The sequence below is a fragment of the Leptidea sinapis genome, chromosome 28 (genome assembly GCF_905404315.1).
Source record: "Leptidea sinapis chromosome 28, ilLepSina1.1, whole genome shotgun sequence".
Lineage (NCBI taxonomy): Eukaryota > Metazoa > Arthropoda > Insecta > Lepidoptera > Pieridae > Leptidea > Leptidea sinapis.
In genome coordinates, this window is record NC_066292.1 from 7,254,408 (window position 1) to 7,398,586 (window position 144,179).

At 34.4% G+C, this 144,179-nt stretch overlaps 1 protein-coding gene across 2 annotated transcripts; it reads right to left on the reverse strand.

Annotated features, from left to right (window-relative positions):
- Positions 1–1,790: 1,790 nt before the first annotated feature.
- LOC126972984 (lachesin-like) lies at positions 1,791–112,291 on the reverse strand. 2 transcript variants are annotated; one of them, XM_050820098.1, is made up of 11 exons: positions 112,115–112,291; positions 85,258–85,386; positions 79,530–79,636; positions 45,177–45,384; positions 39,710–39,871; positions 26,506–26,634; positions 20,557–20,731; positions 18,831–18,940; positions 17,187–17,249; positions 10,140–10,307; positions 1,791–4,658 (listed from the first exon to the last, which is right to left on the reverse strand). In XM_050820098.1, exons 2-11 carry the CDS (start codon positions 85,331–85,333, stop codon positions 4,564–4,566), a joined length of 1,293 nt encoding a protein of 430 aa, XP_050676055.1. In that variant the 5' UTR covers positions 85,334–85,386; positions 112,115–112,291; the 3' UTR covers positions 1,791–4,563. The 2 variants fall into 2 exon arrangements, with proteins under 2 accessions (XP_050676055.1, XP_050676056.1); XM_050820099.1 differs by lacking the exon at positions 10,140–10,307.
- Between the last annotated feature and the right edge of the window lie 31,888 nt (positions 112,292–144,179).

The window sequence follows — 144,179 nt, forward strand, 5'->3', positions numbered from 1 at the left end:
CGTTACACCACCGTTTTCGGGGTCTGCCTCGACGTCTTTGTCCGTCCTGAGTCACCCAATGCTTGACGACCTAAGAAGATACATTAAAAAGTTTTATGAACTACCGAAACAGCAGATAACTAGGTGTAATCCATGTAATGAGAAGCGTGTCAAATGATATTTATATTGCAGTAAAAAATGGTAATAATTTTGAAATACAAAAATTAAGAATTGTGGTGCCCATCATTCTTAAGAACATACATTATAAATAAGGCAAATTGTAAGATAATTTAGCTTCAACTTCTCGCACTATCGACGTTTCGGTGTGTTTCAGCATCTTGTACTGTATTTACCACTGGTAGTATTCAGAGAAATTATCCAACTTAATACCAACAGTCAAATTATACCACGAACTTCACATATGAGTCACACACACCATTTACAAATTTTCTCAAAATAATAAGACTTTAAAACTCTCGCTGTACAGGCAACTCATGGTTATGGGTGGTGTTATCCAATGATAAATCATGTTCAAATTTTTGATTCTCGCTTATATCAAGAGATATGGATATGTATGTCAGCTCTACAAACATTTGTATCACAGGCTTAGATAATTTATACGTCTAAATAGACTATGAAAACTGTGAAAACATCGAAAATATTTAGTTTAGAACTAGCCTCAATTTAAGCAATTCACGCACACTAACACAAATTGTCATACAAATCGCGAGTGTTAGAAGTAGCTTGTCACGCACACTAAACTGATATTCCTGGCCTGTTTTTATCATTCGTCTAACTTCAAAGGACTTTATCTAGACGTATAAATTATTAAAGTTTGCAGATATTTAAGTAATAGTTTCAGAAATTAGTCCATGGTACTTGCAGCTTACTGTCAACAACGGATGTCTCGTGAATTCATAAGTGTAGATAAATATTCGCTTTAATTGAATATTTACTGTTTAATATAATATAACATACTGTTTAATGGTTATTATTATAAATAAATGACTGAACCTTAATAGCAATGAAAAATATACAATTTACTAGCTGACCCGACAGACGTTGTTCTGTACATCTAATATATAAAATTCTCGTGTCATGGTGTTAAACTTTGAACTCCTCCGAAACGGCTTGACCGATTCTCTTGAAATTTTGAGTGTATATTAGGTAGGTCTGTGAATCGGACAACATCTATTTTTCATCCCCCTAAATGTTAAGGGTGGTCCACACGAAATTTTTTTTCAATTTTTTTGACATTTTTTTTAAATTGATGATTATGAGTCAGCATTAAAAAATACATACAGCTTCAAATTTTCACCCATCTACGATCAACAGTTACTTTTGTATCGCGATTTTAATATCGGCAATACAACGTTTGCTGGGTCACCTAGTAATAAATAAAATACTGTTTTTTATGAATTTGTCAATAATATTTCATAACATCAAGAACTATTTGGTAAAATATGCTCCATGTTGTTATAATGAAATTATTTCACAGCAGAACTGAAAAATTCTCTCATAGCAAATATATCCATACAAAACTAATATTTGATATAAAAACTATCCTATCTCTCAAGTTGGACTAAACTACACTCAATGAAGTAAACCTCACAAAAATCCGTTAATTCGTTTAGTAGTTCACTGGAAACAAGCATCAGGACACTGGATTAATATATTTTAAGAAGATATGAAGCAATGAAGAATATAACGAAATTATACTACATTATTTATTTCTAATCCTTTTAATAACCATATTTACATTAATCAGTAACTCAGAATCATTTGTACAATAAAATTTAAATAAACTTATGATGCTAATTATAAATATTATTCCTAAATAATGACATTTTATACACTCATAAAATATTACATCGTCTATGTTTTATAAATAAGTTGACCGAATTATACTGATATGATTATTTTTAATATTCAATAGATTAAGACAATGTTATGTGCATTTAATATTATTTACAATAGTATAAGCGTGAAGGGCAAGCTTTGATAGCATTAATTTACTTAAATAATTATTAAATAAAAAATGATTTACTGTATTTTAATGATTGTAACACGGACGAGTAAAAAAAGAAGGACTCCGCGCCGTGATTTTAGCAAGTGAAGCACCGATATGCTAGTGTGTGCGGTTACGGGGGATACTAGTTACACAATTTTTTCTCACTAAATAATCATATATGGCCACAAATACTTATAAAGTATCGTTTTTACATTTCTTCACAACGCACAACGGCTTTTTTTAAATATTTTCTTGAGACGCAAACTGATCTGTCACAGACGATGAAATTCTCATAATGGTCGCCTATCGGCCTGTAGTAGTGTAAGTGTGTGCGTGGGGCTATGTATTTACACGTTAATCGGCTTGTTTTGGTGCAACACTGTTATATAAGGTGACATGGAGGCCTTATTTTGTTAACTAGTCCGTGGTTTGTAAGAAGGTTTTTGTAAGCTTCCAATTTAAAAATTAAGACTTTAAGAAAGAACTTTATTTTGACTGTATTTCAATACTATTTATGATAAGTAACGATTAATTATAAGTAATTTTACTCCCAAAAAGTTAAACTTATGTTAGAAATAAAAAATTACTATCAATAATATAAGCTCTTTCAATAGAATATGTACGTCTTGCTTTGATTGTCTCTTTTCATTAATAGATTGAAGCTTGATATAAATGTTCGCGTATAACTAAGAGGATATAATATATTTGTCGTAGGTATATTGTCTAAGCCTTGATATAACAATTTCACTAGTGATATTATAATTTACCAGAAGATTGTCAATTGAGTTCATTTCTTACAATTAAATGGCCTGGTTTTAGTGATATTATAATATCACAAAAGTGGCCAAGTGTCGGACTCGCCCATGAAGGGTTCCATAGCAGCAAGTAAATTATTTAAATGATTTTGGGCAAAAATCTTTGCTCAAAATCATGAAGTACAAATGAGCTGTCATTATTTATACGTATCTATTAAAAAAATCTTACTAGATATCGCGCAAACACTTCAGTTTAGAAAAAAAAATATATTAAAAACATCAATATCATAGTGATCACAGGTATGGGTTTGATGAAAAAAAAAATTTGAGTTTCATTTCTAAGTATAACCCCCAAAATTTATTGTTTTTTTTTTCTAATGTTAATGCGATTCACACAATACATCTACTCACAAAATTTCAACAGTTTAGTTCTTATAGTTTTGATAAAAAGTGGCTGTGTCATATACGGACAGACAGACAGACATGATGAATCTATAAGGGTTCCGTTTTTTGCCATTTGGCTACGGAACCCTAAAATTGAAGTCGATTGACTATCTACCGGTTAGTGATTATAATATCAATAGTGAAATTATAATATCACGGCTTTGACAATATACCTACGACATATATACATATATAATGATTTGGCACATTCATTATCTAAATGGAATTATGTCATTATGCGTAGCAAGGCATCACAACGAATTTAATTAAACTATACTTACCTAATAATATGCAATTTTGGTATATTTTTCATTCGTTAACAAACATAAAGTTAATGTTAAAAAGGGTGAGTAAACTACCTCATCTGTTTATTTTTAGAGATATAATGATAGTTTTTTTTATAAAATCATAATACACAAAGAAATAAAAAACTAATAAACACTCATGACAGGAGCCCTTTGAACTAAATATTAACTTAGTAATTATTAAGAGGAGTACTCACTATATATATTTTATTAACTTGTTGCTGATATATCCATCCAATTGCATGAATCGTGGTCGCGTTGGAACTGCGATGGCGGCGAGAAACTCTTGACACATTGTAATTTGAGACTAATAGTACATCAATCTATATATAGGTATATATCGACAGTACCCGTCATAATAATTATTACAATATTAAAGTCGCGATGATAAAAGTTTAAAAACATATAAATATTAACCTATCTATGACACGTCTTCCCTTCAAATAATCTCAATAACATGGTACTTTTACCAATATAATATACAGAGAACCTGATTCATAAGAAAACGTTGAAAGTTTTTATTACAACACATATAAATAACAGGTCCAGAAACTGGTGATAAAACCCTCACTCAAATCATTGTAAATCTCTATAATATTAAGGACAGTTATAAAAGTTTATGATATGTTATTTTGGATATCAGACGAGAAGTGATAGCTCTCACAATTTAGTAAAATATAGTTATCTACACCCATGCTTTAAATCCTCTATTAAATATTCTAAAACAGTTTGCTTATTGCCAACATTAAAACACCCAATGTCCTTGTAACGATTACAACATCCAAACAAGTGTTGTACGTAATGTTGTACTGAATTCCGTTACAACAATTTTTTGGATGATCTAATGGTTAGGATTCATATTATTATGGGTGTAGATAAAGTCTTGTATGCAACTGTTCATAATTAGGTATTAAAACACACATGTGATACTATTATCAACCCACCTTCGTGTTTTAATACCCTTTATTATACAACAGTTGCATAAATAACTATTATATAATCCGAAGGACTCAAATAATTAAATAACAAACAAAACATATTATTATTATTATGAGTGTAAAATAAACAATTAGTAACAAATAAATATATCAGATAAGAAGTCTATCTGCACCAGAACAATTAGAGCTAGGAATGACTGTCGCCAACAATGCAGATCTTTTGTACCTGAAACAATAAAACAACAAAACTTTATTTCATCCTCCCTCAAAGCTAAAAGCTTTATTTAATCTGTCTGCATTAGTGAGACAATGTCCAATCGTGGGAGAAATTGTTATATAAGCGTTGCTATATAAAGGATTAAATGATATAAACTATATCTAGAGGGACTACGTAAAGATTAACTAAAATGTGATGCCAAAAAATAATTTTACAAAGTGCGAGACAAAGCTAAAATCACGAATTCGCTACATTTAAAAAGAATCATAAAAATGAACGAGCCGTGAAGAAACAAAAATGAAACAAGTTCTAGTGAGACATTTGTAAGCACAAAATAGCACTAAGAAACATAAAATATATGATAATATTTTAGCGAAGAGATATAACTAGAAGGACGGAATGCATTATCCAGTATGACTGTGTTACCACATTCGAATTTTACAACGTCTGGATGTCTGGTCGTTGTTGTATTAGCTGTTATTGTTATTTATTTAAAATTGGTAAGGTATCCTGACCTCTATGATAATAATGTAAAAGCAATTCTTAATATTTTTTTCAAAATAAAAAAAATTAAAAAAAAAAGCGCATCTAGACTCATTTCATCTGCAGTCCCCCTCAAAAAGGGATCTGGAAGGGTCTTGAAACGTCGGGTTAACCAAAATAATAATAATAATGAAACTTTTACGCAAAATCTAATATAAAAACAGTACCATTTACGCGCGTTTTAATCTTTAAAAAAGTGTTTTATTTTATTTTACCTATACATCTCTTTTACTCTCACTTTCTAATTTAAAAAAATGCAATTACATTTAGTTGAAGTTTTTTTTTAAAGAGGGCATAGTACGAAGACGTGCCATCTCAGTTGTTGGAATGAAGAAGGAAGCGTTTTCCCAAGTTCGATTCCTACAAATTTTTGACGCTCAGGATGTTGTGTTTTTGCACTGTACCGGTATGGGTGCTGTGAGTTTATTTATCCGAGTATAAGAATTGTATACATAGTTTAAAGTTATGCAATGTTCTCTGAAGGAAACGATGTCCTTATTAATGATTTCCAGCATTCAGTACACACCAATCGAGTAGTCCATAACAGTATTAGTACCCTCATATTTTATTCAAATGTTCTGCTCTATTTGATATCATATTATTCGGCTGTTCAAACAGTTTTTCCTCAAGCTCGGGAACTGCAAGAATTGATTGTACGAGGTCTGCACTGAATATTTATGAGGGTTAAGTGTGTATGCGAACTCGTTGAATGTTTAATATCTATTTGGAACGCGAGGCTTCCACCGCACACCTCGCCGTCGGAACTTCCATCTGTATCAGATACGCGGGCCAATACGTTTGAAGTCTATCAACTATTCACATATTATAAGGGATTCTCGTAGAACAATTCAATTGCTTAATTTCCATTGCTTATTTAGTTAATTAAATTTGCGTTTTGAGAGCTCTCACTAAAATCTTATCATGTTATTAATAGACACATATGTCAGCAATATTATAAAATTCATTACTTCGGGTATATTCCGCACTGTGAATGCACTGCGAGTACTGCACAGTGCTATCACTGTAGAAAAATTCATTCCGTTATGGACTGCCAGTATACTGCCGCAGTACCCTAGGAAAATATATGACGTCATAAATCTCCGCCATATTCTACTGTGAGCACCGGCGTTTTCGAGGTAAGGTACTCGAAGTTCTTTGATCACGTCCACCTTCGCACGACACGCCACAAATTAGGATATCATCCCCACTGTGGCGGTCCTCCACAGTGCGGTTTTCAAGGAGCTTTCTTCCTCGTACTACTAAGCTGTGGAATGAGCTTCCTTGTGCGGTGTTTCCGGACGATACGACATGGGTACCTTCAAAAAAGCGCGTACACTTTCCTTAAAGGCCGGCAACGCTCTTGTTACTCCTCTGGTGTTGCAAGAGAATGTGGGCGGTGGTGATCACTTAACACCAGGTGACCCGTACGCTCGTTTGTCCTCTTATTCCATAAAAAAAAACGTGATCAGTCAAAACCTCGAGTGCCTAAAATATTAATTAAAAAAATTTTAATTTGACAGTACTCCAACAAAAGTTTTTTTAATGAACTAGAAAACTTTAATACACTCATTTGAAAACTGCGTCAAAAAATGCGGCTGACAGTATACGGGATTGCGTTCCGTTTTAAATAGTAAACAGTATAACTGGCTATAAAGGAACGGCTTCACAGTATACTAAATTGACGTCACACTGTAAAGTGGTCGCAGTGAATATAGGAACATACCCTTGATGTGTTAAGAAGCGCTACCAACGTCATGAACTGTCATAAGACATTTGACATTATTTGACATTATAAGTTTACGATATATGATTGATTAGATTAGATTAGACATCCCAATTAATTATAGCATTTATTTAACTACTTACTGTGTTAGTACTGCTTTATATAATTATAACTATAAATTTAGAAAAAACCATAATAGCAGAAAATATTCAGATCTTTGGTTAACCTGATTCGTGTAAGTTAGTTGGCTCTACAGTAGTGCCAACTTACAGTTGGTAGCATCATCACCGTGACGATGGTGGCCTATATAAGCCAGAGCGCTCAGTTCGAGTGAACATACAAGAGCAAATAGCCAGGTTTTCCCAGTTTCCTGTATTCCCCCCCCCCCCACAAACCTCATGTATTAGTTTTTTAAGCATAATAAAGTTTTATCCCTCAATACGTAGATAGGGTTGTAGAAATAAGTTTTCTGATACCTACATATATAAGGCTTAATTGTAAATTGCTTTAATAAGTAGATTTAAGTAATTTTGTTACAATTTAATACCAAATATAGAAATTTTGAATTTGATTTTTTTTTTCGAGTGAACATTACGTAATGTGAATTCTGAGGGGTAACGCTGCCCATAATGTATTGGTTTGCACTCCGGGAGTGCCGGTAGAAGTGAAAACTTGAACATTATCGTTGTACATTTTGGAATATTTTGAAATGGTTACGGAATAATTTCGCACGAATTCCTTTATTTATCAGTATAAAATTACTAGCATTTATCTAGTTAAATCAAATATTCATTTATTGCGCTATCGTACACAATAATGATAATATACATTACATAAATATTTAACATTTCAGACGAATTACAATTATTTTACATTAAAAAGTTTATCTCCTTTCAAATTTCTTTCTTTATGTCTTACGAATTTTCGATCAGGCTACGTGTCCCGACGCGAATTAAACATTTTATACACATCGCAAGAAATACAAAAATAATCTTTAGTTATATGAAAAATCAATCAAAATCTATTCAAGATAAAATCGAATGTAAGACTCATCTTAGGTTTCTTCTATAGTCTTTTTTGCCTAGGTTCTGGCAACGGAGAAGAAAGAAGCATTTGTTACTTGAGTGTGAATCCGAGTTATAGATTTTCATTTGAAGCGTCGCCTTCAGCGAGAACATTTATTTTTACTTCACAATGAGGAAACATTAATAATGTAGTATATTGTTAGAAATGCGGAGCAAAAAACGTTGCGGTGAGATAATACCGACGATAAAGGTGATTCTAAATGAATACTTATCTCGACAGCGCGCCTCTGAAAAATGATCATTATAAAGAAATGGAAATATAGCATATTCATTATTTATATCAAGGAAGCAGAAACAAATGACTGCTACAGAAATCTTTTATAATTGAATTTAATCAAAATAAGGGACGAGACTAAAAGGACGCTCAACTGATAGTAATTGCAGTGCGGCTCAGGTAATTGAAAACCAAAAAATTCTTATTTCTTGTAGTATTATTTTTACAAAGTTTTACTATGCAACCCGGCATTTTTGTTTCAATTATTAGCAAAGTTTATCAGAACATGTGGCATGTCACACACTGTTTGAGACTGGCTCGAGTACGCCCACTTGCGCGTTGTATTACTTGTCGCACTTTGCGACTACGCCTCCATTATCTAGTTGGCGTGCAAAGGAGACCAATTCTTAGTCTAAGGAGAGATCTGATGTTTTAGAGTTCGCATATTTAGTGAATCACTGTGGCAGGGAATGATTGAATGATTCTTTACTATGACGCCTTGTAGTCTTCATCTTAAACACACACACACACACTCACGCCTTGCTCCCGTCGAGGTAGGCAGAGACAATAGAATGCCATTTGCTTCTATCCTTACAAACCTCACGCGCTTCCTCTACATTCATTACTCTTTTCATACATGCTCGCCGGTTGCGGGTGCTTCGGACCTCTCCTTTTCTCAAAACATCCCAATTTGGTCGACGAATGTTCTACGAGGTCTTTTGCGACCGACTTGCCCACACACACTTGCCTTATATATTTGATGCGTCATTCTTTCTTCACTCATTCGCTCCACGTGTCCAAACCATTTCAGCATTCCATTTTCAGTCCTTGTCACAACATCCTCTTACAAACCACAGCGCGCTCGTATTACCGCATTCGGAATTCTATCAGTCAGTCTTACCCCACAGATACTACGCAGTGATCGCATCTCAACTGCATTAATTCTGCTTTTATGCTTCTTCTGCCACACCCAACTCTCACTTCCATACATTCACGTGGCGACAAGCACTCCATTATGAACAGTTAAAATGTAATTTAAAATAATTTCAATGAATAATATAACGATAATTAAATAAAAAGGAGCTGAGCAATAAATTGAGTGAACAGTACTTTATAATATAATATACACAAGACATTTACTATCTACCAGGCATACAATCTGTAAATGTTATTATTAAATACAATATATTATTATATATATTTAAACCAAACATATTCTACTTTCATATAATAATATACAATAACATAAAATACAATTTTCAGATGTAAAAAAAATAAGACGGGAAACGTCGCAAAAATGTCGATCTCAGTAAGTCATACATTTGGCCCGTGGGGCCCCGAGGCGTGGAGAATGTACAAAGTACTATCTTCTCGCCTAAATAGGACTACTGGCAGCTTTTTCAGTCAACGGATCAGCCTTACTATCCAAAACGGAAATGCTGCCAGTATTCTTGATACGCTTCCCCGTAATGATAGTTTTATTGCAAATATAGTTATAAGATTTGTTTTGTTTGAATAAAATGTACATTTTCAGATTAAATTGAAAATTGAATACATTTCTATAAGAGTAAAAGTGTAATGTGCCTTGATACTATTTTTAATTTTTTCGTATCAGCCTTGTTATTCAAAATGCCACCAGAGGTCGCACTTCCGCTACATGTTATGTTAAGTATCCTTAATATTATAGTTATAAGCGTAGTGCGCGTTTAGTCAATATTGTTATAATAAATATTTAATACTCGTATATTTTTAAATGGTGAAATGATGCCGTATTTAGTGCTCCATTGATCGCCTTTACGGACCGTCCCACCTTCTCCAGGTAAGCAATGAGGATGAAGCCAATTTGTATGCAATCACAGATTTGTCCGTCGGCGGTCAATGGAGCACTAAATACGGCATCACAAATCGGATCGCAAGCGGGTTACCTGAGTGTAGGTGAGGGTGGGCGCGGTACACGGCGGGTGTGTCAGGTGCTCGGTCGAGCTGAGCGCGCACCACACTGGGCCGCTCGGTCGGTGCGGCGCCGGCACCGAGAGACCCGCGCGCCGACCCCGCGCCAAGAGTTACGTTCGCGCGGCGCCCGCCTGCAACCGCTGCGTTCCATGCCCCGTATTACAATAAACATCCGGACGACCGAGCCTTGCTCGGATTTTTAAAAATGTACAAATCTTGAACAAAAAAAAATCTAATAGGACATCTGGATTCGAACCGGTATCTTCTGCTTTCCGGATCACCCGATCTGAGCTATTATAGTCTTGTATATAGTGGCGAAATTTACCTTTTCCCTTTAGTCTTTTATTCTAATGTTATTGCCTTAAACCTAGCTAGGTCGGTTTCTCGCCCCCAAAACTACTTGTATAAAAAAATTATTAAAATCGTTGGAGGCGTTTCCGAGATTGAGATTATTACAAACAAGGATTGCTCGTTTAAATATATAAGATATTTTAAACCAAATCATACTTGATGAACGAAACTATGTACTATCCAGAAACCCATAAAACCTGAAATAGGAAACATCTAGTGCCAAGAAGCTTGCATCTCTTTGATTGCTAAATATTAAGGTATTTTCAGAAATAACAAATCATCAGTTACTAAGCTTCCAAAATCGGGAAGTGCCCTTTGGCACTACATCTTTCATAAACACCAAAATTGAAATTGCCGTACGGCACACTATGCCCTGACCAAGTTCTGGCTTTCATTTTGTTTATAAGATAGTTTATTTTGCATGGTCTTATAGCTTGTGTCAATAGCTTTCTTCTACATTCTCTCATATCATCCCAGTTATAAGCAATCTATTAATTCACGTAAAATAATACGCATTGACAGGCCACTGCGCGCGCGCCAAAAGCTCCGATTTATGGCATACCGCGGCGCGAAGCCACTTGCCGATTAAGTAAGGGTGAGCAATCTAATAATTTAAATATAGGTCACAAATCTTATGATCATGTATATTATTCTGACTAACAATTAACAAATAAACGAATAGTATTATATATTAAGAGATCCAACTTCCCTAAGCGCAAATTCTCATAAACAATCGTATTACTAGAGTAACATACTTATAGATATTTAGTTAGAAGTCCAGTCAACTTACTGTATGTGTTACGGGACTCACTTTTTCAATCTGAATTTGAAATTGTAACGTAGAACTTTTGATCGAAGACTTGAATTAGTCTCTAAGTAGGTAACGTCTTTAAGCATATTTAATCAATTGTAATTACTGATAATTTAAAGTTACTTTCCTGGTACATTAACTTATATATTTAAACTCAGCCATAGTGATATAAATCAGCAATCCTTACCAATATAAATGCGAATATGAGTATTTGTTTAGTATGTTTCTACGCCTCATCTACTAATCCAATTATCGTGTAGTTTTAGCTTAAAGCGGAGTTTCGTATGCCCGTTCTTCTCAGGTCTAAGGCAGATAATTTCGAATGGGTGGTAGATTTTTGACGTTCAATAAGTGATTTTAAGTACTATTTTGAATAAAAATATTTGAGTTTGTGTTAGGTCGGACAATGAAAGCTATGCAACGAAATATAAAGAGAATGTGTTGCGAGGTGAGTGAAACAGAAGCGACACAATATATACAGAATTTGTTATCGAGGATTCTTGACTTCCAACATGGCTGCCATGAAAAATTGATATTACAACAATAGTGACATCATTTCCCAGGTTCTGGAGGCAGCAGAGAACAAATTTGGAAACAAGATCGCCACCCTTTAAAAATTACATTAAAAAATATGAATATCATTTTCAAGGTTCTCGGGACATAGCAGAACAAATTTGTATTCATTTTTTTTACAATATGTCCGTCATGCATCATTATCATTGTTACTTGGTTATTAATAAATATAATATGTTTATCGTTTCTTCGGGGTGGCTGGGATCAAAACGATTGCTTAGACAATACAATGAGAAAAATAGAGAACTTAGATATAATTTCCAATTGTCTTTAGGAATTGAAACGTAACCAACGAAACATCCCCAATATGCATTTATATCTTATCTTTTATTCTTTTTTAATCTAATAATTGAAGTCTTATATAACTTACTGTCATCTTGATGTGTTTACAAGCGCTACCAACGTCATCAACTGTCATAAGACATTTGACATTGTTGACATGATTTGACATTTTTAAGTTCACGATATATGATTGATTTGATTAATGTCTAATTAATTATAATATTTATTTTACTACTTACCGTGTTAGTATTGTTTTATATAATCTATATATATAAAAATGAATTGCTGTTCGTTAGTCTCGCTAAAACTCGAGAACGGCTTGACGGATTTGGCTAATTTTGGTCTTGAATTATTTGTGGAAGTCCAGGGAAGGTTTAAAAGGTAAATAAATAGGAAAATGCTGCTATATTAAGTAAAAACAACAAATTTGATTTTCCTTTGATGTGTCCATACAAAATTTCTATGAGAGAATTTATTGACGCACGGTTTGACAGTTCTGCTGTGAAACAATTTCATTACGACAGCAGGGTGCATATTTTACAAAGTAATTTTTGATGTTATGATATATTATTGACAAAATCATATAAAAACATTATATTATTTATTATATACAGAACAACGCTTGTCGGGTCAGCTAGTTATAACTATAATTATAGAAATAACTATAATAGCAAATTGTATTCTATTCTTTGGTTAACTTAATTCGTCAACTGTTAGTTGTCACTACGTCCTAAAGCAACTTTAAATTGTTAGTTAAATTGATTTATATTATATTATTAGTAAATAGTTAGTAATACTAATTTCCTAGTAGTTAATTGTAACAGCAGCAACTCTGAAAGTTGTGTACATCTGTACCTACTCCTACTAATCACATGGGAAATGTAATTTCTTAGATAGTATTATGTAATTGTTATATATGTGTGGTAATGTTGATGTATCATTAAGAATAAATAAATAAAATTAAGATTATTAAGAGGTTTTTTCACAAGGTTCTTACAGAATTTTAAAAGTATGATATGTTATACATATATAAATACCCATGCTTAAGAGGTCGGTGCGCCCGAGCAAAACAACTTGGATCCGTTATCATTCACGTGTCAAAACACGTGTCCGTCTGAGACGGCAAATTTCTTAAAGAGGTCCCGAGGAAATGCGTAATGAACACAACGTTTATAAATTCGCGGGAAAAACTAGTAATATGACATATAATATAATAAGTTTAGGCCGCGCAGTCTTCAACATAGAGGACATGATCATTAACTATTTAAAGTGAGGTTGAAACATGCAGTCGGTACTTTATGAAATTTACAATTATTGTGGACTCTCGTACGTTCCCCATCGGAATTTATTTAATTAACATTCTCATTAGATTCACTAACGTCCAGAAAATGGAACACTAATAATCACGCTCGACTTTGAGACTAATCATAATAATAATAAAGTAATATAAAGCAGTGTTTCCCAAACATTAATCTGCCATAGCCCGGTAATTTTCACACTGCCTCTTCTTGACCCACCTTATTTTTACATCCCAACCAAATTCATACATATTTTTAAATAGTAAAAAGTTTTTTTTAGTAGTACATACTTTGTTATCGACTACTCAGTCACAAATTTTAGTGCTAAGTATGTAGCTCCTGCTTATTTTTTACTGACAAATCCAAATTAGCAGAAAATTACGAAAGTTTTATCCTATCCTACAAGGCGGGAATGTTGCGACCCGGTATTTTATTTTGATGGACCGGTACCCGGTCGCGACCCGGCAAATGGGAAACCCTGACATAAAGTAATAATTTATATTTTGTATTCTTTTCTCTGATATAAGATTTAACACGAGTTCTAATTCCAATTCTTTCATATGTAAGCTAATTTGGGTGTACAAACTTTCTTAAACATATCGCAAACTTACATGAAAATGTGCTTCTTTAAAGGTATATAAAAAACGTAACATTTACTCAAGTAATTTATTTAAAAACTACAATTTTAAGTACACGTTTTCTAAAACCTTAAAAAGTAATTTATTTTAATGGTTTAATTTTGTTATAAAATTCATTTCACGTCATCTTTTAAATCAAAATACAGTATTTAATAAAACATGTTAAAATGATCGTGTCTGAATCATTACTAGAGCTACATTCATATAAGTATCTCTCAATGAATTAAATCAAACATTTTTCAAATTATTTATTATGCCCATAGTAAGCGATATCTCTGGAAAAATAAGGACCAGATTTGAAATTGGGTAAGAATGTTCTTTTCGTCAGGAAGGGGTCAGTTAAGAATTTACGAAATTTCCCCCGCAAGAGGGCGCTAATATCTAAAATAAGGTTCATTCAGAAATACGCATTTGTTCTATTTCTTGTCATTTCTTTAGAATCAAGTTTCAAGTCATTTCGTTACAGAACAACGTCTGTCGGGTCAGTTAGTATTTTATTTTATAGAAGACGATTTGTTGAATATTTTTATTAATATAGAATTGTTTCACCGATTTTGACGGGATTGGCAGGTAATAAGGAGTTACTTAGGTTACGTTTATTTTAGAAAAACTTTTATTTTAGGAAAAAAAGTAATGTTGCAATGTCTAAGAAACGGTCCAACTCTAACAATATTTTTATGACAAAACAATGTTTGCCGGGTCAGCCAGTATATAATATAAATCCAGTGTGTTTGTTCCCAGTGAACTCCTAAAATAATGAACAGATTTTAATGGAGATCACTTCATAGAGTGCAGTTTAGTCAACATTTTGAGATATGATAGTTTTTATATCGATTTGAGACCCATGATTATTTTTATTTCCAATATTTGTTTTGTATAGGCATAACTTGTATGAGAGAATTTATTGACGCACGTTTTGACAGTTCTGCTGTGAAACAATTTGATTGTAACATTAAGAAGCATATTATTGACAAATTCATAAAAAACAGTATTTATACAGTTAAACAGTATTTATAAAAGAACAGCTGGGTCAGCTAGTATGATTATAAAAAGAATCGTAGCTCCGTTGTGACAGTCCATCTTACTCCCAGCTCAATCAATCAGCAATAATCGACACAGCATGTTAACACGATTGTCACGTGCGAGCCGTCTGCTCGTAAATTTTGTTCCAGCATTGATTTTATTCATAGCTGCCATTCACAGTTAAAATATTACGAGAGTGGCGATGCAGCAGCAAGAATAAACAGAACACTTGAATGATTTCATTCTGTAGATGGAAATATTAGGGGTAGTATGAAATTGCCGATTTGTACTGAAAAATTGAATTTCGTTTCTTTTTTAATTTAAAATATTTATTTGATCCAAATAATCACCATTATTATCTATACATTGCGGCCATCTAATAGGAAGGTCATTTATGCCTTTGCGATAGAATTGTGGTGATTTAGATTCGACAAATTATATGAAAGCATTTTGAACTGCCTTCTGAGAAGAAAACTTACTATGCTGTTTGAGGTCTTGCGTTATCATGGAGAATAATGGTAAAAATCGATTGATCATTGTTCGAAGTTCAGCGCAGTAGACATCTGCCGTTACTGCTTGAACAGATCAGAGAAAGCTAAAGTGAATAACACCATGCTGAGATCATCAAACAGTAAGCATTACCTTTTTATTGGGAAGCTTTGCTTTAGAACATTGTTACGGCGTTTGACCTGAGGACAACCATTGCATTTTTTGCTTACGGTTATCGTAAAGAATATAGTTTTCGTCGCATGTCACAATTCGATTCAATATTCCTTCATTTCTGTATCTATTCAATAAGGCAACATAAGTTTCAACACGCGTTTCTTTCTCCAGGTCAGTCAAATCATAAGGCACCCATTTTTCAAATTTTTTTTATTGTTTTGAAGCCAATGAGTCAATATTATTGGTAAGGTAACGTTAAACCTTGCTGCTAATTCCTGGGTAGTTTGGCTAGGATCGGCTTCCACCATCTCTTTTAATTCATTGTTACTCAACTGTGGTCTTCTACGTGGTTCGTTCTTCAAATCAAAGTTTCCATCACGAAAGCGTTCAAATCAAAATCGCACGGTGCGCTCATTAGCAGTCCCCTCTCCAAACGTAACATTGATTTTGCGAGCTGTTTCTGCCGCGTTAGTTCCGCGTCGGAACTCGTATTCAAAAATCACTCGAATTTTCAAAGTACCCATATTTCTTGTCTAAGCTGAATAAAAAAAAACTAAAAGTCGATAATCGAATGTTGCACTTTTTCTTAAAGAAGAACTACACAGGTACCATGTGAGAAAAGTTTCACTCAAACTCAAACATTATCTCAAACCATAAAGATTCTATATCAATTTCAAATACCTATCACAAAAAAATTTTAGTAATCAAATATTAGCCTTATTCGTGCGAGTAACCATATTAAAATTGTAATTAACAATGTAATTATGTAGTGAACGCAGCAAACTTAATATTAGTCCACACTTAAATTTACAGAAGTATATTATACTATATTATTTTAATCTTGATGAATAGTATAACGCTGTGTAAGATGATTTGCCAAATCATCGTTAAATAGAAGACAAGTTAGATATGTGTTATATTTGTAAAGGAAAACTTTAGCTTCGCCTTGAAGGTTTACGGCTGTTCTCAATATTCAGTCTATTTTCAGTTGTGGCCTACTAGAGATGAAATCGTAAATATCATTGCCTTTTTCTGTCCCTATAAGCTTATCGACGGTAACTTACCTAATCCGTGCACGCTGTCTGTCAATTGAAGGACGTATAACTTACCAGCGGTAGAAATTTGTATGGAAATTGCCATTCACGCGTCTCAATATAAGGCGATAAGAATGACTTATATTCACAGCTTCAGATTATTGACAGCTAATTACAGACAGTAGAAGGTAGTAATTTATCTCTATCTGTAGATAGTATATTGGGAACGGCCGTTAGCAAACAATTATAATGACTAATAAGCTGTATGTATGGGTTTGCTAGAAAACGTTATGGATAACATGCTCGGGAACATTACTTATCTATAATCCGCTAAGTAAATACGTACTCTCTTTGTTCGCGGTGCTCTTCATCTCTGTTGCTTTAGGCGACGTCGACGGCATTGGGATCTCTGTGTAATTCAGTACAGTTATAATATTTGGTCTTCACGTTAATCAAATGAAAATTACTAATAACACAATCAAATAATTATGTCACATCGATTGATTCAATATTATCTGGCTGTTGTTGAATCTAAGACAATATTGAATCATGTACTGTGATAACTATTAATGTGAGTTGATATAGTTTGGGAGGCCTATGGCAAGACAATCAACGGATTATTCCAATAACTATATTATTATAATTTACGTGTTATTTAGTTAAATCTCCCTCTTTGTCTCTGGCTGTGAATCTAGTATAGCTCATACATGAAGTCACTGATGGCCAAACAAGGCGACAACTTTTCGATATTTCATAAAAGTTCAAAGGAGAAGAAAAAAAAGGAGTTGGCAGCATGATCCACTCAAGATAGAGGGATAGTTTTATGTCAGATAATAAGGCAATAAACTGGTTAATCCAATACCTATGGTATATATCTATTACTCAGGTCATACTGTATGTTTCTGTATTCTCGTAAATCTTCTTACTCTTGGTTTATATCAAAGTACACATGTCAGAAGTTAAACCTGCATGAACCTCTAAACTGCATATGAAGTCCTGGTACATGTTGCTAGGATAACATATGATTACAACCGCTATGAAAGACATTACTATCGCAGCTACCATATTTATGTTCTCCTGGTGTCTATGTAGTAATACGTCGTGCGCATGACTTCAGAATATATTAAGGTGTGCTGTCATACATAAGACAAACTCCTCTTCAACCATGATGGCCTGGTACTAAAACACTGTACAATGCCTCCCATCTTCCTATTTTCTCCCACGTTAAATCTTATGAATTATTTGTGTCTGTCTCTTTTTCGTTTCACCGACTTTCAAATCACAACGATGCTAAAGAAGTTTTTACTTTAAAAATCACAAGGCTTAAGATCCGATCATAAGGATCCGATTTGAGCACTGTTTAACCGATCAGTTCGAAAATTTACATGTATGTCAGTTTTCGTGTGGTCATGTTTATTGAGAATTATTTACTTTTCTTCACTTATGGCTATAAATTAGTTTGGTGTGTGACGGTGTTTCCAGGTCGATACCAGAGTACCTTAAAAAAAGCACGTAAACCTTCCTTCGTTCGTAAGGATGTTCCGGACAAGCGTCAGGGACGCGACGAGCAACACGTTCAGCTGATAGTAATTGATACGCCCTGCCCATTACAATGCAATGCCGTTCAGGATTCTTGAAAAACTGCAATTGCGCTCGTCACCTTAAGATGATAAATCTCACTAGCTAAGACGCCATTCAGACCGAAACACAATAATTATGTTTACACATTACTGCTTCACGGCAGAAATAGGCGCCGTTGTGGTACCCATAATCTAGCCTGTGCAAAGGAGCCTCACACTGGTTAAATCAGACGAACTGTACGCTCAATTATCGTCCTCATTCATAAATGAACATTATCAATATATATCAAAATAAGAAACAGATTCCCCAATAAACGTTGAACAGATTGAAATATAAGGAAGTATCCCAATGGCTTTTATTCAATACACAATTAAGTAATAAATGTCGAACAAGATAAAATAAAGGTTACCATAAAGCCGGATCGAGCCCTCAGTTTCCCCGAGGGAGTTCTTCGAGATGCATCGGTAGTTTCCGAAATCACCGCTTTGTAAGTTCCGAACTGTTAGCTTCATATGAGCCCTGTTGATACGACAACTATTAGTTTCCTTGCATGAGTTAACTATTATTAAAGTTTTATTTTATTACAAGGTGCAGAAAATTGTGAGCCTTGATTTTTAGGGTTCCGTCCCTAAAGGGACTAAGACTCCGATATACGACCGTCCCGTTCAACGGGCCGTTTGTCGTTGTATGTTATAAACCGTAATAACCAAAAATGTTTAAATTTGGTGGCGCTTAAATAAATAATTATAATATATAATTATTATTAATATATAAACAAAATCTGGATGGCATTCTCCTAAATGATTGCAAAGGCAATTAAAAAAATAATAACAGGCCGATTAGATTGCATAATATATTATGTTAACAATTATTATACCATTACGGATGGGCTGCTCCGTAAATGGCCATTATCTTGTAATTTTATAATTTTGAATTATTAATTTAAAATATTAAATTTGATACATTTTATTATTATTACTGCCACACTAATAATACAACATATTTTCACCTGTCTATGAAATTAAAGTGCATTAGGTTTTAAAATAGCAGCAGTCATATTTTGAGTAAGTAGCGCATATTTCTGTAAAAAATATACAAAACAGAAAAAAAAAAATATTTATAAAATAATATTTTATACATAAATTTCAAAAGACTAAACTATAATATAATCCTTCTACAGCTAACATATACTGCTTAGAAATTTATTTGCAAAGCGAGTAAAAGTACCAATATACTTAGATCTAAAAAGGGTCCCAAAGTACATAATACAAAGGGATCAGATTGTCAATACAAGAGTTTGCTCTCCGAAGCATTTAATATGACCAACATTACCAGGAGCGTCTCATACAACTTTAACAACATCGAGCTGCTTGTCTCAGACTTATCCTGCTTTATATTTGGTTTACGTCTACTGCTTGCGCCATTTGATTTCATTATTTACTCACGGAGTTTTCCCATACAACATAAAAAACAAGTCACATAGCTTGGGATGTTAACTACATTATTTATTTGTTAAGACTTATATATATTTATAATCTTTTAAATTATATCCACAGTTTTCTTATGATATGTATCTACTTCAATAACTAACTCATTATCAAACACTGAAAATATTAAGACATGATATTAAAAAGTTTTCATTGCAAAATAGTTGACTCGTTCGAAAATGTTCATTAAAAATCGACTCGTAGGAGTGGATAGTTTAATGTTATGGTTTGAGTTAGAACAAAACGTATGAAAAAATTATACATTATTTGGTAATCATACAGACATACCAAAAAAAGTTAATGTAGGATAGGTAACAGTTTTGTTTCTATTTTTTGTGTACTGGAAAGTAACAGAATGGTAAAAAATGAAATTTTCCAAAAATTCCGTCTTATATCATCGACATAATTCTTATTATTAAAAATGTATCAATCTAGGGCGAGGAACTACCGATTTGTAAATAAAATTGTGTAGTGCTATTTTCGAAACCAAATTAATTCATAATGCAATTTTGTTTTAAATTTCTTTTTCACTTGTTAAGCAGTTTTTTTTTGGAGATCTTAAAATAACGGCGTACCGTAGACGTATCTTCAAATAAGAAATAACAATAGCAAAAGGGTTCTTTTTTAAATTTAAATTGGATAAATTACCTGTAACTATTTTCATCAGTGTTGATCGCATACTTCTTGGTGGGCAGCACCATCACATTATCGTAGACCCAGTAGGAGATAGCCCTAGGATGAGCCTCGGTGTGGCAGTCCACGGTGACGTCAGTGCCCGATGGAGCACCCACCAGCTGGTTGGGCACCCAGATCATTGGAGAAACTGGAAAAATATTCAATATAAATACATGCTGATTAACTATTTGAATTTCGAATGTTATATTTTTTGAAACGGAACCTCTTTAGTAAAATAAAAAAATTGGTGGGAAATCATTTGTCTATTGTCACTCTAATGCTATTTAAGACATTGTCACAGGAGACGAAACGTGGATTTACTGTTTTGAACCCGACAAAAAACAGCAATCTTGTGAATGGATTTTTGAAAATGAGAACAGGCCAATAAAAGTGAGGCAGGCGAGAAACGTTGGTAAAAAAATGATCGCATTTTTATTCTCAGATACCGGTCCCATCTGCACAATTCCACTTGAAGATAAAACAAGTGTTAGTACCGAGTGGTATTCTACCATTTGCTTACCCAGTGTTAAAAATTGTTCGCGTACCTACATCATGACAACGCTTCTTCACACACGACCCACAAAACTTAGTCATTTTTAGCTTCCGAAAAGGTATCAAATCTTTTATTTTTCACCAAAATCAAAGATTTGATTAGAGTTTTAATTTTTACCAATTCCGAAGAGGCAGTGATAGTTCAATCAGCACGTAGAAAACATGCTTTCAGATCTGTGGGCCTCTTGTTTTAAAAAATGGTTCGATCGCATGAAAAAATGTTTAAAGTGTAAAGGACAGTATTTTGAAAAGTAATAAACACAGTATTTTGCTTATGTCGTGTGGTTTTTTTTTTTCAGAAAGGCGCTGCACCTAATGAAATAACTGTGCAAATTGTAGTGTAGTGCAGAGATTGGCTACTAGCGCGAAACCAGTACACGATGTCTGAGAGAAATTCGTATTTTACTTCGTCTTATATCGCCTGGTTTCTTTTCACTTTAATTCATATCAGTGAAGTGCCATTCGCAATCAATACTACCTTATGTTTTTTTCTATAAGGTTACAAAGATCATTTATGTAGATAAAGAAGATGAATGGTCCAATAATAGACCCTTGTGGTACCCCCTGATAGTAGACCTAGGAGATCTCCTGTCATTCACATTGACCCTCTCAATTCTATTTTTAAATATGAAATCAGAAGATCGAGCGCAGTATTTTATGTCATAGTGACGTAGCTTCCTGTTCAGCGTTGAATGTTTAACACAATCAATGGCCTTAGAAATAGCACAGAAGATACCAAGTGCATTCTGTGATTCCTCCCAGGCATCAAAAAATATTCTTCATTAGTTCAACACCTGCATCCGTTGTTGAACGTCCCAAATTGTTTTATATGCAGTAACTTATGTGAGTAAGCATTTGGTTTAATATAATTTTAGAAATTTTATAAATGGTCAGCAAAATCAACACAGGACGATAATTGCTCAAATCAGAAGTACATACAGACTAAAATATTGGAGTGTTTTACAATATTTTAGTAGGTTTAATAAACACAATAAACACGCAATATGATTTTTACAGAAAGTCCTATATATCAGCAGTTTTTTTAACATGTCAAGAGATTTAAAAGTTTGAATTATTTCTGCAGGTCTTACAAATCTGAACTTGAAAATTTTTTACGCTCTCTAAGATTTTCCAGAATAAGTGACTCAGCAGCGCTGGTGGGGACAAGAGAGTTTGTGATAGGAACTGGAGTGTCAGAAAAAAAATCTCTAAACCAGGAGAAATTTCCTGCTTTGTTTGAATCATTGTAGTGTTTATTAATAGATTATATTGAATGTTGCAAACTTTACTCTTCCATATTCCCAGTAAATAACATTCCAAGTCATCTTTACTTTATTTGGTCCATTTTTATTTATTTGTCTAAAAAGCAAAGACCGCAATAGAACAAACATTTAAGTGGCAATAACTTTCAATAATCCTATTTTAATAAAAATATTTGAATTAGAAAAAAAATGTCTTGAGTTTTCTTATATTTAAATGTATAGAAACTTTCCCCCAACCTATTGTTATAACAATGGCACTAAAATAATAAATACCGTTATAATATAATTATTTGGTCAATATTTCACTGGTTTTCAATTGGATAATACTACTTCAGGTTTATCAATGAAATAATTTCAGGTTTCTCACGTTCTTACACTAAATAATCGACTATTAATGCAAAATTAACTTAAAAACAGCTTTTTTCAGCATTTTAGCTGCACAGGTGTGCTCGATGGCAATTTATATGTATATTTCGTTAAAAATAATGAACATTACCTCCACTCTTTGATTTATTAACATTTATTATTTAATAAAATCAAGTAGATTTAACAATCGACGTAAGTAATGAATGAACCCGATGAAGGGTAAGGATATTAATCATATCATTTAAACTGGAGCCGACAACGTACGTATAAAATAAACTATCGTAAACTAGAAAGCAATTTATAAACCCTCAATGGTGATGAATCGGTGGAAGTTTAGCGAGCGCACCCGAGCGCGCCCGAATGCCCGACGATTTTTCACACAACACCGCGATAATAAAATCCACAGTTTGAGAACGTAATTCACATCCAGAAAGTTTATGGTGGCAATTTTCAGAAGGAATATTACTCGGCCCGTCTGATACGATTTAATATTCTACGATGCTTTAAAATATTTATAAAGTACGTTTGTTTCGCGTCGGGTGCTTCAGGTGTGTTCATTACTATTCCGATGTATGGATACTCCGGCTGACATTTGAATATTTTGGAGATTTCCATGCGAATAACCACTCAGCGTTCTTTATTCACGTCAGTCGTTTCAACTTCTTCACATCAAAAGGTTATTTTTATACTTAAATGTTGTTTTGGCCAGTTTTTTTGAAGTAATATTTTGAAAGACTATTAAATTTTCAAATAATCAACTGTCAAATCTCATGTAAAGTGTCAATTGAGTCGCAGAAAGTATGATTAGTGTTGACCATATACGGATATGGTCACAGGTTCATATTGGATTATAATTATAATTAACTGGATGCACGTGTAAAAGCTGTAATCGGTCGCCATAAAAAATACGTCAACCTTGCGAATATCATACTTAAGTCTAAGTGGCTTGATGTATTGGATTTTGAAATCACTCGCAGTAGCAACAAAATATACCTTTTGTTATTTATCTATTCGCTCAAACGGAACCTGTTTATCTGTGTATTCGTGGGTACTCGCGCTTATCATTTCCAAGACAACAGCCCTTTTACGCAAAAAATTTAAATTTAAAGTGGGATTTTTTTCTATACTATTTCCATACACTTCTTCCCATTTCGCACTGGTAAAAGGATCCAATTTATTCGCGTACATGAATACAATAAGCGTGTCCCAGTTACGTTAAGTTAAAGCCCTCATATGTATCGAGATGTGAGCAATTAGAGAACGCAATGACTTATCAGACTCCTTTCACATAAAAGGCATGTTAAAATGACTTATGGTGAGTATAAATGAGCTGACGTGTGTAATTAAATGTATCGCTAACCAGCTACCAAGCCGCGGAGTAATTATCTGCCGATATTTCCAACGATTCGATAACAGACGCTGCGCTTCCTAATAAGGGCGCATTATTTATCGGTACTTGCAATTTATAACTGAGACTATCGTTATTATGAACGATCGAGATATACTTATAACGAAACTCTATCCATTTGTTCGCAAATTTTTATCGCAAAAGATAGGCAATTTGAAGGTCGGAATTAAATTGGATTGCACACATGTGCGCTTGCACCGACTTTTAGAACAAAATATATAGGTTTGCCCGTTCCTCATACTAATTTTACCAGTGTTAGTCCTGTAAAGCTTCGATTGTGTGAGAATATTCCAGTTTTACGTATTTGTTTAATGTTTTAAATTCAATTGCAAATACCTATTCATACTTCAACATAAATTTTCATTTGATTGTTTGTAGCAATAATGAACTGAAATGCTAAAGTTGTAATGGTAGTGATCGACTATTACCCAAACATCGAATTAAGTTTGTATTTACTGAGATTTTTAGTTTAGAATTAGGTACCCAAGAAATCTTTAATTAAGCTTATTTGAATTAGAAATTTATGTAATTACCGCAAGCTATTTGTTTTATCTTGCGCATTTTATATTAAATTCACTTCATTACTTGATCCTTTATAACTATCATCTCTTATTATGCAAAATGGTTTAAGGTAGATACTATATTCATTTCCTAAGATAAAAATCTCTTGCTTTCGCAAATATTTTTTAGAATTCTTTCCTTACCTGTTTTGGTCGTTCATTAGTAGGAATACGAGTATACTACGTGGGATGGCCTAGATACGATGGATGATAGATATTTTTCTGTCATAATCAGAGAGGGTTTTATGCGGACGAAGAAATTCAAAACTTGTGTTATGCTTAAAATAGCAATCCGTTGCCCTTTATCACCCCACTTTCATTTTAAATTACAAAAATATTTAAAACATATATTGATTGCCCCAAATTACTAAATAAATTTAGTCTAATAGTACCAGAAAGAATTCCACGTAAGCCTATTACTCCACTATGTCCACTTCGTCGAACGATCCTAGGTAGAAATTCCCCAGTCCCACGGTTACGTAATATTTTCAATTTTTATAGCGTAGCTGACATATTTGCTGATTCCTTAGCCAAATTCCGCAAGACCACATTGGTAATCTTTAATAATATTGTCATTGAAAAATTAATATAACTGTGTACCTACTCATTTATTGATATTAAAAAAACTGTTTACTAATAGGACCAAGGTCCTATTTGTCAGATTGAAGTTTGGTATCGTACATCGAACACGTAAAATTATATCAAATTATAATAAATAATTCTTCATAATAATTTAAAGGGCCAACCGATGTTACGGGGTGTCTGCTTGTATCTGCCCATATTAATAATGATATGACATTTGAAGTGGAGAACCGGGATAAGAACCAAATCACAACAAACTGCGTCCGTCGATCAGACACAAAAATTGTTGGATCATGTGTCTGTAATAGTACCGGCAACTATTTTGTTGCATAATCTTCTAAAACTGCAAAGGAATATCAAAGGATGCCAACGTTAAAGCTATAAATACACTGCTTGGATCATCCAAGCATAATCCTGCAATATTTCAAGTATAAGCAATACAAAGCATTTTGGCGAACTGCACCGAGTAACCGGATTTAAGTTTGAGTGACAAGATTAATCCGAGACTAAACTAAAACATGTCTCGGTAAAATCAGTTTGGCCACCGACTCTCGACTGGCAGGCGAGCGGCGCCCGACGGATGACGGCGAGAGAGACCCAAAATATGTCCAATCAGGACCGCCAGATGTTGATCCGAGGATGACAGCGTGTGTGCCCGTTTTATCTACTGCTTCAATATAATATTATGATATCTAATATGAATTATTATGGTCTGTGTGTGATTGATTGATGATTAAACTAAGCATCCAATGATATCAGCTATCTTGATTGTAAACTCCGCTTAGATTTGTATCATACCTATTTGACAATTCATTTTTTGCAAGTTATTGCTATTTACTTATTATAACTGTAGTAATATGCGATTATTAAATACCCGAATAAACAAATACATAATATAATAAAATTATATCTTCTTCTCTTTGCGACAAACCTAAAGCAATTTATACATCTAGATAGAGTCTCTTGCTGTAAGACAAGCGATAGAAACAGGCAACTTTGTGTTAATTTGCGTGAATTGCTAAAAATAGAGGTTAGTTTTTGAGTCTATTTCTCTACGTTTTCGCAGCTGTCTCTAGACGTATAAAATATGATCTAAGTAATGAAAGAAACTCTTCTATTGTGAGTATGTTTGTTGCGTGTCTGTAATGTGTGATTTGTCAACACTGTTCGCTTGTCACATACTGGCACTTACATTCAACATCAACAATTATTCTTTTGGACACGGAAGGCGGCACGGCGTTTGTCGCTATACACAGGTATGCGCCCATCTCTGTCCGGCTTATACGTTGCAGCGATAATGTATCTCCTTCGTACACAGTCACTGTAACAATAACAAAATATAATATATTATTATTATCACAATAATTATTAAACTTGCCTAAAAGTTAAACGTAATTAATAATAAACCTTATTAGTAAACGTCTGCTCAATTCTATGATCTGCTTGAGATTTCTAAATTTCAATTTATGCTAAACTAGCTGACTTGACAGACGCTATTTTGTCAATAGAAAAAAATTAAAATGAATATAGTATATTATACAGGGTGGCGCAATAGAACGTGCATATTTAAAATATTGATTAAAAAATAAATACAAAAGTTATAGTTAAAATAAAACTGAGGTATTATTAATAAATAACTGAAGTTTATTTTTTAAAAATAACATCGTCTAAATGATGACCCTCTCTACGACGACACTTCTCTAATCGCAAACGGAAGTTATTGAAAACTTTCTTCAGTAATGCTGGTGTAATTGCTGCCATTTCACCACGGATATTCTCCTTGAGCTGATCGATGTTTTTCGGATTATTGCTGTAGACTTTGTTCTTGAGGTATCCCCACAAAAAAAAGTCAGGAGGCGTCACGTCTGGACTACGTGAGGGCCATGGGATATCACCTCTTTTCGAAATCAGTCTGCCAGGGAACATCTGTTTCACAACCGCCATGGAGTCATTTGATGTGTGACAGGTCCAAACCAAGTCCTAGAATTTACTATTCATGAATTTTCAAGTTCTGGAGCCAAAAAACCTTCCAACATCGCAACATAGCGTTCGGTATTAACAGTGACGTTTTGCCCCCGTGCATTTTCAAAGAAAAACGGTCCAATTATTCCTCTACAGGAGATTGCTGCCCATACTGTCACTTTAGGACTATGCAGTGGTTTCTGGTGCTTGAGTTTGGGATTCTCACTGTTCCAGTAACGACAATTTTGACGGTTTACGAACCCATTGATATGGTAGTGGGCCTCATCTGAGAAAAGGATATTGTCAAAATTGGAAAATCGATTAAGCATTTCATTAGCAAATGCGAGCCTTGCTCCGAAGTCAGACTCTTTCAATTCTTGTGTTAACTGCAGCTTGTAAGGATGCAGTTTAAGATCCAAGTTTAAAATTCGTTGCAAACTTCGTCTCGATAAGTGTAAGACAGACGATCACTTGCGAGTTGACATTTGTGGATCTCCTCGTACAGACTGCATAACTCTCTCAATATTGTCGCCGGTCCTAGATGTTCTTGGACGATCTTTTGCTTATGGTTTAAACGTTGAACCAGTCTCTTCAAAACGCTGTATACTGCTGCCATATTTTAATTAAATTAGCACTCGGAGCTTCACTAATTTACCGTAGTCCATATTCAGAACAATATAAACGCCTAGTAACGATGTACGAACGAGAGTTCTCGTAAAATGCGCGCACGCAAAATGCGCGACGCTTCCCGTCGAAGTGACTCATATTGACTAAAACTCCATGAGCCCGTCTACCCAACGATGCAGAGTCCCCCCGCCCGCGCACTTTCTACCCCGCGAAAAAAGATGATGCAATATGCACGTTCTATTGCGCCACCCTGTACTTAATAGATAGACATATGCCTTCCTGGACTAATCTGTAGATCTATAATATACGATACACAATTCCACCATACATTATTTTGTTATATTATTATCTCATAGGGTTTTGACAGCTTTTTCGTTGAAAACTCCCAGACGGCTTTTTTATTTACGGCTTATTTTTAATGACACATCCTTGTTGGATACCGTTCGCGAACCATGCTATCCAAAAGCGGTGCAGTAGTTTTTGAGTTTATTGCGAAAAGACAGATAGACAGACGCGGCGGAGGATTTTGTTGTGATGAAATATGTTGTGATGAATGTGGAGTAGAAATCGCAGAGGCAATTTGAAGCATTATTGTTTTGTTTGATTGATTTATTTTCATTGATGTTGGTTACTTAAGAACATTTTCAGACTTTTATCTTTCGTTAGCGACAACATAACATTTTGAAATGTATCGGTCAGTCAAGGTCTTAAATATCGCTACGTTCTATTTTTTGTTCATTGTAACTTGACTAATGCACTGCAAATTATTGGAAGTACAAATTCTCTATTATAAGCATTGAAGTATATATATAACAAACAACTGAATCACACTCAAAAAGTGCCTGAAGTAAAACTCTGCCTACGTGTCTATTAAGCAGAGTTTTATACAATAGAGTTTGAACATTAATTTTAAACTAATTTTAAACAGCTCCCCCCAAATATCGCTATGATGATCGGTCTTGCGCTGCCCTCAACCAACGTGTTCCAGCGATCTTGACCAGATCGTCGGTCCATCTTGTGGGGGGCTTAATAACACTATGTCTTCCGGTACGTGGTCGCCATTCGAGGACTTTACTGCCCCAAGCACTGCCACTTCATTTTCGCAGCCATCTGGGCTATGTCGGTGACTTTGGTTCTCCTACTTTTTCATTGTACGTCAATGCTTAAAATATAGAATTTTTACTTTCTGTACTTCCACCTAGAAAACTTTTGGTTTTAAGTAAGGTTTTATTTTGTGTGTGTAAGTGTAGGTTATCCTTCTTAGACCAGTGCTGAGCCTTCATGGGCTTTAAGCCTTTGAAAATGATAGAAAGTGGAAAAAAAAATAGTATGAAACCCATTGGAAACCGAAGAGAATTTAACAAAAATGAAAGGAGAAATAAATTACGGGTGATCTGATGTCGGGAAGTGGAAAAGGTGGGGTGTGTGGGGTGTTTTAAGGTAAAATACGGTTTCTCTCGATTTCTGCCGAAACTGCAAGTCCTTTGGAAATAAATCAAATCATCAAAAAGATCTTCTAATTTTTTCACATAATCTCAAAATTCAATAAACCAAGTTTTTGGTTTTTTATTTTTATCTTTTCCAATACTATTTTTTTTTTCACGAAATTTGGTGAAAATTTACCTTTTTATGCACAAATACAATCAAATCTATTTATAAATGTAAAAAGGATAATAATTTAGTGTTATGCTATCCATTTTTTTCATTATTATTGATTAATTTAATTAATTGTAATCCATGTTATTGCTGCTACGAAATACCATGTATGAGTCCTCTATGATACGCGTTTTGATGGGCTTAAATTTTCCGAACATTTACCATTGTAATCTATATTTTTTTTCCACTATCGAAAAGTAGAGATTTTGACGAACAGAAAATAGACAATTTTTTTAAAAAAAGGCTTATAATATTTTGATGGGTGATCGATTAAAAATAAGTTTTTTTCGATATGTGTCAAAATAAGGTGAAACAATAAATATTTCAATTCTAATAAATTACAGTGTATTTGGGACATAAAAAGGCATATTTTCACCAAATTTCGTGAAAAAAAAAATTGATTTTGGAAAAGATAAAAATAAAAAACCACTAACATGGTTTTTTGAATTTTTCACATAAATTTTGAGATTATGTGAAAAAATTGTAAATACGAAAGTTGCAGATCTTTTTATTACCTACAATTACTGACTTATTTCTATAGGACTTGCAGTTTTGCCGGAAATCGAGATAAACCTTTTTTTTACCCTTAATCACCCCCCCCCCTTTCCACTTCCCAACCCGAGATCGCCCGTAATTTATTTTTCCTCATTTTTGTTATATTCTCTTCCATTTTCAAAGGGTTTCATCCTACTTTTATGTTTTTTTGGTTTCAAATATTTTCGATACTGGTCTATCAGTTCATGTTTCTCTTTGTTTGTTCATGTTTTCCAATAAACTCTAAGCTAAGCTACAGAATTCTAACGAGTATACTAGAATGGATAAATTATTGCTTATGGTTCTAATAGCACCGATGATGAGTGACTTATTTATTGCTTATTTAATAGTGATCTTTTAAATTAACTATTTTTATATTAGAATTAATAAAACAAGAACGCTGCCAGTATTCTTGATACACTTCCCCGTAATGATAGTTTTAATTTAATGTAATCATAGGTAGTATTGTAATAATAAGATTAAAGAAAATTTATAGAAGTAGGCGTTACTTTGCGGAAATCCATAATTATCCAAATGCTTCGAGTTTTCTATAGTGTTAATTCGGCCAATATTTGTCTTCCAACAATTAGACACGCGTTTCGCCTCTACACGAGGCATTCTCAGGAGATGTTGACTCGCCACACTCTGGCACGAGACTCAGCTTGAGTCTCATTTGGATAATAAGATTTGTTTTGTTTGAATAAATTAAATAAAGCGACTGTTGTAATCTGTTGAAATCGATTAAAAATAATAAATTTGAAATGAATTACATCGTGTTTCTGATGAGTTGGTCGATTATGAGAAGTATTTTCATATAATTCATAATCTAAAGATCTCCAATTATGAGATAAGTAACAAATATTAATCATTAATATTCCAATTATTAATGAATACCGATATTAATTATGAACTAACATTCCCATTTAACATAAATTTATTGGTTAGATGGAAGTGAGCTCGAGCGTGGCTTAGTAATTAGTGTCTAAAAACAGGTGACGGGTTATTTGTGTCGATTCTTCGCAAATATGTGAGCTTTGCGGTTTGCGGTGAACTACGGTGCGGAAATCGTTGCGAATTAGTCAATATACCATAATAATTGGATAGCTGAGTTGTTAGTGTCGGTAGTGGCTTATTATCGAAATTTATCTATATCGTCAATCAAGTTGCAATGCTTCATTCACAGGCTGTTCTTCAAGACTTGATTGTCAATTGGTGGTTTATTTGATGAAATGAATTGGGAACCTACCTTCTGAGGACATTAAACATGAAAATAATATGTGAATCAAAATGAAATGCAAGGGTCAGGTGAGTGTAAAACGCGACGTGTTTTTCGTAACTCATTACTTTGTTCTTATTACTATTGCTGTTAATTTTTTGTTATATTTTGTTATTAATGTTAGTTTCTTGTTGAAATAATGCCAAAGAGAACGAAGAATACTGTTTTGAACAGTCAAAGTCGTGAGTTTGTTATTCACTTACGTGAATATTTTGAGCGAGAGAACCAAAATGGCGGGCCGCTATTACGCATGGAGAAAGTATGTGATAGAGTTGCAGTTGGCATTGGACATGCGACAGTAACCCGCATCAGCAAAGAAAAGAATGGCGTAATTTCAACCGCAGGATTGACTGAAGACGACGACGACAAAAAACTTGTCACGCCCAATAAAAAATGGAAAAAGGCCGCTCCTGCCACAAACATTGACAGTTTTGACGCCGCTGCAATTCACAACTATGTAGTTATATGGTTACCATGCACGGGGCGAATTGCTTACATTGAAAAAACTTGCCGCGTCTCTCAAAGACGCTTACCGACGCGCTGGACTGATTTACTCAAAACTGTGACCCAGAGAACTGTGGTGGAGCTCCCGCAATGCTACAAACCGCCAAAAGTGCAAAACAAAACTAAAGAGACCAACGACGACTAATGTCGCATCATTTTAGCACCTCTCTGACAAGGGTGACCGATTGAGAAGAACAATGCAAAGAAAAGCATCAAAAATTGAGTCAAAATGTATGCCATGTAAAAACTTGAGGCATTGCACGGCGCCTAATTCTGCCGGGAAGCAGTAATGTGTAAGCATTATAGAGTTTCGGTCTGAAGGGCGCCCTAGCTAGTGAAATTACTGGGCAAATGAGAGTTATCATCTTATGTCTCAAGATCACGAGGGCACTTGTATTGCCGCTCAGAATTTTTGTGTTTTTCAAGAATCCTGAGCGGCACTGCATTGTACTTAGCAGGGCTTATCAATTACTATCAACTGAACGTCCTGCTCGTTTCGTCCCTTATATTCATCAAAAAAATGTTTTTGGCAAAAACACTTTGGCAAAAATATAAAAGAACACATGCTGTATGACACCGCTTAAGTGTAAGCTGGGTTATAAGATATAATACTGAGCATTTAGTTGAGTTTAGATTTAACAATAAATAAATAAATAAATTTGAAATGAATTACATCGTGTTTCTGATGAGTTGGTCGATTATGAGAAGTATTTTCATATAATTCATAATCTAAAGATCTCCAATTATGAGATTAGTAACAAATATTAATCATTAATATTCCAATTATTAATGAATACCGATATAAATTATGAACTAACATTCCCATTTAACATAAATTTATTGGTTAGATGGAAGTGAGCTCGAGCGTGGCTTAGTAATTAGTGTCTAAAAACAGGTGACGGGTTATTTGTGTCGATTCTTCGCAAATATGTGAGCTTTGCGGTTTGCGGTGAACTACGGTGCGGAAATCGTTGCGAATTAGTCAATATACCGTGATAATTGGATAGCTGAGTTGTTAGTGTCGGTAGTGGCTTATTATCGAAATTTATCTATATCGTCAATCAAGTTGCAATGCTTCATTAACAGGCTGTTCTTCAAGACTTGATTGTCAATTGGTGGTTCATTTGATGAAATTAATTGGGAACCTACCTTCTGAGGACATTTAACATGAAAATAATATGTGAATTACAATGAAATGCCAGGGCCAGGTGAGTGTAAAACGCGACGTGTTTTTCGTAACTCATTACTTTGTTCTTATTACTATTGCTTTAAATTTTTTGTTATTAATGTTAGTTTCTTGTTGAAATAATGCCAAAGAGAACGAAGAATACTGTTTTGAACAGTCAAAGTCGTGAGTTTGTAATTCACTTACGTGAATATTTTGAGCGAGAGAACCAAAATGGTGGGCCGCTATTACGCATGGAGAAAGTATGTGATAGAGTTGCAGATGGCATTGGACATGCACAGTAACCCGCATCAGCAAAGAAAAGAATGGCGTAATTTCAACCGCAGGATTGACTGAAGACGACGACGACAAAAAACTTGTCGCGCCCAATAAAAAATGGAAAAAGGCCGCTCCTGCCACAAACATTGACAGTTTTGACGCCGCTGCAATTCACAACCATGTAGTTATATGGTTACCATGCACGGGGCGAATTGCTTACATTGAAAAAACTTGCCGCGTCTCTCAAAGACGCTCACCGACGCGATAGACTGATTTACTCAAAACTGTGACCCAGACAACTGTGGTGGAGCTCCCGCAATGCTACCAACCGCCAAAAGTGCAAAACAAAACTAAAGATGAGAGTTATCATCTTATGTCTCAAGATCACGAGGGCACTTGTATTGCCGCTCAGAATTTTTGTGTTTTTCAAGAATCCTGAGCGGCACTGCATTGTACTTAGCAGGGCTTATCAATTACTATCAACTGAACGTCCTGCTCGTCTCGTCCCTTATATTCATCAAAAAAATGTTTTTGGCAAAAACACTTTGGCAAAAATATAAAAGAACACATGCTGTATGACACCGCTTAAGTGTAAGCTGGGTTATAAGATATAATACTGAGCATTTAGTTGAGTTTAGATTTAACGCTTATTGCAATGGTATAAAAAATAAGGTAAGGTAAAATTACACAAATATACTTTATTATTTTTAAGATACGTAGGTCACACTAAAAGTTTTGCGTTACTTAAAAAAATAAAATGATGTAACCAAAATATTATGTTTATTGCTTTTCAATATGCTTTATATTTTAAACATTTTTTCATGCGATCGAACTATTTTTAAGAGGAGAACCACCGAAGGCATGTTTACTACGTGCTGATTGAACGCTATCACTGCATCTTCGGAATTGGTAAAAATGAAACCTCTCATCAAATCTTTGATTTTGGGAAAAATACATAAATCACAGGGTGCTAGGTCAGGGCTATGTGCAGGATGGGTGACGAGTTGTACTTTTTCGGAAACTAAAAATGACTTAGTTTTGTTGGCCGTGTGTGAAGAAGCGTTGTCATGATGCAGGAGAACGCGGATTTTTGGTCGTCTTTCGCGAACATTTTTTAACAACCTGACTAAACAAATAGTAGAATACCACTCGGCATACTTTTTTATTACTCTTTTGATCTTCAAGTGGAATTTTGCAGATCATTTTTTAATAATGTTTCTCGCCTGCCTCACTTTTGTTGGCCTGTTCTCATTTTCAAACACCCAGTCACAAGATTCCACGCGAGCCCGCTTCTGCTCCGCTGTCAGTTCATGAGGGATCCAACAACAACAAAGTTTCCGAAGTTTCAATTCTTCGTGTAAAATTTTCTGAATTTGGCTCATACATAATAAGCCCTTATAGTTCTCGAATTGTCCCATAGGTAATCCGCGGGTTTTCTTCAATTAGCCATATTATTTTCGTTGACGGCAGTTGAAGGCCACCCTTCACGAAATTCGTCATGTAAAGAAACCAGACCTCTCTTAAATTCAGCAAACCACTGCCTCACGGTGCTAAAGCAAGGTGCTTCTCTCCCAAATGCGTTTTGAAGAAGAGCGGCACAATCTTGCGGAGATCTCTCTCCGCAAGATCGCTCTCTCTCTCGAACTTTTAAAATCATAAAAAATCTTTTCGACTTAATTCCATTTTCGTTGCGTACGTAGAACTTTGATGTGTGATAAAAAAACAATTGGCAAATGATTTCCCGCCAGTGTGTTTTTTTTTATTACTAAGAAGGTTGCAAAATTTCAAAAAATATAATATTCGAAATTCAAATACTTCCGATTAGCTAGAAGTGCAAAACTTTTAGTGTGCCCCATGTAGTTAATCCTACCCATCGATACCTGTTCCCAAGTATTTTTAACATTTTTTTTCGTATTATTGCCAAATAGCATATTACTTTATATTATTATTATTATTAATAGTAATTTAAACAAAAAAATATATGAAAGCGATGTTTATAGTAGCTAACGTCATAAACTCTGAGGAAAATACATAAAGCTTCTCTTAATTAAAATTTCTCGATAACAGAGCATTTCCTAAATAAATTTCCTGAAGCTTTCATACTTTTATAAGGCTTCTACTGTTCAATAACTTGCACATTTAGCGCACTAATTAATTAATGCGTGTATTGAAAATAAACCCTTTTGTATATTATGATAAAATATTAATTCAATTGTTTAGTTTCATGATAATTTTGACGATAATATTTATTATATATATTTTTATTCAGAGCTTTATAAGGGTATCTAACATATTTATTTTATTTTATTTTATTATTACGATGTAGCTCTTAGAAAAATCAAGTAAATTATTTAAAACATCAATTCTTATTCATCTGTCGTTATGTAGTTGCACATATTATAAACATCACGTCTATCTCCCAAACGGTTGGACAGAAATTTACACCCCCTGCTTATATAGTTATGTAACGGCCGTTCTTAATATACTATCTACAGATATAGATAAGTTACTACCTTCTATTGTCAGTAATTAACTGTCAAGAATCCGAAGCTGCCCCAATATACCCGATAAGTAATTCTTATCGCCTTATATTGGGACGCGTGAATTGCAATTTCCTTACAAACTTCTATCGCTGGTAAGCTATACGTCCTCCTATTGACAGACATCGTGTACGGATAAGGTGAGTTACCGTCGATAAGTTTATTGGTAGAGATAAGTCGACGATAGTTACGATTTCTATCTCAAGAGATAGACTGAATATTGGGAACGGCCGTTAATCAACATAACATTGCAATTAATAGTTTTCAGTTCATCTATTTTACGCCTAAATAGTTTTTACCCAATAACTTTCATAACTATGAGTTCCACATCGCTCGCAAATTACCAAGTCTAATTTCTACCGCATTTTCTCTTCTTACATTCTATTACATATAATTTTTAATGCCATGACTACTATAGTCATGGCATTAAAAATTATTAAACTATAATCATTATGGACAGACTAATACTAATAGGCATTAAGTATATGAAGTAAACTTGGACATTCAGTTTCAATCTTCTTACACAAATTAAATTTGAAAACTTCATTGTAATGAGCAGGGTGTATCAATTACCATGAACTGAACGTCCTGCTCGTATCGTTCCTTATTATCATACTAAAGCGTCTTTCTAGAAATGACGTTACTCATTTTACGGCAACTTTTGCGACACCACATTATTTCCGGACAGTTGATTGTTATGGTATAAGCCGATAAGATTCCTCCCAGGTAAGGGCAAAATACTGAAGAGATACTTGACTTATCCGAAGTTTTTTCTCTGAATCCATCGGATAACTGACACTAGAAGATTTCTGTTTCACCGTATTCCTCGACATAATGTTATATCTAACCGCCTCATAACGTTCTGTTTATTGTCATAATTTTCTTCGGCGTTACACTCTTGTCAGAGTGGTCCAGGTTAGTGGCCTGTTTCACAATGGGACGCCACTCGTCGCAAACTGCCGCTCTTCTCGTGCATTCATGCAGAGTAGCGTCGACAGCTTGCCTCACTTGGTCCATCCACCTCATCGGGGACCTGTCTCGTTGTCTAGGGCCCTTGACTTTAGCCTGCACTATTAAGCGTTCTATGGAGCCGCTTTCACGTCTCGAAACATTCCCAAAGAAAGTGAGAATGCGAGCTTGTACGGTAGCAGACGGTCTCTGTTTGATGCCGAGCTCCCAAAGAATGGACTCATTGGTTCGGAATTCCGTCCACGATATACCGAGCATTCTTCTCCAGCACCACAACTCAAGAGCGTTGATCTTTTTCTTCTCACTTTCTCGTAGGGTCCATGTCTCAGCAGCATATAGGAATATGGGGAATATGAGAGCCCTTACAAGTCGTGTTTTGGTGGTTTTGGTAATATTGTCATAATATATATATTTATGTCAATTAAAATAATTTTAGTCTCGTTACTGTTATTCACTTTCATTAAAAATAAGAATTTGTAATACCAAATCTGTTTTGAAAAGAGCAGCCTTAGAGTTTCTTTCTCGTTCTTCTTCTCTAAGAAGCCTATATATATTTGCCTTACGAATGAGCTGTATGAAAAAAAAGTAACACATTTCAAGTGTAATATGGTTTATATGAAATTAAATATTTTTGATTTTCTTTGATTGATTTGATACTTTACAGTAAATAGGTTTAGCAATGAGGTGATGCAACACATGCTTGTCCAAGGCTTACTGATGCTAATGCTAATAATCCGTGTAAACCTGCGACTGTAGACATTTATACATACCTCTTTACTTTTCTTTAGGTCTTTTTCAGATACACAAACATGCACTATAGTTTATATCAGCATTTTATTTGCAAATTTTTTGCATACATAACTTTAAATGTATTTAATAAAAGCGTAACTTCAATTTTAATTAGTGGCCTACCTTAAACAATCTCAATTGTTTTTTAATTAAATTTCACCAACAATTCGAGAATGCTTTGTATTTACACCCGCAAAGCGTGGCTTATTAGATTTTTTTCGGTAAACAAACACTCGACGTACAAAAGGGTTTAACACGTACGGATTTCAGAACCTGTTGGGATATTAAAACATTCCCGTGATGACCGAAGTGAGAACGACAAGCGACCGTCCAGTGCCTGACGTGAAGAGCTCTGTCCGCGGCGTGGCGCACGCAATTAGCGTCGAGTGTCTCGTTATAAATTAATTATCGTTAATGTTTATGTTGTTTCGAGTACTCGACTCATGTTTTGTGTCTTTCAATATAGACTTTATCCAAATGTTTTGATTTTTCCATAGTGTTAATTCCGCCAATATTTGTCTTCAAACAATTCGACACCTGTTTCGCCTCTACACGAGGCATCCTCATGAGATGTTGAATCGCCAAACTCTGGCACAAGACTTAATAATATTTCGATATTTATGGATTTTTGCAAAGTAACGCATACTTCAATTAATTTTCTAACATAGACTTTGGTTACACGATATTCTAAGTTGCGATAACGCCTCCATACCAAATTGGTATCTTAAAAAAGTCTTATCTTAAAATACGTTCCTGTTAAATTAAAATATTTTTTTTTGTTAAAACGCATAAAAGGCATTTATTTTCTCACAATTGATTCCTTTAGAATTATTTTTGATGTCAATTCTAATACTGAGAGAGGAGAAGTGGCGCAAGGAAGTCTCCTAGCATTCTTTTTTGCGCTGTTTTTAATAAAATAATCATAATCCCAGGCTGTCTGATAGATTAGACTTAGATATTCAGCTATGGAGTAGTAGGATTTACGACAGAGCCATTTTTTAATAAAACATTTAAATTTATTTATAGATAATGCCTGAACAGAGGCTGGGACTTTATTATAAAAGTGTATACATTTACCCTTATTATGAAGCCTATCAGTTATAAAAATGTAAATAACTATTTAGAGCAAAAAAGTATACTAGTATATCTTTGGTTACACGATAACTTAGAATAAGTAGCGATAACGCCTCCATAGCAAATTAGTATTTTAAAAAAGATGTAATCAATTTTTATAATGTACTAATGTACTTACTTATTTCGTTGGTTACAATATCTCTTACTTCAAATTACATTTCCCGGCTAATTTTGGTGATAAGTACCTGTTTTGAAATACTTTCCTGTTACATCAAATATTATATTTTTTTGTTGGGGTTTTTAAATTCCATTTTACAAAAAAGATACCTGAAAACTGACAGAAACTATGGCGCCATTAGCAAAGCATAATTTCGTTTATTTTGAAATTATTTATGTTACAGTCATCTTTACAACACTTACGTCATTCAAAATTTCTTTTAATATTTTGTATTTTCGGAACCTGTTAAAGAAATTTATATTTCTTTCAACAAAAAACAAGAGGAATGTTATTATAACTTTCACTTACCTATTCTTAAGTTATTAGTTAAACTTTGTTAAATCCGTTATATTTTTGGTTTTTATGTTTATTTTATACTTTTGTTCCTTGATATTATAAATAAATATACATGACAACACGTGGACGTGCAAATCCTTAACACCGTTTGTGTACCTAGTACAATACGGTTCTATTAAACAGTTCCGATGCTTAGATACCAGCTTCATCACCAGCTCGGTTCAGTATAATTTTTTTTATTCCATTTAAATTGATTCATGATGTTCATTTGTGGCTTTTTTAATTGAAATAAAAAAAAACAATATTATATGTTTCTTGAAAAAATATTCATATCATAATTTCATATTTTTTTACAATGGGACCAATCTGAGAATTCAATCTTTAAATTTTTCAAGTATGAACGGCGGAAATATAAGACAACAAACATATTATAAAAACATAGAGACAAAAGGAAAACCTCGTCCTTTTTGATGTCGGTTAAAATAGATATGACATTAATCAATTTACCTTTTTTTCTCCTCTCCACCGAAATAGCCTGTCCATCTTCACGTCGCCACATTATCTTCGGCGTCGGAAACCCGTCAGCTTTGCACACCAAACTAATGTTCTGATTCTCTCTCACAGCCACTGCTGATTGGGTGCTCTCCTCATCAAGTATGTTGGGTGGAACTGCACGAGGATGAGTTATTTTAATAATAGTCTAGTAATTTTAATAACAGTCTCTCAAAGAAAAATTTAAAGAAATAAATATTATGACTGTTGACATTGTCAGTACATTTATGAAAATTTAATATAAGTTCACAAAAATCGTCACCTTTTTGCTCTTAATAGTGATTTTCATTATTATAACACTAGAAATAAGGGATTGCTTGTAACTAATAAGATACATAACAGCTTTAAGGGTAAATGTATACACTTCTATAATAAAGTCCCAGCCACTGTTCAGGCATTATCTATAAAAAAAAATAATGTTATATAAAAAAATGGCTCTGTCTTAAATCCTATTACTCCACTGCTGAATATCTAGAGTAGATTAGATTGTGATTATTTTATAGCGATAGAAATGACTGTACAATATTGTATATTTTTTATTGAAAAGAGCGCAAAAAAATAATGCTGGGAGAGTTTCTTGCGCCGCTTCTTCTCTCTCAGAGCGCCATTTGTTTCCGAAGCGGTAGTAGTATCTAGTAGTATAAGAAATGATATCAAAAAGAATTCTAAAGGAATCAATTTTGAGAAAATAAATGCCTATTATGACTTTCAATAATAATAATAATCTTTATTTAACCATTATACACCTTCTCAATCAATACAATTAACTAAACACAATACACCAATTATTATTCAAAGTTAACTTTCATTATTATAGGTAACTTAGTGACTGTCATTAAACTGATTAACCCTTTCGTTTCGTACTAGTAAATATTGTATCACGAAAGGATACAATTCCTCGTCCTTAGATCAGCGATACTTCAGGTGCCTGTACTTGAAATTAACATTTTTTTTTATTAGGAAAAGAAAACAACTACAACTTATAAAGTAACTTAGTGCATAGTTAGTTTAGTTTATAAAGGTCTTTATTTACCATAAGCTTTAAATCTAATACAATGGATACTGTACATAATCACTTAAAGACAATTATTTTACATAGACTAATTACGCCTTTTTAAAATATTTAGATATAAAACAATATAAACTTAATAAACAAGATAATGAAATAGGTAGGTATTAAAATACAAAAACATCTCGCTGACTTTATGGTCATACAAGTTTTAGATTATGTACCTACTTAAATTATTTTTAAGAAGGTATAACAATATTATTTTGCAATATAAGTATTATTGTGACATAATACTAGCACATTAATCACAATTAAATTGTTCAATACTAATCATGGAGAAAACAATAACGTAGTAATACAGTCATTATCAAAATTATAGCATTGCATTAATGCGTAAGGTAACGGATTACAATACCTACAGGCTGCGAGCCTGCGACACCAAGCTAGTTGCATAAAGAAATAACATATAAGTCAAATAAAATTGTTACCTACGTTATCCACATCTTACTATGTAAGACTTAGTGGTATTCAATGCTAGTTACATAGAAATGATGCTTATGCAATTAATTAATTTTTAAATTAATATGTTTGTTAGTACTCTAATAATCTAAATATTGATAATAATAGGTGTTACTTATCAATGATCATTTCTACTTAATGCAATATCATTGATGTTTAAGTTATTAATAGATTAGACAAATTAAATTTAAAAACAAAAATATTACAAGCGATGCGGGACTCGAACCCGCGACTTTGTGTCAGTTAAAAATCGAAATGAAGTTATCACATTAGGTTGAATGCAGTTTATTTAATAATAATAATAATAATATTGACACACTTTTTACACAAATTATCTTGTCCCAAGTTAAGCATATAATATATAGCCTGTGTTATATGTTACAAGACAATGATATATTTAATACAATATACTAACTGAAACATACATAAATTCATATAAACATACATAAATACATATAAACATACATAAATACATTTAAACATCCATGACTCGGAAACAAACATCCATATTCATCATATAAATGCTTGCACCTACCGGGATTCGATCCCGGGACCTCTAGCTTAGTAGGTAGGATCGCTAACCACTCGGCTATACAGGTCGTCATAAAAAATAAATAAATAATAATAAAATATACAAAAATAGACCCGATTCAATCATATACAAAAATAATACTTTCCATATACTGCCGGTGGACCTGCAAGTAAGTGTCTATACAATCAAGTATATTATATACTGAAATATATTGTAATGCACCGTAACGTTAATACATACATACATTGTCTAGATATTGTATATAATCCACAGATTGCCGATATTATATGTGCTTAAATAATCTTTGAATAAAACATTAAAAATCAAATCAAAATCAGTTTCTTCAAGTAGGTCACGGAAATGACACTTATGAATGTCAATGTCTTATTGAATCTACCGCAACTTCGTAAAGGGTTGAGCTAATGAGAAGAAGTAGCAAGAAACTCATTGCCACTCTTTTATATCAAGATTTACAGATCATTTCAATTACAACATAATATGTAATATGTAAATGTAATTGTTAAGCCTTAAATAAAAACCATTGTTATATTGTGTGTTTTATAATTCTGTTTGGTTTAAAAACGTATTAAAAAAATTCTAAATACATGCATGCATTTATAAACGTACATTATTAAAAATCTGTTAAAAAATTAGATTTAAAATTGACTTAAAAGAATAAAAAAGTAAAGATAGAAATATAGATAGAATATTAATCACCAATCCGTCGTGAAATATACTTCAAAATCCGAATGGTACCTAACCATTGGAAAATATATTTCAAAAAACTTCAACAAAGTTTATATCAAATAAGTGCATAATATATATGCACTTTATTACATCCAGACAAGCATAAAATTCTAAAATTCAATCGTATGCAATATAGTACGAGAACTCTGAATATGAATTTAAAATTTGAAACTTCACGAACTTTTCCCCTGCGTACGGTTTTTCGTCTCTTTAACTCGAACGTAACAAAAACTTAAAAGTTGAGTCTTCCGGGACACAGTTCAAAAGCTGAACAATCGTAGAAGTTTCTTGTTGAATTTCTTTGACGCTGTCAAATCCGTGATTCAAGTTGTTTCGCTAAAAATAATTACTTTATAATTTTAAATATCAATGTTATGTTTTTAACTTTAATTAACTAAAATAGCTCACCGCTACTTGCAGAAAGCATCCTTATAGTTAATGTTTCATTAAATAATATAATACTGTCACTTTCTTTTTAATTTTGTCAGTTAAAGATAGCATGTGATATTATAGTGAAACATTAACTTTAAAGATGCTTTCTGCAACTAGGGGTCAGTGTAAATATTAACTGTTTCGATGTTCATTTGATATATAAATCTTCTTCGCTATCGACTGCAAAAAAACAATATTTTCTATTACACGCATGACAAGTAAGCGAGTGTCACATTTTGTACCCTCTTTCAATATCAACTGAACAGGTTCACTAGCAGTGGAAACTTAAAAAAGTGGAAGAGTAATTAGCTAACTCAAACCGCCACAACTGTAGGACTTAGCTTCTTCATAACACAAGGCATTACTGCCCGTCATTATTATGTTTTAAACAATACTTGTATCTTCAAAATAATCCTCACTCATGAAGTTCTGTAAAATTTCCTAAATAAATATTAAATAAATCTATTTAGCAGCATAATCTGTAGCCTAAATTGATTAAATTCTCAATAACTTTAATGGAAAGTAATGTCAAGTTGTAAGTAATATTCTTGAGCTGAAAAAAACCCTAAGATATACTCTACAGAAGTTTTAAAAATATTATACTGCACTCTGCATTATCTCCTTTAAAAAGGTTCCGAATACGACAATTTTGTAAGGACATTTTGCCCAGAAACTAATTAATAACTCAGATCCTAAAAGTTTTTTTTTTATAGTCGATTATAAAATGCTTGTAAAATGCCTATATTAATTTACGGTATAATAACTTTAGCTTTGTATTAATTTACATTTACCTTCTGTTAGTTACTCGTGTAAGGCATTGACTCGTATGACGTTTGAGTATTATTGTAGCACAAAATATATTGTAATTGAAATTATTTGTAAAACGATGAAAATGTTAATGTTGCTTTAAATTAGTAGTAATATCAGTAAGAAAAAATATTTTTTTGGCATTTAACTGTCATTTCCGTTACCTACATGTACTATTAAAATTATGTATATTATGAATTTAGACTTTCAACGTCGAACACAAAAGTGAAAACTTTTTTATTACGAATTATTGCACGAAAATTTATCAATCCAATAAAATTGTACCAAGTTGTAGTAGCGAGACGTCTTCCCTTTAACTTGGAAAGTAATCAAAGGAACATAAAAACAAGTGCAATGTACGTTTTGTTCACAAAAAATCCACGTTTATTTCCACTTAGAAGTTCGCTAAAGCCATCGTCGTATACAACGTTAAGTGGCCTGCGGAATTGTTGCTTCGTTCGCCCTCGCCAAATATTTTCCGCTTTTAATTTTGTAACTTGATATTGCGTTTTGTCTTTGTTACGTGTGAGTTACAAAGAAAATTGTTTGACTATCGTGTCTAATATCAATCTATTATATTTTTCTCGTCTTATGCTAGGGTTGTCAGTCAAGGTGTTATTGCTATTATAGTTGTTAATGGCTCCATTTATCCTAAGAGATATTAGAGCTTTGCAGTAAACCAAACAAATATTAGCAACTGAGATGAAGCATTGGTTTCCGCTACGCTCTAACTAGATACCAAAGGAGTAGTCGCAAAGTGCGGCAACTAATACTACTCCCAAGTTGGCGTACTCGAGCCAATGCCGAACAATGTGTGACGTTAACGTACCACATGTTCTGCTAATAATTGAAATTAAAATGCCGGGTTGCGTAGTAAAACTTTGTATAAATAATACTACAAGATATAAGAAAGACACTGGGATCACATATCATCAGTAAGTATTTTCAATTTAATTAATTTCAATGTAAAATAACACGAAGCGTATGTAATATAGGTAGTGCGGTAACTAATTGAAACGCAGCGGAGACAAATCCTTAATCTAATACTAGCAAGTATCTTAATTAATTGCTAACATCTAGTATTTGAAGGGCCCCGGTTTTTGAACGTCACTATTGCCGCCTAGCGCCGACTAACCGATGGTTTTCAGGTTGTACAGCCTTATTTGTAAGATTATTTAATAATGTTATAAGTGCCAACCTTTTATGTTTTAAATTATTCTAATGATGTGTAAAAGTAGACCATTTTGCGGAATATGTAAATTTAGCTTAGCTTCACTAATTTTTTAATGATCAGTATCTCCGCGAACTAGCACACCTCGATGTAATTGTCAACTGATCTTTTGATGTCAATAATATAATATATAAGTGGTACTCACCAACAACCTGCAGGTACCCGACCTGGCTGATCATGGGGTTGGTGTTGACCTGGCACATGTAGTACCCGCGGTCCTCCTGCTGCACCTGGCTCACGTGAAGCAGCCACGTCATGGCGTTGTCGTGGGAGACGCTGAAGCGAGCCAACCTTGTGATGACGTGCCGGTGGATTGTGAGGATCATCTGCCGGTCGATGTGGATCCATGCCACCTGCAACCGACCACCATGATATAGTAGCTGTATTAAATAATCTCGAGTTTATCAAGTCCTAAATCTTTGATATTGTTTAAGAGATGAGGTAGTGATACACTGCTATATCGTGATTGGAGATGAACAAATTGTACAGGTTGATAATTACAAATTGAAGAATGAGTTTATGTATCTGGGTACAAGGTTTACAACACATGGAAAGTGTGAGAGTGATATTGGAAGAAGAGTGAATGTAGGAAACATGGTGAATGGAGCTTGGCACTCATTTATGAGCTATCAGAAAGTGTTTAACAAGGCTCGTTTGGCTGTGCATGAGGGGCTGTTGGTTCCGACAATGAACAAGAGAAGACAGAAGAAAGCAGAATAAATGTAGTTGACATGAGAGTGCTAAGAAATATGTTGGGAGTTAAGCTGAGTAACATAATAAAAATAGTGAGATAAGGAAATGTTGTGGTGTGAAAGAAGATGTAGTGACAAAAACAGAGAAAGGTATACTGAGATGAAAAGAATATAAAAGAAAGAAAAAAGTGTATAAAGCGAGTGTGAATGAAAGAGTTGAAAGGGGTACCTAGGCGGACGTTTCGAGACCAAATCAGGGACGTCTTGAAAAAAGGCCAGATCAAGAGTACCCTAAACCAAGTACAGTGGACGAAGCGAAACAAGTATGTAAGGATCGTAGAAAGTGAAAAGAAGACTTAGTGGTCTCTGTCTACCCCTACGAGAAAGTGGCGTGATTATATGTATCTATAAATCTATGACATATGGGCTTGTGTTATTCAGTTGAGACCAACTCTTGTTGAGGCAACTATCAAGACTGCTTCAGACCTAAATGTAACGGAGATACTGTCAGTGAATCTTAATAATTATGGCCGATGTAGTGGCTTGGAACTCCCACAAAAAACTATATAAAAAATAGGAAATCATCATAATATATCATTCTTTGAAGTACCAAACGCAAGCTAAATCCAACAAATACTATCATCAAAACTTACAAAAATGTCCAAATAGCCAAGAAAGTGTATCAGACTTATTAATTTTTCAATTTTTTTCAAAAACACCAAATCGGCACCCAGGTATGTTTTTAGCAATGTCATAATTTAATAACGACAAATAATGTATTCTTATCTAATATTTTTTCGAAGTATTTCATAAAATAAATAAATGTAACTTAATTTCCACCTCATCTCTTAACAGAAATGCCACCTACAATAAAATAACCCCGTAATATTTGCGGAAACACGGTTACCTTCTAAGAATTCACTTTAAGTCAATGGGAAATTGAATTCAAGCCACACAGTGTTCTATTATGCTCTGGTTAGATGTTATTATTGATCGCAGACGAGACCGTCCCAAGTTTCTATTGTTGTAATAATCTTCACTATAATAGTTTGGAGGTAGCAAGGTGATTACTGTTAAAGGTATTCTAAGGAACTTGTATCACTAGAAGCATTATTCATAAATTAAACTCAAAATACAACTTTACATTTTTTTAATTGTCATCACATTTTCATCATTGTTGCTAGAATTTATATGAAATCCTGATGTTTATTTATAAGCACGGCTTTACCTACGATTTATCGGTGTGGGTACCGACTACTTTCAGACCATTCGGAGGTCCTGCATCAGGGTGAGTGTAGTTGGGTTCGCGATAATTTTAATAAATAAGTTAACAATGTCTCACGAAAGTTTTAATAATTTAATTGAAAAAAAATTAGACAAATACTACATTCTACTACTACTAGTTTTTTTTTTTATGTAATAGGAGGACAAACGAGCGTACGGGTCACCTGGTGTTAAGTGATCACCGCCGCCCACACTCTCCTGCAACACCAGAGGAATCACAAGAGCGTTGCCGGCCTTTAAGGAAGGTGTAAGCGCTTTTCTTGAAGGTACCCAAGTCGTATCGTCCCGGAAACACCGCACAAGGAAGCTCATTCCACAGCTTCGTGGTACGAGGAAGAAAGCTCCTTGACCTCCTCGCCACCCATCCAGATGGTGGGGATGATATCGTAACTTGTGGCGTGTCGTGCGAAGGTGAAATTCGACGGCAGGAATCAGGTTGAACAGCTCTTCGGAACACTCCCCGTGATAAATGCGGTAGAAGACACACAATGAAGCGACGTCTCCCCGACAATTCGAGCTGCTCTGCGTTGCACGCGGTCAAATGGATCGAGCTGATACTGGGGTGCGCCAGACCAGAGATGACAGCAATACTCCATGTGAGGCCGGACCTGCGCTTTGTAGAGCGCTAGAATGTAGGCCGGCTTGAAGTATTGCCGTGCTCTATTTATGACGCCCAGTTTCTTTGAAGCCAGTTTGGCTTTGCCCTCCAGATGGCCACGGAATTGGCGATTGCTTGAGATTTCGAGACCCAGTACTCCGATACTAGGCGAGGCTTTAAGGGAAGTGTTCTCGAAGAGCGGTGCAATACGGCAAATGGGGTTTTTTGTGGTAAACGCGCAAACTTGAGTCTTCTGGGGGTTAAATTGGACAAGGTTCAACTTACCCCATTCCGCGACCTTCTCGAGAGAGGACTCGATAGAAGACACAAGTTTCTCCCGGCACTGGTCGACGTTTTCCCGAGAGAGACCTGCATGGCCCGTGTATACGGCATCACCAGTGCTGTCGTCTGCATAGCAATGCATGTTGGCGGTGTCCAACATATCATTGATATGCAGAAGAAACAGCGTGGGAGATAGCACACAGTCTTGGGGCACTCCAGCGTTCACGGGTTTGGGATTCGAGCAATAACCGTCGATAACGACCTGTATGCTGCGCCCAGTGAGGAAGCTGGAGGTCCACTTGCATTAGCTCTCGGGAAGCTCAAATGATGGAAGTTTTGCGAGGAGCGCCTTGTGCCATACACGATCAAAGGCCTTCGCTATATCCAGACCAACTGCCAGGCCTTCCCCCTTGCTTTCAATAGCCGCCGCCCATCTATGTGTTAGGTATACCAGAAGATCGCCAGTCGACCGACCATGGCGAAAGCCGTACTGCCGGTCGTTGATCAACTACTATTTATACAAATAATTTTTAAATTAAGTTAAAGACAGGACGAACAATCTTAGATTAAGGATAGGTCTCCGCTGCGCTCCAACTAACCAACCTTCCTTAATCTAAGCCAACAATACTATGATTTCATTATTAGTATTCTCACAATACCTAAATTATTATACATTATTTGCTTCCTAATGCATGTGTAATATAAGTAGACGACACAAGCTGCTAGAAATTATGATTTCAAAATATTAGCACCAGGAACAAACATTAACTTACACAAATAAAATTTGAAAACAAAATTTATGAACAATTCGGGACTCGAAACCGTGACCTCACGCGTTGCGTGCGGGTGCTCTTCCAACTGAGAAGTAGAGAGAATATTATGGTTATAATATAATTTAACAATTGTTTCTAAATCATTAGCACAACATAAAATGCTCAGTATAAAAATAATAACTAAATGAACATAAGTAATTTGTATTCACAAGAAACGTTTATTTTTCTGTGTAATTTTTAATATAATCCTTGTAAATTTTAGTTTATTTAATTGTAAAACAAAGGTGGTATATTATTATTGAATTTACTTTTATTTATTATTATTATTATTATCTACTATTTACACAAGTTTACAGGTAACGAATACAATTTGTTAGTTGCCAAATGTCATTAAATTTTTAATAATAAAATAAGTTTATGAGTATAAGAATAGTTTTAGCTGCAGTGTATATTCTTGTATTTTGTGCAAATATTTTGTTAAAACTAATACTTACATCATCAAGATTCTACTGTAATTAACAAAACGAAAAATGGTGTAAATAATCAATTTTACAGAAAAATTAAGTTCAAAGAGATCAAAGGCTAGCCTAACACCAAAAAAGAAAACCTACAGAATAGATCAGCAATTTGAGGTGTAATTGAATCCAACGTCTAACAACAGCTCGAGAAATAATCACTTCTGTCACAAGAAACAACATATGAAAGGGCCGCAACTCAAACATTACTCGGTATTCAGACGTATCAGGAATTGTAAATCCGGGAAGCAAAAACAAACAATGCACAATAAGCCGAGAACACTCACCGCATTATGCGATGCACAATACAATATGTTTTAATACACGTATCTACAAACGGAACAAAAGAATGAAGAATGTTCATAATATGACGTATAACTTCAACGTTAATTCTAACAAGTATTAGTCCGGTCAATCTAGACAAAAAAAGAGTTAAGGTTCAGAAAATCACAAAAAGCCGAAAATCAGTAAAATTGTACTTAAAATTTTTAAGTTCCCCATCATTCCCGTGTATGGATAAAAATTAACTCGAGGTAAAAGATCAAAAAAGTTAGTTTTTGCGATTTTAAGTAAAACGGCAGGTTTTAATGTAAAAGTATCTCAGACAAAAATTGTAGATCATAAAATTATCAATATAAATGTTATAGTACTTTTTTTCATACGAGCCACCGTTTTTGAGATAAGACGATTCAAAAAGTTGTAAAAAATTTCAACATTTTGACACGAGAGTGGGTCAGGGATTGGAAATAATACTCCGCTTATAGGAACGAGTCTTTATTTGAGTTCACTCTTTCTACATTTGCACTTCGCCGGTCTGGCGCTGTTCCTCTTGCAGGCGGCGGTACCTTTATTGAAACTAAACTGCCGGGTTCCGTAGTAAAACTTTGTAAAAATAATACTACTAGAAATAAGAAAGACACTGGGATCACATTATATCATCAGTAAGTTTTTATTAATTTCAATGTAAAATAACACAAAGGGTATATCTAATATATAAAATTCTCGTGTCATGGTGTTAAACATTGAACTCCTCCGAAACGGCTTGACCGATTCTCATGAAATTGAGTGCATATTGGGTAGGTCTGAGAATCGGACAACATCTATTTTTCATCCTCCTAAATGATAAGGGTGGTCCACACGATTTTTTTTTTATTTTTTTGACATTTATTTAAATTTGATTTTGTTATGAGTCAGCATTAAAAAATACATACAACTTAAAATTTGAAAGATGAGATTGAATGTCAATATGCCACGCACATAATTATCTTTACAAATAGCCAATACAGTGTGTATAATATAAAATTGCCGTAATGAAAAAGCTATAATTGTTCTTAGTTAGTACGGTATGTATTTGGAACGCAGCGAAGACCAATAGTTAATCTAAGACTATAACATGACTTATTAGGCACTTCTCCCACCGCTGGCGATGAACGAGAAGCGAGTAAGAACTAGGACGAACGAGTTAGTGAGAGTAGTTCTGATAAATTTGCCGCTGACTCTATAGCGACTCGCACTCGGACCGTAAGTAAAAGTGGGAGTCGAACGGCGTGTATTGCTAACCGCAAAGTGAGCAATTACCGACGAGTATTATCTCTTATTATAATATATTTCGAAGTTGTGTTTTTGTACACTTTTAATAGGGGGCAAACGGGCAAGAGTTTATGTAATAAATGCTTATTATTTATATTTGGCTTTAAATTTTTATGAATATTATCTGACTTTAGCTAAAAAAAAATTGATTCTGTGAATTCGTTTTTTTTTTTGGGAAATCATTTTTAAAATCTACAATTTTTTTTATGGAAATAAGATGAGAAACGAGCTTACGGGTTCTTGCAACGCCAAAGGAATCATAGAAGCGTTGCTGGCCTTTAAGGAGGGTGTACGCGCTTTTTTTAAGGTACCCATGTCGTATCGTCTCGGAAACACCGCACAAGGTAGCTCATTGCACAGCTTTGTTGTACGTGAATGAAAGCTCCTTGAAAAGTGCACTGTGGAGAACAGCCACACATCTAGATGGTGGGGATGATATCCTAATTTGTGGCGTTTCATGCGAAGGTGGAATTCGGGGGCAGGAATCCGGTGAAACAGCTCTTCGGAACACTCCCCGTGATATATTTTGTTGAAGACACACAATGAAGCGACGTCTCTACGCAACGCCAATTACAATTTAATCGAATTCTAGCCACGTCTTAATTCATCGGTATTTTGTGTTCATGTATGTTACATTCCTAATTCTACAATGATATTTCCCGTTTCACAATAAACCCAAGTATGTTTGTTGTAAGAGCCCGTGCCGGCATCTCCGCAGTGCGCACTAGTCAATACATTGCATATTTTATAAGTTCTCAACTCCTATTAGGTCTGCGATACTCGCATGCGAGGTCATCAAACGGGTTAAGCAAATAAATTCGTTTGTACGTTCCTAGACGTAACTTAAATATTTGATTCTAAAAGAGAATTTAAAGTTGAGACTGCCTTCCGGACTAATAACTCCCTGAGATAAAGATATTGTTTTTTAACAAAAGATAGTTCAAATTATTCAGAATTTATTACATTATGTTTATTTCCATGTGAACATAAGATACATAATAGCTTTAAGGGTAAATGTACACACTTTTATAATAAAGACCCAGCCACTGTTCAGGCATTATCTATAAATAAATTTAAATGTCTTATTAAAAACGGCTCTGTCGTAAATCCTACAACTCCCCAGCTGAATATCTAAGTGATCCGACAGCCTGGGACTAGATTATGATTATTTTAAAGCAATAGCAATGACAATACAATATTGTATATTTGATTAAAGAGAGCGCAAAAAAAATGCTGGGAGAGTTTGTTGCGCCGCTTCTTCACTCTCAGAGCGCCATTTGTTTCCGAAGCGGTATTAATATCTAGTATATTAGGAATTCTAAAGGAATCAATTTTAAGAAAATAAATGCCTCTTATGCCTTTTAACGTCATATATGGTTATTATTCACTTCTGAATAAAGTTTTTGCCATTAGGGCGGGTTAAGACCTCGGGGGCGAATGAGAGTTGAGAGGCAAGTTCATTGATAAAAGCCAAGAATAGTTATTAAAAAGAAAACCATTTGTGTATATCAGTGTTATTTAAAATTATTTATTACTTTATTGTACTCATTTGAATTCGAGCGTTCGCCTGTCAAACAAGGCCTCCCGGGGGTTTGAAACATAAACTTAGTAACTAGTATACTACTACGTAATAGTTAAAGCCTGTGTGTGAAAGTGAGACAACCATTCTTAAAAGAAAACCTAGGTGTGAGAAAGAGACGGAAAAGATGGACCGTGGAACCTATTTTAAACAATTTAGTGTCCATTAGTCTCCTGTCAAATTGGACCGCATTTTAATTCTAGTGTTTTTATTATAATTATACTGTGTTTTAATGGATATTAATTAAAAATATAATGATGTCGTGTTCTGTATTAGATTGTGTTGTTATATATAGCGACAATCCAAATAAAGAAACATTTCGTACTTAAATATTGATCCTTCAATACTACTTTCGTGGTATTTATTTTTTTAGAACATATTCACTAAAATATTTGTAATGTATAGTGTATATTATGTAAATTTTATATTTGCAACAATCTCAAGCAGGTCGGTATCTAAGTATAATTTAAGCTGCTTCATCCTAGACTGGACTTGTGCTAAGAAAGCAAACAGCGACAGCCGTAATGTGCTATCGTTACTAGACTGAATTTTGGTATAATATAAAATACCAATATTGTCGTTATACTTCTTTAGGCGCGTTATGAATAAATGATGAGAGTTAAATTTTAAGATGCGCGCGCATCACTGTAACACAAAAGTAACAGAGGGAAGTTGGTTCCGAAAATTTTCTGACGAAATAAGGAATGTCGCAATACATTAGTTATCTAGTTTCTTAGTCTATTATTAGGATAGGCAAAGGGTTCAAGCCCGTACAGCCGTATTCTTTATTTAATAATCAATTGTCAAAGCCATCGTTGCAAGATTATTACAATTTCGTATATCAATCAAGTATATATATATATAATCAATAAATAATTTTAAGGATTTTTGCTTGGTTGGGCCAAAGAAGTATAACTTCTTGCGTGCATACATAAGTACACACACATTTTTTTCTACAAGATTTTGAAATTGCCAAGTCAATTCAAATTTTTCACATCATTCGAGATTATTTACCTTACTTAATCTAAGAGAGAGAGCGGATAACGCATTCGACAGGGTAAACCGTAGTTCATCTCAGGTCCGGTACACCCCAGAAACCACCTCAAACCATTCGAATCAGCTCAGACCACGTGCAACGCAGAGCTGTAGATTTTTCAAGTTGTGTAGAGGACTCGCTTCTTTGTGTGTTTTCTACAGTAATTATCTGAGATTTCCTAAGGGCTATTTTACCTGATTCCTGCCGCCAACTCTAACTTCACAATGACATACCACAAACTTGGATGTAACCATCTTAACAATCTAGACGTGGGTAATTTCTCCTCTCTTCTTCAAATGGCCGGTTTTCCAGGAAAACTACCTGCTCACTCTTATTGCAATTAAGATCCCTTACAAGTATCCGAGAGCTAAGTTATCTAAAATTTTCTATACCCTATTTATTATCTATTCAGAGTAGATTGAATCTAGGCTTACAGTCCCCGGTCAAGCGCATTCTTGAGGAGTACATTTTAATATGGATGTGTTTCATAACTCTTGATATGGTTTTCAACTAAAGATTTGGGAGCATTTAAGAATTTAGTTTAAATTATTGTTATAAGTTATTGTAAAATTTAAAGTCATTTAGTATGAGTATTTTTAAGTGTTTTGGCAAAGCTATCTACACCGTAATTGTTGCACATATCAGACACGTTACACTGTATGTATAAAACTAGTTTGTAAGGATAATACATTGTGTAATGTGGTGGTACTTAATAAATAAATAAAAATGAAACTTGGGCGAGGGTGATCATTTAACATCGTGGTCTGCAACCATACGCTCATTTGTGCAAAAAAAAATTGCGTGACCTTCAGGGGTAGTTAGTAGCGAAGTTAGTTTACAAACGGTACTTTTGATTGATAGCTTTTCTAGTGCATGATAGGACCTGACGTCACTTATACGGCAACTGGCGCAACATTGAATTATCTGATACATCATGAGTAACTTTAGTTTTTATGTATTTGAGGAGGAAGTTGATCAGAAAAATCATTAGTTGGCAATGGAAACCTGATTACATTTTAAATTAACTAAATTAACAAAATTCGATTTCAAGATTCGACGATTCGGTGTCAAGTTTAATGATCCACCAATTAAACTATACCAGATTAACCCTGTTTAATACTTTGAAACAAAGTGTACAGTAAGTAAAAATATTATGTATGAGAACAAATTATAATAAGACAACATTATGAGAGCAGGGCGGGCGCAAACTTGTAATTCTGGAGATAACGCAAATTTGTTCGTAAGTATGTGGTGCGGGAGCCTGGAAGAGGCTTAACGTCTTAACCTCGCACAAGCTAACATACTCCTGGGCTTTCATGCTTCTCTAGTCAACACTTATATACTCACAGCTATAACATTTTTGAAATGAAAACTTCTTTAGCATTGTTGTGATTTGAAAGACGATGAAACGAAAAAGCGCGACAGTAAAAAGAGACAGATGCAAAACTTCATAAGATTTAACGTGGGAGAAAATGAGATAGGAAGCATTAGACAGTGTTTTGGTACATACATAATATGTATGACGCGTATACCTTTAATATATTCTGACGTCATGCGCACGATGTATTACTTACTACATAGACACCAGGACAATATAAATATGGTAGCGGTGATAGTAATGTCTTTCATAGCGATTGAAATCATGTGTCATCGTAGCAACATGTACCAGGACTTCATATGCAGTTTAGAGGTTCATGCATAATGCAGGTTTCACTTTTGACATGTGTACTTTACACGCACGTAATTTTTTTAAATTTAATACAGCATTCGTAATCTGAGTTTTGATCATTATTGAAGCATATCATTGTAGCTATATTTATTATTCAAACAAAACAAATCTTAAAACTATATTTACAATACTACGACTACATAAAATTAAAACTATCATTACGTGGAAGCGTACCACGAATACTGGCAGCATTACCGCGTTGGATAGCAAAGCTGATCCGTAGACCGAAATAGCTGCCAGCGTTTGGGTTTCGAGTAGCCTTATTGAGGCGCGAAGATAGTATTTTGAACATTCTCCGCGCCTCTGAGCCCCACGGTCCAAGTGTCTCGACACCAAACGGCACAAAGATGTATGACTCACTGAGACAAACATATTTGCGACGCTTGCTGTCTTTGGCAGTCGAAGCAGCAGCCCCAGCACCAACTGACGTAACTTGGACATGAGAAGGAGCCAGAGTATCGACGCAAGTAGCGTCCCACACCAGCGCCCTTCCCCATGTATAAAGCTATATTGTATCGATAAGGTGTAGATTACATGTATGTTGACAGTGATCCATACTTTGATTGAAGTGAGCAAGAAACAAAGAATAGAAAGCAATTATGAATAAAACAAGCTGAATCTTGTAGCTACATTAATTTCATCTTTACACGTAACACGATTACCATTTATCGTTGTAGTTTACCATTTGTTGAAACAATATGTTTTAATATTAGTGTCTTCTTTGCAACTTTATCATATTAATTTACTGGTTTTACCTAAAAATATAAACAATATGTTATGTTTTTAAAGTGATAACCCTCACTTCCAGGATTAATACACAAATAAAATTTGAAAAACAAAATTTTATGAACGATGCGGGATTCGAACCCATGACCTCCGGCGCTCCGTGCCCGTGCTCTTGCCAACTCTACTCTACTCGAACGGTTAGCTCAGTTAGTCAGCTAATATATTGACTGCATCGTTACAAAAAGATGTTTGTCATCTGCATTTTTTTTATTTACATTGTGTAAGTAATAATAACATTTTGAAGAAATTTATTTATAAAAATTAATTAAACGTCTACATTATGAATTTCTACACTATAATAATATATTAATTAATATATAATTATTAAATATACCTATAACAACCTATATAGCGCAGTGGTTAGTGACCCTGCCTAATGAGGTAGAGGTCCCGGGTTCGTATCCCGGTAGGTGTAAATAATTATATTATGATGAATATAGATGTTTGTTTCCCAGTCATGGATGTTTATATGTATTTATGTATGTTTAAGTTTGTACATTATATTAAATATATCGTTGTCTTGTACCCATAGTACAGGATATGCCTAGTTTGGGGCAAGATAATTTGTGTAAAAAAGTGTCAGTATTAGAATAGTATTATATACAGAGTGTCCCAAAGTAATGGGACATGAAGGGAAAGTACCTTAAATATCGTAGATAGGGTATTTTACTGAAAGAAGACTTTATCTTATTTTTAAAAGTTAGTAATTCTGCATTCAAAGATTTTCTAAAAATCTTTTGCCTCGTCTGGGAATCGTACCGACTTAAATGTAAAAAAAACACCCCTTCTTTTATGATATGTAAATATGAGAAAGTAGCCAATGAAGTGGGTATTTTTTTTGTAAATTAATTAATTAAATGCTCAAAATGTGATCCCTCATGTCCTACGCAAATCGCAAATCTTTTAATGAGTCCGCAGCCTTTTTATTTTCTTATAATTTTATGGTGAATACTCGATATGATATGGCACAATTCTGTTTGTAACTCGCCCACGTTCTCGTATCGCTTTTAAAGTAAAAAAAGACTATGCTATAAAGTATTATGAAGTGGGTAGTTATTTACGAATAATCAATGCTATCTATGGAATGATAATATCTCTACTTTTCGGCCGTCGTCGTCGGCAATAAATAACTTTCTTGAAATTTGACTCAAACATTTTACGTTGCTCCTTTCTTTTAAATTACTGTGCTACTTAAGAAGAGTTATTAGTTTTTGGCTATTCTTTCGATTGGCATCGTAAGAGTAGGGGTGTTTTTTTTTTACATTTAATTCGGTTCGAGTCCCAGATAAGGCAAGTACCTAATTTTTATAAAATCTTTGAATGCAGAATTACTAACTTTTTAAAATAAAATAAAGTCTTCTTTCAGTAAAATACCCTATCTACGATATTTAAGGTACTTTCCCTTCATGTCCCATAACTTTGGGACATACCTAGTCTTGCCATAAATACTGAAACAAAGCAAAAAAGATTCTATTGCAAATAACATTTATTACTTTAAGTGTTGGTTTAATACATAAATATACAATAATTTAAAATATAAATAGCTTATTCAAGAGGTCTCCATTGGCTGCAATACAGTTCTTTAAACGTTGAGACCAGTTATCAATAGAAGCACGCACTCTTTCCATGGGAAAATTCTTCACTGCCAGTCGTACGTATTGTTTTAGTGACTCAAATTTATCATGGCGTTTAGAGCAAGCTGTACTCTATAAAACTTATAAAAATTGCATTTGGCTCCATACCTACTTTGTGTAATGCAATCACAGCGATTCGGTTCTCTTTATCACCCCACTCCTATTTAATATCGCAAAAGATTGTACAATGTATTGGCGCCAAAATCAACTCAATGAACAATCATATAAAAATGACAGATTCCAAATTGAAATGTAATATTTTGTTTATTTTTAATTGTAACTGTATTAATGGCCAGGCTACGTAAATAATTTTCCTCGCTCATATTAAATAAAAGAATGAACTGAAAAGTATGGCTCTCAACTACAGTTCTATAAGAGAAAATGACGCTAAGCCGTTTTACATTGGCGGTCCAGGTGATGTTAATAGCTGTATAATAGACGAGGTCATTAATATCGACGGTGACTTCCTGACGCCGTAACTCATTCGTGCCAGTTCCGGCTCGTAATAAACTTCCATGGCACCTCTCGCACTTACTTCACATAATTTATAACACAGCTTCTTTGATTGCTTCGGAAACTTCTCAAGACTGTTCGAATTCTGTTGATTTTCGTTACCATTGTCATTTTACGAAGTTCAAAGTATTTCTTAACTGTCATACTAACAATTTTAATAATATTTTTTTATGGAAAAGCGGGACAATCGAGTGTACGGGTCACCTGGTGTTTAGTGATCACCGCCTCCAAATTCTCTTGCAAGCTCAGAGGAATCACAGGAGCATTGCTGGCCTTTAAGGAAGTTACCATTTCGTATCATCTCGGAAACACAAGTAAGCTCATCCCACAGCTTTGTAGTATGTGGGAGATAGTTCCTTGAAAACCGCACTGTGGAGGAACGTAAATAATAAAAATAAAATAAAAAATGAACGTACGTAAAAACCACTACATTAAAATATAAAAAATATAATATTATTTAAAATTGTACTGTATATAATGAACATCCAAGATAGTAACAAGAATTAATATAAGGATGAAGTAATATTATTAGGAATTCACGATGGGGTAAATTTATAAAAAAATATTTGTTGATGTTTATTTAAAATTTAAATTATTTATTATTTTACCCTACGTTTCTATATTTTTAAGGCGAACAACAGTTGACTGGAATCAAAAATCATCTATTTACAGTTAAACACGTTATAAATATTTTTGAAAACGTTTTTTATTGAAAGCAATGAAAATGTTCAATTTGAATTCTCGTAAACATTTCAATAATAAAAGTATGTATTTCATTGAGTACCGGTTTCATAGAGTTAGATTATAGTATTTGTCTCAAAAGCCTGTATTTAACAAGACCGTTAGGAGACTCAGATAAGAAATACTAACAGACGTTACAAATCTAATGAGTATTTAGCAATTTAGTTAATAATATCAATTAATGATATTTTATCATTAGTATTAGGAAAGGCACATATTTGTTTTAGGGCACATAGTTCGACGAACAGATTATCGTTGGGGCAGTAAATTTCTCGAATGGCGACCACGTACCGGAAGACGCAGTGTTGGTAGGCCGCCCACAAGATGGACCAACGATCTGGTCAAGATCGCCGGAATACGTTGGATGAGGATAGCGCAGGACCGATCGTCGTGGAAATCTTTGGGGGAGGCCTTTGACCAGCAGTGGACGTCTTCTGGCTGATCAGTACTATAATTATCTAAGTCAAAATACGCCAACTTAAATAGTTACTTGTAAATTTATACATAAAATTACGTACAATTACTAACTTAGGTACATATTCTTGTATATAATTATATAACATCATACAACTTAAAGTACGAAGAAAGCTTAATAACTTTTCTCAAACTTTCATACATACGCTGAAACCAACTCCGCGCCGCAACGAAACTGATTAAGCAAAATAAACAATCCCAAAAGGCACATATAATCTGGAAAATCTGGCGTGAAATAAAAAGGAATGAAACCGAATAACCCTTCCAATTATTTTAAAATTCTGGACCACTCAGATACCGCTCAAGTATTTACGAGGAGCCAGTTTCAAGATAATAGGTCTCGTAAAATAAAATAAATAATTAGTGCCGCGGCAAATTCATGAATAAGTTAACTTTAACAGTAATGTTCGAAGGGACGAGACAAACCTTACCGCTGTTCGTTGTTCAAACATCCTACTGATGAATGACAGTGATTAAACTGCACTGATGTAAAGTTAAATGTGGATCTGATCGTGCAAACAATACTAAGGTGTAGCGTAGAGTAGAGGGTCTATAGTTATATTTTTATTTTTGTATTTTATTAATTCTATAGCACATTACGTCACTTATTAACTAATACTACAGTAATTTTTCCTATAACGCAGTATCCTTATAACGGCTTCTTGTACAACGCGATTTCGATGCTTAATATAACGCGGGGATTTGCCACATACATATTTTTGTACTGTGAAATTTATAATAATTAATCGTACAGTTCATAATTAGCTTTGAGTATCTTTTAACGTGTTTCAATTGTTTTATTAAAAAATTAAATTATTTTATTAAATTTGTGTATTAAAAACCTTAATAAAACAGTAAAACTAGGCAAACGATTGGAAAATTTGTTACAAATTGCGATTAATTATTATTATTATTATCACGAAGTTCTAGGTCGTAAAAACGCTTAAGGTTCCACGTTAAAGGGGTATAAGGATACCCCTTTAACGTGGAACCTTTTTACGGCGTTATAGAGGGATTTACTGTACTACATTAGCCAACAGGGATTTTAATATATTGTATAGGCGAAAAATAACTCTTATATTACTTAATTAGATCCTCTATGTGGAAATTATTACTATTTTGTGATAATGATTAATTAAGTTTTCTGTTCAGCTATAGAAAATTCATTGTTAATTAAAATTGAGGTAAAATTATATTGGTGCCAATGGCATGGATAACATACAAGTGACGCACTGGGAAAGCTTATAACTTATGAGAGGTCTGGTACTATGAATATTTTTATACTTTTGAAAAATATAAATGCAGAAACACTAACATTAATTCATCATCTTCGTAATGTATACCCGAGGATATTCATTATTTCCATTTTATGTTAGAGCACCTACTCCCAAAAGTCAATTTGTGACGTGTAAAACAAAATTGTAGTCTCCATAAAAATAAATTGTAAGCTGTGACCCTTTCTCATCGCGTTTGATCAATTTTTATTGGAACAGCGGCGAATACAAATAAATAGTGTCGGCTGTTATGCCGGGCCCGACCGTGCGGATATTTCCACTTGTCTGCCTGCAACGATTATATATGGCACTTTTATCGTGTCGTGAAATTTGAAGCTATGAGCCGTCCTAACCCGCACCACTAACTCTAGAATGATCTCCATTATGTACGAGCAGATAATGCGGCTGCTTTGCATTTGCTCTGAACTATTTATTACTCTTACAATATTTACAAATGAATTAATAGTACCATGAGGAATATTTAAAAGAATGCTCATTTCGTGCTTTCAGTTAAGGCTTTTAAACTTAAAAAGCTATACCATGGTAATACTTCAAAAATACAGCAAGCTGACTGAATTATTAAATAAAATACTATTTCTTATGAATTTGTCAATAATATTTAAAAAAATCTCTAGATTGATATATGCCTCCTATTGTTATACTGAAATTGTTTCACATGAGTACTGTCAAACCGTGCGTCAATTAATTCTCTCATATAAAATATGTCCACTCAAAACAAATATTGGAAATAAAAATAATAATGGGTCCCAAATCGAAACAAAAACTATTCAATCTCTCAAGTTGGACTTAACTGAACTCCATGAAGTAATCCCCATTCATTTAGGAGTTCACTCGAAACAAACATCAGGATACTGCATTTATATAATATTAAGATTTAAATTAGAATAAAATAAGGATATACATAACTGTATAATAATCCAAAAGATTTATTTATCACTGAAACTCCTTGAAAATAAGTTTGGTTTATTTAGTCCCAGCCATGAAGCATATCTACCCCCCTCACTCCGGCCGTCGTCCCCTCTGTTTAATTACTGCAGGGGAGAAATTTGACACCCTGTTTATTCACTCCAGCAACTTATCACGCTGCTTTATTCGGGATGCGGTTTTGGCAGATCGCGTTTAATCAAATATAAAGTTTATTATTCAAGCATCTCAAATTAGGTTCTTGATATACATTGAGTTCGGTAGAATTATATTGTAGTGTTTCAGTTAGTTAATAAATTATTGTCAATATATTGTCGTATGTTTTATACTAATTTTTTATTTTTTTATAATATGTAGAAGACCCAAAGTTACTGAAATAGCCCAAATGATTGCGAAACTGAAGTGGCAGTGGGCAGGGCACATAGTTCGACGGATAAATGGCCGTGCGGGCAGTAAAGTCCTCGAATGGCGACCACGTATCGAAAGACACAAGATGTATAGACTATCTGGTCAAGATCGCCGGAATACGTTGGATGAGGGCAGCGCAGGACCTATCGTCGTGGAGATCTTTGGGGGAGGCCTTAGTCCAGCTGATGACGGTAACGATGTTTTATACTCTCATGATTGAATAAAGTTTTTATAATTTATGTTATTTTCTTTAAATCTTTAAATCATACGTACTCAGCTGAGAGCACGACCACCTCGTGGACGCGAACGTCCTCGGAAAAAGGAAGACAACGCAAAAGAGAAACCGTTTACTTTTTTTTATCACACTTTAAACTATTTTTCTGAAACATATACAAATTAAGGTATCATCATTCATCATCTCACCCGGAACACGTCCACTAGACAAAGGCCTCCCCTAAAGACCGCCACGACGATCGGTCCTGCGCTGTCCTCATCTTACGTATTCCAGTGATCTATACCAGATCGTCGGTCCATCTTGTGGGAGCTCTCCCAACACTAAATAAAAGTCAAAAGTCTTCCGGTAAATTAAGGTATATTTCAAGGGAATAATTAAATTAAATTAAACAAGATTCTGTTCATTTTTTAAAGAGAAAACTTCTTTAACCGTCCTGAACTGTTTATTTTGTGAGTATATAATGAGACTAATTTATCTTAATTAATTAAATATTAATTTTTCAAAATTATCAAAAGTAGTCCAACATTTCTGGTTCTTCTGTTACATGAACGTCAATCTCACAGGGGGTAGATGGAGTTTACTATACGCCATTAGCCTGAGGTCCTCACATACATGTCTGGCTTCTTCCACATACATCAAGCCTTTTATACTAGCTGTCTTATTTTTGGAACATGCTCCATGAAGAACATGGAGTCTGTTTATAATTAAAAGATCCAATTAACTTAGGATCACTAAAATTCTTACGAAAAGAATTCATTATAACCAAGCAGACTTAAATTAGATTTTAAATAATATAAAATGTGTCAAGAAATCATTTTTGTGATTGATTCGTTTTCAGTTGCAAAACAGTTTTTTTTGTGTATCAAGGATTTTGCAGCCGGAGTCGCTTTAAGTAAACAGTAGTAAGAATTAGAACACTGAACTCGCCGCTTTAACCATGTCTTGTTCGACTCTCGACTACCACATAACTAAAACATTCTCATTTGAGATCATATAATATTACAAAGTCTTAGTTTTTGACTTGATTTATTAAATTTTAAAATGATCTAACCATTACGGAGACTATGTTAACCCTCCACTCTTAAAATGAAACTAAAAGAAATATACTAGGAAACTCAACGTAAATTTTTTTTTTTATGGAATAGGAGGACTAACGAGCGTAGGGTCACCTGGTGTTAAGTGATCACCACGACCCACATTCTCTTACAACACCAGAGGAATCACAAGAGTGTTGCCGGCCTTCAAGGAAGGTGTACGCGCTTTTTTTGAAGGTACCCATGTCGTATCGTTCTGGAAACACCGCACAAGGATGCTCATTCCACAGCTTCGTAGTACGAGGAAGAAAGCTCCTTGAAACCGCACTGTGGAGGACCGCCACACATCCAGATGGTGGGGATGATATCCTAACTTGTGGAGTGTCGTGCGAAGGTGGAATATTTATAATTAAACTAGTCGTTGTAACATTAAATCATATATAAAATCTCTTCCACATGTACCCACTAGGGAAAATGAGAACAGCAGAGTAATTCCCCACATAGCTCTATTATAATGAACAATTAACGCTAAAAGAATACAGCTTCAATTTAGTTTTAATTGAACACCTTTTGTGCCCACCGAGTAATTCAAACGGAATATTTTATACAATGAATTCGCTTATTAATTAATCCTTATTCTTAACGGCTCAGATTTGGGTTACTTGAGTTTTGAATCGTTTCAGACAGGATAGTATTTATTACAAGATATTTATTTTTACCATTTATACACAGTGAGTAAAAGTATTCATAAGAGGTTTTTGAAGTAAAACTTCTTTAGGCGCGACTTGGGGGTAGCTCGGATTTATTTTCTAACGGAAGTAATGCTCAGTACAAAAGTCAATTGAAACAATTTTTTAAGCCGTTATAATTTAATGGTTTTAAAAAATATTTCAAATTGCTCAGTAAAATTTAAGTCTCCAAATGTATAATTTGTTTATTTATTACTTTTGTAATAAATAATAAAAAAAATTCAGTATGACATTTGCTAAATTGCTTTTGGTTTCTTCGCCCATTATTAGGACAGCCAAAGGCTTCGAGCCCATACAGCCATATTTCTTAATATACAACAACAACGTTATATTGATATGTGCTAATAATAATATAACCTTCAACTTCTTATTATCAAATATTTTATTAATGAGTGAAAATTTTAAAATGTGCGAATGGTATTTCTGAATTATAAAAATATATAATAATCAGTCAAATAAAATAGCGGAATCCCAGGAACATTTTACTCTTTCATCAATAAATAAGAATAAAAGAGAAAATCAAGAACCTCGTTATATAACCTGACGTGTAAAAAGTGTAAGTTTTTATATTCTGATGAATAATAATATCAAAATACCTATAACATTGTATCATTCTTTGTAAAATATATAAAATCTTACATGATAAAAAAATATTAATTATATTATATTAATAAACGCTTTTTTTAGGTAGAGCAAATGCCAACTTTGCTCAAAAGATGATGTTATATCGTCAGCTTTTCCGAGAAAAAAAATAGCAAAAAATCTAACAATGCTCCTAGTTCTTCAGTAATACGTCATTGCTTAGTTGGTTTTCACGGCTTTATTTAATGTAAATATAATATAATATATTAATGCGTCTGTTAATTATTATTCCTAAAGTTAATTATTATTAAGTTTTGCTTCAATCGCGCGTAAAGATTACACGCACACACTTTCTTTTCTAAATGAGACTATCATAGTTATTTTTTTTATTTAAATACCAAAATAGCTAAAAAATTAACATTGAATGCCTGACATATATTTTTTTACATATCAGCTACAAGAACTTTAAATCTATAATAGCTTTATAGATTGAACTTTAAACAATGAATCAGTGTAAATCAATTAGAAATTTAATGTAATGTATCTCTTTAAGTCCTTGAGATAAGTCCCTTTTAAAATCATATTTTTTTTTAATTTAATTAACCCAGTGGCTCCTCCCAAGGGAGAGCTGCTTGTGCCCCTCTTCTCCAAGAGAAAGTCACCTCATATAAAGGCTTAGAGAACACATTGCACAAAGCCAACCTCAGGTCTTGTTACTAAGCAAGACCTGAGGTTGGCTTTGGGCAAAAAATATATGTCAGGCATTCAACGTTAATTATTTACCCACTAGGGTAGGCACTTAGGCTTAACGTGAGTCCCGTATAAACTACGACTGCTGCGTTGGTATGCATCAGCATTAACAATCCCCCTCCCATTGTTTTCCCGAAGGGTAGCCTTTCCTCCTTTGACTGGGCGTTAAAAAATATCATTAATAAAATAATATGAGTGTAATTAATCGTTAAAGTATGAAACCTAGACATTGAAAAGGCTCGTCCATTTTTAGTGTAGACAACTATCTTGCTACTATTTTGTTTTTTTTTTTATGGAATAGGAGGACAAACGAGCGTACGGGTCACCTGTTGTTAAGTGATCACCGCCGCCCACAATCTCTTGCAACACCAGAAGAATCACAAGAGGGTTTAAGGAAGGTGTACGCGCTTTTTTTGAAGGTACCCATGTCGTATCGTCCCGGAAACACCGCACAAGGAAGTTCATTCCACATCTTTGTAGTACGTGGAAGAAAGCTCCTTGACAACTCCACTGTGGAAGACCGCCACACATCCAGATCCTAACTTGTGGCGTGTCGTGCGAAGGTGGAATTCGGCGGCAGGAATCAGGTTAAACAGTTCTTCGGAACACTTCGTGATAAATGCGGTAGAAAACACACAATGAAGCGACGTCTCTACGCAACGCCAAGTGATAAGTTTACTAATAATATAGAACCTACACACAAAAAAGGTTACATTGGTTCTATTGAAGCTTGGATGTATGCGTCAATTTTAAATTTGTTTATTTCAGTTAATCAAAAAATAACACTACAGAAATTGATCCAAAAAAGCAAACAATCAAAAATACAGGATAATTTAGAGATACGTGAACTCCAAACAAGTTAAAATGTTTGCTGGCGGCCGGCGTAAACATATCTACATTGTAAAATGGGTTAAAGCGAAATTATAAAGCGGGGATAAGCGGGAATCTGTAATTATTATCTAAACGACAGCGCGGCGTCCGACTCTCATGAATAATTTAATTGGCTGCAGCTGGATACACAGTTCCGGACGGCATTGTCTCCGCATCCTGTCGCCAGATACCGATAAGGTATTCCTATATTGAGTTTATTTCCAACCGCATCAGGTTCGCAAATGTGCACCTGATATTTGCGAAATCGTAGCATTAATCGCACCTATTTGTACTTAAATGTGCGGAACTTTAAAACAAAATTATTGGAAGCTTCATAATTCAATAAACAAAAATTAATGGACGGTGCGGGCTCGAACCTTCGCCTCTCAGGTTCTGTACAAGCGCTCTTACCAACTGAGCCAACCCTCCGAGTGACACATCGACCGTTATCTTGGTATGTATTGTTAAACTGTTAAGATCATAACTCGATTCAACGTCGCGCTATGAGTTTTAGTGCTTATCTCATGTTAATTTTATGAAATGACTACAAAAAGGCCAAAGTATACAATTTGAATGTGGTTTATTTCATATTTTTTACTTTAATCTCCGCAGGCAGCCTTTGTAATGCCGTATACACGGGCCATGCAGGTCTCTCTCAGGAAATCGTTGACCAGTGCCGGGAGATATTGGTGTCTTCTATCCAGTCCTCTCTTGGGAAGGTCGCGAAATGGGGTAAATTGAAAATCTCCAATTTGACCCCCAGAAACCTCAAGTTTGCGCGTTTACTACTAAAAATATCCCATTTGTTGTATCACCGTGCTTTGACAACACCTCCCATAAAGCCTAACCTAGTATCGGAATACTGGGTCTTGAAATTCTCGATTGCCAATTCCACGGTCATAAATAGAGTACAGCGATACTTCAAGCCAGCTCACATTCTGGCACTCTATAAAGCGCAGGTCCAGCCACATATTGTAACAGTGTGGGACACCCCGGTATCAGCTCGATCCATTTGTATGCGTGCAATGCAGAGCAGCTTGAATTGTCTGGGACCCAGTGCTCTGTGAACCGCTGGATCACTTGGCATTGCGTGGATACGTCGGTTAATTGTGTGGTTCGACGAAGTGTTTCACCGGATTCCTGCCACCGACTCCCACCTTCGACACGGCACAAATTAGAATTTCATCCCATCTTAATATGTTTTGAATATGAATACATTATAGTTATGAATACATTAACGCCAGTTTCTATTCTTTTTACATTTATTATAACATCCCCCTCAGATGGAATGTGACGGTAGGCACTCTTGACCATATTATCATGTATCTGTGTGCATATGCATGAATTATTTTTCTTTACATATATTGTTATGGTAATGTAGATGTATTGTAATTATCCGGCGTTGAAATTACGTGTCTCACCAATAATTTACGCAAAAGGAAGGTATTTAATAAATTTTTTCTACAAAATTTTTAAATTTGTGGTATTTACTACCTCAGGCGATTATTGGCTCTATAGATAATATCGGTGGAGGTGATGGATGGTCCACGCTACATGCTCCACGATAAGGCGTAGAGACTTGAAATTTCGTAGGAATATTCCTTTCGCCGAGATGAGGTCAGCTAAGAATACATTTTACTAAATCCCACATACATTTTTTGTTATTATGAACAGAACAAAGTCTGCCGAGTCAGCTAGTTTGAGTATTAAATAAAAACATTTCAAATGATTATCTGCCGTTTGATTGCAACTAGAACATATTTTCTTATGGTCTTACCTAACGATACAATTTCTTTTCGAATCCAACCTTGACATTAATTCCAATAGTTCTTTAATATTAATTGCAGGCATGTTATTAAAAACTACTTGATCTCATTAGTGATGATTCGCCGGCTTGCCGCTTGATACAATATTAATCAATCTAGGTCAGAAATATCGTTAACAATGTCATGGCACACTTAACTAAAACTGAATTAAATAGGTACGTTAGAGCACAGAATGCACAAAGCTTGTTGCTAGCACTACACATTATACTGATATAACAATTTCTTCGATGTGTCCAAAATCAGCAAAATCTAATATATAAAATTCTCGTGTCACGCTGTGCGGGACCGAACTCCTCCGAAACGGCTTGACCGATTCTCTTGAAATTTTGAATGGATATTGGGTAGGTCTGACAATCGGACAACATCTATTTTTCATCCCCCTAAATGTTAAGGGTGGTCCACACATTTTTTTTTTTAATTTTTTTGACATATTTTTTTAAATTTGTTTGATTATGAGTCAGCATTAAAAAGTACATACAACTTCAACTTCAACCATCTACGATCAACAGTTACTTTTGTATCCCAATTTTAATATCGGCAATACAACGTTTGCTGGGTCAGCTAGTAATAAATGAAAATTCATAGGGATTCGAATTTACTTATGACGTTTCACGCATTAGCCGTTGTAAGCATAACTTACCAGAGGGAGGCTCATTTGCACCGGATGGCGGCTAGATTATGGGTTCCATAACGGTGCCTATTTCTGCGGAGAAGCAGTAATGGTATAGTCACCTTGAGACATAAGATGAAAAGAGTTACGTCTCAAGGTGCCGAGCGCAGTTGTAGTGCCGCTCAGAATTTAGGGTTTTTCAATAATCTTAAGGGACACTGCATTGTTATGGGCAAGGCGTATCAATTACCGTCAGCTGAACGTCTTGCTCGTCTCGTCCCTTATTTTCATAAAACAAAAACCAACAGAGATATTTCGTATTGTAAAGCTTCTTCTCGTTATAAGAAAATATACACAATTCTTAAAAGAACTACTTTATTTTCGTCAAGATTTGTTAAGTTACGACTGTGCTATTCAGAAATAAAAATAACTAGAGTAGGTATATTGGATTTAGATAGATATTAAGATAATATAGATTATATATATGGTATAATTAATTTTAATGTCGTGCATTTTATGCGTTTTGGTAGTAAGGTGAAGTGACAACACATGACACGATACCGCATTATTGTTAATATAACATGAGTCACTCAGTCACTCATTTTATTTATCTTCTTAATATATATAAATCTCGTGTGAAAATGTTTGTCCTCAATGGACTCCTAAACTAATGAACGGATTTTAATGGTGATTACTTCATGGAGTGCAGTTTGGTCCAACTTGAGAGATAGGGTAGTTTTTATTTCGATTTCGTAATCGTACCCAAAAGCTCCTGTGGTTCCTCTAGTGTTGCAACAGGAAGGCGGTAATTCTTTTCTAATCGTAAAGACCCGTGCTCGATTGTAATCCTAATCTTTCTAGATAAAGACGGATAAGCCAAAAAATAAAAATATGAAGCATTGGATTCTGTGATATTATTTCGTACTCGATAGGAATGAATTCTTAAAGCGGATTATAACTGTTTCTCAATTTTAATATTTTGTTAGATATTTTGTAATTTAAAAGATATTATTGTATGTAGTTTGGATGCTCAAATAAAACTTTAGGCATATGTAAGTTTAGACTCGAATAATAAATAGTATCCGAATGTTTTGAGTTTTTTTTAGGGTTAATTCCGTCAATATTTGTCTTTTAAACAATTCGACACGTGTTTCGCCTCTTCATGAGGCATCCTCAAGACATGTTGACTCGCCAAGATCTGGCACGAGACTGGAAGTCCAGAAAAATATTGGCGGAATTAACACTAAAGAAAACTCAAAACATTTGGATAGTTATGGGTTTCCGCAAAATAACGCCTACTTCAATAAATAGTCAATAGTAATTATTTTTTAAATAAAAATGGTTTCGAACTTATAAGTGTACTCAAAGTAAAAGAATAAGTTTCTTAACTATCTCATTTTTATAAAGTGACCAAACGTAATCCGGTAACGTGAGACCTCCTAACGTCACGCGCCTCCTCTGGGAAATCTACACTCGCTCTAGCCCCACTTGAGCCTACACGTTACGCTAAACCGTCACGACACCTAATTCTATGAATGTGTTTGTAAATTGTTTAACTTCAAACATTATTAAGAGTATTTTTTTAACATATTGACCCGAGAGTGGGTCAGGCGTTCGAAATTAAAACTCAGCTTAAAGGAACGAGTCTTTACTTGCGCTCAATTCCACGAGCTTGCACATCGCCGGTCTGCCGCTGTTCCTCTTGTCGATGGCGGTGCCTTCAGCAGATCACACCGCACCGAACACTAGTTCTCTTCTATATTCCTCATTTTGATTTACTTTCCACTTTTCACTACTTCTTCTTCTCATCCTTCTTTTCCTTTTCACTTTCGAGTCTGAACTACTTACCGAGTTCTTACCACATCTCCTTAATTATTAAGTTCATCTTTACCGAAGTGGGGGTAAATAATAAATTTTGTCATTTTTAAGTGTCATTTATTTGAACTACATGAGTAAAGTGATATTGATTTGATTTGATTAGTGAATGTTTTGTGTAGTGTGATGTGTTGTGGTTTTTCCCATGGTTTTAATACTCCAAGATTTTTTGGAAGAATTATTTTACTATATAATACTAATTTCTGCACGCGACTGCATCTGCGTGGACTACGATCAGATGACGCTCCCTTGGAAACAATTTCGGGACATAAAGTAGCCCTTTTCTGTTGAATATTTCTGGCGTCCAAGCAGAACAAACAAACTCACTTTTCACCTGTTTAATATCACCTTAGATCATATATACGTCTAGATAGACTATGACAGCTGTAAAACGTTGAAAAAATTGAATTTAGAGTGAACTTCTATTTTGAGCAATTCACGCACACTAGTGAACACAAAGTGTCATACAAACCGCGAGTGTAAGACGTATCTTGACGGGCACAGTAAATTAATATTCCTGGCCTATTTTTATCGGTTGTCTAAAAGCAAGAGACTCTATTTAGACGTATAAATTATCTAAGAATATTACTTTTGTTTAAGATAAGGATTTCATTTTAAAGAGAGATTGCTTCTTTAATATTATGTGTTCCCAAACATGCCCACTCATATTTTGTTATCAAACGTGGGTTGCAAAGAACTTTTGATACAATTGTATGTTTCTAAGAAAAATAAAACATATTATTTATATGAAAAATTTCCATTCGCTGAAATATAAATGAGTATATTATATTACAGCAGCTTATCCTGAGCAATTTTCTCACTGTATCTTCTGAATAAATACGATAAGAAAATTGTGTGAACTGTTTTTATATTTGAAAGCCCATTTCATGCTTTATTTTTTACATGAAATCATCTACAAATTAAAATTTTTATTGGATATATTATAGTCGATGAGATATCGAGTCGAATGTCTATTATTAGTAACAATGGCTCTTATAATCTATCTTGTAGTCCAATGTAAGTTACTGTTAAATGATTTGTAAAAAAAAAACCAATTAAGTCGTAAAAAAACTGTTAGTCTGCAGAAATCAGAAGTGAAAACTTCTTAGCTTCATAAGTGAATATGTTTTTCTTCTTTTTAATACATTTTTATACTCTATATATATAAAAACATATACAAATCAGGGTGCAGGCGTATCGAATCTGGGCTATGACGTGGTGGACAAAGCAACGTTGTCGAGGCTTTTCTTGGTAACTTCAACCAGCCATCTCTACCGCCGCTACCAATCAGTAGCGGCCAACGACCAACAAAAACCTGGCCTATACGACAAAAGAGACATCCAATCTTCTGTGCACTCTTTCTGCCTCCAACTCGACTCTTGATGGCGACGAAAAAACACCGCCGACCATCCCGCGTTGTCAGAGCTTTATGCCTGTAGTACAGTTCAGACAGAAAACTATTCTGTGAGCTCTGTTTTCCTTAGACGTGGAGAAGTCGAGCGGGCCGAATGGCATTTCTCCAATCGTGTTTAAAATGTGTGCCCTGAGTTTAATCCGGTGCTAACGAGATTATTCCGACACTCATACTCAAAAGGCATAATCCCAGAATCACATCCATCAGCCCTTGTCAATCCGATTCAAAAAAAAAGTAGAAAATTCTATTCTTCTTATTCGGCAAATTGGCCTATTGCTAATTAATGCAAAAGTCAAATAAAATTTATTCAATTAGGCTTAAACTAAGAGCTTTTGAATCCTCACTAAAAGTATTCCTTATAAATTACTGAATCTACCATAATATGTTCGGAAAAAGTAGAGCTCGTGAGAAGAATATATAACAAACTCAACGACTGTTCTTTTCATTCAATAGAGTATTTTACAATGGCTGTAATACACAAAACAAATTAGTTTGTATGGTGTTGCATCCAATATATTATGAATCGTGTTCAAAGTGAAAAGCGTTTAAAATATCAAATATTACATAAAAAGAAATAAAGAATAAACTGTGTTAGTATAAATTATCCTGTATTGGACGTATCAATCTTTAGAGCTTGAATTCATTGTTTTTGTAAGAATGCTTCGTGAACATGATGGTCGTGATTACTGTCATAATTAGTAATTGCATCCAAAAACTACCATGATATATTAAATATAAGAGGTCTACCTGGCACCACAAACAGCACCACCACATCGTTTCCTAACATTTTTGAGGGAAGGAGATGACCCGGCACACGACGCCGCCGCAAGCAATGCCATTTTAGTGAGCATGACGTACCCAAACTGTTTGTCATGCTCACTACTCCTCATTACTTTCCAAAATCATGGAGAGACCGACAGACCGAATTAAATAAATCTGGTGTGATTTGATTTCATACATTACGTAAGTATAAAAATCAATAAGCAAATTAAATTTGTAAACAAAATTTATGAACGATGATTAACGGGATTCAAACCCGCGACTGTAGATGTAGCAACAACCTGAGAGTTAAACAAGACATACCAAGATTTATGAACGATACGTCACCGAACGGTTGCCTCAATGGAAGAGAGAAGAAAATAATTAATAATGTTAGAACAATAGTAAGGAACACATTGAGAGTAAGGATAAATATATTATAATTATAATATAAAAAGCATAGGAAACGGGTTGTTATTTTTAAATACAATATGTAAAAAACAAAAGGCTATTTTAAAGATCTTGAATTTATCCGACGAGAAGAAAATAGTTTCAAAATAGTCATCCAATAAATTCAAAGAATAAAATCTCGAAAACCATTTTCATTTTACATATAATTCTGTTCTAAGCCTATCGTTCGATTCTCATAAGAAAAAATCCATTCAGCAAGATCTTTATTGAAACCAATAAATAGCACTTACTGGTAAGTTCGCGATATAAATTCACTACAGAATGGCAACATTATTCAGCTTATACGTAACTTATGGAGATTACACGCTCCCACTTTTTTGGCGAAATGCTAAGATAAAGAATTTGATAGAGGCTACTTTACTTGTTTTTATTCCAAACCCTTATCATATTATATTAACAAGACAGGCGCTGCTATCTCAGTCTCAATAATGCATGGAACTAAGGTCGTAGTTCTGCTCGGAAAACAATCATAGCCTGATACCAGATATTTGGGGATGCCTTGTGTGAACACAAAACAGGTGTTGAAGTGATTTAGTGAAACTTTATGGAATTATCATGAAAGAGCTTATTTATAATAATTTCAATTTCATTAGATTTACCAGTGCTCCTTTGCACCGGATGCCGGTTAGGTTATGGGTACCACAACGGCGCCAGAAATACTGCTGTGTAGCAATAATGTGTAAACATTACTGTGTTTCGATCTGAAGGGTGCCTTAGCTCACTAGCGTATCATCTTATAATAAAATTAAAAACATTTAACTTTTAAAATTTAATTAACTAATAAATTTATTTTTAAACTTTCAGATCCTTAGAAATGAAAAAAACTGCTGATATATGGGGCATATCTGTAAAAATAATAAGTTCTGTTATAGACGTCATAGCACCATATCTAGCACTAGTTTTTAATAGCTGTATTGAACATGGCGTGTTTCCTGACCTTCTGAAGTATAGTAAAATTACACCAATATTTAAATCGGGACTCACTTCTGACCCGAATAACTATCGCCCTGTTTCGGTGTTGCCGACCCTTACTAAAATTTTTGAAAAAATTATTTTAAGCCAAATGCTTACTCACTTTAACATAATAAATAAGTTACTTCATATAAAACAATTTGGCTTTACTAGGGGACGCTCGACTACGGATGCAGGTGTTGAACTCATCAGGAATATTTTTGAGGCCTGGGAGGAATCACAGAATGCGCTTGGTATATTCTGTGATTTATCTAAGGCTTTTGATTGTGTTCAACATTCAACGCTGGTCAGGAAGCTATGCCACTATGGTATAAGAGGATCTGCACTCGATCTTCTGATCTCATATTTAAATAGTAGGATTCAGAGGGTCGAGGTGAATGGCAGGAGATCTCCTGGGACTCCTTTCGGTATGGGGGTACCACAAGGGTCTATTCTTGGACCCTTCCTCTTCCTAATTTATATAAATGATCTACCTAACCTTGTAGAAAAAAAACACAAGGTGGTATTGTTTGCGGATGACACTTCACTTATATTCAAAGTGAAACGAAGCCAAGTTTTATATGACGAAGTAAACAATGCTCTATCTGACATCGTGTACTGGTTTAGCGCCAATAACTTATTGTTAAATAATCATAAAACCAAATATATTAAATTCACCCCCAAATGTCAAAAATGTAGATGCAAATATTTTATTAAATGGAGAGGTGATAAAACCAGTGGAATCTGCTATATTTCTTGGCATTACTATTGATTCCAAATTGCAGTGGGGCCCCCATATTGAAGGATTGGCGAATAGGCTTAGTTCTGCAGCATATGCGGTTAAGAAAATCAGACGGTTAACTGACACATATACGGCGAGATTAGTATACTTTAGTTATTTTCATAGTATTATGTCCTATGATATATTGTTATGGGGCAGTGCGGCCGATATTAATACTATCTTTGTGCTGCAGAAGAGGGCTATTCGCGCGATTTATAACCTAGGTCCTAAAGAATCATTAAGAGAAAAAATTAAGGAAATAAACATTTTGACTGTTGCTTCTCAATACATTTTTGATAATGTTTTGTATGTTCATAAGCACATTGAGGAATTTTCTAGAAACTGTGACATTCATAATGTTAACACGAGGAACAAACATAAACTTTTTATGCCTACTACTCGGTTGGGTCGAGTTAGTAAGTCTTTTGTTGGGCGATGTATATGCTTCTACAATATGATCCCAGAAAATGTACAAAACAAATGTGTTACGAAATTTAAAAGAATTGTTAAAAACGTTTGTGTGGGAAAGGTTATTATAGCATAAACGATTTTCTTAATGACACCACGGACTGGGATTAAAGCGAACACCCTCAGGCTCTTTAATTATTAATGTTTATTGTCCGATATTACATTGTTATCCATATTTTATATAAAAAAAAACCCGCTGAGTTTCTTGCGCCCATTCTTCTCAGGTCTGAGGCAGTCTCTTTTGAATGGGTGGTAGATTTTGACGTTCAATAAGTGATTATACGAGTAAATCCTATTTTGAATAAAAATATTTGAATTTGAATCAGTTGCATCAGTTATTCACCGAATGTTGCAAATTATTAGCCTGAAGTATAGCAAAGAATATATAATAGTAAAAGTACAGAAACCTCACTCCGAAAAATCAATTAAAGAAATAGGGACTCTTGCGGTCATACAATAAGGTCTTATTCAGATCGCAGAGCGCTACCAGCCTACATTTTTATTCTCTTTCTATCGTGTGACTCTTACTCCTTCCGACGATATTAGGGTTGACTTCTTTACCTTAAACTGTACTCACCTAGATATAAGGTCATTTTATAAAAATAGCTCAGATTTTTCTATGTGTGTAGGTGTGTTATCGTAATTTTATATCAATATTATTTCGTAGTCAAACCTATATCAGTTGCAGATAGTAATGTATGCGTTGGAAGACCACAACATAGTCAAATCTACTTAGTATATAGGAAATTATTTATTTTTATTAGGTTGCTATCATAATTGGTAATTTGATTGTAATAATACGATGAGGATAAGATCTGAATTAAAAGTTACGATGAGGATAAGATCTGAGTTAAAAGATACGATGAAGATAAGATCTGAGTTAAAAGTTACGAAGAGCATAAGATCCGAGTTAAGAGTTACGATGAGGATAAGATCTGAGTTAAAAGTTACGATGAGGATAAGATCTGAGTTAAGAGTTACGATTAGGATAAGATCTGAGTTAAGAGTTACGATGAGGATAAGATCTGAGTTAAAAGATACGATGAAGATAAGATCTGAGTTAATAGTTACGATGAGGATAAGATCTGAGTTAAGAGTTACGATGAGGATAAGATCTGAGTTAAAAGTTACGATGAGAATAAGATCTGAGTTAAGAGTTACGACGAGGATAAGATCCCACTTTAATTATATTTCAGCATCTTAAGGAAGCTTAAAATTTTGATCGCAATGACCGTTAATATGCGTTGCTTTGTTTATGTTTCTTCATTTTTAAAATATCGGTCGGATCTGTGAAGTAGGTGACAAACAAAGCTCGCGCGTGCGTGTCTGCTCGCTCGTGAGTCCCTACTGACTGGACTACTCTAAAGAGGCCTCAGCATGTACTTACGATTTCGATAATTACACGGGAGTGAGACAGGTTTGCGTTATAGTAATGTTTACCATATAAACATATTTTAATAATTCTTTTAAATTTCGTGATACATTTGTTTTGAACATTTTCTGGGATCATGTTGTAAATAAAAATAAAAATGTGACCTATTTTGTAAATTTATTAATCAGATTGAATACATTTCGTCATACAAAGTACGTAATTAGCATCTTTAAACCACAGAGGTTCCAGTTGATTCATGCAGGTCAGGTTTACGTTTTCCATATTTTATGTTATAATACATGTGTTTGTAGAATTATATTTATACGTAAGTGACAAATTTAACGAGGATTTTGTCAATAAAGTTATTTGAATATTTGTGATGAATTCAGATTTTTCAGTATTTGTTAAATCTGCATACCTTGTGCCAAAAACGAATAAAAGGAAGATGAATAGAAAATAATGTCGATGAATTTTAATATTTCTATATTCTATTTTGATGATATGCTATGGGTAACTCCTAAAACGGTGGTGATATTTAATGATTGGGACCCCAGCTTGGTAAAAAAAAATATTAAAAGTTTAACATAATACTTGTGTTATAAATGCCCTGGTTGCATGTTTTTTTTATGGAAAAGGAGGAGCAATGAGCGTACGGGCCACCTGGTGTTAAGTGATCAACGCCGCCCACATTATCTTGCAACACCAGAAGAAACACAGGAGCGTTGCTAGCCTATAAGGAAGGTGTAAGCGCTTTTTTTGAAGGTACCCATATCGTATCGTCTCGGAAACACCACACAAGCACAACATAGAAGAAAGCTCCTTGAAAACCGCACTGTGGAGGACCGCCACACATCCGGATGGTGGGGTTGATATCCTAATTTGTGGCGTGTCTTGCGAAGGTGAAATTCGGCGGCAGGAATCAGGTGAAATAGCTCTTTAGAAAATTGTTTCAGACTCTTAAGATTTTTGCGATAAGAGGTATGAAGCCTGATCAGAGTTATAAGCGGAACGACATGTTGAGACATAAATGTTAAGTTTCATTTACTCAGTAATTTTATTACATACAGAGAATTGAATTCAATACAATTAGTGCACAAGGTACAACCCGTAAAGAGCTACACAAACAAATTTTAAAAATAAAATTTTATGAACGATATGGGACTCGAACGAACGTTTTTTGCGACTCGAGTGCCGCATCGTTCATAAAAATTTGTTTTCAATTTTTATTTGTGTATTAATCCTAGAAGTGAGGATTATCACATTAAAAAAACATAGTAGATCGTAAAGACGTACTCAGAGTCACCATTGCTGCTAGATACACATTATTGAAGCGATAGCTTTCTGGAGATAACAGTTATTACGATAAATTGTGAACAATAAATGGTCGTCATTAGGGTCGGTACGATAGCGTCACCCTCGCGGTTGACCCAATACGTCATACCTTACTCCGTGATATATAACTCAACTCATTAAAAACACAAATAAAAAAATTGTAATATAAACGTAATAGACTTATAGCAGTGGGCAGGGCACATAGTTCAACTGACAGATGGCCGTTGGGGGGGCTGTAACGTTCTTGAAAGGCGACTACGTACCGGAAGACGCAGTGCTGGTAGGCCCCCCACAAGATGAACCGCCGGAATACGTTGGATGAGGGCAGCGCAGGACTGATCGTAGTGGAAATCTTTGGGGGAGGCCTTTTTCCAGCAGTGGACGTCTTCCGGCTGATGATGATGATGAAGACTAGTAGCCACATAAAGTGTTCTTTATAGAGATTATAAAAGACAACTTCAGCCTAGCGAATTTCTCTAAGAAAAAAGCGATGAACTCGATTGTATGAAACGTGCAGTCATTGAAAGATTAACAGATGACGGCTATAATCTTATAAAAAAAGCAGATAGCCGGCTTATGTCAGATGACTGCTCGTTTCATACTAAAATTAATTTCAATTTTTACCAAGGCAGTACCGCCTCTTCTTACGTAGTTTTTACATCTTCTAACTTGGTTATCTTCAATGCTAGTAATGTTTCTCAATACCATAATATTAATGAATAAAAGTAGTAACAATTAGCTTGGAGCTCACTCACCTTGAAATGTCACAGAAACAATTCATGTAATTACGAAATAGTTTTTTAAAGGTTAATGAATACGTATCCGGTACTATGATAGGTCACATATTTAAGGGCTATATGAATGCTTTTTGCTTGAACGCTTCAAACATATCTGTTGGCTAGGAATTAGATCGGCTTCTAGTCAGTACCGACTTACGTGGTAGCTATGAACTCTCCGAATATATTTCACTGAGACACCACGGTGGCGCAACCAGTCGCCGCTACCAACAAAATTTATACAGCTCTATAGAGAGTTACTTGCCAGGTGTCTGTTTCGTTGCGCAACCAATTTGGTGGCGCGACCATCTCGGACGCGACATAACTCTGGTCTTGTCTTTATGGTGTCTAGTTTGGTATCTTACGATAGGTTGCACCACTGAAGTCCCGGTCATGTATAGCCCGAAGCGTTTATTTATATTATATTAAGCGTATTGAGGAGAGACCACCCAAAGTAGTTTTTTACTGATGTAAGAGGAGGGCAAATGAGTATACTAGCAAGTCTCCTGATGGTACTTGAAAACCACGTTAACTGCTCTCTCGTAACAATACAGGAATCACAAAAGCGCTGCCCACGTAGTAAGGCGTTGAATAAATTGTAAAGAAGTTTAGGAAATATAAAAAGAAAAATAGATTGATCGACGGGTGAGAATCAAACCGGGGGCTCCGTAGTGAAGGTCAGTGGGTTTTACGTGTTATATCCCCGGCGGACATTGTGACTTACACACAACTTGGTGTAATAGAATAGAAAATTGTAATTGAGGAAAAAAATGTGGGCCGTGGTTGTTACCTTGTACGTCCCCAGGTGCTCCACCACGCAAGGCAGGCTGGCATCCCGCCCCAGGGCCACCGTTACATTCGGGATAGGCTCGGCGAACCTCGGCTCCTCCGTCAACACTGAAACAAAACGCTGCCTTACTCTTATGTTCCACTCATCTCAATTAGTACTCATTAAAGTCATTTATTTTTGCAATATTGATTTGTAGACAATTATTTTAAATAAATCGCTAGCAACCGCATCGCAAATATAGAGGGTAGTATCCTTTTTCGGTATTTTAATAATAATTTCTTTAGTTTAATGTACAAAAGTAATTGATGTGGCAATTATAATTTATTCCCAGGATGTCTCATCTTTGGGTAACGTTATTTTAAACCTTATGTAAGTGACGAGGTACCCGGGTACCTTTAGCGTTTTCAAATTTAAAGAAAAGTATGTTTTATACCCTGTAGGTAGATGTGATTTTCTGAGAGCTCCTAGCTATTTATAAATTATATATTTTTTTATATTTTGATCCAATTAACTATTAACAATGTTTTGTGTAAACCAAAACATATTTAAAACTCATAATAGTGGGACAAGGTACTCGGTTACTTGGTTACCTTTTTTTTTATTTTAGTACGATTATGAAAAATGTATTTAGTAATTTCATACAAAAATGAAATAATTAACATTTTTTAAAATGTATTATTTCTATAAGAATAAAAAATTATTTTTTTATACAGGAATTTGCTCAGATCTCGAAGTTACGTGTTGGACGAGTTACTGCATGTTTATCATAAGCTAGTTTTCTGCAGCTAACTGCAGAAAAAAAAAGAAAATCTTGCACTAATGCAAGATTTTCTTGTTTTTCTTTGCTTGTGTTTCAGTTCTCTGCGTATGTAGCAATTTCTGACGACTGAAACACGCTCTGTTGTATCTCATCTAGTTTGACTAATAGAAGTTGTAGATCCAGAAGAAATCGACAGCCTTAGTTCTTGTCTAAGCACGTTCTGAATTGCAGATATCGTAATTTTTATGTGACACTGTTCCAGCTAGTGTCATATTCCACGAATTCAAGGAATGAGCCAGTTGAAGAGACGTAAAAAGTATCCGTAGTTACATTCAGTCCTGAACTGTTCTTAAGCCAGAATGCACTGTATTAGATCTCTCATACAGTGTATTCTCCAACATTTGTTTGACGATTGCCATCGCTTGACTTTCCTGTCCATTTGGGGGAAAGGATTTATTTGCATCACAACCCCAGGATTTTTTTTATGTTATAGTTTTCAGGTTTGATACTATATATTGAGTAAAGCGAGTCCGCCCACGATAACAATAATAGCTGTTCGTCAAAGGTAGGTAATACATTCACGTGGCTTGTAGATTTTATTCAAATTTGAAATAAAACCGGTCCGAATATCGTGTATAGCTGCTTAATCAGCTAGCATACGTCCAGGGCGCGTTACATCATTATCAAACCTATTCCCATTTGATTGTAAAGTAGATTGAAAGATGCAGCCCCGCCCCGTTGACTAGTTCCACCCTTAGTCTAAGTCCAAGTTTAGCATAATATTCAAAGTGTGTGTAACGTTCAGCTGTTGGCAATTGATACGCTCTGCCCATTACAATGCAGTGTCGCTCAGGATTCTTGGAAAACCCGAAAATTCTAAGCGGCACCACAATTACAATCACCTTAAGACATAAGTTGATAAGTCTCATTTGCCCAGTAATTTCGCTAGATACTGGGCCCATTCATGGCAGAAATAGACGCTGTGTCGTGCCCATAATCTAGCTCGCATCATGTGCAAAGGAGGCTCCCATTTTTGAAAATTATGGAGAGATTTTTTATATTCATAATTATAAACTATTTATTTCGTATCGTATTTGATGGATCGATGTTGTTTATATATTGTTGATTGGTTGTATATATTTTTATTTCCACGATATGATTTAAGACTAAAAATTTTACAATCTCTACTGTATTGTTTCCGATCACCCATGAAATTTCAAAACTATTTGACCTGGAAACTTGAATATTGACAAAAAGTAACGATGAAACTCGTGCAAAAACATTTCGTACAAAATATAATGAAATATTGTTTCGGCGAATCACAACTATTACTACGAACAGTTCGGGCCCTTACAAACAATATTTTTGTCTATGACAGCTAGATAGTTCTATTCCATAGACTAATAATAACGTATAGATGATCTGACAGCAACATAATGGGTGATCACTTTTGATCTGTCAATGTTTGCGTTAACTAGTGGTTTCAAATACAACATCACTGACCACACTGGACTGGCGCCTGTCAAAGTGCAAATCAAATCAAATCAAAATCACTTTATTCATGTAGGTCAAGGAAATGACACTTATGAATGTCAAAAAAATATTGAATCTACCGCTACTTCGTAAAGGGTTAAGCTAATGAGAAGAAGTAGCGAGAAACTCATTGCCACTCTTATAAATCCAGATTTACATTTTCATTGTTTTACAAATAATTTGAATTATAATATTATATTATATAAACTGATGAAACAAACATACTCAAAGTGCATGTGTGCCTGTTTGATATTCGCCATTTTGACGCTGTTGGCAATGTAGCAAGAGTCTGCGGTACTAAAACTAGTGATGACAACCTCAGCAAACATCGATAGATAGTGGGAAACTGTTTACAAAAAAAAATGTGTACTTTATTTCGTTGATTCTTGAGGTATAAATAACACGGAAGACGTACAATATTAATTCACTATGCAAAAATACTTCACAGTATTGTACGTTCCTTCGCAGCCATTTGTATTATACGTCAAAATTAGTTCTCTGGACGCTCGCGAGTGGCGCTTCAAACGGGCACATTAAATTTGCTGTCAAACATATGGTACAGTCTGTCCAGTGGTATTTATACAGGTCAGTGTACAACATGCTTAGGAGCTAATGTCAAGAATGGCTGACAGTTTACGACTTGTTAATCAAAATCCATTACAGTATAGATATGCTTTCCTTTTTTATCTTGCTGTATTTCTGTTAGAGACGTTATAATCTCTCGCATGCCTTGTTTGTCTAAACAGTAGTTTATTGTAAAACTGTATTCTATTCCAAACAGCATATATTTTTTAATGAAAATAAGGTACGAGACGAGCATGACGTTCAGCTGATGGTAATTGATACACCCTGCCCATTACAATGCAATGCCGCCCCACCCAAAAATTCTGTGTGGCACTACAACTGCGCTCGCAACTTTGAGACATAAGAGTTCAAGTCCCATTTGCCTAGTAATTTCATTAGCTACGGCGCCCTTCAGACGGAAACACAGTAATGCTTATACATATCATGTTATACAATATCAAGGCATCTCCGAATAGAACCGGTTAATATGGAGAACTGAAATGGGCCGATGATTAAAAGTACCACACGGCGAATACCAAAATTTAATTTCACCTGAGACGTATAACAAAAATAATCCCGTTGTGATCTCGTTAACAGGCTAACTTAGTTTAGTAAATTACACCAACTTTTCGAATAAAACGCGACTCAAAGGGTGAACAAGTTAATGAAGACAATATTTAGGAGGGCTTCAACTTCGGTAATTAAATCTCGCTGCTCATATCTGTGGTTCGAGGTGTCTTTGAACATCCGCGGCGCCTGTCGTGGAGACCAATCAGTGTGTCTGTTGCCGATAGTTTCACATTGTTATTCTAACTTATCTGACCTTTATTCGAAACTGGGAGTATATTTTACATTATGATTTTGAAGTTTAATAAGTATTATTATGAAATACATTAGTAATATATTCAAACAAAATAAATATTATAACTATATTTCTCTACAGCCATGCTTTAAATCCTCTATTAAAGATTCTAAAACAGATAGCTTATTGCCAACATTAAAACACCCAATGTCCTAATAACCATTACATCATCCAAACGAGTGTTGTAATGAAATTCAATACAACATTACAACACTCGTTTGGATGATGTAATGGTTACCTAGAACTGGCTTTTTTAATGTTAGCAGTAAGCTAACCATTTCAGAATCTTTAATAGAGGATTCATATTCTGGGTGTAGATATAGTATATAATTATATGCAACTGTTGATAATTAGGTAATAAAACTCTCATGTGATACTATTATCACACAACATGAACCAACATTCGTGTTTTAATACCCCTTATTATACAACAGTTTATTAAACAACATTACGGGGAAGCGTATCAAGAATACTAGCATTTCCTCATTGGATAGCTGGACTGATCCGTTGACCGAAATAGCTGCCAGTGCTTGGGTTGCTAGTAGCGCTATTGAAGCGAGAAGATAACACTTTGTACATTCTCCGTGCCTCTGGGCCCCACGGGCCAAGTGTCTCGACACCAACATAAATGATTTCAATAAGAATATATTGATTCTTTCAAGACTAAGAGCTATATAATTATTCGTGCCAGCCTCTCGAGTAACGATCGTCCAATTAAATTTAATATTATGTTAATATTAAAAATCCTGATGAAAATGTCTACTAGAGTTTCCTGCAGAACTGTTCCTGTTTTATCCGATCTATCAAAGAGGAGGTTATCAAGTCTTGTGTATATTTATCTTGGCATATTGAAGTTTTGTTGTGGGAACAAAAAACGAACGCGGCACATCATATCGATCACAATATGTCGATCAGTGAGAGTCTCGTGCGCCTGTTATTACACCACTATCAACATCCAACAGTGCACTATTTGGCAGAACTAAGTGATTCTGATATCAGTCAGCTTAATGTATGCAAAATACTAAAATTAAAAAAAACTAACGGGTTGCACGCCGGCAGTGCCGGTACAAGTAAAAACTTGTTCATCAACGTTGCATTTTTGAATATTTTGGAATGGTTAGGGAATACTTTAGCACGAATTGCTTTATTTATCTGTAAAACGACTACCACTAATCTGTTATCATTTATTGATTACACGACTGCAGGTATGGACGGATGTGGACAAGAAGTTGCTGTTTTCACCGATTTTAGTAAAGCATTTGACCGAATTGATCAGTACATACTATTACAGAAACTTCAATTTGCTGGAATACATGGAAATCTATTTAGATGGTTCACTTCTTACATTGAAAATTGGTCTCAACAAGTAGTTGTAAAATCCTATGCGTCTTCTTGGATTACTGTATATTCTGGAGTGCCACAAGGCTCATTACAAGGGCCACTTTTATTTAATATATTTATTAATGATGTAGGCGGTTGCAATCAACTTTCATCCATAATTTCAATGACTGTCTTACGAATTTTGGTCACGTGTCCTGACGCGAGTTTAACATTTTATACCAATCGCAAGAAAAGTGCTCAACGCCGCTAAAGAAGTTGTCACTTCAAAAACACATCCACAACTACCTCAGTGGTCGTTTGTTGTTGTGTAGTATAGGTAAAAGAGATAAATGATGGGGACAAAGATAAATCAATAAGTATGTTTTTTATGAATATAAGGGACGAGACGAGCAGGACGTTCAGCTGATGGCTTATATACACCCTACCCATTACAATGCAGTACCGCTCAGTATTCTTGAAAAACCGAATAATTCTGAGCGGAACTACAATTGCGCTCGTCGCTGTGAGACATAAGATGTTAAGTCTCATTTGCCCAGTAATTTCACTAGCTACGGCGCCCTTCAGACCGAAACACAGTAATGTTTACACATTACTGCTTCACGGCAGAAATAGGCGCAAAGGAGCCTCCCACTCCCCAAGTAAGTAAGTAAGATCTTTATTTACGTTACCTTGACATATAATGGTGATGATCTGTATGAGGCTGATGGCAAAACTCCTGAAGGGTCCCCGTCTTCCAGTCATCATGTCTGAGATCTCATAGTTCTTCAACTTATTCTTCTTCTGTATCCCATTGTAACCTATCAATTAAAACAACCATTATTTATTATGTCACAAGCATGTCCATCTCAGTGAGTCATACATCTTTGTGCTGTTTTGTGTCAAGACCTTTAGACCGTGGGTAGACCCCAGGCAAGGCGCAGAGAATGTAAATCAAAGCAAATCCAAATCACTTTATTCACGTAATTATTTTTTGTTTTTAAAGTGATAACCCTCACTCGAACGGTTAGCTCAATTAGCAGAGCACTGGCTCGGAATTCGAGTCCTTCGTTACATCGTTCATAAAATTTTGTTTTCAAATTTTATGTGTTTATTAATGCTAGAAGTGAGGGTTATCATTTTAAAAACATAACAAATTGTTAAGATTTACAAGAGCGTCAACTCAAGTCAATATCCTAATATGCAAATATTGGGGTTGAGCATGTTATCAACTGTAAAGTAGATCCTGTAGATGAAGCCACAACCTGAGAGTTGAACAACGCATACAAGATTTTATGACGATAAGTCACTCTAACCGTTCACTCAGTTGGCAGAGCACTTGTACGGAACGCCAAAGGTCGTGGGTTCGAGTCCGCATCGTTCATAAATTTTATTTTCAACTTTTATTTGTTTATTCATTTATTATCAAAGGCTTTACTGGATAAAAAAAATATAAAAAATATTTCACGCCTGTTTTACTAGATTTGGCTGTGTAGACATCGAGAAATCAATCGATTGGTAATCCTAATTATATGGTTGTGTGAATGCAAATACTCTTCATTGGCAAGACGAGCACAAAAAAGTATTATTTTTGAGCACTCGAATAAAAGGCGAGTGGTTATGATTTACTCTCATACAGCACTATTATTAAAAAAAATCTGACAGAACAAACTTAAATGCAACACATATTATTTAATATATAATTGAGTTCGATCTAAAGTAATCTTGATAAATTATCAACCAAAAATCGCCTCCCGAGTTCAATAAGTGCCCGATTAAGAAGTTAACATATAATTCCATGTAGTACAACGCAGAGCAGCCCGAATTGTAGGGGATCATTTGGCGTTACGTAGTGATGTCACTTCATTGTTTGTCTTCTACCGCATGAATCACGGGGAGTGTTCCGAAGAGCTGTTTCACTTGATTCCTGCCGCTGAATTCCACCTTCTGCCATCTGGATGAGTGGCGGTCTTCTCTAGTGCAGTTTTCAAGGAACTTTCTTCCACGTACTATAATGGTGTGGAATGAGCTTCCTTGTGCGGTGTTTTCGGGACGAAAAGCGCGTACACCTTCCTTAAACGTCTGTAACGCTCTTGTGATTCCTCTAGTGTTGTAAGAGAATGTGGGCGGCGGTGATTACTTAACACCAGGAGACGTATACGATCGTTTGTCCTCCTTTTCCATAAAAAAAATCCTTTCAACAACAACAAGACAACAGTACTATCAGACGAGTAGCATTTGCCGAGTAATATATTTAAAGCTTCTTTTATAAGAAGAGCAAAATATAAAAACGACGTGAATATTATAAGCTTTACAAATGCCGCGCTGTCGGATGTTGACACATTCAAATTTATAAAAAGGTAATAAGTGTCTAGCCGAATCGACTGTTGAATTTTTAGTCAATTTCTCCTTTGACACAATTGAATTTGATCTTCGGATAAATCAAATTTCTGGGCACGGAACGAGGGTGACTTCCGATCGCGAACAAGTTATAAGCGAATTTATAATATAAAGAGCATTCTATAAAAATATTACCATTCCAAAGTAAAGTTTTACATAAACTATTCGAAGATTAGCGTTAATATTGTTATTGTATTTAAGAATTATTATTATTATATTTTTTTTTGTATAATTTATATTGATAATTTGTTAAGGTACATGAAATTGTAATGAATTCGAAAATGCAGTGCTCATTTTTGTCTTCTATTTATAGCACAACGGTGTTATGATTTTTATTTTGTGAAAATAAGGGATGAGACGAGCAGGACAATCAGCTGTAGGTAATTGATAGGCCCTGCTCATTACAATGCAGTGCCGCTCAGGATTCTTGCAAAACTCAAAAACTCTGAGCGGCACAACAATTGCGCTCGTCACACGTGTTTAGTCTCATTTGCCCAGTCTTTTCACTAGCTACGGCGCCTTTCAGACCGAAACATAGTAATGCTTATACATTACTGCTTCACGGCAGAAATAGGCGCCGTTGTGGTACACACAACCTTGCCCGCATCCTGTGAAAAAGAGCCTCCCAGTGGTGTTTGTTGTTGTTGTTTTTTTAATTATTTATTTTTATTTGACTACCTGCATTACGTTCGTGGTTTTAATATTTCAACATACATAGTATCAATTTAGAAGTTAATAAGGCTTAAGCATACCATATTAAATTAAAATTGCAATCTTCCATATCTTGTACGGCATTTTGGCTACTTCAGAATGGCTCTCGGATCAATCGTTCAGAGGCCACTTAACGAGGCTTTGTTGCGAGTTCGTTTGTGGGCTATATCGGCCCACTTCACAAATTGTTCAAAATTTTATGAAGTAAAATATTATTGTACGAATTCTTTAATATTAATGAACAAGCTGAAATGCAATTTGGCCGTTATGGTCTGATTTGTTGGTCAATAAGTAGATATCAATGAAATAATTAGGAGTTTGAATTATTAATATATATTTTCCACATTAAAAACCATATCTGTCTGAGCTTTTTTAAATTGAAGGTTGGTATTTAAAACCTTACCTTCGGGGGGTTAATAATGCAATTAATTTACTAGTCTTTAGAATCAAATTTTTTACAGTAGTGATAGTGAGATTCTATATTTTAATATTTTTTTGGAAGTAATATAATATTATACCTTACAAAAGACAATACTAATTTCATTTTCGGGAAGCTCCCTAGAATCTTCTCGTCCTAAATACCACAGTGTCTGCAGACAAAGGTTTTTAACCAGTGTGTGTTGCCAGTGATAGCATACGCATACGTGTTCGCTAGCTATGACTCTAATGAGGAAGCTCATGGTCGATTAGAGGGAAATGTAGAGGGCTAAGCTATGCGAATCAGAAATGAGGAGATCCGTATAAGAACTAAAGACACCGACATGGCCCAGATAATTGCGAAATGGCAGTGAGCATGGCACATATCTAGTCGGACAGATGGCTGGTGGGGCAGTAAAGTCCACGAAAGGTGACCACATACTTGAAATCACAGTGTTGGTAGGCCCGCCACCAGATGGACAGATGATCCGTTCAAGATCAGCGGAATGGGTTGGATGAGGGCAGCTCAGGACCGTGTGTTGTGGAGGTCTTTGGGGGACTCTTTTGTTCAGCGTTGATTTTATTTTTTTAATAAACAGTGGTGGCAGTGGTGAGTATCAGGTAGTAAAGGTCAATTACTTTGCCGAATATATATATATTGTGGATACTGATATCAGGCTGATAATTTAACTAGTAAGTAATATCTTGCAGGCATGTCGGTACATCTTTTATACAATACACTGTCCATACTGGGCTGAAGGCTGTATCGATTGGTGCAGCTGCGCCCGACAGATTTAGATTGCTACCTACTGAAACTTTGTGCATTATTAATTTAAAGTCTGATGGGTTTCAGCTTTAATGTTTTGATGAAATCCTTCGATTGATTTATTATAGAGTTATATTTATTATTATATATATATAATATGTACAGTTACAGTATTTTTTCCTACAGCCATGTTCCCGACGGTAATTGTTTGTTAGGCTGTATGATGTCTTTGGGGTTTGACAGCCAGCCCCTAAGCGGCGGGACAGAATACCGGGTTTATTTCAAGTTTTCCTTCTCTAAGATCGGAGACGTCAAAAGCTTGATGATATTACGGACGTCAAAATACCTTAGTCGGCTTTTACGACGCCTCGGTAAGAGTGAGGGAGGTCTATTCTACTCTGCCGGATACCCCACGGCATTGGGGACGTTTTGAGAAAAGGAGAGGTCCGAAGCACCCGCAACCGGCGAGCATGTATGAAAAGAGTAATGAATGTAGAGGAAGCGCGTGAGGTGTGTAAGGATAGAAGCAAATGGCATTCTATTGTCTCTGCCTACCCCGACGGGAACAAGGCGTGAGTATGTGTGTGTGTGTGTGTGTGTGTATATATAATATGTATCTATCTACCAGTGAGTTGCTCCTTTTGCACAGGATGCCCGCTAGATTATGGGTACCACAACGGCGCCTATTTCTGCCATGAAGCAGTAATGTGTTAACATTATTGTATTTCAGTATGAAGGGCGTCGTAGCTAGTGAAATTACTGGGCAAATATACATCTTGTCGCAAGGTGACGAGCGTATTTGTAGTGCCGCTAAGAATATTTGGCGGTTTTCAAGAATCCTGAGACGTCCTACTCGTCTCGTCCCTTATTTTCATAAAAAAAATACCAATGTATAAACTTTGACTCTATATCAAAAGGTGGTGAAGTAATACTTAGTAATTTTGTAATGCCCTCAGTAAATACTAAACACATCAGAGCTTTCTTTCCGTCCATTTAAAAGTACTGTTACAATATTTTTATACAGTTTAAATTTTACTTTATTTATAGTAAATTCAAATTCAAATTCATTCATTTATTCAAAATAGAGAAAGAGAAAGAAAAGAAATTTAAAAACACTTCATTCAAAAACCTTGTTAATAATTAGTTTTAGTATTATAAGCTCAATATCATAGTCATTATTTTATGCGACTTATAATTAATTAAACTTTTATCGTATAATATATATATAATATACTGCAAAAACAGATTCAAAATCTACACAACATATTTTAAAATTTGAAACCAATATTGACGCTTCAGATTTTTATATGAATAATTTATAATTTTATCATTGCAATAGTCATCACACTACATTTATTATTATAAATTATAAATCCTTCATACATTACTTAGTTCACTTAATTCTACTTAATATTATTATACTAGAATAACAATACAAGTAATAGAACATACACGACATTTTTCTGGACAAACAACACCAAATATATCAAAATAATTTTCAAATATTCACAATGCTTTTGAAAATAATCGCACCACTAATCCCGTAGGATAAGTAGTGTTTCTAATAGTTAGTTAAAATATTTTATATTATTTTAGTTGTCACTAGCATTAAACTAGGCCGGGCCTGTATTTTAATACTAGTTACTTCCAGATATATTGTTTTTTACAGATTACTTCAATACATAAAAGCGTATATAAAAATTTAACTTATAGAAAAAAAACAGTTCCACGAGAAAATAAATAACATTTGTCTATCATACATATTACTGGTTAGTACTTGAGCGGTCAGTAATAAAATTGAGGGTATTCTTAAAAACATTTGGGTTGACTACAAAGACTGTTGACTTGGGCTATTTTCATATAATAATATAGTAAGGTATTATTGAGTGGGTTTATTTTGAACTTTTAAAGTAATAATGTATAATAAAGTATTAAAGATAATGAATTTTAAAGATAAATATATAAGGGTACATAATGGTTTCAAATTCCTCCATTTATAAATATCAACCGCACAGATGCCCCCTAGCTATATCGGTAGTCGGCCGGGCCGGAACGACAACCTTATAACAATATCCTAAAAGACCAATAGATGTATCTATTAAGAGGAAAACTCAGAATATTTTGTACAAATATTTTCATCGAAGCGTATCTCTGTTTGGCCAATCGAAATTAGATTCGATAACGGGCGAAGTGTTTGTTTCACCGCCGGCTCAATTCACAATTCTACTTCGTTTGTTCTCATTTATATTTTTATCGTCAACTTTTTGCTGCTCACCCTCACCTAATAGAGTTTTGACTTCGGCGGCAACGAACTGTTGTGATACCTGCAAACTTTATTTGTCATATTGACAAGAAGTTGCCTATAAATTTAAATAAATATTTTAGTAGTTATTAGCGCAAAGAACAGCATCTGTTAATAAGTGTTAAGTAATCTTGATGGTATCCACCATGTATGATGTTTAAAATTTTTGAGCATGGCTTAACAAATACTAAATATTTACCAGTGCGAGGCTCTTTTGCAAGGGATTCCGGCTAGATTATGGGTACCACAACGGCGAATATTTCAGCCATGAAGCAGAAATGTGTAATCATTATTGTGTTTCGGTCTGAAGGGAGCTGCAGCTATTGAAATTAATGGGCAAAAGAGACTTAATATCGTATGTCTCAAGATGAGTGTAGTTTTAGTGCCATTCTGAAATTTTAGGTCTTTCAAGAATCCTGAGCGGTGCTACATTGTAATGAGCAGGGCGTATCAGTTGCTGCTGGTATCGCCGCTTATTGTCATTAACCTGATGGTTGGTGACACGCCGGCCCTGTATTGTGATGGCAAACAAGAACGAGCAGGGCTGGTGCTCAAGATTCATAATAAACACAAGACTCTGATCGGGATTGCGCTCATCTTGAGGAAGAAAAAGTTAAGTGAGTCTCAGTAGCCCAGAAATATCACCAGCTACTGCGTAATAAGAAACGCGGCTGTGTTACCCATATATGTATTATGTGTTATTTAACTGGCATCCTATCAGTGTTAAGGCATTTATTTTCACAGAATTGATTCCTTTAGAATTCTTTTTGATGTCATTTCTAATACTACTACTGATTTGAAAACAAATGGGGCTCTGAGAGAAAAGAAGCGGTCCAAAAAACTCTCCCAGTAATCTTTTTTATTTATTATTTGTTATTGCTATAGACTAGTCATAATCTAGTCCCAGGCTGTCCGATCACTTAGATATTCAGCTGTGGAGTAGTAAGACTTTCGACAGAGCCATATTTTAATAAAACATTTAAATTTAATTATAGATAATGCCTGAATAGTGTCTAGGACTTTATTATAAAAGTGTATACATTTACTCTTAAAGCTATTATGTATCTTATGAAGCCTACTAGAATTAGTAACAAGCAATCCCTTATTTCTAGTGTTATAATAATGAAAATGAAGTATATCACTTGTTAAATCAAAGCCCTGTAAACTTATTAATTAATGTGATATTTTATCGCTTAAAACTGTAGTTAATCCGTGTAAATATCTTAAATAAATAAGACTGCGTAGAAAATTTATATTAGTAAATTTAAATTGCCCCGTCACACAAACATATTATGAGTAGCACTTACTGATAATATAAGTAATTGATATAAACTGATAGTTACTATAAGCATGAAACGAAAAATGCGTTTAAATAATCCAAACTCGTCAAAAAAGGCTCAACACTTCCAAAGTATCCGTGGAGGTGCGGAGGTTTCTGCTGAACTGATGACGTTTCGTAGCAACAAATTATACAGAATATAGTCCATTAAATACTTTTTACATTAAATACTTTTTCAATGCACCATATTGGTTATTTTTAGAAAGTATGTTCGGCATAATACGTATTTTTCACTATAAACTAGATCCTTAAGAATCTTAACGAATAAAATCTTCAAAATAAATAATCATTTTAACTGTAGCATCTCTACTTATTCTTGATAATGTTATGTATGTACCCTATGTACATATGGAATTTGAATAGACACATATATGAATTTGCTAGAAACTGTCCCAAATTAGGCATATATAGCCTGTGTCATTGGTTGCAAGACTAAGAATATTTAATACAATAACTTACTTACTTAAACATATATGAATACACATAAACATCCATGACTCGGAAACAAATATCCATATTCATCATATAAATGCTTCCACCTACCGGGATAGGAACCCGAGATCTCTAGTAGGTAGGATCGCTAACAACTCGGCTATACAGTAAATTATATTTGTTATGCCTACTACTCGGTTAAGTTGAGTTAGTAAGTCTTTTGTTAGACGTATGCCTTAACAACATGATCCCAGAAAATGTACATACAAATTAATTCTGTTAAATAAAATAAATATAAATGTTAAAAACGATTGTCGTAACATTCATTAAAAGATAAAAGACTTTCGTAATGATACCACGTTTGGGAATGGAGTGACCGCCCTCAGGCTATTAAATAATAAATTTTATAGTACCATATTGCAACAATATTTTTGTGAAATAAAAAAAGCCCGTTGAGTTTATTGCCCCCGTTTTTCTCAGGCCTGAGGTTTACTATTTCGAATGGGTGGTAGTTTTTGATGTTCATTAAGTAGTGATTTAAATCCTATTATGAATTTGAATAATTTTTATGTATCGGAAGAGTCATCAGATTTATTATTTTTGAGACTTAAAAAGTGCATGATATCTTGTTAATTTGCCACAGTACTCGTTTATTATTATATTTTACTATATATTTTATAATTGTAAAATTATTTATTTCCTTGTTTGCGAAGAATAAATTATTTATTGAACAAAATTATTCATTTTTGTATACTTACATAATATGTGAGAATACTTTTTTATTTTTACCTGAAAATTTTATTTTCTTCACATTTTACTATATATTTTATATTTATAAATATTTTATTTCCTTGTTTGCAAATTGTTCATTTTTGTATACTTATATAATATGTGAGAGTACTTTTTTATTTTTACCTGAAAAGTCACATTTTGTATAAGTAACTAGCTGACCCGACAGACTTTGTTTTATACATAATAAAAAAAATATACTGTTTTTTAATGAATTTGTCAATAATATTTTATAACATTAACAATTATTTCGTAAAATATGCTCCCTTTTGTTATAATGATATTGTAACACTGCAGAAATGCGTTAATAAATTATCTCATTATGGGCTCCAAATCGAAATAAAAACTAACCTATCTCTCAAGTTTGACTAAACTGCACTCCATGAAGTAATCCCCATTAAAATTCGTTCATTAGTTTAGGAGTTCACAGGAAACAAAAATAAGGACACTGGATTTATATATATAAGGAATTATAAAGTATACACGTTATTTATTTAATATTATTTGTATATATTATAAATGAATTAGTAGTCTTGACAGTTTTAATACATTTTTAAATGTAAGGGTGTACTTCCAAAGATCAGAATGAAAAAGGTTAGACATTAAAGTGAAGAGTTGGGGCTGTATCCCGGTTGTAGTCTGCAAAGGCAAAGGTTAATTACACCTTCTGATGAGAGCTTTTTGCTTATCTCATGCTGAAAACCACTTAATTGACTTTGGATACTTTGTTGAGGGTAAAATACTCTGCTATGATCGCGAAATTGTTTAAAAATGTTTCCAAGTTGCTGTTAATCCGTGCGTGAGCTAGTGATGCAAACTTTCCGTTATAAATTATGGGGTATTGTGTTATTATTTAAGTTTGAATTAATAAATCAATAGAAATAATTTAACTTTAACGCTTATAAATAATTGAAAAGGCAACCATTCAACAAAATAAACACGGTCCAAGGTTCGGGACAGAATTATTTAAACAAACGCCATAATACCTTTACGTCTTCGTTTGATGTCGACTCAAAATAACAAAATAAACATGAATTTTTCATCCCCAAGCAAACCTTGTATTTTCCGAGTCGGAGAGCACTCCTTCTAATACCCATTTACCCCGCCTTTTCCACAATTACCCTTGCAAACAGAGGCATTTCACGAAAAAGGAGAGACGTATAAAAAATTATCGTCACTCTGCTTGTGCAAATAAAAAGTAAATCGTAAGTAATTTTTCTTTACTTTTACAGGCAGGAGCAATAAAAACGCGCCAAGTTGAGGACAATTGTCCATATATCATATAGCTCCCTAGTTGTGGGGTGGCGTGGCTCTAGGGGGGCCGGTGGGGGTCAAATGTGAGTTAAAATGACCAAAATAAGGTGAGAGATATAAATCTATGTAAGTTTTGTATTATTTTGTCCACATATTAATATGTTTAGATTAGACAGGTTTGAGAAACTTTCGAGACAGGTTCACTGATGTGGCTGCTAATCTCAACTAATATTATAAAGAGGAAACATTTGTGTTTTTGTATGTATGTTTGTAATGTTTTCCCACAAAAACTACTGGACTATATTCATTAATTCCTTAACATTAGAAAGCCGCATCTTCACTGAGTGACATAAACTATAATATTAGATTAAAAAAATAAGGATCACTGATAAAAATTCAATAACATAACACAAGGTGTGAAAAAAATAGTCTATAAAATCTGTCATCACGTGCGCTGTGGAAACTATTGATGATAGAACAAAAAATGTTCTACTGAATTTTAGAACGTATCAATATCTACAAAAAAGTCTGCGATACCATATTATGTACAACTACTGTTGTTATGCCACAATAACTACTTTTTTACATTTTAAAAGTTCATATAAGTGCCGACAATAATCAAACCCTATTATTCATACCTCTGTTATAATCCTTATTCCATTATTTCATTAAATACCGTTACAATACGTGTAAAATACTTTAAAAATTACTAGCTGACCCGGCAAACGTTGTTTTGCCATATAAAGTATAATTCACGCGATAGTTTTATAAGTAATAAAATATTGCCTATATTATAGCCTGTACATCATTTTGTTCTATTGTCAATAGTTTTTGCAGCGCACGCAAAAATAGGTTTTCGATTTTACACCTTGTGTTACAAAATAGCAATTTTATTACGGATCCCTAATTTTGAAAAAAAAAACATAGCCTATAGCCTTCCTCGATAAATGGACTACCCAACACTGAAAGAATCATTCAAATCGAACCAGTAGTACCAGAGATTAGCGCGTTCAAACAAACAAACACTGCAGCTTTATAATATTAGTATAGATTAAAATCAGACATTAAATTAAAAAGATATAACGAATTAAAAAATGTCAATCTAAAGAAAACAAAAATAAATCTATAGTCCGACTTAGTAGACTTTCCACTACCACGAGATCGCTATTAATAATAATAATAATTTTTAATACAAATATAATAAAATCAAAAAGTTCTTAATTTTTAGGTGTTATAAGGCAATATAATTATAAATATTCAACTTGTACTCTCAAAGATAAACCCGTGCTGAGGCATCTCGCGACCCTAACGACACGATCATGTCTAACAAAATTAATTTACCTCTAAAGGTTTGATATAACGAGATGATGCAAAATACACCAAGTCATGGCCCTTATTACCCGACCTCTAATCGTATTAGACGCCTCAATCGCCTCAATATTCACCTCTTTTCAAAAATTGAGAATTCAATAAGCGATCTACTCTATGAGGAAAATTCAATAATATGACAATTTGCGATGTTTATTTATTTTTCAAATTGAGTTTATGTTATAGTAATTAGGATTTGCAAATCAACAAACCAAGGATATATATATATACTGATATTTATATTGATAACCATAATATGCTTATCTATATATATAAGAGATTTCCACGTATATAGACACTCATAACGATATCTCTGGAACCATTAGAGCTAAAGACTTGAAATTTGGTAGGAATATTCTTTTCACCGAGTGGAGGTCGGCTAAGAACGGATTTTACGAAATTCTACCCGCACGAGTTTTTTTTTTTATAGTGAACAGAACAACGTCTGTCGGCTAGTACTCTAATATGATGGTAATATTATATAAGTATTATCTTAATAGCTACATACCACTTTAGTATTCGCAATAATTACTGTTTGTGTGTTTTTAAGGTTCCGTAGCCAAACGGAACCCTTTACGTATTTGTCATGTCTGTCTGTCTGTCCGTCCGTATGTCACAGCCACTTTTTTCCGAAAGTATAAGAACTATACTGTTGAAACTTGGTAAGTAGATGTATTCTGTGCATTAAGATTTTCACGTAACAAAAAGAAAAAAAAAAACTATAAATTTCGTGAGTTTCAGTTCTAAGTATGGGGAATACTTAGAACTGAAACTCAAAAAAATTTTTTTCATCAAACCCATACGTGTTTCATCTATATGTCTATAGGTCTTCAAAAATGATATGGAGGTTTCTAATATAATTTTTTTCAATACTGATAGCTTACGCGGGGACACTTTCAAAGTGATAAAAAGTGTTTGCCTGCAATCCTGTAACTTCTTGAATAAGAGAATAAAAATACTTAAAAAAGATATATGACCATGCAAACTACCAAAATAGGTTTTGAACGAGTAAGTAGTTTCTTTTTTAATTAAAAAAATTACACTATTATTAAAACATCGATCAAAGTTACAACAAACTACAAGAACTTTTATATTATGTTACTTGATGCTACGGAACCCTTCATGTGCGAGACCAACTTGCACTTGGCCGTTTTTTTATTAGATTAATGAAAATAGGTTTTTGAAAACTGCACTACTATTAATAACATTAGTTCTATCAAGATAAATATTATGGTAAGTACTTTTTTTTTCTGAAAATAAAGGACGAGACGAGCAGGACGTTCAGCTGATGGTGATTGATACACCCTGCCCATTACAATGCAGTACCGCTCAGGATTCTTAAAAATCCCAAAAAATTATGACAATATGCTAAGTCTCATTTGCCCAGCCCTCGAGACCGAAAGATAACAATGTTTACACATTGCAGTAATGTTGCTGCAATTAATGCAGCATTCACGGCAGAAATAGGCGCCTTTGTGGTACTCATAATCTAGCTGGCATCCTGTGCAAAGGAGCCCCCCACTACTTGTACCTACTGTCTCTAAAATGAACAATTTTAAAATATCTACTCCACATAGTTACAAATAAATGTTTGCATGTTATTGCTACTCTATGGCGTAATATTTATCGTCGAGTTTTAAAGTATCCATATATTATGCGACTTCATTAAGAGAATTTCAAAAATTATTTGCTTCATAACCTTTTCCACTCGACATTATATCTGGTCCCTGGGTTATTATTGATTTTATTTAATTTGTTTATTTACATCACTTTGATCGATAACTGGCTTCCATCAAGACTTTAATGGTGATGTCTAATTGAGGGCCCTCAATAACAATAATTGCTCATTGCAGCAGGCAGGCGTCACTTGAAATATAAAACGTCTGCAGTGCCCGTCCGCAGTCTCAACAATATTTCATGTTCCACACAATACCGGGGCCGGGGGGCCTTTATTGCCAACAATTTTAGCTTAAACAGATTTATACAAGCAACTATTACCAAAGGGTCTTTTAAAAAATTTCATTTCAGTTTTAATAGTCATTAATATTAGTGCTTAAATGTCACTGCTTGTGGCGGCGACATGGGACGGGTCGTCCCCTTCCCTAAAATATGGTTGAGGGAGGCGATGGCTGGCTCATGCGTCATGCTCGTGAACGGGCGCTGCTTGTGGTGGCGGGATGATCCTGTTGCCGGGGACTCGGTTTCAGATTCTTTAAAGTTATTGTGTATACATATATATGTATGGATATATACACGTTTATTTATTTATAATCGCTTATAAAATGCTCACAGAATACCTTTATTGATTTATGGTGTATGTGGATGATGCAGCTACTGTACTCAATAACTTTTAATTAATTTACATTTATTTTTTTTTACTTACTCGTGTAAGACATTGACTATTTGACGTTTGAGTGTATTTGTTGCATCATTTTATATTTTACATATTATATTGTAATTGAAATGATCTGTAAATCTTGATATAAAAGAGTGGCAATGAGTTTCTTGCTACTTCTTCTCATTAGCTCAACCCTTTACGAAGTAGCGGTAGATTCAATAAGAAAAATATTTTATTTCATTTGACATTCATAAGTGTCATTTTCGAGACCTACTTGAATAAACCGATTTTGATTTGATTTGATTTGATTTGATTTATTAGGGTAATAACTCTACGACATTTAATACTCTATATTATTCTCCTAACGATACTGAATATTAGGTTTCGTTACCAGCGGAAACAATAACTGTTTTTGAGTATATTACGATCAAAATAGCCAGGTGCACTATCGAGATCGAATCAGAAATGAGATCCGTAGGAGAACCAAATTCACCGCATAGCCTAACTGATTGCGAAACTGAAGTGGCGGTGGGCGGGGCACATAGTTCAACGGACAGATGGCCGTTGGGGCAGAAAAGTCCTCGATCGGCGATTACGTACGCATTGTTGGTAGGCCCCCGTAGGCCCCTAACATGAACCGACAATCTGGTCAAGATCGCCGGAATACTAAATCATCTAATGATGAGGGCAGCGCAGGACCGTTACTCTTGGAGATATTTGGGGGAAGCCTTTGTCTAGCAGTGGACGTCTTCCGGCTGATGATGAGCCAGGTAGAAAAAATGTACAATTACCTGAACACTAAATTAATTTCAATTTACTTTTCCGCACAAGTATTACTAAGACTGAATTATGAACTAATCACCAACTTTCAGTTTAAACAAATTTCGGCAGTAAATAACTCTTTTGGTGCAGAATTATCTGATGAAATTCGAGTAGAAATACCTTGCAGCGTTTAATCAAGACGATGTCGAGTTGCGACAGTAATATGTCGTGACCCGGGGCGCGCTTGTATAGAAACTGATGGAGATACTGCGCAGTTCCTAAACAATTTACTAAATAGATGTAAAATAAACTGAGTTTTGCATGAACTATTTCGATGAAACATTAACATTTTCTTATTAAAAACTGAGTCAAATTTTTATTTTAAAACCACTCACTGGCTGGCAGCTCAAAATAGCTTTTCCAGCGTAACACGCGTAACTACAGAGTAAGGATTCTACTCTAATAATATTTATAATTATTTGAGTAATGGCGCAAACGGCGCCTATTTCTGCCGTGTAGCAGTAATGTGTAAGCATTCCAGGACGATAAGAAATGGGTACCTTCATAAAAAGTACGAAGTAATGAAAGGTGGTACGGGTCACCTGGTGTTAAGTGATCACCGCCGCTTGTTAATAAATCGCCAATATAAGGTTGGTATAATTATCACAAAGGCGGTTTTAGAAATATGAGAGCCAAGTTAATAAAAGAAAAATTCAAAGAAATAAATATAATGACTGTTCATTGTCAGCACATTTATAAAAATTTAATATACGTTCACGAAAATCGTCACCTTTTTGCTCTTAATAGTGATTTTCATTATTATAACACTAGAAATAAGTAATAGTGCAATTAATACCAGTAGGCTTTATAAGATACATAAAAGCTATAATCCTACTACTCCACAGCTGAATATCTAAGTGATCCGACAGCCTGGGACTAGATTATGATTATTTTATAGAAATAGCGACGACAATACAATATTGTATATTTGATTAAAAAGATCGATAAAGAGACAAAGAGCTCAAAAAAGTGCTGGGAGAGTTCCTTGCGCCGCTTCTTCTCTCTCAGAGCGCGATTTGTTTCCGAAGCGGTAGTAGTGTCTAGTATAATCATAGGAATGACATCAAAAATAATTCGAAAGGAATCAGTTTTGAGAAAATTAATGCCTTTTATGCCTTTTTATACACTTACTAGAAGAATTGTAGGGCTGATTAAAATTCATAATTAAAATACTCTAACTTCATGTAAAAGTAAAGCTGCGGGCACAACTTGTTAATATGAAAAACAATGAATCTTAAGGATCGTTCTTACTCCGTTCAAATTTACTTAAATAAACGAAGAAGCTAACTAGTGTAGAGAAAACTTTGAAACACAAAGAAAATCCTGTCTTATTCTAACGAAATAGAATTTAATATTCACTGCGGTTATGAATTAGAAGGTTTCCTATCTTAAGTGTAGATTTTCAAGGAGTAGTCTCAAGTTGCAAGCGTTCGCTGCAATTAATAATTACGAAGCTTTTATTATGAGAGAGATATTTTTATTCAATTACACCACAGAGTGTCTCTACAAAAGATCTCAATCTCAGTTTTGCATTAAAACAGGCACAAAGTCCAAATCTTATTATAACTTCCAAACATATTAATTATCTTAGGATATTTTTTGTGTCGAGGCAAATTTAAATGTAGTTTGAAATAATATTGAGTGTTAAAATGGGATTTAACTACAGAAATCAACCTGCTTTCGTCATAGTGTCGGTAACCAGTGGGAGGCTCCTTTGCACAGGATGCCCGCTAGATCATGGGTATTACAACTTCGCCTATTTCTGCCGTGAAGCAGTAATGTGTAAGCATTACTGTGTTTCGGTCTGAAGGGCATCGTAGCTAGTAAATTTACTGGGCAAATGAGACTTAACACCTTAAGACATAAGAATGTCTTAAGGTGACGAGCGCAGTTGTAGTGACATTCAGAATTTTTGGGGTTTTTCAAGAATGCTGAGCGGCACTGAATTGTAATGGGCAGGGTGTATCAATTACCACCAGCTGAACCTCCTTAATTCCCTGCGTATGGGGGCTAATTTGTAGAAATTGCTATAATTTTTGGTACACCACTTAAAATAAACTGTATGTCTCTAAATCTTTTGCAAATGGCAGTTATTGATAGTTTTGCTACGTTTATAATATTGACACACATTATGTCTGCTGTGCTATTACACAAATTATTTTGCTAGAGTAAGACAAGCTACACGATTTACGACTAGAAAGGTAATTTAACAGCCAATAAAAGTTTTTTTTGTAATTTTAAAACTTTATCTATGTAAAATACGACAAGCCGTCAAAATGCCGTAAAAATTATCTGTAGCAGTCGATTTAAAAATTATTTTTTGTATTATCTATGATATTTTAGTAACTATTCTATAACTAATTTGTAACTTTGAAGTATGTTTTAGTTAAAAAAAAATACTACATTCATTAGTTATAATCGAAATGTAAATGTAATGTAGGTAAATCTAAAATGCATGTCAGCCCTACTTTATACGAAATTTGTTCAAATTACGCAGTATCTATTGTTCATGTTATCTAACCAAGCGCTAGTTTGTTTAAAAACAAAAGCGTCGACGTTCATTTTTATAAACAAGCCCAAACACTTCAAAAGCAATAAATTATTTTGTAATCCGAGCCCGTTGCTTCATGCGGTGACCTTGGCGTCGGTAGAATGGCTCGTGCGCCACGCACGGTGTGGCAGCTTGGCAACCCAGCTGACTTACTTATACATACATAAATACTTATAAACATCCATGACTCGTAAACAAACATTTATATTCATCATATAAATGTTTGCACCTACCGGTATTCGAACCCGGGACCTCTAGCTCAGTAGGGTCTCTAACCTATACATACATATACGGGTCGTGTGTGTCTTTTAGTTTTAAGTATCCTTGTTTATATTTTTGTATTCGTGCATGAATATTGTTGGTTTGTCAAACAAAGTAAAATAAAATTAAATTAAATCAATACATCCTACTAATATTATCAATGTGAAAGTTTGTATGTCTGCTTGTATGTTTGAACTTCTTTAACGCATAATCTACTGAATAGATTTTGATGAAACTTTACAATAATATAGCTGACACACCAGAATAACAAATAGGCTATAATTTATAAAACTATAGTGTGAATTATACAAAATATAAAAGAAGTGTAATTGTTACTAATGAATACAACTAGCGCCATCTCTTATCAACTAGCAAGGAAAAGATCAATAAAATTTATATGGCAAAACAACGTTTGCCGGGTCAGTTAGTACATAATATAGTAGGAATCTACTGAGGAATCTATTGAGTTCATTTATTTAATTGTGTTAAAGTCTTTAGGTTCATTAACTACATTAAAGTTAAAAATTAAACTACATTAAAGTCTGCTCAACAATGTGTATTGTATTCTTCGTGTTTGTGTTCCAGAACTTCCAGAGCTGGAAAGAATGTAAATAAAATTCCAACGAACCATCTAGCCGCCTACAGATATAGTGCTTTCATCTGAGCATGGACTTTTGTTGTGAAAACTGATGTTTCATCGGTAAAATTTGTTCATAAAATTATCTGATAGTTTGTTGAATTCCCTTATTTCTGTGACTGTGTAAATATAAATGGTATGGCTGATAACTTACAAACTTTCAATATATGTATTAAGGATATTTTTGATGAAAAAAAGCCCACTGAGTTTGTTGCGCCCATTCTTCTCAGGTCTGAGGATCATTCTCTTTGGAATGGGTTGCAGTTTTTGACTCGATCAATAAGTAATGTTACATCCTATTTTGAATAAAAATAAGAAGTGACATCACTTATTAATATATATTTGAATTTGATTGGTCTCCGCTGCGCTTCAACTAGATACTGTGCTGCATCAAATACTACGCCCAAATTGGCGTTCTCGAATCATTCTCTAACAATGTGTTAAGTTGACGTGCGACATGTTCAGTTAAACTTTGCTAATAATTGAAATTAAAATGCCGGGTTGCGTAGTTAAACTTTGTAAAAATAATACTAGAAGAAATAAGAAATACCCTGGGTTCACATATTATCAGTAAGCATTTTGTATTTTATTAATTGAAATTTAGAATAACACGAAGCGTATATAAGTTACAAAATTTGAAAGTGAGTGTCAAGATGCCACGCACTTGCAAGCATCTAATAGTTGCCGTAATAATCTAAGTTGTAATATTTATTTGCATTAAAATTGCATTATATTTCCAGTTTGAATGCAATTTTGATCGCGTTTAATAGAATTGTTGGAACCATAGAATAATAACGCTCAGAACTATTGTTTCATTCATAGTTCCTGTCAATATAGAAGTAACATTATAATTAATGTGTGCGTGAGACATAAAAGTCAGTAAATTGTAAGAAATACTAGATTATATTTAATAAGAAAGAAGAAATAAAATATAAATTAAGAGTTTAATAAAAACATGTGTATTTAATTATTATTGCAACAATTTGTAAATGGAAGTAAAGAAGTTCTTTAGAATCGTTGTTTTTTGAAACTCTATGAAACGAAAAAGCGAGACGATAGAGGCGCCGTACCGAGCTTTTCTAGGGTGAAGAGAACGAATTTGAGATGATTTTTGAAATCCAAGATGGCCTCCGTGCAAAATTATGATTTCAACAATATGGATATCGTATTCGAGGTTCTCGAGGGTGCAGAGAACGAATTTGGGATAATTTTTTAAATCCAAGATGGCTGCGGTGAAAAATTCTTTTGGGACTATACGTATGCGTGGTGGTTATAATGATATTCCATTCAGATTATATATTAGTTACACATTTGTTTTTCGTGGTTAATATTAGATCACAGTCAGACACTTGAAAAGCTAGATATTAGTCGCTTGATCGTATATCGTACTATGGTTATGTATATGTCCAGTATTTCCCTAACATCGTTCTGCCATGGCCCGGTAATTTTTACATAGGCCCTTTGAGACCTACTTAATACTGTTAAACTCAAGCTGTTTATTGGCCATTAGACATAATACACATTTATTTATAGTAAAAATGTAGTGTACACATGCAGTTGATGCTTATTTTTACTAAAAAATCCAAGTTCGCAGAACATGACGTAAGTTTTATACTATAGTCTTTTTTATATTCTTTTTTTATCTTATAGTCTTTTTTTTAAAACAAGGCGGATGATGCAACCCGGTATTTTATTTTGATGGCTTGGTACCGGGTCGCGACCCGACAAATGGGAAACGCTGCTCACTAAAAAGCTTTTAATGCTGATAAAGCCAGAGAAAGTGCAAAAAAAAAAGCTTATCGCCGATATCGGACTTGCTATAAATCAATCTACTACTTTTTTTAATATATTATCAGATAATGCAGCTACTGTACTCAATAACTTTTGTTTTGTGTTAATTTACATTCACTTTTTTGACTTTCTCATGTAAGGCATTGACGATTTGACGTTTGAGTATGATTGTTGTATCACTTTACATATTATACTTTAATTATTGATGTGATTTGTAAAATGATGAAAATGTAAATCTTGATTTAAAAGAGTGGCGATGAGTTTCTTGCCATTTTTTCTCATTAGCAACAAAATTATATTATTGTTTTGATATTAATAAGTTGCATTTCCGTGACCAACAAGAATGAATTGATTTTGATATGATTTGATTTACTAGTGGCTCTATCAAAATGATTGCTGTCGGGTTAAAACTACAGAAACGGCCTTAGTGTTGTGGAATCTCTTAGCAATAAGGGTTTCCAGCAAGACTGTGAACCTGGTCATAAGGCACGAACGTAACTATCCAAGCTGGGCTGGTCGTCATCGATTCATTCAGACTTTACTAGCGCTGAATACGCGTCTAGCCTAGACCTGATTTCTTGGACTACAAATTATGATATGTTTTACAAGACAATGCCTTCTCTAAACGACACAATTATATCGAATTGTTCGAGAAATCCCTAGAAATAGCAGTGAATAAATTTCCCATGCAAATCTGTGCATGAACAAAATTAATTCATAGATTTATTTTGAGATATGATAAATATTACTGAATTTGAATTCGTTTTTATTTATTGTTAAGAGTTCAAGAAAATATAATTTCATATAAGTTTTATAAAGAAGTCATAATTTTTTTTAGCAAAAGCACAACCGACTTCAAAAATACTATTCCAAAATAATAGCATATGCACTAAAAAGTATAAAATAATTGCGTATTTTTATAAAATCTAAGCAATTAATCTTATTCTAAAGCAAATATATATATATAGCAAATTTAAGACTTTTATGGAACCCAGTCCTTAGGTAACAAACATAAAAAAACATACCAACGAATTGAGAGCCTCTTCCTTTTCTGAAGTTGGTTAAAAATAAATGCATATTTATTTGTAACAGAACTTATGGCCAGACAGGGTATTCGAGAAATACAAAAAAACTTCATCAAAATTGAAACAGTCTAAGTTCACTTTAACTATATTGTTAAAAATATAATCCAAATATATTTAAATATTGTTTGAGTTATCATACAAATGATAAAATAATCTCCAAGCGGCATCAATGACATCTTGACACAATATTACACAACATTAATATGGAGGATCAAAATGAACGAACATTTTAAACATCAACTCGTGTGCATATTTGTGTTTTATAGAAATAATTTCAGCATTTTTATTAAACTTAAGCCTACAATTACCCCGTGGCTAATTAAAGCTGTTTTAAATTACTATTTTAAGTTAGCATAATTTGTTAAAACATTGCTTTAATGACGACTCGATCACTTTTATAAATACAAAATAAATCGAAATATTTTTTTCATAAAAAAGAGGAATAAATCTTATCAAATCAAATGAAATTCAAATTCAAATAATTATATTCAAAATAAGGTATGAAATCACTTATTTACTTACTTGAAACTTAAAAAATACCAACCGTTCGGAAATGAATGCCTAAGACCTGAGAAGAACGGGCGCGAGAAACTCAGCAGGCTTCTTCCTTTATTTTAATAAAACTTCGATACATACAATGTATAATTTGAATAGCTAACGGCGGTCGCTCCATTCCCAATCTGTAGTTTTATTAGGAAAGTCATTTATGTTATAGTAACCTTATCACAGAACGTCATTTAAAAATTATGTTGAATTACGTAGTATTATATTTGCTTGGAACATTTTCTGGGATCTTCTAAAAGTATGTTCACAAAAGATTTACAAACTTGATTAAGCCGTGTAGTAGGTATAACAAGTTAATGTTTGTTAATGGTATTAATATTAATCTTTATAAATGATTTGCGATATTATGTTGTTAGGGATAATCATGTAATTGTATTATTTGCACATGACACCTACCTTTTATTTAAGACTAAAAGACGTGAACCGGTCTTCGATGATGTCATCTTTTTTTCCCCAAAATTGTTCATTGGTTCAATGTTAATAATTTGCTTTTGAATAGTAAGAAAACTAAGTATATTAAATTCTTAACTCCAACTGTCAAAAAGGTGAATTCAAATGTACTTGTTATTGAAATTCACAATGACCACTTTCGATGAACGTAGAGAACTTCAGGCATCTATAGCAGTAGGTATTTCTATTTTATATATTCTTGTGACTTCAAAAAGTGATGCACTAATCCTATTTTGCGAAATAAAGTATTTGAATTTGATACCAATATTGAAATTTAATATATTAATAAGTAAAATTGAAATGACTTAAGTAAGAATAATAAAGCAGTGTAAAATATCATGTAAGTGATGATGAAAAAGTCATGTGTCATAGATAATATGATTTGTACGAGTACATTGTATGAACAAATATATATCCTTAAATTTTTGGTGTTTATACATAAAATATATAAACTTAATTTTGTCTTAATATGAAGGAGTTAACAACAGACACGCCAAAGTGATAACCCGCACTTCTGGGATTAATTAAACAAATAAAATTTCAAATCAAAATTTTATGATCGATGCGGGACTCGAACCCGCGAGAACGGAACTTCGCACGGAATGCGAGAGGTCGCGGGTTATTCTTACCACGCCGAAACTTTTTCTTACCAAGCTATATATATATATGGCAGATGACAGCCCTTGTACAGGAGGAATATTGGTCGTAGGTTCAGGCACTTGACACAATGATCCGTACTCCAGAGTTCTGAAAACGAAATAGAACCCCGCCTCTAGAGTCATTAGGTGGCAGAACACCAGATAAGAATTAATGCACGTCGTCAAATAGCCGAGAAGATCACCGTTCGATCTGCCACCTTGAACAACAAGAGGAATTTAAAAACTTGTGCCACAAAGTAGTTATTTAAGTTTAGGAAAAAGATAAAAGTTATCTGCTCTATCTGATGAATAAGGTGGTTTTGGCGAAGGCGAATTATCGTGGTGCAAAATGTAAAAATCTTTCCCCACTAATCTGGACTTTTTTTTTCAACTTTGCTAATTTAATTTTTTCACCTTTTGATCTTTCGGTTAGAATTCCGAGTGCAGAAAACAGCGACAATAAAAGAAAAAAGGTAAAAAAGAATGACTTTAACTATTGGCGTGGTTTTTTCTGTTTCGGCTTAGTTAGAAGGCGCTTTCCGAAGCTTGAGACTAGTTTGCATATCAAACTCGTAAAACTACGTCTCGTTACGAGTAGCAATGCGTTTCATGAATGTTGGTTTGGAATTAACGCGTTCTAGCATGTCTTTAACGACTCTTATGCGCTTTATCTTTTTGTTGAAAATTGAGGTCTTTTGGGACTAAGCGTGCGGCAATATGTTTCATACCAAATCGATTAATGGAATGTTCTAGATTGTCTCATAAGAGACAGTAAGATCGGTGGCTATCTCTCTTAAAATTAATGAGGATTTTCAGTCACTATTTCCTTCACTTTGTGATGTTAACTTCAGTTGAAGACGTTGCTTGTTTAGCAGGGCGAACCAAATCTGCCAGCACATCTCGATTGCTTTTGAACGATTTGTTCTACTCATAAGCACGTGTTGTTGATAATGTCGGTTAACCGTAAGGCTTCTATAACATTTTCAGTGTCTCCGAACACGAATTAACATTGCAAAATTTAAGATAAACTCTTTCTTCGATGTTTTTGTCCATAGTGAAATTCGCAACAGACACCATAAAGATATTATGATCTAACTTAAAAAATACTGTATTTAAACTAAATAACAGATGACACTCAAACTCGGCACCCAAATGAAAAGTGGTTTGCCAACGGAACAACAACCATCATCCATTCCCGATACTTTTTGACTTAATGTTAAATAAAAGCGATAAACGGATATTGGCACTCTTGATAGCGTCCATTGGTTCTAGCAAGGTAGGCACTGTGGATCTAATTAGTCATAGTTGAGCTTTGGAATAAACAAAGACTGCTTACCGTAGGTATTTAGTATCGTTAAAAAAAATAATGAGTGGGTTTTCAATAGAAGTTTGGTAATAAAGTAACGGAACCAAATTAAACTAAATTATATTTAACACTAGTGCTATATTTATTTAGGTTCATTACGAGATAGGCACTGGCTTATTGCCTATATCATATGCACGCATCTGCTTGATTGAGTTTTGTTAAGAAAACTAAACAAAGTTTAACTATTTGCAGTTAATCTGTAAGCAAGTCATTAATTGCAGTCTTCTTCTATTAAGGGTATTTATCGTTATTGCACGCATTTAACATTTCGCATGCTTTGCAAGCTTTGGTATTGGTTGTATTGTTATCAACGGTATTTTTTATTATAAAAGGAACAAGACAAGTATAACCGTCGCCACATCGTAAGTCCAGTCCCACTAGCCAGTCCTCTACAACACAGTACTATGCCATGTATTCTGATCGGCATCTGTGAACAGCTCTATTACTTGGTATTTCGTAGAGACGTCATCTGATTGTCTGTCTTCTACGGCATTTACGACGAGGAGAGTCCCGTAGAGCTATTTGACCTCATTTAAGCCGGCAAATTACTCGTTTGTGTGCTACGATACCATTCTCAGCAGCTGCTCCCTGCTGTGAACCAATGTGAACTTTTATTGAAGCGGACGTTACGTTGCGGACATCCATGATTATCCAAATATTTTGAGTTTTCTATAGTGTTAATTTCGCTAATATTTATCCTTAAACAATTCAACATGTGTTTCGCCTCTACACGAGGAAGCCTCAGGAGTTGTCTGGCACGAGACTAGTGCCAGAGTTTGGCGAGTCAACATCTCCTGAGGATGCCAATATTAGCGGAATTAACGCTAAAGAAAACTCAAAACATTTGGATAACCACTGTGAACCAGCTCAGAAATGTCCGAAATGAACGGCACACCATACAATAGCAGAGCGGACCATATTTTGTTGAGAAACGTATAACAAATATGCTTAATTTACATAAAAAAATAGTTTTATAATAATTTATACAAATGTGGAAATTGAAAATCGTTGTGGTTACTCCCAACCATCAGAGTTACAGTTAACCTTAGTCACAAAAACACGTATGTATTTTAAAGCTCAAAGCGCGCTCGGTACAAAAAGCTCCGCAAATCATATCCCCCGTGACCATTGTGAATGTAGCGACTAACAATGGAACCTTCGTTTTGTAATCTCTGGAGGATGACCCAAGGTACTTTTTGTTAAGTTTGTCATTCGACATTTGAAAGTCGACTTTTATAATTTAGTACGACGACTATTTTGGATGTAACTTTTATATAGAGTATTAACTAGTTTTGATGGTAAGAAGTTAGTTATGGTTCCGGTATGGACTGTGCTTTGTAAAATGACCCATATCATAGGAATTGTGATGATTCTTGTTTAAAAATAATTTCCGTGGTGTTTGGAACATAAAATAAACTAGCTATGAGTTAACGAGGCTATTCACGAGGCTTGTGTAGACATAATGCAGTTTATTTTTCTGTATTTCTCATCCTGTGGTCGAAGGCAGGCAGTGTAGCAACAAACAATTTTCTATCTGAACTATTCTTCAGACGTAGAGCTCCAGTTTCTTTATTTTGATTATCAATCTTCTCTTTTGAAAGAGATCACTGGCTGATGTCATTGAAGCAGCTCTAAGCATTGCGCAAAACTTGCGATATTCGGACGGTTGACTTGAAAGCTGACGATTTGCCGCTTGTTATATCTAGTGGTACTGTTTTTCTTGGAAGAGGAAAAACAGTTTATGTACGTTACGTTACGCCTGTTGCTTGTAGTCAGCTTTTTTCTAGGTGTTGCATTGAAGCAAGGCCTCCCACCGATCGGCACTGAAGAGTCTGGTACGAAAATATCCATGTCCTCTTATATCATATCAGCCAGTGCAATGGCACAAAAATCTGGGCATCATCGGATGGAAAATAAATAGCTGTAAAAATTTAAAGTTAGCGCAAGAATCATTACACAAAAATATTTCGATACACATTTTTACACAATGTGTCTCTCTAAGTGTAAGCTGTTATGAACTAATGACCAAATTTCGACAGCACCTGCTCTTCTTAACAAAGTCTTCTGATGAAATTCGAGAAGAAATACCTAGCAGCATTAAGTGAAGATGAAGAGCTTTATTTTAATATTTATCTCCATATATGCTTAATATAATTTTCCTCTACTCAGAACAATTACATCTGTTGATTCCTCCGAGTAATGTAAGAGTATTGTTTCTTTATCGTCGGCACAAATGTTAATTTTTAAATAAATTTCGTTAAAGGATTACATATGTGATGCGAATGTCTCCCCTTTTCCAAAGTCGAGACCTGACTATAGCGCGCATCATTTTTATCAATCATTAGAGTCAATTAAGAACTTACTGTACTTAGTTTGGTAGAAAAGAGTAGAAGGAAAGCATTTAAATGTCATTTAAATGCATACCTTGCAACAAATAGCCTATAATTTCTTAATTATAGCAAAACAAAAAAGTAATAGTGTATTTTAACGAACAATCTCTAACAACAGCGTTGTTGCGTAGAACATAAACATGAACATATTTAATTATGTATAACTAAATTGTTGCATAAAATGCACTCTCTGCATATTTTAAAAGTAATACAATTTTTCAGTATAAAATAATTATTGAATAAATAAAAGGTTTTCATGTATGGTAATAGGCAAAGATTACCATTTTTTTTAAATTAATGTTCCTATACTAGTTTCCCTATATGCGGTCAGATAATAACAAGGTTCATACCTATTCGCAATATATGGATCTTGGAGTCAATATAAATTACCCCCTGTAGATATTGTTGTAATTATTTCGGGTAATCATGTTTTATAACATACTATTGTTTGTTCTGAACATAAAAAATAATTACAAAATTTACTAATTATAATTTTTTACGAGTAACACAATAATACTGTGTTTTATTCGCCGTATTGAGAGATGACAATAGTTATTTGCAACAGATGAATGCTCTAAAAATAAAATAAAAAAATAATTGTCATTCACTATATTTTTCTTAAATTAAATTATGTGTAATGTTTTTAAGCAATTAACATAATTAAATTCGATAATTTTTTTTTTGAAATAGGATTTTTAAATCATTTATTGAGGGTATAATATCTGCAATATCTACAATCTAATACAACGTTATTATTTAACGGTGTATTAAATATTTATGCTTATTAATCTTAATAAATTAAAAATAAAATTGTTTTTATTTACATTAACATAGATAGTATTACTTTGTATAACTATTGAAATAAATGTAAAACATACCGCAATCACATCCATTAGCCACTGTTCACAAACAAAATAAAATTCATCAACTTTTTCTAATTATCAGAGACACAAAACAGTCCGCCAAAAAGCACAACCGACAATGAGTTCGCTGAAAAGTTGCAAAAGTTTTGTCCGGCGTACCGGCGCCTCGCTTCGACACGCGGGCAGGTTGCTAGTGCTCGTAGCAAACTGAGAGCGACGAGTCGTAGCGCGCGGTGGACGCGGCCGGCGTAGCACAGAGAGGCTTCAGTGGGTTACATGCTAAGATCGAAATTTGATCGCAGTCAGAATGAGCGCGTACTCAGATGGCTCTTTGGGAAATTAAGCTGAAAAAGCGGCATCGCGCATGCGCTCGGTCGTTCAACCCTTGCAGCCTGCATCACTGCTCCATTAGTTATATTTTCGGATTATGGTTGCTTCTCTTGCATCGCTTAGATGTTAAGAGGTTTTGTATTTAAATTATCTGGTTTAGAATAGTTTTCATTGTAGTATAAATAGTATCGGTCAATGGATAGATTTTTGTTGTACATAATTGTTATATTCTAAAAGAGAACTTACAAACTTATTTTTGTTGATACTGATGTGAGATATAGTTGATACTTCTATATTGGTTTTTGTTGTACCAATGATTTTACTTATAAAATAATTATACTAATTGTAAATTCGTGATAATTTATTGGTTGGTTAACATCTCCTTACAGGTTGATGCATCCAATTTACGATAATTTTTATTGATACAGTTTATTCTTTTTTACTTTTTATGAAATAATTTATATTACTTAAACATGATTCGTATGCAGCACCTTACAAACTAATTTATTATGTATATTACAGTCATTGTAAAATACTCTATTTGATTGAAAAGAGTGGCCGTCAAGTTTCTTGTATGTTCTTCTCACGAGCTCAATTTTTTTCGAAAATTTAGTAAATTCAGTAATTAAAAGAAATATTTATAGTGACTGTTCAAAAGCGCTTAGTATAAGCCTAATTGAATAAAGTTTATTTGAATTTGATCGTGCTTTTTAATATCAACCAGCTCAATGCATGGTTTTCATAAAAAATATTATTTGTTTTTTTTTCAGTTATTAATGAACAAGCAATGGGTTCACTTGACGGTAGGTGACACAGTGATAGAACGCAATATTTAAACGAACGAAACGAAATTGCATATTCTTATCGTTAAGCTTCACTTTTATAGTTTGAAGTGGTTTTAGAAATTATGTAGTTTAATATATAAAATCATTATGTCTTCCAGCAGTGCTGCAATATTCATAATTATATTAAGTACTTTATCACATACTATTATTATTATACTATTTATCTTCATTTTTACATCAAATATATTCATGTATTCTTATAATATAATATATTTCAATAATTAGTTTTACTCAATTAATACAGTGGAACAGTGAACGCCAAAATTTACAACTACAGTTCATTCCAAATATTACTCTTCAAAGCATTGTAATTACGAGTTCATAATAATGTGATCAACTTTCATTATGTTAACAATTTGTTATATTTGAAAGTGATAACCCTCTCTGCTGGGATTAATTACATAACCTGAGAATTGAATAAGACATATCAAGATTTATGAATGTAAAGTCACTCGAACGGCTGGCTAAGTAGATGGGTGCTCGCTCGGAACGCGTGAAGTAGCGGGTTCGATTGTTCATATTTTTTTTAAATTTTGTTATTACTCTTAAAAAGTAAGGGTTGTCACTTTAAAAGAATTACAAATTGTTGAGATTTGAAAGAGCGTCATCTCAAGTCAATTTCCTAATATTAAAATTTTAGGGGTTGAGCAGGTTATCAACTGTAAAATAGATCCTGTGGATGAAGCCTCAGCCTGAGAGTTGAACAAGACATTGTTAAAGGTTGGCCCAGTGAATGAGCACTCGCACGGAACGCGGGTTTGAGTCTCGTATCGTGCATAACTTTTTCAAATTGAATTTGTCTCATTATGTTTATGAAATTACTTATATTAATTACTTAATTTTATGAATTTACTTCTTAGGAATTTGTATATCTTTGACTTCTACATTAATAATTAAGTAAAACTTTATTAGTATTATAAATTCAACAGGAATATCACAAATTAAATTCCAACATGCAATTGTTTTCGTTTCTGCGAATAGAACACAGCTCGTTGAGTCTGTCGATGTATTGCAACAGTGTACAATCAAGATGTATACAACTGATCATAATTGCTAAATTCATGGAATTCCAGAAATATCCATCGAAACACAATATTATGAAGCCGAACTATAATTAGGCACAGTTCCATTGTTCCGGTTCGAGGTAACGTGAGCTTATAATTAGATTTCATTGTCCTGTTAATGAAATTCGCGACGCTTAAGCCTTTTAATTAGCTGGCCATCTCCTTGATTATATAATACTAGCTGATAGTCGCGACTGCGTTTACGTAGATAAAGTGTTTTTAAATATAATATGCAAGTTAATTCAGAGTCGCATTCTTAAGTTCTTCGGACACGTCTCCCGGCGCGAGAGTGAGTGCATTGAGCGCCTTGTCGTGCAGGGCAAAGTGGAGGGCACCAGATGGCGGAGAAGTTCGCCCATGCGATGAACCGACCAAATTAAGTCTGTTGTGGGCGGTCCATTGAACGAGTGTACCAGACTGTCGGCCAACAGGGAAAAGTGGTGAATTCTCGTGGGGCGAATCACATTTGCCTCAAAAGATATCACTTCGTGATTTTTTTTACAAATCCCGTGGGAGCCATGGATTTTTCCAGGATAAAATGTAGCCTATGTCCTTTTCCAAGCTCTAGTCTATCGCTGTACCCAATGTTCATCAAAATCGGTTCAGTAGCTCCGGCGTAAAAGGGTAACACACAAACTTACATTCAGATATTTAATATTACTAGGGATTAGCAATGCCAGGGCGGACATTTTATAGTATAGATATAAATATTTAAAAGTAAGTATATGATATTGTATGTCTCTATTCATAATTGAAATATAAATTAAGGAGCTGATTCACCTATCAGGCCTGATTTTCATTATACCAGTTAGTTTATTTTAGGTTAGATTCTATTGTCCATATGTCTGCATGTCCATCTCTTAAAATCCCTTTTTTTGCAATGAATGGTAAGTATTAGAACTTCATAGTGACTTTATTACCATATTAAATTAATTGGATTTGCCGTAAGACGCACTTCTTCTTCTATAGTTTGCCTTTCTTAAATTATTAAATTACACCAGTCTAAAGCAGTGCCTTATTCATTTGTTTAAAATATATACATATTACAATCTTCTAACCACAGACATACTCTTTCACACCCACACACAAACATACACACAGTAAATAAGAAACACAAGAGGCAGTCGTTCTGTAATTAATCTTGTTGTAAAACTATTATAAAAAAAATGTCATTATTGTTTATTATTGCCCGTAACAAACGTTTACTGTAACGTACTGTACTGTTGATTACCAATTTATAAATAAATATTCTTTAGACTTTAAAGGAATTATTCCGTTTAATAATTGTTCTTACTCGATTCATATAAGCGTGGACTTTATATTAATCTTTTTATGTAAATAAGGGGCGAAACGAGCAGGACCTTCAGCTGATGGTAATTGATACGCCTTGTCCATTACAATGCAGTGCCGCTCAGGATTCTTGAAAAACCCAAAAAATTCTAAGCGGCACTACAACTGCGCTCGTCACCTTGAGACATAATATGTTAAGTCTCATTTGCCCAGTAATTTCACTAGCTACGGCGTCCTTCAGACCGAAACACAGTAATGCTTATACATTACTGATTCACGGCAGAAATAGGCGCCGTTGAGGTACCCATAATCTAGCCGGCATCCGGTGCAAAGGAGCCCATTGGTTAAAAGACACTGGTAGACAATATGTTGAAGGCAACAGAACCGGTGTCTTCAGTGTGTCTTGTCAAGATCTAAGGAGGTCTAGATGACCAGTCATGTTCTTATAAATATTTTCTACAATATTTAGAAGATGATATGCATATGAAGATTTGCAAGAGCTTGAGCTAGATTGGTTTAGTGTGCTTTGAGTATGACCTAATATTTATGGAAGAAAAGCTTAAAATTAATAGGTTCAGAGGTTATGTAATACTGACTTAGGTACTTGCTAATTTATTTTTTTGTAACTTTTCCCTATTGTTATAGTCTGATCAATTTTAGGATCATAACTTTGATAACTGCGATCATTTCAAACGTAGCATTAGGCCACCCTTAAGGAAGCATTTTTGGTCTTCCGTCTAATTGTTATTATTATGCCGGGTACTCACGATATATATTTTATTAATTCGATGCCGATTTTTCGTTCGCAATTGTTCGAATGCAATTTAATTGTAAGTAAAGTACGCCATCTAGAACGTACTCCGAAAAAACGTGAATTTACGTACGCTTCTATATTATTCTTAACCAAGTGCAGGAATTGAAATATCGATTCATGCAATAGGATCGAAATGTCGGCATTAAAATAATAAGATATATGTCGTGAGTACCCGTCATAATAATTACAATGTTAAAGTTCCGCGATAGTAAAAGTTAAAAAACTTCCGTCTTATTATAAGTTAACAAGTTCTTTATTATTATGTCACTCTTTTTAAATACATCAAGTTTTACAGCTCACTCATTGGTCATATTACTTTTACGAAATTTAAACTTATAAAACGAGTAGAGTTATATTAATTTTCCATTGAATTCCATCATAATAATCTTTTCATTTGGACCGTAACGAAAGTCGTCATAAGTCACAAAGTAAAACTTTTCTCTTCTCACATTTATTTCGACGCATGACTCGCATCTTAAATTACTGGTAATTTGTTAAACGAAAAATAAATGAATTCCTTGTACACTCGAAGAGTTCTTAATTTGAAAACTAAAGGATTTTTCCCTGTTTTTACATCGATAGAGTATGAATAATCCAATAAAAACCTTATTTGGATTCCTTTACAAACGTTATTCAGAATATCTACTAATTTAGAGGTCCCGTGTTAATTGTCTTTGAATAAATTAGTGTTAGAAAATTGTCTTTTTTATATTCAATATTATTTTGTTAATCAAGATAGTTTTAGAGTGGCAACAGTGGGGTGAACTACGCAGATATATTGAAAGATGGCATTAAAATGGGTAACATGAGCAAACTGAATAGCTGTAACTGAATATAGGATTTCATGGCCTAAGCTGATGGATACTTTATGGCCAAAAAAGGCAAAACAGAAAGATGAAACATTTCTTATAATGTGAGAGACGTTAGTCAATGATATGGTTAAAAAAGGGATATGACCGACTCCTTGTAGAACCATGAAAAGCTGGGTAGCTATGATAAAAAGAAACGTGTCTAGAATGCCAGCAGCATTTCTGAGATACCTCTGAATTGCATTTGAAATCAGAAGACCCGTACGCCCGTTCCGAAGATCGAGCACAGTTTCTTTTATGCCGTAGTGACAAAGTTTATATATCGGATCTAGTATTTATATATATCGGATGGTCAACTATAGTATTGCATGAAATAAACATTTTATATTACGAATTTTATTAAATTGTTGTGGTGAATTATGATAATTCTACCAATATTCAAAAGTATACATACCGCGCCATTATAACGTGATTGTAAAATGAACGCAATTACCGATATAATTGGCGGCCACAGGGACTGTAATAATTATTGAGCCTTAACGAAAATTGTTGGAACACTCGCGAGTGCTCGCTCCCTATTGTGCGTTAAATTAACAAACTCTATATATGTTCCGCCATTTTCCTCTATTTTCTGTCACCGTATGTTTTATTTGGCCATTATTTCAGCTTTTAAATGTGTTTCCTGTATGATTTGGATATATTTGGGAATCTTTCCAAAACAGTGCAATCATCACGAAAATAATAATCCAACCGTAACATATAGTCAAACTAAAAATAGTAAAAATAGTTAAAATAAACCTACAAAATACGATTTGCTTAATATGATAATAGTTGAAATTTAAAATGAACATCAATTCCTGCCCTATCGACGAAAGACGATAAAATTATATAAATTAACAAAAATCTTATTTTGAAAATTTAAAAATGGAATAATTTTATCAAATTATTGAACTGTCCTAAGTCCTTGTTAAATCTACGAAGTTTGAATGAAATGTGGCCGTTTAAAGTGGGTCAAAATGAGTCGGTTACAAATAAACATTTTTTTATGAAAATATGGGAAACGATGAGTAGGACGTTCAGCTGATGTTAATTGATACTCCCTGCATTAACTAAACCCAAAAAAACATACATACAGGTGAAGCTAATAAAAAGCGTGTAAAAATACAAAAGCAATCAAAAGGAATTTTCATACACATAAGTTAGTACAAGCTACGTCAACTCTACAATTACTGTCAGTAAGTCATTTTAAAATTGATTTCAAACTATAATTTTAAAATGTAAAAAGTATATTGGAACCCATTAGGTAAGCGTGTCAGAGCACGACCAGGGAAAAGACGTTCAAAACGATCTTCATCTCAGTCGAGAGGACACTTGAAACGTTCGTCAATGTGCACTCAACTTATTGCTTTCCGAACGAAAACGTTCAAATCCTCCCTACCAGAGTGTAACCATCTGTAACGACACGATCCAAAAGAAACGTAATTGTTTTACATTGCTAGCCATGTTCAGTACAATATTTATTGAATCCATTTGAAATAGTCAATGATATCTAAAGTCTATTCAGAGGTGAACTTAGTCTTTGCATTCATTTATCTATGCGAGATGAGAAAATGCATTATGCACTCGGTCTCTAGAGAATAAGTAATAAGTATCGGTAATCATAACTTTGTATCTATAACTTCCAAGTTAAAACTTTGTTAAGCTGTTCCATAACTACAGCTAGCCCAAGGCTATACTCTTGATCGAAGCTGTAAGGCTGCAGCACAACTTAATTTAAACACAACTGCAAAATATATTAGTGTAATGTCACCATTTACAGAAAATATTGTTTACAAGACTCGTTCAAAAGACTCGATGAACTCGTTGATATTGCAAGACTGTGAGTAGTTTAGGAAACTATTTGGGCCCATTTCTCACTTTAATGACAACAACATTATGTGTCTTCAAAGAGCACAAAATGGTATGCTGCGGGCAATAGTAAATGCACCCTGGTTTGCTTGCAGTGACAAAATATATAAATATCTGGACATGCCCACTATAAAGGAGGAAATAAAAAAAACAATCCATACACTAAGCCAAACGCCTAGCCTAGCTCCCCTTGGCCTTTACTGCTTGAGTCCTGTCAAGCAATGAGAAGACTAAAAAGAAAGGAAGTCTCATTAGAATAAGGGCTGGTCGAGGTGATGGCCTCCAAAACTCACATCGTTTAACTAAACTCTACGGAACTGATTATAGTCGTTGCCGTCTGATGGCAGTTTAATAAAAAAATCTCACTTTAGGGGCATACCACGTGAAGGGGACAAGTGAAAAGGTTGATGCTTTAGATTTTAGTTATATTTGAATATGTAGCACATACGAGTATATATTATGTACCCATTATTTTCGTGGTACGGTATATAGTTAGCGAGTTAACGGGTTCTGAAATTTTGTGCCGGTAGATGTCCACTGCTGGACAAAGGTCTCCCCCAAAGATTTTCACAACGATCGGTCCTGCGCTGCGCTCATCCAACGTATTCTGGCGATCTTGACCAGATCGTCGGTCCATCTTGTGGGGGGCCTACCTGCGTCTTCCGGTACGTGGTCACCATTCAAGGACTTTACGGCCTCAACCGTCAAACTACGTGCCCTGCCTACTGCCACTTCAGTTTCACAATCATTTGGACTACGTCGGTAACTTTGGTTCTCCTACGTATCCCCTCATTTCTGATTCGATCACGCAGGGAAACTCCGAAAATAGCCCTCTCCATTGCCCTCTGAGCGACCATGAGATTTCTCATAGGGCCCATAGTTAGCGATCACGTCTGCCAACTACAAGTATGAGCTTCTTCAAACCCAAGTACTAATTGTTATAACAGCTTATAATCAAATAACCAAAATAGTGGAATATATTCTTAACATAATAGGCTTCCTAACTGTATTTTTGGAAATAAAAAAAAAACTTATTTAAAAAAGTCCTTATTTAATTTTTCAAAGTTTGACTATATCAAACTTTTTTTTTTCTCAAAATAGGTATTAGTGTGCTGATAATCCACCCCCCGCTAGCGACAAGACAGTATAAAAGCCTTTAAAATTGAAAAAAAAATGTAAATTAACACTTAGTTATATAACGTGATCTTGTTTCATTATAGCGTCATTAGTTCTGCTGCAAATTCACATTTTATTTAGATATGGCACCATTTTAAATTTATTCAAAATAATAATTTACTAATTTTATTTTATAAACGTAGGTAAATAAATATATACGCATCTTATGTTGTCATTTATTTGGTAAGCATATATGTACAGAAACTTTTATATACGCGAATACGATACCTATATAAATTTACGCAATAACGTATATCTAGTTACGGAAACATTTCTGTCACCGTTTACTGACAAGATCTTATCTATCCATAGTTATGTTCAATATAGTTACGGCCGTTCCCAATATACTATCTACAGATAGAAATAAATTACTACCTTCTACTTTCAGTAATTAGCTGTCAATAATCTGAAGCTGTCCCAATATACCCGATAAGTCATTCTTATCGTCTTAAATTCGGACGCGTGAATTGAAATTTCCATACAAACTTCTATCGTCTATAAGCTATACGTCGTCCCAATGACCGACAGCGTGTACGGATAAGGTGAGTAACCGTCTATAACTTTATTGGGACAGAAAAGTCAACAATAGTTACGATTTTTATCTCAAGTAAGAAATAGACTGAATATTGGGAACGGCCGTTATAGTCTAATGCTTTCTGTCGACAGGTTATTGAAATGTAAGTAAGCGTAAAAGTATAGATTTGTGTAGCCTTTGTAAGTTAAACTAAGGATAGATAGGTTTTTTTTTTTGATAATAAGGGACGAGACGACCAGGACGTTCAGCTGATGGTAATTGATACGCCATGCCCATTGCACTGCCGCTCAGCATTCTCAAAAAACCCAAAAATTCTGAGCGGCACTACAATTCCGCTCGTCACCTTGAGACATAAGATGTTAAGCCTCATTTGCCCGGTAATTTCACTAGCTACGGCGCCCTTCAGACCGAAACACAGTAATGCTTACACATTACTGCTTCACGGCAGAAATAGGCGCCGTTGTGGTACCCATAATCTAGCCGGCTTCCTGTGCAAAGGAGCCCCCACTGGTTATTGAAAACAGCCGTAAATAATTAGCTGTCTCGCTAGCGGGGATAGGACGCGGCCGGCGACGTGACCCGCCTTTGTGACTGGTCTAGCTCCTGAATGATTTCTAGGTCATTTTGAAACTTAACAAGGATTATCTGTCAACTAATAATATAATAAAAATGAAGATCGAAATGGTCTGGTACAGCTATCGATAATCTATCAATTAATCTAACTTTGCTATTGAGATTTTTAGTTCTTTCTGATATTCTAATTATAAAACGAATATATTTGTATTAATTATAATAACTAGATCTTACGACGGAACCAGACTTCTTGGCTTATAATATTATATTGACGTGGTATGTTTACAGTCGCGACGTTATTTGTAACACTTGATTAAGTATCAAGTTCACGGAGGTACGAATCCTTGGAGGCGGCGTCTTTTAAATTACTAATATTTTTAAAACGGCAAAGAGTTGAGACAGTATTATGTATTGTTTACCACATTTGGATTTAAGTTATTATAAGTTAGTTTGCTTTCATAATAAGAAGAAATTATGATTCAAATATAATCCCAAAAATTTAGTTTTTATAGGTATATAATTTTTTTATATGTAGAGTTCTACACCAGATTAAAACACATAGGTAGCGTCCTAAACTAAAATTGTATGAAAGCTTCTAATATAATGTCATAAAAAATAATTGTATACAGCAGGAATACCAGAGCACACAATCTTATAATAACAACATATTAAATCATAATAGATCTCTTATAGTCTGAATCACTCTAATACACTAATCGTGTACGACAGATAAATGAAAACAATTCATAATTGAACAAATAAAATTTTTAAACAAAGCTTAAGAACGATGCAGAACTGAGTGGTCAGTGGAAGAGTACTCGCACGGAACACGAGAGTTCGCGGGTTCAAGTCTATGTAATTAATCCCAGAAGTGAGGGTTATCACATAAAAATAAGAATGATTCTTCTCAGAATATGGTATTCACTCTTTTCCGTTAAAATATAATGTTATGGACCTTGACCAGGCAGCACATGAGATGAAAATCTGTACAATATATTGTAAGTGTAATACAAAAGACAAAACTGCACATTTGGCAGCAGTTAAAATTGGGTCAAGTGTCTCCACTCAGAGCGAACAACGACTGAATAATAGAGAGGAACAGGTGAGGACGACGGAAGAGTTACATTAAATATTCCAATGCTATCGCCTATTTCTTTGGCTACTCTACTACAGAAAAGAAATTAAACTTACTCACTGCCCTCTAAAATCCTATAACAGTACACGTCACTAAACTACACAATGAAATTTATAGGTCAGCAGCGCAGTCAGTTTACTCGAGAAAAGCAGTACTTACTTAAGAGGTATCGTAAGAGGCGACTAAGGGCGTTTACAACTGGGAGGCTTCATTGCACAGGATACCGGCCAGATTATGGGTACTACAAGGGCACCGTTTTCTGGCGTGAAACAGTAATGTGTTAGCATTATTGTGTTTCGATCTGAAGGGCGACGTAGCTAGTGAAATTACTGGGCATACGGGACTTAACATTTTATGTCTCAAGTTGACGAGCGGAATAATTATTCTGGTGCCGCTCAGAATTTTTAGGTTTTTCAAAAGTCCTAAGCGGCACTGCACTGTAATGGGTAAGGCGTATCAATTACCATCAGCTGAACGTCCTACTCTTCTCGTCCCTTATTGTCATTAAAAAAAAAATATATTGATATTACACTAAATTTTAAATAATTCAATATCACAAAGCATAAACAACAACACGTCAGTAAAAACAAAAAAATATTGAAAATTTAATAAAAAAAACATAGTATGACATTTTTTAGGTCACTTATAAACTTGGACCCTTTATTACATCGGAAGATATCAATAGGGATATTATTAGCTTACAATTTGTTATACAATAGTTTAATTCTATTGAGGAAAGAATTTAAGAAAGTTTACTTTGAGGAAATCCAATCAAATTTAGTCCCATCACCTTTGTTACGTATCTCTTCCGGGGGTAATAGGTCACAACAGCCGACCAAACACAGCGCGTCATTTCATGGGACGAGGGCAAAAAGAGCGGCTTAAGGCTCATTTGATTCAGTCTCGTGCCAAATTTTGGCGAGACAACACGTCCTGAGGATGCCTCGTGTAGAGGCGAAACACGTGTCGAATTGTTTAAAGACAAATATTGGCGGAATTAACACTAAAGAAAACTCAAATTATTTGTATGAGTGAATTTAAACCAAGGTTCGTTCTACCGTGTGATAGATAGAAAGAGTTTTATTAATAGGATATGAAACTTGGTGAGGGAATATCAAATATCACATTCTGGCGCACACTCTGTTCCATGAACTAAGTAACTCAATGACTCAATAATTTGAAGGTTACGAAAGCAAGATTTGAAAAATAAAAAGATGAAAACCAACAGTCAGAAGTCATTTTGACATTAAATACGACAATCCACCAGCGTAAAAAACTTAACATATTATTTCTCAAGGTGACGAGCGCAATTGTAGTGCCGCTCAGGATTTTTGGGTTTTTCAAGAATCCTGAGCACACTGCATTGTAATGAGTATGGCGTATCAATTACCATTAGCTGAACGTCCTGCTCGTCTCGTCCTTTATTTTCTAAAAACAAAAAAAAAACAATTTCTAATGGAAAATCAATATTGAGAACATATCAATTATTATTCGAAGCTCGCGGAACTATAATTAAGATTAGTTTGAGCCAGATCAATCTGCGATTTGCGATGGTAGCTCCCTCCGCTAGGTACGACTCAACTCAATCAATTGCAAATATTAATTGAAATTCTAACTTAATACGTAACGTGACATTTACCTGAGACACACCTGCAATGTTCAGTACAGATCTATATATACTAAATATGTGTATACTTAGTCAGGCCATAAATACTGCTTCAATTAAAAATAAACAAAATATTACATTTGATTTTGGAATCTGTCATTTTTATATTATGATTGTACACTGAGATTTCTCATTTTAGCGCCAATACATTGTACAATGTATTGCGATATTAAAATGGAGTGGGTGATTTAGAGAACCGAATCGCTGTGATTGCATTACATTAAAAGCTATTTATATTTTAAATTATTTTATATTTATGTATTAAGCTGTAAATTACACTGTAAAACTAATAAAAAAAAATTTTTCTTTGTTTCAGTATTTATGGCAAGACTATGTATATATCTGATGCCCATATAATTATCAATGTAAAACAAATTGTGGAAACTATTAATACACCTGCCAGCATGACTATGCCACATTTTACCTTCCCAAATCGCCAGTGCCCTAGGGCAATAGTTTTTTCCGATACACCAAAACCGAAAGTGCTGTATGGCACCGTACGTATTGATAGAACGCTATGCGGGAGCTGAGGCTGCTGAGGCATACCGCGCGATCAGAGTTTCCCGGAACGGAAATGTTAAATAACAGAAAGATTATTTCAAAATAGATTTCGACAAAATCTTTCTGAAAACTGGCCGTAGGGAGCATATATCTATATATCCTATAATATTAACAAAATCGATACCGTACCCAATACAGATTTTAATTATGTGATAGATAATAAACTGTCGTGCAATGGTGCAGCGACAATAACCGCACACAATGGGATCCCGAGGGACCAGGTTCCGAACACAAATTACTGCAGCTCACAGCGTACATGGCTTATAGAGAATATTTTAAAGTATCATTTCAAACTGGAAAGATATTTCAATTTTAAACATTTATACTGAAAAATTTATTGCGTAAAGGGTGTTCTTTTGAAGTCAAAAGAAAATTTATAAAGGCCTAGACTCCTACAACTTATTCCCACCAATAGTTAAAGATTTAGGTGAGGCCACAACTGAAACCGAAATGAACTTAACAGTTCACACTTCCAAATGCATTCTGTTTGCTGCAACTCTATTCCGCAATCCTGTTGCAATCCTATTTTGCACTATCAAAGTTCTATAATTTCTAGTTATAAAAGGAACTATTAATTAATAAATATAAGTACCTGGAAGACCGAGCCTTTTTAAGAAGGTACAAAACTTGAACAAAAAAACAACTAATAGGACATCTGGATTCGAACCGGGATCTTCTGATTTCCAGATAACCCAATGTCCCATCTGAGCTATTACAGTCTTGTATATTGTGGAGAAATTTACTTTTTTATTATATTATAATTGTAGCAGTTTCATCGCCCCCGAAACTACGTGTTTACTAAATTTCATTAAAATCGTTGGAGCCGTTTCCGAGATTCAGATTATATATAAATACGAGTATATATGTTTATAAACAAGAATTGCTCGTTTAAAGATAAAAGATATGAATACATCTGCATATTATAATACATTTATTTACTAACAAGGCCAAAATTAAAGGAAAATTGCTTGCTTCATTTAGTAACAAAAAATGATTGGCTATTTTATTTAAATCCATAAATATCCTTATGTCTTCAATTAATATCTTAGAAAGTAACAATAGCAATGTGTAAACAAAAAAGCATATTGGTCCGTTGTTTAAATAAAAAATAAGAAACGACAAAGATTCCATAGAAATGATATAATTGATACTTTACTGGTTGGATTTGACATTGGATTCCCGCGGGACACAAGTGTTACCTGCACATCGTACGTATGTGCACACAATATCCTTTAATTCATTACACAGTTTGCCTGGATATTTAATATATTTTGAATTAAAATCGAAGTGTTATCTTCTTAGTTGTTTATGTTTGTTAACATGAGTGCGCTAATAAATAATACATGAAAATATGACATAAGCTATCGTGTGCTGGTTGCTTTACGACCTTTATTATCTGAATCATTTTAATCACATCATTCTAATCACTCTAACCGTTATTAGCTGATAATAGTTTCTATCTCTTCGGCTACAACAAGCTGTTCGGTAAAGATTTTTTATGAAATAGGAGGACAAACGAGCGTACGGGTCACCTGGTATTACGTGATCAGCGCCGCCCACATTCTCTTGCAACATCTTAAGAATCACAGGAGCATTGTCGGCCTTTAAGGAGGGTGTACGCGCTTTTTTGAAGGTACCCATGTCGTATCGTCCCGGAAACACCGCACAAGGAAGCTCATTCCACAGCTTTGTAGTACGTGGAAGAAAGCACAAAAAAAACGAAAAGTTGAGTTTTTATAAGTGATTGCAAGAAACTGATTGCCAATTTTTTACATAAATACTAACAGCATAAAGTTTGAGATTATATAAAAACAATCTTCTCAAATAAGCAAATATTTCATCTAACTAAAAAGTAGATAATTGATTATAAGAACGTCAAAAGTTTAACAAGTAAATATAATTTATTTTTGATTAAAGTATAGTTATTGTATACGAATAAAAATTATGTAATGAGTTATATAAATTTACTGAAAGACTATCAGAATATCAGTCACCTACCTTGAATATCCTGTGTTTAAATCATCGGTGAGTGAAGCACTAGCCATTAACGACCAGATAAGCACGCTCCACTGCACGTTCATAACACACACCATTATAATACTCCTTTCATACTACCACTTGCGTATTAATGTCCCTTAGCGGTACATATCTGCTTCATCAATTTTCTTACACCTATATCGGCTACATGAATATCTGGGGCTCTAAGAAAATTTGCTTCATATCTTAAGAAATGTACGCAATCATGGTGTATTCGTTTGTTAATAAAATAATGTGAACCAATTAACATAATATTTAGACCGCCCAGATTATTTTATAAATAAATAAACGTTTGTTTCAGACGAAAGACATCTATATGTTATAAGTGTGTTAGTAACACTTTGAGAGGATTAAAACGCATGTGATTGTAACGGTTTTACATTAGATGTTTGCGTAAAAGTTACATTTTTATTTTAGTTAACCCGACGTTTCAAGACCTTTCCAGAAAACTTTCCCCCTGAAAACGAGATCTGGAAAGGTCTTGAAACGTCGGGTTTACTAAAATTAAAACGTAACTTTTACGCAAACATCTGATTTAAAACCGTTACAATTACACGCGTTTTAATCCTTTAAAAGTGTTTTATTTAAATGTGTAACACTCGCGTAAATCAAAGAAAATACTATGTGTTAGTAACATTTTTATTCCAGTGGGAGCCTCCTTTGCACTTGATTCTAAATTATCTATTATTTCTAGATTATGGGTATCCCAACGGCGCCTATTTCTGCCGTAAAGCAGTAATGTGTAAGCATTACTGTGTTTCGGTCAGAAGGGCCGCCGTAGGTAGTAAAATGATTCAGGCGAGATTAGTATACTTTAGTTATTTTCATAGTATTATTTCCTATGGTATATTGTTATGGGGCAGTGCGGCCGATATTATTACTATCTTTGTGCTGCAGAAGAGGGCTATTCGCGCGATTTATAACCTAGGTCCTAAAGAATCATTAAGAGAAAAATTTAAAGAAATAAACATTTTGACTGTTGCTTCTCAATACATTTTTGATAATGTTTTGTATGTTCATAAGCACATTGAGGAATTTTCTAGAAACTGTGACATTCATAATGTTAACACGAGGAACAAACATAACCTTGTTATGCCTACTACTCGGTTGGGTCGAGTTAGTAAGTCTTTTGTTGGGCGATGTATATGCTTCTACAATATGATCCCAGAAAATGTACAAAACAAATGTGTTACGAAATTTAAAAGAATTGTTAAAAAACGTTTGTGTGGGAAAGGTGACACCACGGACTGAGATTAAAGCGAACACCCTCAGGCTCTTTAATTATAAATGTTTATTGTACAATATTACATTGTAATCCATATTTTATATATAAAAAAAGCCCGCTGAGTTTCTTGCGCCCATTCTTCTCAGGTCTGAGGCAGTCTCTTTTGAATGGGTGGTAGATTTTGACGTTCAATAAGTGATTATAATGCCTATTTTGAATAAAAATATTTGAATTTGAATTGGGCAAATCAGACTAAACATCTTATGTCTCAAGGTGACGAGCGCAATTGTAGTGTCGTTAAGATATTTTCGGTTTCTCAAGAATCCTGAGCGCCACTGCATTGTTATGAGCAGGGCTTATCAATTACCATCATCTGAACGTCCTGCTTGTCTCGTGACTTACTGTCATAAATAAATATTACTGTACTTAGTATTGCTAGTTACTATTTTATTATCGTATCCGCCTTATGACCACCTCTTCCAAGTGGCGATGGATGGAGCAGTCGGGCCTGGCAGCAATCATCTTTAGGATGCTGTTGTCGCTGGTACGTAGTCGCTGCAGCTGAGAGACTGCATTTTGCGCATTATGACAAATAATCTGTACGTGTGACTACGAACATTTTTGAGGCGCTACAGACGGTAGCATCAACAGCATCCTAAAGGCGTTGTTATATTGCATCATCATCCTTAAAGTCACTCGTATCGTCAACTATATGACCTAGGTACCTAAATCTCTCTACGCCATTGAGAGGTACTGACACCGTCAAGTCATACGGGCGGTACATGGCGCAGCAACTGTTTTGGTGTCCTAAAAAAAAGTACTTCACTCTTTTTAGAGTCATATAAGGCCATGCACCCTCGCGTATGTCTCGCAGATGGATATATAAGCTTCTTCAGCCCTGCTATCCAAGGATTGAGCCATGTCATATGAACAACCTTTGTTGTTGAAACACACGTTATCAATGTGGCAGCCGACTTATGTGCTGCTTTTGACCATTTGTTGAATACAAAAGTTGCATGAAAGGGTCTACTACAGAAAAGAAATTAAACTTACTCACTGCCCTCTAAAATCCTATAACAGTACACGTCACTAAACTACACAATGAAATTTATAGGTCAGCAGCGCAGTCAGTTTACTCGAGAAAAGAAGTACATACTTAAGAGGTATAGTAAGAGGCGACTACGGGCATTTTCCAGTGGGTGGCTTCTTTGCACAGGATGCCAGACAGATTATGGGTACTACAACGGTGCCTTTATTTGCCGTGACGCAGTAACGTGTAAACATTATTGTGTTTCACTGTGAAGGGCACCGTAGCTAGTAAAATTACTGGGCAAATGGGTCTTGACAACTTATGTCTCAAGGTGACGAGTATAATAATTGTGGTGCCACTCAGAATTTCTGGGTTTTCCAAGAATCCTGAACGGCACCGCATTGTAATGGGCAGGGCGCATTAATTATTATCAGCTGAACGTCTGACTCGTCTTGTCCATTTTTGTCATAAAAAAAAACTTGTTTATTTATTATGATACAATTGATCTTTCACTAAACATTAAATAATTTTTCATAACTTATAACTATAGTTCAAAATGTAAAATCTATCACAAAACAAAAACAACAACACGTCAGTAAAAACAAAAATATATTGAAAATTTAATAAAAAAAACATAGTATGACATTTTTTTAGGTCACTTATAAACTTGGACCCTTTATTACATCGGAAGATATCAATAGGGATATTATTAGCTTACAATTTGTTATACAATAGTTTTATTCTATTGAGGAAAGAATTTAAGAAAATTTACTTTGCGGAAATCCAATCAAATTTAGTCCCATAACCTTTGTTACGTATCTCTTCCGGGGGTAATAGGTCACAACAGCCGACCAAACACAACGCGTCATTTCATGGGACGAGGGCAAAAAAGAGCGGCTTAAGGCTCATTTGATTCAGTCTCGTGCCAAATTTTGGCGAGACAACACGTCCTGAGGATGCCTCGTGTAGAGGCGAAACACGTGTCGAATTGTTTAAAGACAAATATTGGCGGAATTAACACTAAGGAAACCTCAAATTATTTGTATGAGTGAATTTAAACCAAGGTTTGTTCTACTCTGGGATAGATGGAAAGAGTTTTATTAATAGGATAGGAAACTTTTTGAGGGAATACCAAATATCACATTCTGGCGCACACTCTGTACCATGAACTAACTAACTCAATGACTCAATAATTTTAAGGCTACGAAAGCAAGATTTTAAAAATAAAAAGATGAAAACCAACAGTCAGTAATCATTTCGACATTAAATACGACAATCCACCATGGTAAAAAACTTAACATCTTATGTCTCAAGGTGACGAGCGCAATTGTAGTGCCGCTCAGAAATTTTGGGTTTTTCAAGAATCCTGAGCACACTGCATTGTAATGGGTATGGCGTATCAATTACCATTAGCTGAACGTCCTGCTCGTCTCGTCCTTTATTTTCATATAAACAAAAAAAATAACAATTTCTAATGGAAAATAGACATTAAGAACATATCAATTATTATTCGAAGCTCGCGGAACTATAATTAAGATTAGTTTGAGCCAGATCAATCTGCGATTTGCGATGGTAGCTCCCTCCGCTAGGTACGACTCAACTCAATCAATTGCAAATATTAATTGAAATTCTAACTTAATACGTAACGTGACATTTACCTGAGACACACCTGCAATGTTCAGTACAGATCTATATATACTAAATATGTGTATACTTAGTCAGGCCATAAATACTGCTTCAATTAAAAATAAAGAAAATATTACATTTGATTTTGGAATCTGTCATTTATATATTATGATTGTTCACTGAGATTTCTCATTTTAGCGCCAATACATTGTACAATGTATTGCGATATTAAAATGGAGTGGGTGATATGGAGAACCGAATCGCTGTGATTGCATTACATTAAAAGCTATTTATATTTTAAATTATTTTATATTTATGTATTAAGCTGTAAATTACACTGTAAAACTAATAAAAAAATTTTTTCTTTGTTTCAGTATTTATGGCAAGACTATGTATATATCTGATGCCCATATAATTAACAATGTAAAACAAATTGTGGAAACTATTAATACACCTGCCAGCATGACTATGCCACATTTTACCTTCCCAAATCGCCAGTGCCCTAGGGCAATAGTTTTTTCCGATACACCAAAACCGAAAGTGCCGTATGGCACCGTACGTATTGATAGAACGCTATGCGGGAGCTGAGGCTGCTGAGGCATACCGCGCGATCAGAGTTTCCCGGAACGGAAATGTAAAATAACAGAAAGATTATTTCAAAATAGATTTCGACAAAATCTTTCTGAAAACTGGCCGTAGGGAGCATATATCTATATATCCTATAATATTAACAAAATCGATACCGTACCCAATACAGATTTTAATTATGTGATAGATAATAAACTGTCGTGCAATGGTGCAGCGACAATAACCGCACACAATGGGATCCCGAGGGACCAGGTTCCGAGCACAAATTACTGCAGCTCACAGCGTACATGGCTTATAGAGAATATTTTAAAGTATCATTTCAAACTGGAAAGATATTTCAATTTTAAACATTTATACTGAAAAATTTATTGAGTAAAGGTGTTGTTTTGAAGTCAAAGGAAAATCTATTTAGGCCTAGGTTGCTAAAACTTATTCCCTCCGCCAGTTAAAGATTTAGGTGAGGCCACAACTGAAACCGAAATGAACTTAACAGTTCACACTTCTAAATGCATTCTATTTGCTGCAACTTTATACCGACAATCCTGTTGCAATACTATTTTGCACTATCAAAGTTCTATAATTTCTAGTTATACAAGAAACTATATAGACCGAGCCTTGCTCTTGATTTTTAAGAAGGTACGAAACTTGAACAAAAAAAAACTAATAGGACATCTGGATTCGAACCGGGGTCTTCTGCTTTCCGGATCACCCAATATCCCATCTGAGCTATTATATTCTTGTATATAATGGTGAAATTTACCGTTGTATTAAACTATTATTTTAGCTGTTTCTCATTAAAACACGGATAAAACTACATTTTTTTAAATTGAAAACTAGCTAGATCAATTTCTCGCCCGAAACTACCTGTACACTAAATTTCATTAAAATCCTTGGAGCCGTTTCCGAGATTCACATTATATATTAAAATATATATTTATATACAAGAATTGCTCGTTTAAGCTGTAAATATTTATTAAAAAATCAGTTTCTTGCAATCTATTATAAAATGTCTACTTTTCTACTTTTTGTGATTTGTTCCACGTACTACAAAGTTGTGGAATGAGCTTCCTTGTGCGGTGTTTCCGGGACGATACGACATGGGTACCTTCAAAAAAAGTGCGTACACCCCCCTTAAAGGCCGGCAATGCTCCTGTGATTCTTCTTTTGTTGCAAGAGAATGTAGGCGGCGGTGATCACTTAACACCAGGTGTCCCGTATGCTCGCTTGGCCTCCTATTCCATAAAAAAAAACTTTACCGAAGAGCTTGTTAGAGCCGAAGAGGGAGTGACTATTATCAGCTTATAACGGTTAGTGTGATTAGAATGATGAGATTAGAATGATTCAGATAATAAAGGTCGTAAAGCAACCAGCACACGATAGCTTATGTCATATATTCATTTATTATTAGCGAACTCATATTAACAAATATAAACAAGTAAGAAGATAACACTTAATTCAAAATATATTAAATATCCAGGCAAACTGTGTAATGAATTGAAGGATATTGCGTGCACATACGTACGACGTGAAGGTAACACTTGTGGTGTGAGGTAACAATTATATCATTTCTATGGAATCCTTGTCGTTGTTCTTATTTTTCCTTTAAGCAATGGACCAATATGTTTCTTTGTTTACACATTGCTGTTGTTGCATATATATTAATTGAAGACATTAAGATATTTATGGATTTAAACAAAATAGCTCCAATCTAAATTTTTTACTGATATTTATAGAATAGCCAATCAGTTTTTGTAACTAAATGAAGCAAGCAATATTCCTTTTATTTTGGTCTTGTTATTAAATAAATGTATTATAATATGCAGATGTATTCATATCTTTTATCTTTAAAGGTTTGACACTATATCAAAACAATCTATTCACAAATACTCAAACATTTCTTAATAACTGAAAAATTGATTATTGAAAAAAACGTCAAAAGTATAACAAGTAAATATAATTTAACTATTAATAATAGTATAGTTATTGTATATGAATGATATGTAATGAGTAATATAAATTTACTGAAAGACTATCAGAATATCAGTCACCTACCTTGAATATCCTGTGTTTAAATCATCGGTGAGTGAAGCACTAGCCATTAACGACCAGATAAGCACGCTCCACTGCACGTACATAACACACACCATTATAATACTCCTTTCATACTACCACTTGCGTATTAATGTCCCTTAGCGGTACATATCTGCTTCATCAATTTTCTTACACCTATATCGGCTACATGAATATCTGGGGCTCTAAGAAAATTTGCTTCATATCTTAAGAAATGTACGCAATCATGGTGTATTCGTTTGTTAATAAAATAATGTGAACCAATTAACATAATATTTAGACCGCCCAGATTATTTTATAAATAAATAAACGTTTGTTTCAGACGAAAGACATCTATATGTTATAAGTGTGTTAATAACACTTTTAAAGGATTAAAACGCGTGTGATTGTAACGGTTTTACATTAGATGTTTGCGTAAAAGTTACATTTTTATTTTAGTTAACCCGACGTTTCAAGACCTTTCCAGAAAACTTTCCCCCTGAAAACGAGATCTGGAAAGGTCTTGAAACGTCGGGTTTACTAAAATTAAAACGTAACTTTTACGCAAACATCTGATTTAAAACCGTTACAATTACACGCGTTTTAATCCTTTAAAAGTGTTTTATTTAAATGTGTAACACTCGCGTAAATCAAAGAAAATACTATGTGTTAGTAACATTTTTATTCCAGTGGGAGCCTCCTTTGCACTTGATTCTAAATTATCTATTATTTCTAGATTATGGGTATCCCAACGGCGCCTATTTCTGCCGTAAAGCAGTAATGTGTAAGCATTACTGTGTTTCGGTCAGAAGGGCCGCCGTAGGTAGTAAAATGATTCAGGCGAGATTAGTATACTTTAGTTATTTTCATAGTATTATTTCCTATGGTATATTGTTATGGGGCAGTGCGGCCGATATTATTACTATCTTTGTGCTGCAGAAGAGGGCTATTCGCGCGATTTATAACCTAGGTCCTAAAGAATCATTAAGAGAAAAATTTAAAGAAATAAACATTTTGACTGTTGCTTCTCAATACATTTTTGATAATGTTTTGTATGTTCATAAGCACATTGAGGAATTTTCTAGAAACTGTGACATTCATAATGTTAACACGAGGAACAAACATAACCTTGTTATGCCTACTACTCGGTTGGGTCGAGTTAGTAAGTCTTTTGTTGGGCGATGTATATGCTTCTACAATATGATCCCAGAAAATGTACAAAACAAATGTGTTACGAAATTTAAAAGAATTGTTAAAAAACGTTTGTGTGGGAAAGGTGACACCACGGACTGAGATTAAAGCGAACACCCTCAGGCTCTTTAATTATAAATGTTTATTGTACAATATTACATTGTAATCCATATTTTATATAAAAAAAAAGCCCGCTGAGTTTCTTGCGCCCATTCTTCTCAGGTCTGAGGCAGTCTCTTTTGAATGGGTGGTAGATTTTGACGTTCAATAAGTGATTATAATGCCTATTTTGAATAAAAATATTTGAATTTGAATTGGGCAAATCAGACTAAACATCTTATGTCTCAAGGTGACGAGCGCAATTGTAGTGTCGTTAAGATATTTTCGGTTTCTCAAGAATCCTGAGCGCCACTGCATTGTTATGAGCAGGGCTTTTCAATTACCATCATCTGAACGTCCTGCTTGTCTCGTGACTTACTGTCATAAATAAATATTACTGTACTTAGTATTGCTAGTTACTATTTTATTATCGTATCCGCCTTATGACCACCTCTACCAAGTGGCGATGGATGGAGCAGTCGGGCCTGGCAGCAATCATCTTTAGGATGCTGTTGTCGCTGGTACGTAGTCGCTGCAGCTGAGAGACTGCATTTTGCGCATTATGACAAATAATCTGTACGTGTGACTACGAATATTTTTGAGGCGCTACAGACGGCAGCATCAACAGCATCCTAAAGGCGTTGTTATATTGCATCATCATCCTTTAAGTCACTCGTATCGTCAACTATATGACCTAGGTACCTAAATCTCTCTACGCCATTGAGAGGTACTGACACCGTCAAGTCATACGGGCGGTACATGGCGCAGCAACTGTTTTGGTGTCCTAAAAAAAAGTACTTCACTCTTTTTAGAGTCATATAAGGCCATGCAGCCTCGTATATCTCGCAGATGGATATATATGCTTCTTCAGCCCTGCTATCCAAGAATTGAGCAGCACCATGTCATATGAATAACCTTTGTTGTTGAAACACACGTTATCGATGTGGCAGCCGACTAATGTGCTGCTTTTGATCATTTGTTGAATACAAAAGTTGCATGAAAGGGGCTCACTCCACCCTGCCTCGCACCGTAATCCAACCTGTACTCATCTAACAGACCGCCAACCCACCTCACCTGGTTTTTCTGGTTAGCATACCGGTATCTCAGAAGTGTTGTATACTGGTGTACACGCATCCGCCAATCTGTCACACAGCATATCTTATGAGACCAAGTCAAAATTCGATAGCTCGAGGAAGCAGGCGTACACCGGCTTCCTCCTAGTGGTGTACTTGACACTGTGCTTTAGACTGAGAATGGCGCTCTCTGTCGACACCCACAGTCTAAACCTAAACTGAGCATCATATATCAACAGGTATTTATTAGGAGATGCATTTTTAACACTGTCATATAATTTAGCCGCGGTGGTAGCAAGCGAGATGGGATGGTAGTTACTCATACTCGAATGTGTCACCTCCCTTGTTTTTAACGATGTACCCCAGCATATTTAAAGTGTTCGATGCTGTCAATACCATAATGACCAGACGATTTCCCCCGTACCATTTCATTAATTATTCCATCAACGCTGTTGGCGGGGATATTTTCATTTCGCTCGGTTATGATAGCCTCAGCATCATCCACCCTCAAATAGCCGGGCACGGCACCTAAAGGCGATCGCACAGATAAGTGACACCAGAACGCATCAGCAATTTCATAAACCCGCAACGTTCACCAGGTGTCTCGGTTTCACATTCATTTTTTTTTTGTTCTTCCAAAATCTCTTAAAGGAGTTTAGATGAGTGATCTGAGACAAGGATGTCCATTTTAATTTGCTCCAGTCTATTTTTACACCATTTTAATTTAGTCTTCAAATTTCTCCTGGCCTCCGACATTTCATCAAACACGCGACCGCTCGCTAGCTGCCTCGCAAGCATCCACGATTGAAATTTAAGTCGCGCGTCCTGGTTTGCCCCGTGACATGCTTACCTACTGCAGCGCACGCGTATATCTATCGCGGATATCGCACTTCTGATGACGGGCAAGGTGATCCCTCATTGTTGTGGGCGTTTAACACGACAGCAAGTATCATTATTAGCAAAAAACTTTATAATCGTAATGGTAGCTACGCTTCACAAATCCTTATGTTGATCCTATTGTAATAAGAAAGAGGTGTTTCCAGCAAGCGCGTGCAACACAACCACCTCATTCAATAGTTTTTAAACGACTTCAAAAAGGAGGAGGTTCTCAATTCGTCGATATTCTTTTTAATGTTTGTTACCTCAAACTTTCGACTGGGTGAACCAATTTTGATAATTCTTATTTTATTTGAAAGCTTTGGTGCTTCCCGTATGGTTCCATTGTAATTTGGTCCAGATCTGACAATCTTAAATTTGGCATCCATGAGAAAACCATGAAAGTCTTAAATTTGCTATATGTATGTGGATGATAAATTTACGTTTATTTTTAATTTAATTATTATATAATTTATAAATTTAGTATATCTACACATATTTAGACAAATTGTTGGTTAGTATACTTCAAATTCACTTAAAATAAAAAAAATATATATATTTCATTGATTGCTCGGCGCTCGCCCATCGCCCGACCTCGACCACACTAGCACCGCACGCCGATTACCCAGCCATGTATATATTAAATCTGCATTATTTTTCAATTCAATTTTATCCCGTCTCGATGTTTTTTTTTAATTCCATTTAGTTGAACAATCCTGACTGTTTAAGAAGTAAAATTCTTCTTGTTGTTCAGCAAACCGCTGGCACTTGTCACTCGGACAATGATCGGTTAGCCGGTATTAGAGTGTCCGCTTACGAGTACCAACTACCCCGAAATTTTCCCAGTTTCAGGGTCCAAATAATTAAAGTGTATTTTCGTCATTTAAGAAAATATATACGAGGCACAAAATTATTTGAAGGAACACCACATAAATTTCAATAAGTTGCATTTGTCTTTTTTTATATTCTCAAAAAAAAACATGGACGTTACATGTTCATTAGGGAGCCTGTATGCTAGTTTTCCCACTCTTTTATTCTCTGTGATAACAACGAGCTTAAGATAAGGTCTCCCATTCTTTTACGTAAAGACACTATTCCGACCACTTCGTAATCTCAAAGCATTTACCATCAGCTGAGATAGTATAAAAGGGTTTCATTTCAAAGGACGTTTGAATTCTAAAAGTTGGCGCTAAGAATCATTTTTGGTTGCAGCAAACGTACGGCTATCCCCTTTTAATACTAGACAAGCAGTTCCCAGAACTAAGTGCATCGGGATCTCTCTACGTGCATCCGTTCAAAATGTCTGTTGGAAATTTCTCGTTACCGCAATAATCCACCTTCGAGTTGAAGTAACGTTCAGCAATATTTTACAATTTATGTGAGCGTAAAATAATAACTAACACACTCACATCGCTACGAAATTATCTTCAGACAGAAAATTATTATATTTATAGTTTTTTATTGCCTGAAGATTATTTATTATCTATGGCGTGATTCTCAATACTATGTTGTAGATAAAATCGCATTACACAAAGATACTTGTATATATAAAATAATACTATATCGATCTTGGTCTCCGCTGCTCTCCAACTACATACCGCAGGCGTAGTGGCAAAGAGCGGCAAATAATACTACGCCCAAGTGGGTGTACTCGAGCCAGTCTTGAAAAATGCGTGACGTTAACGTGCCACATGTTCTGTTAAACTTTGCTAATAATTGAAACTAAAGTGCCGGGTTGCATAGTAAAACATTGTAAAAATAATACTACAAGAAATAGGAAAGACGCTGCGATCACATATCATCAGTAAGTATTTTGTATTTTATTAATTTCAATGTAAGTTAACACGAAGCGTATATAAGGTACAAAATTTGAAAGATGCCATAGAGTGCTAATGCACACAAGCATCTTCACAAATAGCCAATACACACTACAATATAAAGTTAGCGTAATAAAAATATCTATTATTTTTAGGTAGTGCGGTATCTAGTTGCAGCGCAGCGGAGACCAATCTAAGGTATTGATCTTATAAATATAATATTACCTGTTAATTGAATAACTTTGACTTCAACACTACAACTTAACCAATACAAGTAATGTATAAAAATAATTGGCAGGAACTTTAAATTTAGCTTGGATTTTAATTTTGAAGAGCTCGGTTGGTATGATGTAACCGAATCTTAGGCGAACCGTTTAGTAATGTGAATAGATATTTAACTCAATCACTCCACACAATCACCAAAAAAGAATACAAATTAGTATAAATAAAATTATGACAAAACAATCGTCATCATTTGAATATGTCTGTTGCAATTATTGTAATTATAGATAGAATATCTATACATATATAAAAAAAAGTTATTGAAGTAGGCGTTACTTTGCGAAAATCCATAATTATACAAATCTGGCACGTGACTCCACTTTTTTGGCGAGACAACACATCCTGAGGATGCCTAGTTTAGAGGCGAAACACGTGTCGAATTGTTTAAAGACAAATAATGGCGGAATTAAAACTAAAGAAAACTCAAATCATTTGTATAAACACATATAAATAAAATTGCAGTGTCTGTTTGTCATGTTGAAATAATCGTTTTATACTACATTTATAATATACATAAATACGGTTCATACACTAAAATATTTGTTTTTACAATTTTTGTCTGTCTGTTCCGGCTAATCTCTGAAATGGCAGGACAGATTTTGACGGGACTTTTATTGGCAGGTAGCTGATGTATACGTTTAATCTAGAAAACATCTTTTATTTAAGAAAACTAAAGTAATGTTGGTAAAGTAACTTCCGAGAAACGGTTTAATTCTAAAAATAATTTATGGCAAAACAACGTTTGCCAGGTCAGCTAGTACTATATACTATAAATAACATTTCGATTTGTCTATGTGTGCGTTAGCTATTGGTTTAATATCCAAAATACGGAAAAGCTAATGCTAAAATAGTGGCTAAGTGTTTATGACTTGTCAATACAAATCAGTTACAGTAACAATACAAACGCTTACCTTTTCTATCTTGCTGTATGTCCGTTTTTTTATGGAAGAGGAGGACAACCGAAAGTACAGGTACACCTTCTCTTGCAACAGCATAGGCATCATAGGAGCGTTGCCGGCCTAATCCGTTAAAGATGTTCATCTTTCTCGCATGATTTATATGTCTAAATGCCAGTATATTGTTAGCGTTATATTGTATTAATGTGGAGTTTTTCCTTTTTTATAGTTATATTTTATGTTTATTATTATTTATATTATAGTTATTATTATTATAAGTTTTACCAGTGGGAGTTTCCATAATGGCGTCTATTTCTGCCGTGAAGTAGTAAAGTGTAAGCATTTACTGTGTTTCAGTCCGAAGGGCGCCGGAGCTAGTAAAATTACTGAGAAAATGATACTCGAAAACTCATGTCTCAAGGTGACGACGCAGTTGTAGTGCCACTCAGAATTTTTTAATTTTTCAATATCAGGCAATCAATGGCAAGGCGATCAATTACCATCAGCTAAGCGTCCTGCTCTTTTAGTCCCTTATTATCTCAGAATTTTAGGTTCAATCAATAATCTTGAGCGGTTATTGATTGTAATCTCATCTCGTCTCTTTTTCTGGGTCTAATAACATGAACGGGCAGCGTTTGGGAAGCTCCTTAAATTCTTCTCGTCCCAAATACCAGAGTGTCTTAAAACGAAGGAACTAATTTTTAACCAATGTGTGTTGCCAGTGATGACTTACGGTAAGCAGACGTGGTCGCTAATTATGTACCTGTTGAGAAAACTAATGATCTCTCAGAGGGAGTTTCCCTGCGAGATCGAATCAGAAATGAGGAGATCAGTAGGAGAACTAAAGTCACTGACATAGCTTAAATGATTGCTAAACTGAAGTGGCAGTGGGTAGGGCACATAATTCGACTGCTGGCCGGTGGAGCAGAATCGTGCTCGAATGGCAATCACTTATCGGAAGACGCATTGTTGGTAGGCCCCCCACAAGATGGACCGACGATCTGGTCAAGATCCCCGGAATACGTTGGATGAGGGTAACGCAGGTCCAATCGTCGTGGAGATCTTTGGTGGAGGCATTTGTCCAGCAGTTCAGTATTCCGGCTGATGATGGTGATGATTATGATGACTTAAATTGTTAATTTAAAACAAACAATCCCTTCACGTCCACTCTGATATTTATATTCATTGTCGTTACTTTAAAATGTTTTATATTCAAGAACTTTACCCTTTGCCCCTCCACAATAAATACCAAAATACTAGTTAGTTAGACATTCATACCATTTTACTAACGGGCTCAACAATATAATTTAAATGACAAAATAGCATTTAAGATTATGTTGCGATATGGTTAGTGCAATAAAGATTAAATGTCCACAGAATCTAGCTAAATTATTTGCATTGGACGATAACGAACGTAAACAAGCGAGGTAATGTCGTATTGTTGCTTCTGTTTATCTTGAACGTTGGACAGCAAACTAAAATAACCTCCATGTACTCGGGCGTATTTACATTTACCCACTGCACTGGTCAGACGCATTGGGATTCGGATCACGTTTTGAATGATATGTGCATAGCGAACAAATTAATGTATCTGCAATAAAGTAGAGCTCAGTATTACAAAGCTTTGATTGATATATTCAATAATTATTAATTTGTAATGGAGTCATTCACACTCGAATGGTTGGCTCAGTTGGAAAAGCACTCGGACTGAACTCGCGGGTTCAAGTCCAGCATCGTTCATTAATTTTGGTTACAAAATTTACTTCATATTCTATTAATTAAATATTTTATGCAATAGAAAAAATATAAACACTTTTCTTCTAACAATATTTTTGGCAAGATATTTCGATTAATTACATGTGTTAAAAAATATTTTAACGAAAAAACAACCGATTTCAAACACATTATTCCAAAACAATAGATATAATACGCACTAAAAAGTATAAAAATAATTGCGTATTTTTATACAATCTACTTAATCTAATTCTAGTTACAATTATTGTTATTTTTGGAATCGGTGTCCTTCCGCTGCGACCCGCTCTCGCCTCTCGCCTCCTCATGACTCAAGCATATCTCACCTATAACTATGTATGTAGTTACAAACCTATCTTGGATGACACAGACCACACGGGAAGCACCAGCTTTCAAATAAAAAAAGAATTATCAAAATCGGTTCATCCAGTCGAAAGTTTTGAGGTAACAAACATAAAAAAAAATACCGACGAATTGAGAACCTCCTCCTTTTTTGAAGTCGGTTCAAAATCATGTCTAACTGAACACATACCTTTATTTTTTACGGTGTGTGTGGATTAATAGATACCTCTACTGTATTCAATAACTCTTGTTTTACTCATGTAAGGCATTGCATATTTGACGTCCGAGTATTTTTGTTGCATCACTTTACAATATATTTTGTAATTAAAATAATTTGTATAATAATGAATCTGTAAATTTTGATTTAAAAAAGTAGCAATTACTTCCTTGCCATTCTTCTCATTAAAACTCATCCTTAGCCAAAGTATTGGTGAATGGCAAAGAGTGAAAACTTTTGAAATTAATAAGAGTCATTTCTTGACCTAAATGTATAAAGTGATTTTGATTGGATTTGAGATGAACATTCTGGCTTTCGAGCTAGTGATGTTTTTAAAATATAATTTGCATGTTTTTAAAGTTATTAAACATTGTTTTAGCTAATTCATTTAATTTAAAGAGAAAACTCAAGAATAAATGGTAATCTTTGATAACGAACGCTGATTTACAATAGTACTTATTTGTTCATTCGCCCTAATTTTTCTCCACACACCGACGAGGGACCAGGTACTGAGGGAACCACTTTATATTCAGTAGAATCGATTGGTGTTGTAAAGTGGCCTCAGCGAGCGGCGAATTAGAATTTAAAATATATTGATTCCCTCCTGAATGAGGACAGAATTGGCAAGATGAAATATTAAAGTGCTTGTTTTTTTCCAATTGGCCGCCGGCAGCTGAGCCGGCTGTAAAAGTGAAACGTGACTTGAACGATGTCCTACTAACTCCGAGGCTCGGAGTGAACTTAAGTTTACAAAATAACTTAGTGAATAAATATTGATGTGAGCAAACTGAGAAACTAGCTATGTATCTAATTTGTATCTTTGTAGCTAAATTAAGTATCTCAAGATTGGATCATAAGATAAATGTTGACTAACCTTTGGTAGGTCTATCTATGGTTACTAATTAGATATCTTTATATGTAAAGGAGATTACTCTAAACTATATAAAATATGTAAAATTTTACCGGCTAGCCTTAAACATAAATATCTTCTACTTGGAAACAACATACTACACAGGATCGTTTCACTAATTTGGTGGCACAAGGTTATTGTCCACAGGTAAATTTGAAATACCCATGGTACAAAATTACTATGAAGATAGAACGTTAAAAAAACGAGTTCCACACTTACTCAACAGTTTACCCGAGGACAAAAGACGTGAGCCTACACTTACTAAATTTAAAAGTTTATTAAGAAAACACTTGTTAAATACGTTGTAACCATTTACGTAAATTAATTGTATTAATATAACCTAATTTAATAATTTATAAGCTATGTTTAAGTAAAGTAAGTTACCTGCAGACAAACTGCGCAAGCAGTTTTGCGGGGTATGGTGAATAAGAAATTGTAACTTTTACGATTAAATATATTACATACATACATACATACATATATATAAATCCAGTGTCCTGATGTTTGTTCTAAGTAAACTCCTTAACTAATGAACGGATTTTAATGGGAGTTACTTCATGTAGTACAATTTTAGTGCAACTTGAGAGATAGGATAGTTTTTATTTCGATTTGGGACCCATATTTTTCTTTTCAATATTTGTTTTGCATAGACACACTTTCTATGAGAGAATTTTATTGACGCACGAAATAATTCTTGATGTTTTGATATATTATTGGCGAATTCCTATAAAACAGTATTTTTTTATTATCTACAGAACAAAGTCTGTGGGGTCAGCTAGTATATTATAAATCCAGTGTCAGTGTGATGTTTATTCCCAGTGAACTCCTAAACTAATGAACGGATTTTAATGGGGCTCACCTCATGGAGTGCAGTTTAGTCCAACTTGATAGATAAAATAGTTTTTGTTTCGATTTGGGACCCATAGTTATTTTTATTTCCAATATTTGGACATATTTTCTATGAGAGAATTTATTGACGCTCGTTTACAATTTCATAACAACAAGGAGCATATTTTACGAAACAATTATTGATGTTATGAAATATTATTGACAAACTAATAAAAACAGTATTTATTTATTATTTACAGAACAACGGCGGTCGAGTCAGCTAGTTTTTAATATAATTTGAATTCTAAGTAATTGTATGGGATCGCATTTTTCTGTCTGGCTTGTCTTACAGTAAACTAGGAGAGAATCGTGAAGACTAACGGCCGTCCCAATATACTATCTACAGATAGATAAATTACTGCTTTCTACTGACAGTAATTAGCTGTCAATAATCTGAAGCTGTCCCAATATACCTGATAAGTCATTACATACATCAATACATAGTAAATATGAAGCCCACTGGTCCAGCAATAAGA

Excerpts from the sequence above, each read along its gene's own strand:
- LOC126972984 (XM_050820098.1), bottom strand. The coding sequence starts at position 85,333 with ATGATGACTGGAAGACGGGGACCCTTCAGGAGTTTTGCCATCAGCCTC. Across the intron at positions 39,872-45,176 it reads CGGGTACCTGCAGGTTGTTG|TTCCACCCAACATACTTGAT; the intron begins GTGAGTACCACT and ends ATCCTCGTGCAG. Across the intron at positions 20,732-26,505 it reads AATAATTGTTGATGTTGAAT|TTTCTCCAATGATCTGGGTG; the intron begins GTAAGTGCCAGT and ends ATATTTTTCCAG.